The sequence below is a fragment of the Vanessa tameamea genome, chromosome 26, assembly GCF_037043105.1.
Source record: "Vanessa tameamea isolate UH-Manoa-2023 chromosome 26, ilVanTame1 primary haplotype, whole genome shotgun sequence".
Taxonomy (NCBI): Eukaryota; Metazoa; Arthropoda; class Insecta; order Lepidoptera; family Nymphalidae; genus Vanessa; species Vanessa tameamea.
Genome location: NC_087334.1, coordinates 1,864,032 through 2,002,667, shown reverse-complemented (window position 1 = coordinate 2,002,667; position 138,636 = coordinate 1,864,032). Strand labels below are relative to the sequence as shown.

At 32.5% G+C, this 138,636-nt stretch overlaps 3 protein-coding genes across 5 annotated transcripts; all 3 read right to left on the bottom strand.

Annotated features, from left to right (window-relative positions):
- Positions 1–19,819: 19,819 nt before the first annotated feature.
- Positions 19,820–26,445, bottom strand: LOC113398393 (vitellogenin-like). The gene is made up of 7 exons (XM_026637120.2): positions 26,322–26,445; positions 23,794–26,005; positions 23,468–23,681; positions 22,289–23,279; positions 21,282–22,166; positions 21,019–21,196; positions 19,820–20,935 (listed from the first exon to the last, which is right to left on the bottom strand). Exons 1-7 carry the CDS (start codon positions 26,350–26,352, stop codon positions 20,113–20,115), a joined length of 5,334 nt encoding a protein of 1,777 aa, XP_026492905.2. The 5' UTR covers positions 26,353–26,445; the 3' UTR covers positions 19,820–20,112.
- A 4,013-nt stretch (positions 26,446–30,458) lies between these two features.
- Positions 30,459–37,254, bottom strand: LOC113398399 (zinc finger protein GLI1-like). Its single transcript, XM_026637134.2, has 6 exons — positions 37,134–37,254; positions 35,508–36,617; positions 34,721–34,819; positions 33,270–33,388; positions 32,080–32,241; positions 30,459–30,708 (listed from the first exon to the last, which is right to left on the bottom strand). Exons 2-6 carry the CDS (start codon positions 36,463–36,465, stop codon positions 30,475–30,477), a joined length of 1,572 nt encoding a protein of 523 aa, XP_026492919.2. The 5' UTR covers positions 36,466–36,617; positions 37,134–37,254; the 3' UTR covers positions 30,459–30,474.
- A 20,596-nt stretch (positions 37,255–57,850) lies between these two features.
- Foxp (Forkhead box P) lies at positions 57,851–128,469 on the bottom strand. 3 transcript variants are annotated; one of them, XM_064219083.1, is made up of 18 exons: positions 127,765–128,469; positions 103,031–103,236; positions 95,334–95,360; positions 72,303–72,391; positions 71,706–71,808; positions 70,625–70,831; positions 69,715–69,826; positions 69,428–69,544; positions 68,749–68,857; positions 68,309–68,481; positions 67,628–67,705; positions 65,715–65,791; positions 64,808–64,909; positions 61,993–62,162; positions 60,493–60,568; positions 59,164–59,255; positions 58,676–58,824; positions 57,851–58,016 (listed from the first exon to the last, which is right to left on the bottom strand). In XM_064219083.1, exons 2-18 carry the CDS (start codon positions 103,076–103,078, stop codon positions 57,853–57,855), a joined length of 1,893 nt encoding a protein of 630 aa, XP_064075153.1. In that variant the 5' UTR covers positions 103,079–103,236; positions 127,765–128,469; the 3' UTR covers positions 57,851–57,852. The 3 variants fall into 3 exon arrangements, with proteins under 3 accessions (XP_064075153.1, XP_026492898.1, XP_064075154.1); XM_026637113.2 differs by lacking the exon at positions 61,993–62,162 and adding an exon at positions 64,040–64,182 and having other exon boundaries at positions 127,765–128,468; XM_064219084.1 differs by lacking the exons at positions 95,334–95,360; positions 103,031–103,236; positions 127,765–128,469 and adding exons at positions 82,130–82,341; positions 86,760–86,951.
- Between the last annotated feature and the right edge of the window lie 10,167 nt (positions 128,470–138,636).

Here is a 138,636-nt window from a genome sequence, read left to right as displayed (position 1 = left end):
ACCGATAAAAACAGTAGAATCGACCCTCAGTTACGATTGAGTTAAATTTCATTTTTGCCAGGAATAGTCGAATTTGGATCGGAATAGAAATATCAAAACCGTTATCTAATTTGATGCTTTCGTGGTTTTTTACACGAAACACCAACAAAGTATCCATGCATCCTCACCTTTCGCGTTAAAAGGATTAATGGAATTATATATCCTGAGCTGTAGTACAGATATAGTATATTACGTTTTTAGTAAACAAATGTAAAGGATTATGAGCAAATGACACGTGATGTCGGTAGCAGAATCACCCGAAGCTTATTTTGTTGCCAGCGTTTGCATTATGTAACAATTTTGAAAAAACGTAAATGTGTTACCTCACTATCTCGAAGTACTTTATTTGTTTTAAAACTGTAATCCGTAGTGTTTCACTAATAATAGCCTTATCTTGTGTACTCAATCAATAACGTTATAAGCAAACTATCACATGTGCGAACCAGTGGTGTTTTAGACATATATGTATAAGGTAAACGCCTGTAGTGGTGTATCACACCGTACATGAATTTATTTCGTACTTTTTCTTAAAATTTTCTGAATATGCCGATTTTCGTGTTTCGAAAATCTATAAAAAAAAATAAAAAAAGTAATATTTGGCATCTTTGGCATCCATCTTTTGTTAAGGTTAGTTTTTCTACATACCACCTTATGGTACACGATCTCTACAACATCAATGCACCAACAATTTGGGCAACTCGTTATGTCCCTAGTTACACTGGCTCACTCAAAAAGGAACACAATAATACTGTTTGCCGGTAGAGTATGTGATCTGTGCACAGTACCTAGGCGATGCACAAAGTCATACCACCAAGTTTTTATAACATCTGAAATTGAAAATATCTTCCAAAAAATTTACGATCTCTCGATACTCGAGAATTTTTGTTAGCTGAGATTAGTTGACAGAACAAAAGAATAACAATTCAATTATATCCTTAGTCAATTTGAAAAAAAAAATGATTAAATTTGAAACCTAAATTTATTATATATCGTGGAAACGGTCAGAAATACATACATCATATGAATGTGTTGTTAAATAAAATTATTTTCATATTTTATAATCAACAGTTATTGATTTTAATTTTATATAAAACAATGCAATTATCCCTAGACTTGAACCTTCTATTTGAAAGGAATTCTCTTCGTTTCTTGCCCAATCCAAGACCGATAGACCAATTATGATAAGGCTCTACATAGCTCTTTATTTTGTTGTTGTTGTTGTTGTTGTTATTAGTCATGCCTTTTTAAAGAGCTAATAACGCTCGCTTAATTTATATACGTCGCATTACACTAGTTCATATAAGATCATATACTAATCTTTACGAAACGATTAATACGCTGTAGGATCAGTAACTTTACATAGTAATTGTTAATTAGTTCAATAAATTTATATTATGTAATGAGTAACATAATGATTTATGTGATGTGTACTAAAATGTTTTATGTACGTATATACATAATTATGAATTATTATATATATAGCGTGGTAGATTATTTTGCAGCCACCAAAGTGTGTATAGAATTGGTATAAAATTCAGATGTCACTTTTGACTCACAAATATTCAGGTGAATTGATTGACACAAAAGTTTATTTTTAATTATTCATAGACAGGCAAAGGGTGAAAATACAGGTACATAAAATTTGTATATTTTTTTTTACATATTTTTAATTATGAATTGTTGTAATTCATATATTACTTATGATATATATATGTTTATATATATTATAAAGCAAACACAGTTTATAAAGACAGAAGTTTACACAATTTTAAGTCTTATTTATTAAATCAATTTCAAAACCCCTCATTCGTTCATTGAGGTCTACTGCACTACGTGAGGACGCGCACGCTGACTCTTGAAACCGGTTAGTCATATTTGATATACATATCGTCATTGGAAAGGAAGAAAAGCTAAGGCACCAAAACGGTACTTTTGAAAAATGAGATTTATTAACTTTACTTTAAGCCTAAATTCCCGATAGTATCACTTTGGCGGTTTAGCCTGTCTTCCTTTTCAATGACGATAGATTCCAATACCGTTGGTAAAGGGATTGATAATTGTAACTCTATCAAACGGATAGACATATTCATTCATATCTATATAATGATACATATTTTTAGACGCACTTACATGTAACTGCCATGTAACAACCACTGGAAAATACGGCATCGACTGTCTCAAACCTGTCCTATGCTGGGTTCAAACCCCAGGTTCGACCGATAAAGAGTTATTGTGTTTTCAGATTATAAGAGTCAGTGAATAGAGTTACAGTTCACTTGAGTTGAGCTAACACTCGTGCACTACAATATCTCAAATCGGTCAGGACGACAAGAAAAGAAAAAGATGATTTTTATATTTACAATAGGTAGAGAGACGTGCAAACGTGTCATATTAATAAGCAAGAAATGTTAACCGTTATTGCGGCTACCTTGGGAAGACATTACGATCCTTGTCCTTCTAAACCTTAACGTCACAATGCTCTTAGAAAAGTAACTCCGGGCGACAAAATCGACTAAGTTAATAAATTAGTCTCCTACTAAATCCTCGATGTTGCTTAACTTCGGTGATCGGACGAGAACCGGTGTATTCAACATGGTATGGACGTTGGCTGGATGAACGCGTGCATCTTAACCGATGATTTCGGGTTCAAACCCAAGCAGGCACCACTGAATTTACATGTGCTTAATTTGTTTATAATTCATCTCGTGTTCGGCGGTGAAGGAAAACATCGTGAGGAAACCGGCATGTGTCTAATTTCAACGAAATTCTGCCACATGTGTATTCCACCATGCCGCATTGGAGCAGCGTGGTGGAATATGCTCCATATTTTCCAGTAAAATATATAACATTGTAGGTATGATTATATATGATAAGTTAATTTATACTTATTAGACTATTTGAATAGTAATATGTTAATTGCTTACGCTGTGATCACTCATAATTAGTAGCATATTAACCTTATCATAGACAACGTGTTACTTTTATGTAAGCGATGTAATGCATCTCCTGTGATGAAATGAAATATTGAAACAGTCGACGTCGTGTTTATATTAAAAAAAAATGCAAAAAAGATCTACTGCAAGTATTACTCTAGGACAATAAATTATAAAAAAATACTAGCTCATAGAAAATGTCACACGTATATTTTGACGTTTTTTATTCAATTTTAAATAGGACCAAAGTGAAATTATACCTAACCATCCCCAATATGCAACACAAAAAAAAAATCCAAATCTACTTTTATTTTATTAGAGTTTGTGACAAAGTTTTTTAAAAAATAATCCGCAATAGCATTTATTTATATACATACAACTATATGCATTTATATGTATCCTGTCTGAAAGTCAACGAGTCCAGTCCAGTCATCTCCACGCTTTTTTATCGTATATATCTTGTGTTGAACGATATGCTGTATTTATTAATGCATTTTTTACAAATGCTTTGAATTCATAAATTGGCGAAGTAGGATTTATTGACTTTGCTGAGTCGCAAACTTGGCGTGATAAGCTTATCCTTACGTCTCGTGTATATACAATGATTATCACTGATCATATCAAACTTATCAATATTACAGTGAATGAAAATAATATTGTTGTAAACGCGTAACTAACCTCAGGAGCTAAGGTGTTATGTTCCTTGCGTCTGTGCTGGATCGCTGACCTTTCAGACCGGAACACAACACAATACTAATATTGTTGTCCAGTGGTAGAATATCTGACGGAATTTAACAAAGTCCTACCACCAAGTCATTATTTTTATATTACATACATAATTTTGTTTTGTGATTTCGATTTAGTGACGTATATATACGTACATACGTAATATGAAGAAGCATAGTTTAAAACCATTTATAATCAAAAGTCACCTTCAAAATAATTATTGCGATGATATCACACAGAGTAAGAAATACAATTAAACGAATGAATTACGTATGTATTTTGTTTTGAATGCTTCTAAAATCAAAGTCGCTTCCCGCCATCCTTATACTTAGATATTTAAAACTACGCAACGGATTTTAATGCGGTTTACATCAATAAACAGAGTGATTCAAGAGGAAGGTTTATTTGTATAATACATGCATATTATTGTAGAGATAAGTCGTGAATTCCAACTTTCCTCGCCGGAAAAACAAGGATGTTTCTTTTTGTGTTTGTTCATTAATCTAGGAGTTGTATATATGTATATACATCCTCAATGTATCGGTGTGAAGCCAGGGCAGGAAGCTAGTATGATAAAATTCGAATCATTAGTTTAACGAGGCTTTTTGTGTTTATGTTTAAGGAATACTTTATGAGGAAAATTAAAGACCAGTCAACTATGAGCTGGACACGCTTGAAAAGGGCGACGTACTTATCCGTTTCTTGTGATTTATTTAAGACAAAATTGTCGTTTATGCGTACCATTTGTATTGTTTACAAAAACTTAGGCTCGGTATTATCAAACTCGATTTTTGTTTTTGTCTTATACAAATACGAGCCAAACCTGCGGATTTACGCGCGCGAAATATATAAAACATAAACTTCCAACAACCGTTTTATCCCCTTAGGGGTGGAGTTTCGTAAAATCCGCTCTTAGCGGATGTCTACACCCTATAAGAACCTGCCAAATTTGAAGTTTGTATGTGTTATAGTTTCTGAGATTTCGTGATTAATCAGTGAGTGGTATTTCGCTTTTAAATTTATATATTATAAAGATGAAGTGTATTGTTTGTTTGTTTAAACGAATTAATCTCAGGATTTGTATTTGTTCGTCCTGTAACATATTTCGAACGATATATATTGAAATATATTTATTTAATACACTTATATAACACGGCACAGGCAATTCTTTTTTTTTAAATACAAAGCTCAAAAGTAAGAAGTCATACCATAGAGCCATACTCCTCAATAGACAACCTTACTCGATATGACTTTAATATGACTATAAAATTTAAACTTTTTATCTTCAAATTTAACCAGAGAACATAGACTGTTGACAGATACAATAAAGGTCTGGTTTTTCATCGAAGGTAAGAAATCTTAAGAATGCCGTAAAATTATTTGTATCCTGCTTATTTACTCAACAGAAAATATCCACACATTTTTTAATCAGTGGCGGAACTAGCTTTTTTGATCCTCAGGGAAAAATAGAAATTACCCCATACCTTGAAAATCAGTTAATAAAATAATCGTTTGTGGCTCGCTGGGTTCCCTTCAATCAGAGGCCAGATGCGACAATATTGGTTGAATTGACATACCTACGACACTGTTTTAAATAACGTTTAAATTTGATCAATTGCAAAGTTAAATTGATATGTAATTTTTGACAAGTATCAAGACTATTTGGAGTAAAGTCATCACAAATATTATCTCACATTTGCATAAGTCTCCTTAAGGAAGGAAAGAGAGTCAAGTCCGTCGTTCTTATGTACTCCATCATAATATATAAGGAAGATTCTTCGTAAATGCGATTTAATTGTGTATTCTGTCATTTTTATCTCATGTTTTTTATCTTATCTCTCACTCTGTTGGCACGGTTGTTAAAAATATACTTAATTTGGCTCTTGTTGTATATTATGTACATATTTATTTTAGCATCGCAAGAATATCCGATTTTTTTCGAGGTTGTATTAAGGTGGAGGATCGTAAGAAGCAGTTGAATTTAAAAATGTACGCGACGAGTAGAACTTATCTAAAGTGATTAAAGCATTGAACTATATTATTTAAGACAAAAATTTGAAATTAAATTAATTTAGATTACGATAAAAAATTTAATTCTTACACAAAAAATCTCTGAATACCATAACATTCGCATGTTTGATTTAAATAACATTCGCATTTCAAGGTAATTTACAAATGTTTTATCAGAACACGGACCGTTCGGCGGCCATGTTGTCTTCATGACGAGCCTCTGAAATGTCGCTCTCCGATTGGCGTGCATTAACGCGCCTCTGTGACGTCACGCAACAACCACTCCGGCGCACGCGATAACGTGGCAAGACATTACTTGGAAAACAGCGGTTTATTGTTAGATTCATTTGTTTATTGGAAACAAGTGACAGGCTGACCGCATTGGTATTAGATTATACAAGTCAAACATGAGCTACAGACAGACGTTTTTATTTTATATATAAACATGTAATTAGTAGAAGAGGTGGGCGGGTAAATAAAAATTGAATAATATTTTTTTATTTCATTATTAAAAAATATTGCATTTCTCTATCAAAAATCAAATCAAATTCTGCTAAATTATATTAAAATCCATCAGTCGAAATGAAACATTATGCATTTATGAACAATGAACAAGTTTATGATTAAATAGAGTTGAGAGTTTCTAGTGAATCTCAAAGGCCTGTAAGGCGGTATATATTTATCAAGAAGAGAGACCACAAGACAAGGAACGGAGTCTACATTTCAAATAATTTACTTTTGAATTGCGAACGAAAATGAATAGATTTTTTTTAAGTTTTAAATAAATAACGACTTAAAAACAAAAACACTATCTGATCTATTTCCAAGAACAGTTTATTAAGTTATTTTGATACACTCCACTATATAATTTTATCGATTATATAATCGTAAAATTCTCATATTCACGGTTACATTTCTTATGGAGATGACTTTTTTTTTTATGGTAGATAGGTAAACTCTAATCCAACCATAACAGGAAAAAAGCTAAATAAGCAACATTTGACAGTAAAATTGACGCGATATTATTGGTAGAGACCTTGATTTATCTATGATATTCACTATGGATTCGCGAAAAAATTACTTTTTGAACGTCGACGAAACTATTATCGGAATTTTGGAAGTGAAATTTAAGTGGAAATAAGTAGTTAGGTGTAATAGTGTTGTATTATAAATAAATATATGTTAATCATAAACTCTTAGTAATGCACAATATAGCTGAGATATTAGCAAATAAGTAAACGTAAGGTTTGTTTATCTTTTTTCCTACTTCCATTGGAATAGGCTATACAATTATACATAGCTCGTAGAACTGACGGGCATAATAGTTCTCGAGTAGCGACCGCAGCGTGGGCAGGGGGATGTGCTTGATTAAATTTAAGAAGAGAACACTTAATAGATAGACTTTTTAGGCAGGTCTTGTGGAAACTATATAACGTCTAGTTTCCACAAGTCCAAAATAAATTTAATCTTGAGGCCGAGGGTTTTTTTGAAGACGACTAGTACAGTCAGCAAGAATGAGCTGCACTAGTTGCCCTCGCCATGCCAGCTCGCAAGATGCCTCTTTACGCCTCGTTTGAATGCACCCAGGTTATAAGAGGAGAGGAATACGTTTATCTCCAGGTGTGCCCGTGCGGACTTCTATTTTATCCCTCATTTTTTTTTAATATTTTTTCGGGAATATCCCTAAAATCAGCCCTATTATATGTAAATAAATCTAATAACCTACTTTATTACTTATTAGCATTACGAGTATAAATAAAAAAAAATTAGAGTATTCATATTTTTGTCGAAAATGACAGTGACATAATTTTATTACTTAGAGCGCACCCTTAGTCTACATACGTGAGCATTTTCAGCCCACTTGTTTTTATTTAATTCAAACTACAAAACGGACAAGTAAAATTACATATGTATTATTATTTAAATACGATCACATAATCCGTTTCAAAAAAAGAAATCGTAAGCTAATTCGATAATAATACCGCGTTGCTAGGAGAAAAGTTGTAATAAAGGTTTAAAATGTTTTCAATAAAATATAAACTATCATCGCTTTCAGATTCCAATCAAAATTCTAAATACAGTTAAGTCAGATTTGAGGTCAAAAAAAGCATTATTCTAATATATTTTAAATAAACGCCGACTTCAAATGATAGTGAGTAAATAAATTATAAATAAAATTCGAGGACATATATTTCTCCCGGATTTTTTCACGCAGTGGTGGTGTTTTTTTTTCAAATTTAAATGGGACCAAACAGAAAGTACATCCCAAGTAACACATTCTTTGATCATTACAATTTTCGTGCAGATCCAGTGGTTTGTTTTAAAATTGCTATAATACACAAATAATGTCATAGAATATAATAAGATATATAATAACAAGGTCATAGAACCGAATTATTCAACTTCGACTCCACAGGCTTTCCCGCTCTACCCGCTAATTGATTAGCGAATTTTATCGCAATAACCGCAAAAGCAAAGAAAAAATCGATTTGACCTTGAAAATAAAATTATATTCATTATCAATGCGTCGAAATCAGATCAATCGGAGGTATGAGCTAAACAGAATTTATCCTATGACAAGGTTCTGAGGCAATAAATATATAAAAAATCTATTTTATTTCGAAGTCACTTAGTATCATTTACCAAGTTTTCGACTCCGCTAAGTCAAAATAAACTTCCTAGGACATATAATAAAATTCCACACCGCACTTTTACAAGTTAAGAAATTTGAATCTTATATTGAAAATATTACTATAATGCATATTATTTATGTAATAAAAAATAATTATGACGACACTTACATAGCTGTCGTTTTTACAGATTTTTATTAATTTATCGCTATCGCTCGTTCACTGTGAACGATATACTTTAGAAAGTCGAAGACCTTGATTTAGTTACAGCTGTTAGCAACTAGATCGCATAGAAAGGTATCATTAACTACATGACATTCTTATTATTAATTTATTTTATTCTATAGCATAGCGATGCGTATGTTACATATATTTTTATAAATTTCCATAAAAAATTGCAAAATTAACGCAATAATTTATACAATATAACTATTTAATTAATCAATTAACACTGACATCATCAATCATTAAAATAATTAAATTATAAGCAAGTTTAAAAAGAGATGATTGTTTGTTCATTTTATTCATATTATAATCTAGTTTCCGGCTCGCGGCTTCGCCCGGGGGGGAGGCTTAGGTACCCTATATGTTAAGTCAGGGTATAAGCTATATTCCCAATTCAATTCAAAACTGTCCACCTGATTAGTAAGAATCGAATTATAAAAATTCCTTCGGTCGTTTAAAAATGCTAAAAATAACTTCATAATGCCGTTGCTCATTGTTACCGAGTTTCTTCGAATTGCAAATGTTAGTTTAATCAGACAAACACGTGAATCAAGTTTCTTATAGCATGTGACCTGCGTACTTAATGTAGCTGTTTTATTGCGTCTAGGTTGTAACGCGATATATTTATCGATTAAACGTGTTGCCATTGAAAATAATCGGAAAGCGTGTCTTTAAAATAAAAAATAAAAAAACAAAAATTATATTAAACTGCTTTTTTTAAGAACATTTGTAATATGATTTTGATACCTTTTATTAAAATTAATGTTAGGGGGGGGGATCGATGACTTGCCTGAAGTTTAAGTCACACCTAACACCGTTAGTAAAAATATTCAAGATACTGTATCCCTTGTTTCAATAATTAAATAATAATTTATTTTTGGTGCTAAAATAACTGATGAGGGGGACTAGGCTCTCGAAGAGAATTTCGAGAGCCTAGTCCCCCGCATCGAGACGGTGGCGGGTGTAATGTTTGGACTGCTGCCTAATCTGGAATTACTGATGGAGGCATTGTGCCGTCTCTATGGCGGTGTCGTGATGTGGTCAGTGGTTATCTACGGGTGCCTGTTTTGTCACACAGACTGTTTAACGTTCGCTGCTACAGAACTAACATGCAAAGTTCACAGCAAAGTGTAGCTTTCTGGATAGTGCGGGGTTATGGCAAGATATCCTACGAGGCGGCATAAGCCCTAGCGCGTTTTCCACCCTTGGAAATTCTGGCGGCGAGAGTTTATCAACTAACCTGCAGCTTCCGTCAGATCAGCAAAAGCGCATCGACTCCGAGTGAGCCCCGACCTCTGGTTTATTAAAATTTGCCTAGAACATTTTCGGCCACGAGGGAACTCCGCCAAACCATGGGAGAGGCCGCGGAAGCGTCGTATTATCACGATCCCGCGCTAACTCCGATCCGTGGTAAGATCTTCCTAGTGGTTTTAGTAGGTAAGAATCCCACATAAACCAGTTGCGCCCTCAGAGGCCCAGGTGGTTTTTTGAAGGTTTCTATTATGTGAAAAAAAGCGAGCCAGTAATTTAACCGAAAATAAAGAATCGTCGAAGTTTATCTCAACTTGTCAAATACGGATATTAAGTGTAAAAACGCCTAAAGATTAATTTTAAGACCTTTAAAGCGTGAATACGTGAAATGGTTTCATTCAGAGTACTGTTTCCTTTCTTCTTTTTTCTCCGGAAAAACTTAAAAAGTATATATTAATTGCATCATACATATATAATTTCTTGATATTCCAAATAAAATTAAAAACATTAAATAAATATGCAAAGAACTCATTGAATTTCATATTATTAGTTTTCTATTCATAAGTTATATAAAAATTTAAAAAGACCCCAGACATCGGAACACCAGAAGAAATAAACCAATAGTAAATAGAATGTTAGAAGATCCAGAGTCCAAATATAATTTGTATAATTAGTAATTCAAAAATTTAGATGGAACCTGAAAATAAAAACACGCAACAAAAATAACTCAAAACAAAAAATAAGACATATTAAAGTAACAAACTTTGTGAATACGTGCTTTGTTAAGCTTTAATAATATAAAGGTATTCTAAAAATTTAAGTAGAAGCCTAACTTCAAATGGCTGTGAAATTGTATAATCTAAATAATCATACAATTTCAAAGTTTTGGTTATAGTAAAAAGTATTTACTCTAAATTGCTTCAAATTTCGAAATAGTTTCTCAAAATATTCTGTTATTACTTGGAATCAAGAAGAAGCGACAAACACCATCAACTCGAACTTCAATCGCATCACATTCATCAAGATTACCTAAGTTTACATCATCTCATTCATCTTGTTTGTTTATCTCGTAGCGGAAAGTACCATTGCTTATTAGACACATGTTCGCATCTGCTGTTAGTTCAACAATGAGTTTGCAAATCGCATCCTTGCAATCGCTAGTAGTGTTTGATATAAAACAAGAATTTGGTTATTTTAACCAAAATGCATTTTGCAAAGTTAAATTTTATGTAAAGCTACCTTTTTTTCTGAATATAGATGCCTCATTTAATAATTAATTTAATTATATAATAAAATTTAATTTTTAACGTACATCAATATTGAAAACTTGACAAAGCTTAAAGTTCATATCATATTAACAGGATATTGTTAATTAATATCGCAAAATAAAAATCCAGTTTGGCAAGAGCAACCTGCTTTATTTTGGCATGCCTTCAAATAAAAAAATATTCCAAAGTTCAGTTTCAATCTTAGATAAAAATTAATGGCTTTTAGTATGTATTGTATCAACGTGGCACCAAAATTGTGAAAAATATCGGTAAAGTAGAGACACACTTTTTTGCAAATAGTGGTTCAATTTATAAAATCTACAGCATACTTTTTGAGACACTGCCGAATATAACAAAAACTTTTTTTTTTTATTTAATTCTTGATATTACATAGGGATTACCTCACTTTTAAGCTAATTTTAACTTTATTGAAAATGCACGAGAATCTAAATTCGTTTCGTAAGATTTAAATATAGGTTATATAGATGACGCAAGTTATGGCGTGCTAAATTTACCATATAAACGTGTCATTAAAGAATTTAACGATCATATGTCCTCATAACATTGACATTCATAGACAGTTTATATTTTTCAAGATTGATTGTGATTTGTTATGACAGAAATAGCGCAACTGTTATTTTGAATCCAAGGCCTTTAATTAGGTACATGTATGGACTCGATACAAACAAGAGCTAAACATAAACATAACACTTAAATAATTAAAAAAGGAATGACGCTCTTTTTTTAGGTATCTAAGAATAGTAGCAATGCCCCATTTTAAGGATAACTAATATACCTATTTATCCTATTTAAGCCAGCTTGTGCTAAGAGTGGCGAGGACAGTAGCCAAACGAGTCAGGATCGAACCTGCAACTTTTTACATCACTAGGTGGGCTGGAAACCATTGCGCTATTGAGACATTGATTTTTAATGATTTTCTCGTTATATGGCATGAAAATGTTCACCTAAACTCGCTATGCCTAGTCCATCACGACATCACGCTTTAAAGAATGCCGTGGTGATCATTGACCTAGACTTCATCAATACTTTCTCGCTCAGGACTCATCAGCTATTACTATTATTTACTTATACTTTAATCGTTTATCCAGGAGAATCAGAATCTAATTATGTCAGTTTCACGTCACGTTAACAACCTGATTTGTATGAACCCTTCGGTTTCCTTGAAGAGATCACTGAATGGACGTACATACACATATTAATATTTCATTTCTGACGTAAATCATCTTACCTAATCTAATCAAACAAAGTACCACTATTTAACTGTTAAAGATAATATAACTAAAGCATTATTTATGTTTTATTTTACCTTTTTATCGCACTGATAAACTTTATAATCCATTAATCGATTTTATATTCAAACAATCACTTGATTCGTTACAAGTTTTATTCGATTATTCAGAGATATCAAGTGAAATGTTTGTTTTTATGTACATTACACACAATTTAAAAATGAATATAATATATTTTTAAACATATAATCTCTTTGATACTATTACGTATTTATAAATTCTAACTACATTGTCCTAACCCTTATATGATTGGCTTGCTAGAATATTTTTATCTAATATAATAATATTTAGTTAAAATTTTACGCTTTTAAAAATAGAACGTTATTAATCTAAAAGATACCAAATTTCGACAAAACGTCATTCGTCAAAGCGTTTTTCCTTTTGACATTTAAATTTGCTATTACGTGACACACACATGGTATACACGAACATTTCAAAATGCTTATCACAACCAAACAGTTAATTTCGAATTCTTTAATTTCCAATCACATATACAACGGGAGATGCATCCGCTCACTTTTTTTAGCAGTTGTTAGTTTACCAGAAAGCAATTTTTTTTGACATTAAATTGCAATACAATTATTAATTTATTGTTGGTATACGACGCCGTTCTATCAACTTCATTTGACCTCAACTTAAAATAAATAATATATGTCGGATTTAGAACTCAAGAAAGATTTATTTATTAGATTAACAAATGACCTTATAAATTCTTTAAAATTATTAATTGGTTTTCCGTCGAAAATTAAGATACTTGGTTAATAAATTTTTGTAACGAAATTAGAATTAGTAGTAATATTATGGTCACGACTAGTAGTAGTTCTACTACTAGAAATTATTCTACTGTTATTACATTATTTAAGTATTAGTTTTCGCTAACTTTAGGCTAAATTTCTTATAGTAAAATTGCCTAATGGCTGTATTTTTCTAATGTAATTATACATAATTTATTCCGAATATTAAAAACCGTAATCAATTCTAGCATATCGAAGTGATTATTAAAAATGCTCAACTATCAATCATGCTTAATAAGTGCTCAAGTGACTAAAATCAATTTTTTTTTTTAGTACTTAGTATGTCAAAACCGTATGTACCTCTGCATGATATACACAATTTTACGGTGGAAATCAAAGCTAGTAATATGACACATTTATTGGAAGGCCTCGAATTCGATCAATTCGACTTTTGGAAAAAAATGCAAATTTAAATGTTATAAATAACGAAAATGTTTGAGTTTGACATTGTATAAAAAAAATATATATATATTTGATTGATTTTATATAAAGTTGAATATTATCATCGGTATTTTTAACACGGATGTTGGTGGCATTTGAAAATTAACGCACAAAAGTAGAAAATCAACATAAATTATTAAAATAGCGAAATAGCAAAACCAAGGTTCTCAACTAAGCGGAAAATAATAATATACTAATCTAAGTTCGACAAATTTATATATAAGTTACAAAATTCGAATAAGGTAATGTGTACATTTGTAAAACTGCCCCATATCCATAATTATAAATTTTTAAAATAAGTCACCTCTACAATTGTACTAAAATACTCTTCAAAATTCCCTGAAGATTTTATCATTTAATATGAATGGGTCAATAAAAACAATAGCCATTCCCAAATCTGAAAGATAACATGTAAGTAAGGAACAAAATAGGACCTATAACTAAAGCCTGCAGAATGCCCATTCCCACAAAAGATCCTGAAGACCACATATTTTGTAGAAACAAACTGAAATTCTATAGTTGGATACGATACCACTAGTACTAGCATATGTTATCAAATCAATATATACTTATTAATTATTTTTGATAATTTAGGTGTTTTATAAAATCAAATGCTTGCGGTAAATTACATCGCATTCGGCGACAATTTCCAGGGCTTGTATAATTATTGTATTACAAATAGTTTATTGTGCATAGAATAGAGTGTATAATGTTTTATTTATAAAAAAAAACAATTAGACTATTATAATATAGCCTTTGTAAGTGATTAGTTTTATAACGCATATTCTTACCTTGAATATTTAAACAAATACACTTGCAATCCAGTAATAGCATCATGACACAGTGAACCATATTTTGTAGGATCTGATGGTAGTCACCCACACCTACCTAGACAGGTTCACACAAATCCCTACCAACGGTAGCAATAATATATGATTTCCTATATATTGATGATCATGAATAAAATAACCAGTTGTCGGTTAAGACGTTTACTGCAGCCATGTGACACAATTAACTAAATGTAGAATAATATTAAGACTTCATTATTGCAAAAGGATATTCCAATTGTTGAATTTATGTTAAAATTGAATAAAAAGGAAGTTAAATATAAATAATATTAGTCTCAACACATACTTAATAATATATAGTCCATTACAATTGTTACATACTGATATGTGTTGTACCTTAACCCTGATTGTATATTATCTGTCCTACGAAAAATATAAGTTACAGATTACAGACGATATGATATTTCAAATGGCGCCGTGTACGCGATGAAGGTCGCGTACGGCCAATGAAAGCGCGGCATTAAAGAGGCAAGGCGCTGACGCATGGCTGACGCAATGAAGCGATCTATTGCGATATGGGGGTGTGTTAACCTTATGGTTTGATTGCATTTGTCTTTTTAAATTCTTAATATTTACGCAGAAATATATGTATTACCAATACACCTATAAGTAAAGTACGTGTCAACCTGTAAGTCTTATTTCAACAGTTACCAATATTCTTGAAAATTTCATCTCTCTAACATAGCCCGATTTAATTTCCTAAGAAACTAACTACATTAATTGCTACCCCAATTTCATTTTCTTGTAATCGAACGTGACAAAACGATACTATTTTAAGTAGTACATATTTCATAATAATAAATATATATTTTCCTTCAAATTATTTGTCGATTACGTATTTTCCAAAACCACTTATTCAGGAATTATTAAGGAAAACAATAAAAGACACACCTTCACAATAAGTGACGTCAATATTTAATCAAATGTCAGCAAATAATATATACCTACACAAATAACAAAACATCGATATATTATGTATTACGCACTATATTTCGCAATCCGAAAACTCACCATATTCGATTGAACTGTACTGCAGTCCATACACCTGGTTTTAGTGTGGCTTCGCCAATCATTCAGCATGGACGTGTACAGAGCAGCGCTAATAATTCTAAAATCGGAATCTATGAGTGAAACTGGACTTGAATAACAATTCGGTTATCAATTGAGTCGAATTAATAGGATCTAAATAAAAAGCTTATATTGAACGAGCATACAACATTTTGTTTTCTTTTTGATAAGGCACTTTCGGAGGCGAACGTAGAACTCAGTAAAGTTTCAACACAATCGGATAGTTGATTTAGCATCGCAAATACAAACTCTGAGTGTATCTGAGTATAACTCAAAAGAGATTTGAGTAAATCAAACATGTTGTGGTTTTTATTTTGTTATTTGAATACTTATATATGTTACTTCTAGTGATATAGAAAAATAATTTATAGCAAAAAAATCGTATAAATAATTGATTAAAATATTTGAGTTATAATTTTTGCACTTACATTTTCTAATTCTGCGCGAAACTTCGCTTTACAAATTTTTCGTATAGAATATTGTAATAACAGGAGTAATAAAATATTAGCTAACAAAGAACAAATCCCACTGAGTTTCCTTCGCCGGTTCTTCTCGAGTGTTGATTTCCTAACCAGTAGTAGATTTTTGGCAATCAGTAAGCGAGTTAAACTTTTCTATATTAAATAAAGATGATGACTTTCAGTACAGATATAAATAAATATAAATAAGTTTCATCTTGAAATTCATCTTTGATTATGAAACAGTTCATAGAATTTGTATAAGTTATCACTTTATACGATTATATTCAAATCAAATCAAATCAAAATAAGTATACTTTATTCGAGTAGACTTTTACAAGCACTTTTGAATCGTCATTTAACAAACAATTTAAAGTAAAGCTACCACGAGTTCGGAATGTAGATTCTACCGAGAAGAACCAGCAAGAAACTCAGTAGTTACTCTTATTCAACATCTAAAAATACAGTCATGTAGTTAAATACAATTATATATGTATGTTATGTTCCTGCCTGGAAGTCAAAAAGCATTAACTCCACGCTTTTTATCATCTATATAATCTCGAATCGAATAATATGCCTTCTTTACCAATGTATTTTTTTCAAATTATTTGAATCTATGAAGCTATTAATTGTAAAACTTTATATCCTATAAATCTGTGCAGAATGAGAAAACCCAGCAAGAAACTCAGCAGTTATTCTCTTCCAACAATTAATTTACATGTGTATTTTACTAAAATACAATTAAATTAATACAACTTGACTGATATTTCCATTGTGTCTGAAGTAATAAATGCCATCTTCACGGATTATTAATAACTATATTTTTTTCTATAATTATATTTATATATATATATCTTATTTATAGTTTGTTATGTTTAAGTTCATTATAGAAACGAACAATTCAATAGAGAATTTATGTACTTTGTACCTTTATCATGTATGTTAGTTATGAACGTTAGAAGAAAACCTAATTGTAATGATCGTGGAACGATTAAATGTCACTTCATTTGATTTTAGGATTACAATCGTTTAAATTATAAAGATCGTATATTCTTAGCGCCTTAAGCTTTAATACTATTATCGTAAAGTAATGATATTGCTAACATAATACCACAGGCGCAAAACTCGCTTTCATGAAGTAGATTATGTATCGAATATTAGAAAATAAAATTCACCCTGGTCATGTCAATATTCTAAATTTAAAGTTAGAATCTATTTATAATAATATTAATTGATTCGTTAAAAAAAAAAATCAAGCTATTGTTGCTATTTACAAAAACCCGGAATAATAATTATTAATAATTTAATTAAAAATACTAGCGGCCACATTTTGATAGGCAACCTGGTAGATATAAATTCTCCTAATCATAAATATGTGTAAAAATTTGGTTTTTAGCATACACTTAATGGGTACACTGATTCTGCAGCTGGATCTCGTACTATAAGTGGATGTCATCCATCCAATGGGTTTACACAAAGTCCAGCTTCCATAACTATATAACAACTATTGTGAATGATACTAAGCTTTTATTAATATCTTTCTCAGCTTTTTTAAAGCTTTACAAAGAATATATGCAATTATTGTTGAATTATTGTTTCAAAAACTTAAATTCTTTGGTAATTATTAAAATCAGCTATATATTTACAAACTTGTATTTTATGATTCATAATATTGTTATCGCTACTTTACCTTAGTATTTATGTTTGTTTTTTTAATATAAATACAATAAATACCACGGGAATAAATTGTTAGTATTAATCTGGGCTCCTTATTTGGAACCCACTATGAGTATGTATTAAATTTCACTATATTCCAAATATCGTTTCACTTATGAATCAGGGAAGAATGGGGGTGTTGTTTTATCCTTATCATATGGAAAAGTAGGGCCTAGGGTTATTGACTTGATTCACTCTAAAACCTATTGCCATTTGTTTTATATTGGCTTTATAAAAGGGCCTCAATTGAAAGATATTTTGTAGAGTAAATTTGTTAAGGATTAATTAAAATCTTTAATTGCATGTTATGAAGAACATATTGGCAAAAAGGTAGGTTCAATGCATTTTTAATGCTACAAGTTTTCTTACCCGACAAATTTACTTGATGCAGAATATTTATTCATATTCAAAAATAAATAGATGTCTAATGTATAATAGGTTAATGTATAAATATACTTATGATACTAAAAGTAGTAATTTAAACTTAAATTATTTAAATACATACACTTTTATTGATCTAATTATATAATATAATCCTTAATGTAAGAGTAATGTGTTTTACATGAATTATATACCTATACCACAGGTAGGATTGCAATGAATTTTGAATGTAGTGGGACTTAGTTAGGTTCATGTACGGGCAAATTAGACATTGTCAGAGTTTTACAATACAATTTTAAAGGAAAATTTTCTGTTAAGTTTCTGACAAATGATCAAAAATATGTTACATAAGAAATATTATCCCAATATTATATGACACAGATGTCTTAATAATTAAGTGTATTTGGCCTTTTCACACAAATTTCCAGCTGAACTTGCTGGTCCATTTGGGTATTCGGTTTTTAAGATCTGGCAAATATAACCTACTGCCTCTTTTCCAGAGTTGGTTAGAAGAGCTAAGGCCTCCCCGTTAAGATCTTTTGTACCCATCTAACATTTGAAGTTTTTGTCTTATTACCCAAATACTTAGTTTACAAATTATGAAAAATGAAGAGAAGGCTAATTTATATTAATGTTATAAAGATTTCTTTTGTTTGACTGAACGCTAATCTCAAGCACTACTGGTCCGAAATGATTTCAGTTTTAGATAGCCCATTTATCGTGTAAGGCTATATACCTTCACAGTACAATCAATATTAGCAAAATCATGTATGACAGAATCTCCGAATCAGAATATAACCGAGCCAAGTTTGGATGAGCAGTTAGTACTTTAATATAAAATACACAATGGATTTCATTTTAATCAGTGAATGAATCTAGTTAAAAATGATCAATCTAGTATATTAATAAACCGTATTTTTATATGAATTTTCTACATCGATGAAGAATTGCAAATTACATTTTATATAATATTTAACAGATAAAAAATACATACAGCCTTAAAAATATTAACTTTTTAAAATATTGCCTTTTGTATTCTTTATCTCAGTCAATATCGAGTAAGTAAAAATTAAAATCATTGATTTTTTTGCAGCAGGGTTATGAGTTTTAAGAACAAGTTTTGATATATTTGTTTTTAAAATAAGATTAATTATATTTAAAAAAACAAAACATAAATACGCATTTTCGCACATCGGATAAATATATAAAAAAAATCTGTGTTCTTATTTTAAAAAATCACTTGAAGTACTTACACAGGACGATGAGATTTGAAAATCAAAGTCTAGCCTTACAAAACCTTTAACAAATTTTTAACTTATCACAGCACAAGACAGACGACATTTGTTTGTTTTACTTATTATTATAACACTATATTTTATTTTATGTTATTTAAATAAACAGTATTCAATAACTATGCAAGTAAGCCGAATTCGAAATCGAAACTGACAAACAGCTGTGAGCTGTTATGCTATTATCAAGCGATGCGGTATTGGCGTTTGGGCTTTGGTGTCTATGAAATTATACTGACTTTAATTATATAAAGTTATTACTTGTAAAAATTATGAAAATATTTGGAAAATTATTGATTGATTTACCTAAATAATTATTATAACAAAGCAGTATTATTAAATCAAGACATTATTATTGATTTTGTAATGTTTTATTTTCTCATAATTTTTTGTAAGTGAAATGAAATTTAGTAAATAAGAAAAAACACATAATAATTCATATTGCTATTTAATTATTTATTAGCATTTTTTTTTGTTATTTTTAACATTGCTTCTTATTTCTATTCTAATCTTATAATAATACTATAAGAAATAATCAATTATAGATACATAAAGATATACATATTGTTATAAATAATATACCTAATTTTTGTTCATAAATATATACAATACCGTCAAAATAAAAATATAGATACTATATTAATAAATACCTAAGTAACGTACATATTTCCATTTTTCAAGCCATTTTGTCTACTGTAAAGTTAAAGTAATAATCGAAATTTAATTTAAGCCTTGCAAGATCCAGGAACTCTGTATTGAGTTATCTGAGGAACACCATTGACTTTCGGGTTCTGACCTTGACGGATTTGGTCCCTGTATGCACGGAATTGCTGATCAAGCTTAGTCCGACAAACAACCTGAGCTGCTTGAACATTGTAATCATCGCCAGTGCAGTGTGATTGGCAGGCAGGTAAGGCGGACGTTGTTATACAGATCTCACCATGGTTCTCATAATACTGGACTTGGGGCCTCAAATCACAAGGCTCCTTGTTCTTTAGATAGTTTCTCGCTCTGTAAATTATTTGAGAACCCCACTCCTCGTTTGACGTTAGACGCATGTTTCTCTGCCATTCTTCATCGGAACGTAGAATTGTTGTATATTTTTGTTTCGGCTGATAAGCGATTTTCTTAGCTTGAGCATTTAATTCCTTTTCTTTGGGGTCGCTATCTGCTTCAATCAGGGCATAAGAAGCTGCGTAGTATTCTGGTTGGTCAATTAAGCCATTTGGTGAAAGATAATCGTCACGAGCCTCTCCGTTCATGTATCCACAGATACCTCTGTTGGTGTCGCGGTTACTGTTTGCAAATACTACAAGTCTTGAACCATCGTACATTACCCGGAGATAGTTAACGCTGATTTTCATTATTAAAACACCATTTTCCTCAGTGTAGTACTCCAGGATTGGAATTTCATCAACGTCATCCCAATAAGTAGTTTCCTCTCCCTCGGATATCTTTTTAGCATTTGTCTTCACTTGCACAACGTAATTCTTTTGGCCTGCTGGAGCTGGTTTCACTTCGATTTCTAACTCTTTGCCGCCGCGAGATCTGTTGGAGAGAATAATATAAGGTAAATAAATGAATAATAATGTAGTACGAATGAATTTATTAACGTATTAAGGATACAATACCTGAAAGAGATGTACATTTCCTGCTTGTTTTCGCTGGGCCGCCTTGCCAAAACTACCAATTTCTCGTTTCCTCCTGGCCTATTATCTAGTAGCACTACATGCCATGAGCGAGTCAATGTGTAGTCATAACTACGGTCACTGAAGGTCTTTACTTTGTTACCATCAACGGCGCAGTATGCTGTAAAGTGATTAAGTTGAATTTTTTTTTCTTAGTGATTTATAGTAATTATAGAAATTTTATAGTGGTATTAATATATACTCACGTTGGTATTGATTTTTGCTGTAATGATTATATACACGCTCGTATGACGTAATTGGTTTATAAATGGACAATGCTCCTGGAGCAGCCATAGGAAGAGGTACGTTTCTTAGACGAATTTCACCTTGGCGAGAATTCAAAGCAAAGTTCCAAGTATGCGATAAATATGAAGCGTCTACAGTCACATCAATTTTACCTTCGGGATTAACCTTCTGAGGATTCATTTCTAATTGCCACATACTGTAACGTTCAGCGATTCTGAATACTTGGTTGAAGAAATTTCTAGAGACTGGATTTATGTCTTTATAAGTAAAAGAAAGCTTGAGGCTATTGGGAGCTTGAGCCATTATAATCGCCTCGTGACAACTCTGCTGATAGTTGTTACCATTTTCAATCTCATGTTTACATTCCCTCCCCAAATGATGATTTTGTAGTTCTTCAGTGTATTTCTTCGATCTTTCAGAAGTGCCCTTAATGTGGATGTTTTCTTTTTGATTGTAACGAATGTCCGCTTCAATGTCCATTTTTAGTTCACTATTAAGAGCTTCTAAGAAGTTCATTGGAGATATCGAAGATGGCTTAGTAATGATGCCGAAAACATTAACGTGGCCAGGTCCATATTGGTCTGAATTTCTTCCGGTGAAAACGCCAAATTGTGTCTTAGGGTCAACATCACTGTACCCAATGGCGACTGTTGCGGCATATTCCAATTTCTCCGAAGACTCAAATTGAGCGCTAAGGTCCAATACTCGAGCCTTTGCTGATTTGATTCCTGAGATAACTCGTTTCGCTAACTCTTCTCGTCGCGATGGACTGTTAGGGGCCACATCATTAACATCTAAGGCAACTGGTTCCATCTGAACATTGTTCTTTTGGTTGTAAAAAGCATCTGTAAATTTGTTGATAAAATTGTAAATACTTAACTAAATATTATTTTTTATAATTATTCAAATTGAGCGTTTATAAACAAATATTAACAAAAATTAACGGACAAATTATATAAATGCTTACCATAAACCGCTGTAAAAGTAACCGCTTTACTCTTAGCCTGTTTTCCGAGGTACTTTAAGTTGAAATGAGTTTGAGCGTTATCTTTTTGTTTTAATAAATTATATATGTTAGAGAGATAATAGTTGGAGGTAAAGAAGCTTCCAATGTTTCTATAGTCCTTAGAGTAGGAATACCCTTGAATTTGGAATGGTGATCCGATTTGCTGACCGAATTTGTAATCAATTGCCCATACTTTATTAGGTCTTGTGATTACTTTTGTGGTAGGGTCCTGTGACACGGTTACCGAGCTGTCTTTCTTCTGATTAGCGGTATATGGCCATACACTATAATGAACAATTGTAGTATCTTGTTCTGGTTCCTTGGGCGCCAGCCTCACTTTTAACTCTCCATTCTTAAACTCCAAGTGACTCTTAACAGGAATATTTAATTGGAATTTTGCTATCAAGCCCACACTAGGATATTGATTTGAAAGAGGGTCAAGGAAACCAACAGATCCGTCTTGATTTGCAGCATAAGTAACTACGATGTCTTTGTCCAGGGACATTTCAAATTTGTAATGATCTCCGTCCATGAGGTTGTACTTTCCAGAACTACTTGTTTGAATATGGACTAGGGTTGGTTCTTTGTATTTGAAAATGAAAGGAACACCAGCAGCTACGGGGAACATCACTGATACTTGGTTCATATTTACAACTTTTGTGTAGTGACCGGTAATACCATTAGGCAAGTTTGATAAATATTCGCCAAACCGAACACCAAAGTCTTTAATATCATTTTGTGTGAAAGCGAAAAATCGTTGTTGGTTCATGAAGTCCAAATAGAGTGACGCTTCCAAGTGCTCATCGTCATCATTTTCAATATTTAGAATTTCCGCTATCTTTTGGGCAGAATATTTGTGTGTTTTAGGATCGCGGCTTTGTTGAGTTCTATCATAAAATTCATCTAAGAAAAGATTAGTCGTCTTTTGTCTATTGGAAGTAGAGACATACAACTGTAAAAAATATTTAAATTGTTAATTTCATAATAAAAAGGTATACATATAAAATACAAGGGTCATCATATTAGCGCCTACGTTTGCGAGGTTTGAGTATTTTTTTTACCCGGAATACATAAAATAGAACTTTTAACTTGACATGTGTGTTTAATGAATAATAGTTTTTCTAAAATTAAAACACTTACCGTATTTTCCTCATCCCAGCCTCTTATTCTATCTGTCCACGAATAATAGAAGGTCTTAGGCAGTAACGTAGTTTTGCTACCAATTGTCGAGTGAACATGTTTCTTATCATACTCATTCTCTTTGTTAGGGTATTGCAAGTAGTTATGTTTTGAGTCTTGCATGCCGAAATTTTCATCTGTTACCATATCTTTCACAGCTGCAGCTGTTGTTGCTCTAAAATATACATATTTATTTATGACATATTTAAACTAACGAAACAAGTGAGTTTGTTTATTTTTACTTTCGTGTTATTATTGTTTACAATTATAACTCAAGCTATACTTACAGGTCAGAGAAGTAGGAGTGTTTAAGTTCAGCAGCCGATAGAATCGCAGACTTAAGGGCAGCACGTATATGCTTACTTGGATCTGCTTTTGTCATTTGTGCCATCACTTGCATCATAGCATTTGATGGACGACTCCTGAATATATTTTGGATAGCAGCTACTCTTACTTCATGAGGTTCAGCAGTGTTTCTTAAAATACTGAATAATACAGTCCGCACATGGCTATCTCTTTGTCTAGCCAAAGCTCGTAGGTTTTCAACAATCTGCGTTCTAAGATAAGTTGATACTTTAGTTTTACCTTCAAGATAAGGCGCGTAAACATCCAAGATAGCACGGTGACCGAGATTACCAATAGCTTTAACGTAAACTTGCGATTTATGACTGTCACCTTGTTCAACAGCCAGTTTCAAGGCTGCGCTAAGACGGGGAAGGACTTCATCTACAACAAAACTGTCGTGTTTACGTGCCATACGACCGTACATATGTGAGGGATAGTAACGGTGAGAAGTTTCGTTGTTCACTTGTCCCATGTTAATAAATTTGGTGGCAGCAATTATGGCTGTGCTATTGAGGTAGGTCTGATGGATCACTTCTGGACTCATAGCAAGTTCAAAGAACTGAGTCATTGTTTCTTTGGTTGGGTAACGCAGAGATCTAGCGAGAACAGCAACCACTTCAGCTGCTTCTTCTCCTTCAATTTTTTTATTTTCAATCCAGGTTTTGATTTGTTGGAACGCTGGAGAGGTACCAGCTTGTGTCACTGCGTCTCTGTAGATCATCCACATGTCTAATTTAATATTATCATTGCTAGACTTGGCGATTTCAATGCTGCGACTTGTTTGACTGAGTTGACCGTAGCTCATAGAAGCAATAACGCGAACGAGGATATTGAATTTGGAAAGGAAATCTGATTTTGGCATATTGTTAGGGCTCTGTAATTGTTGTGCAATCTCTTGTACAAGCTTCTGAGCGTTCATTGGGTTTTGCTTCTTATCACCATGAGGCTGAGGATTCATATACATAGCTGCATATGCAGGTTCATTGTTGTTAGGAATATCGTCATTAACGTAGGCAGAAGCGGATTCGCTAGAACTTGAGGAACCTGAGATATCCTTGCGATTTTTAATAATCAATTTATTGATAGATACAACCGGTTTCGGCTTCACTGAGCGACGATAACGGGAGTATTTGTTACTGTTGCTTTGTTGCTCAGACGATTCGTGGGATGACGAAGACGATGAACTATCCTCATTAATTTCTCTTGGTTTTGAGTTCAAAGAGTACAGAAGGTTAGGTATTTCACGATTACCTTCAGATGGCGGCCACTCAGCCTCTGAGTCTTGTTCGTACGAAACTAATTGGAAAGTAACTTTACTGTGTACTTCAGCCTTTTGTTTGCCAAATAGATGAGGGTGCACGTTAACAGTACTGGTAGTCTCGGCCTTATAGATGGGACCATTTTTACCAACAAGTATTCTCGAAACTGTAGCTCGGTTTATAAACTGTTCCTTTCTGGGTCTGTGTGCCGTACCGGTCCACTCAGCACCTTCGGGTACACCAAAGTGATAATCAACTCTATGATGGCAGTGACCATAGCTTTTACTTTTTGTGATTTCAATGGGATCTTCCTCAGAAGTAAATGCTGGGAGTTCACGTCTCCACTCGGGAGGAGCTGGAGATGCGGTGTAGAGAGTCTCGCAATCGCCAGTGACGTCAGTCTCCATTTTCCTGAACAAGCCCTGTTGACTTTCCTTGTCATAAGTGTCATGGGAACTATGAACATTACGATAGGTAGACAGATCTACTTGAAGAGCACCTATAAGACCCTTCAAAATATTCTCTTGAGCAAGGGAAACTGACGATGGTAGACTAAGTGAGAGCACTCTACCACCAGCATAATAGATTTCGAAAGGCTTGTCAAAGTTCGGAACGGGCTGGTATTTGAGATCTTCCGGCATTGGTTCATGGCGGCTTAGCTCTTGATGAACTTGAGCATTTTTCGCATTTTCCAATTTAGCCTGAAGATGTCCAGGGGCCTTTACACGAACAGTAAAGCGGGCTTTAAAGGAGTTTCCAGTACTAGCGCCTTCCGTTTGGTATGCCAGAGTATGTGTTTCGACATCATAACGGTATAGTTTACCAGCTTCCCAGAGCCATTGAGATGTTTCTTCTTCATTGTTTTGTTTGGTGAGGCGGCCTGAAGACACGGCCACTAGAAAAAAAAAACTTTGTGTACAATTCTTGAATATTTTCTCCAAGTGAAATTATTAGCTACAGAATATAATAGTAGTATTTAATAAGAGTAAAACACAATAAAAACCTTGTTATTATTATTTATTTACAAATAAAAAAATGGATTCCTATAATTTCTTTTTAACATTATAAGGCTTCGTATAAAAAAAATATTTTTTCCTTCAATGTGTATGAGACACATTTATATATTAAATACTTATAATTTGCATTAAAATTATTAAAAAATATATAAAAATCTTCTAAGTTAAAATTATTAATTAGTAAATTAAACTTACCAATAACGGCCGCTAGGACCCAGATCTTCATATTGACGAACGAACCAATCCAATCCAAGGTGTTTACTATTGACAGAGAAGATCACTTCTGTCCCCGGAGCATTTTCCAGTACCTTATATATTTCCAATTTGCGCGTGTAAGTTCTGACCCTTGATTGTTAAGAGATAGTTACAATGTAATTCCATGTTGTTGGCTAGCGATAGCAGTATTTATTGATGACAAATTGAATTAGATTTGATCCTTTAGGGTCAACTTTGTCTGAAGACGTATTAATTTTTACTGTTAAATCGTTGAAGTTTACACTGATATAATATAATATCGGAAATGCTTTTGGCAACTATATCGAATAAATAATATTTTGATTTGATTAATTGTCAGTATTTTGTAATATATTTCTTTTTAAATTATTATATAGGTACAGGTTTCAAGTAATCATTTCTATGATGTTTGCCTATGATAATTGTTAATTTAATATATTTAATTAAGTATTCACATTCGTACATTATAATATAAGTACATTTACGATGTACATATATACTTATGTAAAATATATGTGATATAAGTATTACATACATTAGCAGCCTGTAAATTTCCCACTGCTGGGCTAAGGCCTCCTCTCCTTTTGAGGAGAAGGTTTGGAGCTTATTCCACCACACGGCTCCAATGCGAGTTGGTGGAATACACATGTGGCAGAATTTCGTTGAAATTAGACGCATGCAGGTTTCCTCACGATGTTTTCCTTCACCGCCGAGCACGAGATGAATTATAAACACAAATTAAGCACATGAAAATTCAGTGGTGCTTGCCTGGGTTTGAACCCGAAATCATCGGTTAAGACGCACGCTTTCTAATAACGTAGGAAGCGTCTCTGTGGTACAGCCAAACCGTAAAATTTTACGCGGATTAAACTTATATGCCCGGGTGTAATTCTCTCCGGCCCAGGATTGTCGAGTTCCTGGATATGACATCAAGCGTAATTACATACAGCCAGAGTAATTACATGCACTAAGAACATGACATATTTGACGTCGCATCGACCTTATAATAAATTACTTATTTTTATATAATAAATTATTTACTTTATTTCCGATGTATATAATGTTGATCCGTACGAAATTCGTATTCAGCACTAACTACAAAAGATTACAGTTTCTAATTATTTTACAGATTTTTTTTTTAACAAACATATACTCAATACCTGTGTGTAATTATTTGCTGATATTTTACTTCTACGCTGCATTTCGATTTGATTTGATTATATATTGTCAATAATTCATTTTATTTATTAAAGATTATTGCATCAACATTATAACTTTGTGTTAAAACAAATCATTAGCAGTCTGTACAAGTCGTGCTTCTGTAGAAATATAATTAAAATCAAAATAAAATATTAACACGCGAAAACCACTTGATAGTTTTCGTTGAGATAAAGTGAACAAAGATTCTTCCATCTTCATGTGACAAGTATGTCTTGGCGAGGTACAGATAGTAGAAACAAACTAAGTATTACTGTTTGGCAGTAGAATATATGGTGAGCGGGTACCTAGCCAGACGAGCTTGCAGAAAACCATAAAAACAAACTACACAAAATAGCTCTACAAAATTAAATTAAAGAATACTAACATTTTTTATTAGTCTATCAAACGTACTATCAAAATTAATTATATCCAATAAGCTTGAAGAGTTTTTGACTACGTCATCAGTTGTGAAGTCAAAAATGTAAGGCATGTTCACGCGGGGTACCATCAGTAGATTAATAAGATAACTGTTATGTCTCTAGATTTAAATATATAGTTGAAGTATAGTTTAATACACTTTGACAATTTTTCTTTAAGTAAAATAAAGAATACCAAAACTTTTAAATGTTTTATATTGTACTGAAGTTCGTCCGAAATTTTGTGAAGTTTTGGAGCAAAATTTTTCACGGTTCTCCAAAAAGTACCTACTATCAATTATGAATACATATTTGGCAGATTTTTATCTTACACATACAGGTTTCAATAGTATTGTTCTCCTTCTATTCTGAACACAAGATGCTTGTATGTCAAGCATATGAAAATTGGACACACACACCTGGCGTTGTCAGCTATTGATGTCTCTGTAATTAGCATTCAATGCAAGTCGATAGATTAGGTTAGGTTAGTATATGACATTGAAAAAAAAAAACCAAAATCTTATAATAAAAATATTTTATTTAAAAACTGATCAATAAAGTTGACAGCTGCTGTCTTATAGTAACTTAGAATTAGAATAAAAACTTAGTGAGCAAAAGAGGAGATCTTACGTGGAAATGATCTTATAAAATACACTAACAAAGAGATTCTTTGGAAAGCATCCAATATTTGTACATTTATCTGTTTTATGGCGGAACTGCACTTGGCGCAGCGTGTTCGTTTATTAATCGTCCAAACGCAACGATATGCGAACGACATATTTCCATTATATTTGCACAAATAGGACAAATACGTATTTACGTCCTCTTGCATCTTGCACATGAAATAAGATAATTATTTAAGACCGTCTGACACATGACTTTCGTGTTCATTGTTTTGTAAATAAGCAAATATTTTTGCAGATCTGTGCATGTGTGTGTAATATTTGCGAATACTCCAAATATTCGATCCAATTGAGCGACAACACCAGCCAAGTGAAGTACCGCCTTTAATTATAATACACCTTTATATTAATAAAAACAAACATTTTCAGTAAAAAAAATATTTATTAAAAATAATTACGTAGACCTAATCTATATGATAATCTTTATGATCTGATCTAGTCACTTGATAGGCTTATCACTGTCTTGTCCACGCCATTATTTTCGATTGGCAGTTTGAATCCAAAGATGGCGAATTGATAAAAATTATAACCAGTTTTGTCCAGCCTTCGTCACTCATTCCCCTGACACTCATAACTCATCATACAAAAATATCCAAACAGGCTTTTTCAGTTGGAATAATCGATAGGTATGCTCGGGAGCCTCATTCAGTAGCAAATTTGCACGTTTTCAGATAATACAATCTGTTTGAATATTCGTGGTTCTTACATCTACAATAATGTCAATGATTCAGCATCCAATTGAAACCTAAATGAAAGAGAAGTATCAACCATGAAGACATCCGAAATCATTACATAATTTTTTGTACGTTCTGTCTCGAATGCAAACATCAACCCTAAAATTGCAGACCCTTAAAGGCTTAGGTTTACTCAACAATTCAATTTTGTAAATCGACCACTGCCTTCATGGAATTCTACTATAACAGGCAATGTAGAAATTAAACCTAATTAAGTAATACGTTGTTATTTGAAGCAAGAGCTGATTAAACTTATATTAATAACTTAATTACCTACTTATATCGATAGTTTGTTTACTTATCTATTTGAGCAAAAATAGGTGTTACTGGAAGAACGTCTATAATTTATTATATCTATTAATACAAATTATTAAACCACATGTCTTTTATATGTGTTAAACACGAAAAATATTTATGTAAAATAGTATAAAAATATATAGTCTAAATCCAGATGCAAAATAAAATAACTTTAAAAACAATTAATTCATCATTAAGTTTGTCGTAAATAAAAGGTTGGCATGGACTAATGGAATTAACATATGGATTTAAACGCTATACAAGCTAGCCCATTCCAAATCGTTCAGCCATTTTTACGTGATTGAGCAAAAGCGTTTGGCTAGTAAATACGGAAGTAAATTACAATTGGTAGGCTTGGCAGAGACTTTGTCCAGCTCTGGAAAATTACCGTCAATTTATTATTTCAGAACTCAATTGTTTTATAATGTTATTCTTTGCAACTGGTGTTCAAATCTTAACCTAATATTATTCGATCTCGTAACCTGAACAGCAAAGATGTGTTAGACACAACCTTGCTTTTAACTACTTATAAAAATTACGCTATTTGAGCTTTCAGTTTCAAACCAGTCTTTAATTGAGCTTGGTTTTATAATTTTACACAATATCAAATATATTTTTTTACAATTATTATCTAAGATTTTACAATTATTTGAAAGGAAATTTCTTTGGTCATCATTTTTTCACGCCTACTTAGAAAACGAATTACATTTTTGAAACATTTGTATTATTACAATGCTCTTCACCAAAAATGTATCCAAAATATTTTACGTAACATTAAAAAAGTCTACAACTTTTGTAATCTTGGCACAGTTAGCTTATCTCTAATACATCTCAATGTTGTCAACTTAGCTGGCGAACTTGGTACTAGCTGTTCCTCCGTCCGTCTGATGGTTCTGGGCGGCGGTGCGCATGTGCGGGGAACTTGAGTGATGTGAGGGTGTGATTTTACGTGCTTCCTCAATGATGAAGGGTCGGTGTAGCGCTTACCACAACCGGCCGCGCCACAAGCGTAGGGTCTCTGAGATAGAGAAAAAGATTTTTATAATTCCTGTAATTTTGTTTTTCATTGCGAAAAGAAGAAGTCCAAATTCGCATCACATTATGACTGTTTGTTAATACGGTTATCATAAAATCAATATCAGTCTAATATAAGTTACGTACTTTACAGAATGAGAAAAAGTTTGGTGAGGTTTATATATTTCCTTGAAGAGATAAAGAAAAAGTTGGTGTATACCTTAATCTAACCTTCTACTGAATAAATATATTGGACGCTCTAAAAGAACACGGGTATTACACAAAATCAACGTTATATGGATCCTAACTAACTAGACGAAATCACGAGCCAAACCGATATTTAAATATAAGAAATATTTTATATAAGAATTATATTTTAACTAAAATAGGCAGGGAATAGGCACAACATTAAACATGTTCCCAATTTTAATGGAAATACTACTACTGTTCTGATTTCGCATCAAAAGCGATTTATCAATTTCTATTTCGAAATTTACTGATAAGGTGGAGACCAATTAAAAGTAATTTTGTAGATACGTGCACCTGGTTCTTTTGTATCGAATTTTGAATATCTTATGACCTTCTGTGTCTATGATCGTAATAACATCGTTTACAATAAGCATCTTTGATATATTCATGAGTTAAATACTCAGACTTTTACGTACATCACGATGCTTTGCTATGTTCATTCTCTTAAATATATATAAATAGCTGATGTAATAATATTCTCAACATAGTGGCGCTGTATTGCTAATAAGCTTAGATAACGCCCAATAACATAGTGGTTAGTGTTATCTAAACTAATGAGCAATTCTGGGTCGCATGCTTTCATTCATTGAATTTTTTTATTGATTACAGGCGTACGCATTATAAATATTGGTGGGTATTGCTGACTAATTTCGGTCTCGATGGTCTCTCTGTCTAGCTAACTATAGGACTTTATAATGCACAAATGTGTGCACAAACACATATACACTCTCTGTTTTATCACGTCACGTCACGTCAGAAAGTCATGTCCAAGGCTTAACTAGCTTTCACGGAACTGTGGGTTTATTAATTTAATTTTCGACGGAAAATCCAACAACTTTCATATGTTCAAACCAGGGTTAGAACCAGGATCTGCGGCCTTGTATCTATTATATATATTACTCGAGGCTGATGGTAAATATTTGATGTAATCTAAGGTAGAACATCCTTGTCTGTATAATATATTTTCACTTATGCCTTGAAGATGCTCGTAATGCTTAGGAAATACAGACACCAATAGAATGCACATACATACATCGTATATATATGAGTTTTTCTATAAAAACCCTAATGTATAACACTTCAGTTTTTAGGAATAAAATAAATCAATATTACAAAAAAAACTTACAGCGTTAAAATGTGTTCGTTGATGCTTTGCCCTATCTGATGAGTTGGAGAAGGCTTTTCTACAGTGCGGCGCGGGACAGGCGTAGGGACGCTCCCCAGTGTGAGAGCGAACATGGATCTTCAGGTTCTCCAAACGGGAGAACGCCTTGCCACAGCCAGGGTGCTAGAATAATTTGAAGAAGGTTAATTTTGGTCACAATTTTTACGGTCCTTATGTATTCTGGGATGTTAGAAACTCTTCAAATATTTGATCAAAATTGCTTGATCAAATATATATATATACTAGCTGTTAATGTAAGACCTCTTTAAGTTTCGTGCTTCTAACTTTAAAATAACGGACTTCCATACAAACGTTCAACCCCTATTTCACTCCTTTAGGGGTAGAATTTCCAAAGTTCCGTCCTTAGTGGGTGTCATGATATGTTAATTTACGCTGTACACTTAACAGCGTAAAATATAAGTTTTATGCGTCTAGTTCTAAAAATGACAATACTTTCAACAACTTACAACCCCTTTTCAACCCTTTACAGCATTTTTTCCAATTACAAAGTAGTCCTATGTCTATGTTTCTCAGTTTCTAGACTATTTGTGTACCAAATTTCATTTAAATCGGTCCAGTAGTTTGGGCGTGAAAGCGAGACAGACAGACTTACAGAGCTACTTTTGCATTTATAATATTAGTATGGATGATGAAGAATTGAATGAAACCATTAAAATTCCAAGATTTTAGAACCAGCAAAGAACAGCAAGCTGTATTCATTTTGGTACAGCCACCTATCGTTAATTGGAGCTCACCCCTTATATTAAGAAATTTCTATCGTACTAGAAAAATATACGTCTCAGATACGACTCGGTAAATTTTAGTAAATTAATAAGGATAACCAGTTTTAGTAAGAGGTGATGAAAATCGTAAATGATAAATAAAAGAGAGAACTATATATCAGACTAAATTTGTTTTGTTATTATGATTTAAGACTTCGGAAATTATGAAATAAAAAATCAAATCATCATCATCCTCCTTCCCTTATCCCAATTTACTCGGGGTCGGCGAAGCATGTCTTCTTCTTCCATACTTCCCTATCTGACGTCATCTCACAAGTAACATTCTTTCCAGCCACAACATCTTTCACACAATCCATCCATCTATTTATTTCAAATAAAAAATCAAATGAAATGAGTAATTCAACTAACATGACATCTATTCGGCTTGTGTCCGGAGTGCACGCGCATGTGTATGAGTAACTTGTAGCGCGCGTTGAAGGGACGTCTTGCGCGGGCGCAGTCTCGCCACAGGCAGCTGAATTCGTCACCTGAAAATTGTTTTTTATTACAAATTGTATACCAGGCAACGTAAGACAAGAACATGATTATTTAATGATAGCAACAAATACAAAAGTTTTTTTTGGGTATACGATTATGATACAACAACAAACACATACAATTATTCGCATAATATAAAATACTTCTCGTATTTAATTTATATGATAAAAATAAAAAATAAGCATCACCCACCCACCCCAAAAAAAGAATACTAACATGGCTTAAAAAAACCTTAGTGGTTTTTTTTTATCGTATTCGCAGTCCCTACTCCTAGTACAAACTTTAAGCTTCAGCTTCGATCACTCCAAAACCTTTTAAGGAACTATTAAATACCAATATTAGTGATTCCTTAAAATGGATCATTGCTACTATTTTTTTTATTTTTTGTTAATAATATTTTGTATTCCATCTCTTATAGCTTTTAAATAATCATGTTACAGGATTAAGATGTTGAGGATAAAGAATATATCGAGAAGAAACAGAAGTAAAAGGAATAGTTATTCTCTTTTTCAAATGAAATCCAATTCAGTTAAATTTTTATAAGTTTGTTACTCAGACTTCAATGGAATTTCAGTATAATTTAATCACTGTACATTAAAAAAATAATTCCATATAAAAATACTATTCTTAGTAAGGTTGTGTCATCTTTAAATGTGCAATATGATTGTGTTGAATGATTCATGACACTGATGTAGTTGTGGTGATTTAAGAGATCCTATTTTTGTAATCTTCCCAAGGTCTAGACTATATCGTCATTGGAACGGAAGAAATGCTGAAGCACCAAAATAGTACTTTTTGGAAATTTAGATAAACGTTTTTTTTCCAATGCGATTTAACGAAATAGTATTCATAATTATTTTATTATTATTTATTAAATTTATAAGCTTTTTTTTCTGAAAATAATATTTTCTTTCTTTATCCAAAACCACCATTACGCAAGATATACAAGATATTTCTTAATAAGACTATCACCATAATGATCACTATTAAGATTATTTTTTTTCTAATTTTGTTATTTTCACAAGCTTCTATTACAACAATACTAAAACAAGCAATTTATTTTTATCACATATTATTTGTGGTTTATATAATGTATAACAATCTATTTTTTAGGGCTTGGAAACCTTCGTAGATGAACGCGGTACTCCCCAAAATTTCATCTCAATCAAATGATTAATATACCAACGAAAAGAAGATAATTATTTATTAGAAGAAGAAAAAGGAGAATAAAAAAGACGATCGGCTTAATTAAATATGGTTTCAAGAACTTGATATATGTTTAGTCTAATGTTTACAAGAGAATGTAAACATTTCAAACTTACCTTTGTAAGTGTTAACGTGGGCTCTTTCAATGTGTTCCACGAGCGTGTTTTGATTCGGATATCTTTCAAAACAGTGCTCCCATAAACATACCCTTTCACCTAAAACATAAACAATGATAAATTGATTTATTCTTTACTTAATGCATCGGCGACTTTCAAAGGGAACAGAATATTATTTTTTAAATTACAATTTTCAGCAGATGCAAGGACTTCGTTTATATAATTAAAAATAGTTACTGATTGATGTATCACAGTGTGTTTTACTTATATTATAAAAGCGATATATCTGTTCGATAGTCAATCACACTTGAATAGTTGGACGGATTTGTAGCTAACGAAGCGGACGGGTCTAATTTATTGTTACCAATTATTTTAATTTCGAAACAAATCGTTATATATGATTCGTAATCAATAGAAATTAATTTTGTGATAATATTATACAAGCACTTGAATTATTATTTAACAACATTAAATTAAGTATAAATTTACTATTAGCTCGGAATCTAGATTCTACAGAAAAATACTTTGTAATTAACGGAAAAGAAACTCAATCATACCTACTTCCACAAATTAAATGACTTATTTGTGTTAATTAATAAAAGCAAAGAAATATAAATTAATATGAAAAAAAGGTAAATTTTTTACCATTATTACAAAACACTATGATGGACCAAAAAATTATAACATGTATTATAAATATATAAAACTATAAAAATTAAGCGGTAACTTGAACTTCAAATTTTATTCTTAATGCGTCAAAGAAGCTGCTTAACGATTCATTACTCACCTTGTACTTTTTCCTTCTCTGATCTTCTCTCATTTTCACTGACTCCCTTATCGAAATTGGTTGCTTCATCTCTTTCGAATGTCAAACCGAAATCGTCTAGATTAATAAAAAGTTCGTCCTCATCAAAATTCTCAGAGTTTTCATCATAGTACCCTGCACTTTGTACATCACTCTCTATGGAATCACATATAGAAATTTTCCTCGTATTTCTATCAAAGTTGAATTCCGTACAACTTGTTGGTGTATCAGGTAAGATGTACTTCTTTTCGCTATCCAAATTATACAGTATGTTATTTGGATAACTGTAATGTTCAAGACTGCTTACAGCTTGTGTATTATTAATTGCGGTTTGTTTCGTGTTCTCGTCATAAACGTTCTGTTGTAAATTGTATTCATCAGCATTGTCTGAATTATTATAGCAATAACGTTTCGCAAATGCAGTCTCTATTGATGGCAATAAATTTTCATTACTTGTCTTTAAATAATCATCATTAAATGCATCTGGCGTTAACCGACACGATTCCCCATCCTCTCTACAAAGTTCGTCAATCAATGATTCATCATCAATGTAATCGTTATTCGGTTCATAATTAGAATTAACTTTTTTATTGTCGTCAACTGAATCTGATTTAAAACTGCCATCGTCAAATTCTATACTATCCAAATCTAATAAAACCTCTTTGATGTTTTGATCAGTTATATTATTCTCTATAACTTCGTCTACTATTTCGAAGTCAGTTTTATTATTATCTGTGTTACTCCAATTATTCAATACTTTGAAATCGAAACTTTCCTCGACTCCGTATTTAAAGCTATCATTTTTTTGTTTTGTCTTACCGTTTTCTAGTTCTAAGTTAAACTGAGACATGTAGTACGCGTGTAGGTCTGTGACGTTATCATTTCTTTCTTGAAAGAGTTCATCGTCGTCATAGCAAGGTATGAGATCATAATCAGCCATGGTTTTAAGTTCATTCGCCTAATAAAGTTCAGTAATCCCACTATCGAGGTGGATGTAATTGACATGTGGCGTGTACTCGGTTCGCCGCATATGGTTTGCTATTATTATAAAAATAAACTTTCTCCGAGCAACATCTCGCGTGGCCCGCGCATCTGCGAATTATAAAATTAATTACTATTGTTATTACGAATTTCGCAACACGTGTTCTTCTTGGCCACCTTATATTGAAACTGAGGAAGCGTTTTTTTTCAGTGTCGGTAGTTTTATTATAAGTACGTTGCTTAGTTTTTGTAGTATATACTTTTATGTTGTAAATTAATTTTCTTATCTATGTACATAACAATTTTGAAAGAAAAATGTTTTCAATGTATTTAATTATATATTCACATAAAATAAGGATATAACGAATTACTAAAAGTAAATTTAAGCAAAAAGAAAAAGTAAATAAAAAGAAAAACCAAGTGAAATAGAAAATGTTTTTTTTTTCGTCTTGGTTTCATTCAAATGAATTTGGTCATAATAATAGTTAACCAAACATACAATTTGAAACTAATATTGGTTTTTTAAATATTTATTAAAGGATAAATATAGAAAATTGGTTGATTAAAATAAAATAGAAAGTTCTAAAAACAAATTATAGACACGAAAATAAATATAATTAAACTTACCACAAATAGAAAAACACTTAAAATTTTCCAATTCAAAAATCACAAAATGGCGCGCTGTCAAAATGACACTTGTCCTAATATTATCTGTGCACTCACGAAGGGTTACACGACCGCACTGATTGGGCTATTCATTGGGAATAACACGGGAGCTGCCTGGATAGCGAAAAAACTTCACTGAAACTACACATGTGTTTACAACAACCACCATAAAATATCGATTCGATCACCATAGAAACTTTCTTTATGTCATTGGAATACGGATTAAAATTGTACAGCAATGTTGGTAACTAGCCGCAAAACATGCTTGAACATATTTACTGTCTTTTGGCGCCATAATATACTATTCGGGTTCAGTTATTCATTTTTCATTTAATTGGCTTTTAATATTTTTTTGCCTATTTCACGCATGACACACGTAAAGTTTTTTTAGTCACTTGTTACTTATACGAAGTAGTTTATTATGTCCGAGCTAATACAATTATTAATCCCATTATTGGAATCGGTTAGTTTAATTTTGATTTGATTTTGTAAAAGGTAAGGTAAACTCATTCTACCACTTAAAAACACTACTTAGTATTGTTGTAAGCCACAAGGGTGGTAATATCTTAGTTAAGCTTGGACCCGGTAGGGGGCGCCGCAATCGGGAAGTAAATAAAATTCCATACGAAGTCGGGACGGGCGTACACTTATATAAATTTGGATATTGGTATTCTGTATGAGATTAATAGACTTCTACTAAGATACTACGACACGTTAAAAAGGTCATTTTTTCGGAAGTCCATAGTAAATATCATAGATTATTCGAGCTCTCGACCAATGATATAGAGACAATTCGGTATCAAATATTGTTTATTTGTCTTTTATCCTCTTGTGGTTAGACTATAGAAGTACGTACTTTTTCATGTAGAGAGATTTTCCCCACAAGTGGCGCGAGACACTTGAACTAAAAATTGTGTACATTGTAATATCTTTTAAAGTAATGTTATATAACATATTTGCTATATTATGTTAAACTACAATTGAATAAATATTTCGATTGTTCCTTCTACCAAAAAGGAACTGGTATTCTCTTTGTTAATTCTTGATTAATAATAAAGGTATATATATTTATAAATCCTTCATGAATACTTACCCTATCGTCGTATCACGGTCTTACTGCTAAATATACAATAATTATTCATAAAAAAAATGTTTCTCTGTTTCGGTTTTATCAGTCAATTGGACGTACGAAGACGACATTGCTTTGTTCGTTTAAAGTTTAGTTTAAGGCGTTAATATAAACATTTCATATTTCTAAGCATCACTAATGCATTCCAATCTGGATACATACCGCTCGCTTAATTTATAGCTGTTGTTTATATATTTTAACTTATCTACGCAGTTAAGTCTGTAATAGATTAACAGTGAACTGGTCGCGTAAAGATGCCATAGTCACTTCGTTCGATTGATTCGGTTCGATTTTGGAATTAAGCCGTACCCATTTGTATGTCAACGTTAACGACAATGGATTTTATTTTTTGAAAATCTAGGTTGTGATTTCAAACGCTTGCCTAAATAAGAGAGGGAATATGTTTTTGATGAAAAACAAAATGTTTATGTCCGTAATATTGATGTGTAATAAGAACTGCTTAAATTTGTAGCAAGATATTAATATACACATACCTCCTTGTTGAATTTAAATTCAATGAACCATATTTATGGAGGCATTGAGCTTATTCATAATTAAGTTAAAAAAAAAACAAAAATATTTATATAAAAAAAAAAATTCATACGAGTTAGTATTCTAAGTTCAAAATTCGTCTGAAATTCGCGCCTTCAGTAAAACGGTCAATTTATATCGGACGCATGTCTAATCAAACCAAAAGAAGACAAAACTCAAATTAACAACATTTCATATTGTTTTTTTTTTTCAAATTGTGTATTGCTGTTGGCCCTAATGGCCTCTACAGCGTCACCGGGCGGGGTAGGCGAGATAAACTACTCAACTTTTGACGTTGAGAACGCACTGAAGGGCTCAGAATACGCGCGTCCTAACGGTGCCTCCTGTGAGGCCGGACCTCGGCTTAGGACGCCGTCGTCGACGGGAGAGAGGAATGACGTGTGCATCCATCATCGTACGCCGAGGCGTCGACGAGTCGGTAAGAATAAGGGACCTCCACCCCGCCGGCGGGGTCGGTGTGTGTTGTCTGTTTGCCTGTTGAGTTGTCGGCAGTAAGTCTGTCGACGGGGTCATAAAGGACGTGCATAGGAGACCTACAGATCGGATAGGACATTTAATATCGAATTGACGCGACAACATTGGTCGAGAGCTTGCATTATCTATGATATTCATTACGGATTTTCGAACAAATTGTGTTTTGATCGACGAAGCTGTTGTCGGAAATTTGGGAGGAAAATTGAATTGGATATAAGTATTTAAGTGGAGCAGTGTTGTATTATAAATAAAGACATATTAATCAAGATCTGTCAGTAGGGAACAATATTAGCAAATTGCATGGAATACGTAAATCTAAGGTTTCTTTATATTAATTCGTTCTTCGATTGGAATAGGCTATATTATATCGCTGTAATATAATGTTACATATCCTATGCTATTTGTTTATTATATTTTAATTCGGGACTTTAGCGTCCTTACCTTTTTAAAATTATTTTCATTTTTAAGTGCATTCAAATTTTTTTTATACAGCCGTTTTTATTGATAAAAAAAATATTTTCATATAATCCCCCAGGGACTATATGAAAATTGTAAGAAATACTAACCTATTATAGAAATTATAAAGTTTTGATACACCATTTTTAAATAAATTAAATGTTTGATTTATAGCTGAATTTGTTTTTATATATTTTTAATTATTCATAATTTGGAAGATATTTTTCAACAACGCGAAGATACTTTATTTAATGTAGGAAAGCTGAGGAAACCCACACACTATTAACACATACAGTGTTAGTAGTGTGTGCGTTTTCCCGCCCATTGTGGTTGCCCATTGGCGGGAAATATAGAAACTTCAATTGTTTGTACCCGAAATTACACTAGATCACTAAAATACAAATCATTACTGTTTAGTGGTAGTTATAATTAAGTTAGTGATAGTCAGTCAACAAGTAAAACCGAAACTAACAAAATGTAATAAAATTACCATCCCCTAACAATTTCGTCCTTTCAGATTTATTACGAATCCTCACAAAAGCATAACGAGTTTTTGTAGAATAAATCTTTACGACGTCCTTAAAATAATTACCTACCTAAGAAGTATCCACTAAATACTAAAACACGTGTCTAAGAAAAAAAGGATTGTCTATTAATTTTTTTTTTTTTTTTACTTACATATCTGTTGACTTCGTTACGTCTTCATCCCGATGTCAGTTTTTTTTAAAGAAGTTTTTATATGAATATTTTAATTTTTGTTTCTTTTTTCAACACAATATGCATACGCCTTTTTGGTTTAGTTGTTTTACAAAATCGCAGATGATGGCTAACAATTAGACTGATAAAAACAGGAGCCGAGATATCTCAATGTTTAAAACACGTCAATATTAACTGAAGGTTCAAATTCGGGCAGGCAACGCTGAATTTTCACGTACTTAATTTATAATTTATCTCATAGTTAATGGGGCAGGAACATGCTGTGTATCGGCTGCATACTGTTACCCACCAACTCGAATTAAATTAGTGTGGTGCAAAAATAAAGTGTCAACCCAAGAGTTGGAATTTATTTATTATATATATATTTATTTATTACACGAGTGTAATGTGTCGAACATCAGTACGAATTACTCAGCAAACGTTTTCCAGTATGTAACGTAGACTTAGACGTAATTAGGTATCTCTAGGTGACCTAGGGTCAAAGTTAAGCGTCAATACATTGTTGCTATCGCGAGGTTATTATCCTAATAATGGGTAAACATATGCAACACGTGTAATCAATGATCTTAGCTTAGCCCAGGGGTCCAGTGGTTTAAGTGAATCTTAATTCAATATTGCGGTTTCAAATCCGAGCAATTCATATGCGTTAGTTTATTAGTGGTGTTCGGTGAAGGTGCATCGCGGAAGCTCCTAAGAAATGAGAAGCTGAATGATGGCTTTAGCCCAGCAGTGGTACTTAGTTGTTCTGTTTCAAGAAGTGTCGTCATTTGACAATAATAATAATAATAATGTCATCTTGATCGATTTCGAGCACGGCGGGTAATCTTAAGGGAGTACAGCCAACCACGCAAGACATACTATAGTACGCGAGTTTGTGCGCAAACGAGGCTGCATTCAATAAAGCGTGGAGCTGATACTCGTTGACTTCCAGGCACGATATATATATAACGGAGCGCGGTTACTTTGGTTGTGGATTTAGATAATTAATGAATCGAGTAGTTGGCAATAATGTTTATGATTTACTTTTAAGAGCGGGTCACCCCGAATGGAGTTGTAAGTGTCATGGCAACGCGAGCCGTTATGTTTTGACAAGCGACTCGAATGCGATGGTTGCTTGCAAACCCATTTGCTCTTAATCGAGATGAATTATTGTAACCCTTTGATATTTTTGTGGTGTACGATTATTGAATCAATTAATACAGTGATTAGACGATATTAAATACGTTTTCTCCTCAGGTATATATATATATATATATACAGAGAAGGTTTGGAGCATATTCCACCACGCTGCTCCAATGCGGGTTGGTGGAATACACATGTGGCAGAATTTCGTTGAAATTAGACACATGCAGGTTTCCTCACGATGTTTTCCTTCACCGCCGAGCGCGAGATGAATTATAAACACAAATTAACCACATGAAAATGCAGTTGTGCTTGCCTGGGTTTGAACCCAAAATCATCGGTTAAGATGTACGCGTTCTAACCACTGGGCCATCTCGGCTCAGCTTAATAAGTTTTGACTGAATTAGAATTGTTAACCACAAGCTTCGTCGAAAGGAAATTGTTATGTGATTTTTCTTTTATCCTTTGCGGAATAATAGCTTGTCAAATATAAGGGTGTCCCCGTTAATAGTAGACCATAATTGTGAATTAATTTTAACAGTCCTCACAAGATTGGCTTTGGCAAAAAGAAAATTTCGTTACAACAATTGAAATTAATAATAGAAGTAAAGAGAAACCCAGGGTATGAGATACGGGCTCGAGAACTAAGGATCCCTTTCACCGAACATCTTGATCACAAAAAGAGCACGGCTATCTCGTTTACCCTGAAAATAAATTTTAAGAGACCTTCCGGGCGCCTTTTTTAAAATTGACAATCATCAGCGAGGCGCCCCTCCCTGCACCCTGCATTAAGAAGGACCTGCCACCCATTGTACATTAGACTTGGACCTTTATTTTTTTTTTTTTTCTCGCTGGAAAAACGCATTACGCGCTTCCCCCACGTGATGGAAGGTGGGGGGGTGTGTGGGACTCCCCGGAGCCCTAGACGCCGAGTGCGCCCAGGTACGCCGGGTTTACCCACTAAAAAACCAGCGGTACCCTCTCCGTCTTTCGGTGGGCGCCACGGGATCGCTTGCGCATGCTACCGTGACGCCCTGACGGTCGGCCCGCCTATGCGGGCCTCCAACACCTAGAGGGGGTTCTCGGGGTACTGAGACCCCCCCTAGTCCCTGCGACGCCTAACCTTAGACTTGGACCTATTATAACTATTATTATTATTAGTCCGTAAATTTGTCTTAGTTTCATATATTCTGTGGAAATTACAACTTTACGTATAATAAATATATGTTTACGAAACATATATATCAATGAGATTATTTTTAAAATTCGAATAACGATAACTTTATTTTCTTGTTAGATTTTTTTTTTTATTAATGTTTATATATTTTTGTGTGATCAACGAAATCGAAGTCAGATGTTAAAGATAATTTATTTTAATATCAATAACGTTGCCATTGATGAAATAAAACCTAATAAGATCATAAAGTGCGTAACTTCAGTACAGTGTAGACAGACAGAGGGTGGGTTCACACATACGGTACGTAAATATTTATCTTTAAATTTGAAATTAAACTTTTGTTCTCTTTACCTCCGTGGTTGTGTAGTGTGTACACCGGTTTTCATGGGTACACCACTCCGAGGTCCCGGGTTCGTATCCCGGCCGAGTCAATGTAGAAAAAGTTCATTAGTTTTCTATGTTGTCTTGGGTCTGGGTGTTTGTGGTACCGTCGTTACTTCTGATTTTCTTAAGTGCTTTCGCCACTCACATTGGGATCAGAGTAATGTATGTGATATTGTCCAATATTTATTTATTTATTTAAAATTTCAAATTCGAGTTTAAGTGATAGGTTATTTGTAAAGTTTGAGTAAAATATTTCTCAATTCAATGAATGAGTTCTTGGTTAATCAATCCCGTCTGCGTGCTTAGTCATCTTATATTCTACCGCCAAACAGCAATAGATAGTATTGCGAGTGAGCCAGTGTAACTACAGTTAAGGGATAAAACATTTTAGTTCCTAAGGCTGGCGGCTGTTTATGTAAGGAATGGTTAATATTTCTTACAGCGTCAATGTCTATAAAACAAAGGATCATTATCATTTGACTTTCTAATCCAAGATTTTAGTCTTTGTACGCCTTGCCCCTCAATCTAGTGTTACGAGACTAGCCCTAGCCTCCATACGGTGCTACGTCATAGGATATTATAATTAATTATATCATTAATAATATTACATATTATAAATATATACAATTATTACTGTAATTAATTGATCAATAATTTGTACAACTTTAGTTAATATTATTTTATGGGATAACATTTAATACTGGCATGTAACACTATTTCTTATTTTAAAAATGATTGAGCTGTCATAAGGAAAACAATTGGATGATTGTGAGGGATTGTAAAAGATATTTAGAGAGATTGGAGCATCATTGTAAAAAACTACTGAAATTACACTAGATAACATTTGTAACCTATGACTGATGAGTCGGATAAATTTTGCATTTCTATTATTGACTTAAATCATTCCAGTTTGTGTGAAACACGCACGTCCCGATGTCGTGTCGTTTTATTATCATGTTGCACTTATGCATGACACGTGTGAACTCACACATAGATATGATTTAACCGTTTTAACGGATAAAAATATATCAATAATGAAATGAAAGTAAGCGATCGGCAGGCAAGCATTAAACGAATATAGTTTATTCGAAATTCAAATTTTCCATTTTTGGTAAAACAAACAATTTCTTAAGTTTTACCAAAAATACTTACTACTACGAAATACTTTATTTTTTTTACATTAACAGCCTGTAAATTTCCCACTGCTAGGCTAAGGCCTCCTCTCCCTTTGAGGAGAAGGTTTGGAGCATATTCCACCACGCTGATCCAATGCGGTTTGGTGGAATACACACGTGGCAGAATTTCGTTGAAATTAGACACATGCAGGTTTCCTCACGATGTTTTCCTTCACCGTCGAGCACGAGATGAATTATAAACACAAATTAAGACATGAAAATTGAGTGGTGCATGCCTGGGTTTGAACCCGAAATCATCGGTTAAGATGTACGCGTTCTAACCACTGGGCCATCTCGGCTCTTACAAAATACTTAGGATAACGAATAAACAATATAATAAATGCCAGGAATAATAGAAAAGTATTACATAAACAAATACCGAAAACTATATGTATATATATAAAAAAAAAATAACTGTACATTATGATCGAAACAAACCCTATTGACATAAATGTCTGTATGTAACCTTGTATGAGCGTGATGAGCTGTAATGAGAGATGATGTACAGTTAAAATAAGACGTGACAGACGTCACTACCAATGACACGGACCCGCAGACGTTTAACTTTTTTTACGTAACGAGAGCACATGACATGTTACTTCCATTTTATATATTACGAGTAGAAAAGGGTCTATATGAAACGTTTATATTGAAGGAAAAACATACAAACTTGGGAACCTTCAACAAGAGTTATATCTTAGAGGTTGACAAGGCACTGCGAGCCTTCCGGTGGTGCAGATTTTCATAGTAGTCACTTTTATCAGATGAACTTTTGGTCGTTTGCCCGCTATCCCAAAAAAAACTATACAAAAATATCATTTTAAGGAAGTTACCTTCGCGGGTGTATATGGAATACCTAACGAAAGTTTAATCACAATCAAATTTAAATTTAATTTATTTATATGTAGGTTATATTTTTTTTTTTTTTGACAGAGTACAAAAATACCATTATTAACTTTTATTTACATCGAGTTGAAATATTCAAAAATCCTTTATTGCGGGACACACGAATATACCTTTTTATTATTTTGCGTGACATTTTGAAGTTCTTATCACTTTTTATCTATTTTTCAGGTTTAAAATTGATAATAAGACTAACAAAAGGTATCTGATACTAAGTGGACACCCATTAACAATGGCACTGTGAAAATTTTAATATAGATTATATCGTAAGTTCGCTATTAACCTTGGGAACTAAAGTGCTAGGTCCTTTGCGCCCGTAGTACTGGCTCACTCAAAATCAGTTTTGACTACATTTATTTAAAAAAAATTGTTAAACAAATTTGTTAACTGGGGAACTTTTTATCGTACAACATTACTTCTAATGCTGTAATTACAAGTAGTACTATTACTACATCTAACAATTCAAGTAGTAGTTCAAGTACTAGAAAGTTCGTTATGTTAAATGCCTTGATTTTTCTGTCCAAGCTTTATACAGATAATTAATTTAGTTGCAATAAAATGGTCATGTACTTTGAAAAAACCAGAGATGGATTTCCTTACGGGCCGTGTAGACCACCACCTTAGACGGCAAAATTGCAGGGATGACAATACTAATACAGATTTTTTTAGCTCTCTGGAATAGCCTACATGGTAACGTTTTTAACTCTTAATCGTGACAGTATAAATTATTAAAAGTTAATAATAATGAAAGGGACTTGAGGGTTGATAATTGTTGATAGGCATTGCTGTATTTTTGTTTATATCTATTTATTTATTTACTAAAGTTGCATAACTAATCACAGTCAGCAAAACCAATATATTATTATAAAAAAATAAAGTTACATTATAACACTACACAATGCACGCACAGTGTAAAAAAATACAATTGAATTGAAAAATAAATATACAGAAATAATAGATAATATATATTTAAAATTAAACTGAAAGTATGGCCGAAAATATTGTCAAAAAATGTTACCTACATAATATCTGAAGCTTATTCATAATATGAGCGGATTTCCATAAAAAAAGTGAACTCAAGGCTAGTGTATGATTAATGGGTGTATTAAATTAACTATTGTTTTTCATCTTATCTAGGACACGATACGTTCGAGAGATGCTTACACTTGTTGCGTACAGATATTGTCAAAGTTATAATAATTGTCAGTATACATTTTATTTCTTATTTGTATTTTACAAGACGCTATAAACGTACACCAATCAAAAGTTAATTGTAATTTTGTGGTCAATTGTCAATTTTCATGACTAATCAAATCAAAATATTCCTTATTCAAGTAGATTTTTACAAGCACTTCTGAATCGTCAATATACAGAACTGTATTAAAAGTAAAGCTAACCGGTCCGAAATGTACATTCTATCGAGAAAAATACCTTTAAAATAAATATTTTTTCTGAAGTATTTATTTTTAGTAGCTTTTAAAATTATATTAAATAATTAATCATATTTTAGTGCAATTATTATTAATAATTTAACTAGTGCGAATTCAATACTCAATGAATTAATTAACACTAAACAACCTTTTTCTTAATTATATTTCTATAAATATCGATTATTTTAATCTAATTCACATAATATTTATTTAAAAAAATCACTTGTTAAAAATGTCTCGTAATAATAATAGCGCCACAAGTGAAAGGTTTAAGTTTGAGGAGCAGTGATCATCGCGGTGGTACACCAAATTAACACACTCGCGCGCATCACCGCTGTCCAACTGCGGGCCGCTTCGTTAAATAATATATATTTAATATATTAATAAATTTTAGATACTCTGTAACCAGGAAATATATATACACATATACAAACTAAACACACATATATAAATATATATAATTTTTTTATTAGATATTAGATAGTTGGTTAACAGATTTATGAAAATAAATTACCTTTACTACTATTACCTAGTATTGAACTAGATACGTACTATATATAAAATTACTATTTAACAAAAAGTAGAAATATTATAATATTCATATACTTAAATATGTAATAAACTTTATAGTAATATAAAAATCCAGAAAATAAAAATTACAATCATTTTAATGGACCTTAAGGTTAATTTTGTGTCGTATTCGTAGTCGTAGTCGTGAGCCTTATGTATTATATATATGTATTCTATTCCAACTATTACAAGAGAAAAGGCAAATAAACAATATTTGGCAGCAAATAGACGCGATATAATTGGTCGAGAGCTTGATTAATCTATGTTATTCACTATGGATTTGAAAAATGGCGTTTCAAACGTAGACAAAACTGTTATCGGTTTTGAAAGAGAAAATTAAAGTGGACATATGTAGTTAAGTGTAAGTGTCAAATTATAAATAAAGATTTATGAAACATAAACTTTAAGTAGTGCACAATATAGCTGAGTTATTAGCAAATCGCATGAAATAAGTAAATCTAAGGTTTGTTTATCTTTATTCCTACTTCGATTGGAATAAGCTAAACGTAATATTATTTAGGAAAATAAGTAACACAATCAATTCGCATTATAAAATTATTGGCTATAAAAATATATTTTTGTTGCCATTGTACATGGTTTTCATGATTGTTAATATTATAATTAATTTTAATGAAAAATAAATCATTCCTCAGAGAAAGCATAAAAGCGGGCCGCACACATCACCGCCATCACAGCGTCGCACGCGCAGATGTCGACGTACAGAAATAAATAGAATACAGAAGGAGTAATTGCGCCTCACGCCCGCGCACATGGAAAAACTCTTTATAAATAAACCTCCTTTGAAAGCTAGATATGATTGTTTTTTTAATCGAGTTTTTATGCCTTTAACGATCGCTTTTCGGACGATTGAGTTATTTTTAACTCAACAGTGATTGAGAAACGGCCGTGGATGCAAAATGATTTGTATTTAAAAAATGTTTACAGAAAAATGAAAGTATTAAGAAATACTAAGCATTTTATAAATATAATGTTTGCAGTTGTAGGTATAGAACATGTGTCCAATGATATTAAGCAGCTCTATTCATAGATTCATTTACACGCATGACACTTACGTCAATATGACACTATAACTTTTTTTGAATTTATTTGACTAAGGTAGATGAAGCGAACAGGCTTGTCAAATCTAACAAATGACCCTCAACGTAATAAAAGTAAATAGGTGAGTCATATTGGCACCTAAAAAGCGAGATGTTGGTACCTACCTCTAATAAATTAAAAAAAACTAATAGATATATCTATATGTTTCCTTCGTTTTTAAAGAGACTATTTTGCTTGCAGCAAATTGTTGGTACTTTTTTAGAAAACATACATAAGTCCAAACGTGAACTGAAGTAGGTACATATTTTCCTGCATTATATAATTATTATATATAATATATTTAATTTGTGAACATTATGTTAATTTTTAATAATAACATATCAATGATTGTTATATAGTCTATGTTTTTTTTAGTTTAAAATATGTAGGTATATTGTTAATGTACCTTTTTATTTAATTAAATAAAATTGTAAAAACGTGATTTTGTAATTTCATTAATATATATTTGTCTAATGCAATTGTATTTTACTAAAATATTAAAAGATGAGAGTTGAAAAATCAAGATAGAGTTGCAAAGTTTGTTTGCTGAGTAACGACTAGGTCAAATTTGTTTGATTTGTTGTTTTAATATTTAATAAAAGCAACTGTGTAATCATGTATTTTAGAATATTGTTAAAGGCAAAAAGCTTTATTTTATTATTAGCCTTGAATTAATTTAGCACATCGTCCGCGGTTCTATCGCGAATATAAAAATGAGAAATTCATATATAAAACTATTTATATAATCGAATGTAAATATAACCCAAGTATAATTAACTTGCAAAAAAATATTTAAAATATCATATTGATTACAATAATGAACGTAGATTTAGTTAATTTATCGAAATGTCAAACGATGTTAGCATGCTTGGCAACACTACACGCAATCATTATTTGTACGGTACCTTCACTTGGTGTTAAGGCTTGGTGCAAGCCATCTGGGTAGGTCTAATCACCACCCAATCATCGTATGTATAATTTAATACCTGGTAATGGTTACGGTTTTGAAGGGTGAGCGGGCTGGTGTAGCTACAGGTGCAAAGGACGTAACATATTAGTTCTCAAGGTTGTTGGCGCATTGGCGACATGAGGAATGATTATTCGTAACAGTACCAACGTCTATGAGCAGCGGTGACCATTTACTATGAGACGACCCATTCACGAGTCCGCCTACCTATGTTAAAAAGAAGCTGTACCGCAGTAGAAATGCATGCGCTTAAAGTCTCTCCTTAAGTGTAAATATTTCTTGGATCAATAAAGTTTCTGCTAGAGTTTTATATTTGAAGAATATGCCAGAAAAAGATAGATTCGCAAATAGTTACTATTGTAAAATTGAATTCATTATCAATAAATAAAGTTCTGATCAAATGAAACAGATATATTAGGATCATTTCATGGACTGTCTCATCACGAGATGTTCGATAATATGTATCCGATTGACTTGAAATTTAACATATTATGTAGTTACTCCTAGGCAACGTAGACGCTTACTAAGAAAGTATTGTAGTAACTTTGTTTTACCCGTACGAAGTCGGGGCGGGCTTGTAGTATTATGTAATATAATTTGTTTTTTTCAAATTATATTTTTGCATTTGCTTTCGAAGCACTTGTATCTTGGAGTAGTAGTGCAAAGAGCTTCTTTTAAAGTATAACACCTCCCTTATTGCCTCCACTGGTGACAGGAGGGGTGGTTCGTTTTTTTCCCAGAGGATCGGAATTTCGATTCAACGGGGAAATGCTGCTAGCATTCTTGCCAACATTCCACGCGGTCAAGATTAATACAGTAACTATTTTTAAATCATATTTGTATATGTTTAAGGACTTAATGTTAATAATTTCAATGTAAATAAACGGTGTTATATAGTATATAAAATGCTTATGGCAAGTACCGAAAATAGAATAGAATTTTAATGCGATATATTTCGGTTATCAATATATTATTATTTTTAGTATTTATTTAGTTGACAATTTTTTTTTAATTAATTTAATTGTCTTTATAAATATAATTTGAAAAATAAATCGCCACTATGCCTATTGATTTGTATTTAAAAAAAATGCGTGTATTTCTTCGCCACATTTTGCTGTGGCTCTCTTCTTCTAGTCAATCGCAATTGTAACATACCTACTCATTAACGTCAATGACGTGGATTAGCTGCTGCTGCTTATAATACTGAGAAGAAAACAGTTTTTTTTTTTCATATACATACCTACTTAAATTTAATTTCATAATTTTGTTACCATTAAATAATATAATTCAGATTTTGCAACAAATTAAACAGGAAATAATCTTATTTTATTAAACGCTTCTCTGATGCTTCAAGAAATAAATAAGAGAGATTGACATTAAATGGACTATCTAATGATAATAGAAAAACCCAATAAAAAATTTCGGCCTCGGGGTTAGAACCCAGGACCTTAGACTGCGACCGTATATCAGGCCACAAGATCAACACAGCAGTCAAGATATAATGTAGGAAAGAAATTACTTATATTAAGTTTGTTTACAGTTTCATGAAATTTTATGACACATTGGACGTTATCACGTGAGAAATATCATTATGTAATTACAATGTCCGTGTAACTCACTCTCCGTTTATTTATCCGTATTTTCCGTTCGTCATCAATACAAAGCAACGATAAAATTTTGATTTAGGCTTATGATAACAAATTCAAGCAACTGTATTTATTATGGCTCGTTTATATAACAATCAAACTAACTTTCAAGGTTTGATCGCGCAGAAACTCACGCATCATAAAACTCATATGTAAATAGAGATAACATTTTACATTATACAATTTATTCGGCTGTATAAATTACAACTTTGTCTTTTAAATGAAAACGAACACATCATATAAAATCTGAAATTAAAAAAAAAAAAACAATTCTCACGTGTGTCGCATGACAAAACATAATCATTTCCACATGTCTTGGCGCATCATGAAAGAAAAAAAAAATTAAAAATATCACTAAAACCCGTTTGGGAATACTAAATAAACCTTCAACTTTCCATTTCGAATCGAAATGACACTTTTATGAAAAAAATTCAACCCATTCGTAGACATGTGTTTTAAAAAAAAAACATATTCTTTTTTATCGAGAAGAGTTCAGTAACCAGATCGGGATTAAAAACACAGTTATTTTAGATTTTTTGTCGGTTCAGCGGTTTTGTAGTTGCTCACTATTCATATGATTAAGAGCCATATGTCAGTCCGCTAGGGTTTGCTAGTCGTCAAAATACTGTATCGATAAAATCACCGAACATACTACTATAACTATTATTTTTATTAAATATATTTTTATTTAAAACTAATCTTGTAAATATGTTGGGTCATTAAAATTAATTTATATTAAGGATTTTATTGTTAACCTGAATACGCTTCTATTCAAAATGTTGACTAGAATATTGACGTTAGCGATGTATCTTGCAATGGATAGTGCATTGTATAGTGTATACCCGTTTTAGATAAGGTATTTAATACTTCTTCTGCTTCAGTTCAAAGGGTGCATGAGTCAGTGTGACTTCTTTTTCAAATGATAGAACAACTCAATGCATTAATGTGTTACGGTTTTTAAGTGTTTTTACAGTGCTGATGCGTGGAAGTAATTACTTACAGCTACATGGTATGCTAAAAGGTGTTTTTTATTTTAAAAGTGGCTATAAGGGCTACGGATACCAAATAATCCTTCTAGGCAATTTTTAAAAGTAATAAGATTTGTACACAACAATAAAGAATCACATAAAAGCATCTGTAATCATAAAATTCATAATCAAAATTTTCGCACGTGGCATTGCCGAAATGATCTGTGCTTTTTTGGAACAAATAAAAGTCATAAAAAATCACAATTTTATGTTACTAAATTCAACTTTTATAATACAAAAAAAACATCAAGTATCGATATCGATATTTATCGTCAGATCGTCACTACGGTGTGCACTTGTTCACTTCATAAATCAACCTAGCGCGAGTGAAGGCACGGTATATCGATGAAATTACGGTGACGTTTATATTATACAGTTTTTTTTATACATTTAAGCATTATTCCAGAATACGGTATTTTTAAATGATATTTATTACAATTAGGATTGTTACTTGTGATACATTTTGTTTTTTGTGATCATATCTTTAGCTACATACTTATATAATCAGCAATGTGATTCTGTAAGAATTCACGTCGTATATCACTCGTGAAATATTGACAACTGACTTACTGTGATACGCCATTTTGATACGTATATCTGATAAATGTTATGGTCAATGTCGCATATTACATTTTGAAAATTAACACTCGTTTTATACAATATAGCTCTGATCAGTGGACTAGGCGGATGGTCCCGACGAGGCGTCAACAAAATTTATTGCAAATAAAATAAACACATGTAAATATCTGTCGTCGTCCGCGGATTCGCTCGAACTTCTAAAAAAGTCTACGTCCTTCTTAGGAGTTCAAGGTTCCTGTAAAGCTCATTCAAATCAATTCAGTGGTTTGGCCTTGAAATCTGTCACCAAATTCATATAAAATCGATACAAAGCTAAAACCTTTATTAAAACTTTAATCAAAATTTCATCTTTCTAGTCTCGATAGTGTGCGTGTTTATAGTCAGTCAAGACAAACAATTTTATGACTATATATTGATGTAAACCCTCGTTCCCCTTTATGTTGATATCCCCTATTTCGTTTTTTAGTTCATTCGTTATGTGACGAGAAATGTCCCTCTTATTATTTGTTAAGTTATTCATTTACTCGGTGATAGGACATCGTGCTAGCCCGTCTGGGTAGGTACCACGTACTCTTCAGATATTCTACTCATTTCTCAGTAACAACCCGGGACCTGGAAGATTGATGTGGCCGTCCTAACCTGGGAATGCACCTAGTCCAAAGCGCAAGCACCAAAGTCCTGCTCCTGAACTTTATCCGGTTCAACGAGTTATGAGAGTTAGGGAGCAGTGACTGTGTGTGTTCACTACAATATGACCTGTGGTATTGACCGTAATATGTCAGGACGACATCTCATCATTACAAATTACTTTATATATGTATATATGTAGGCGGACGAGCAAATGGGCCGCTTGATGGTAAGTGGTCACCACCACCCATAGACAATAGCGCTGTAAGAAATATTAACCATTCCCTACATCGCCAATGTGAAACCAATGTGAACCTTGGGAACTAAGATTTTATGTCTCTTGTGCCTGTAGTTACACTGGCTTACACCCTTCAGACCGGAACACGACGACACTGGGTACTGCTGTTTGACAGTAGAATAGCCCTACCGCCAAGAACAAATTATAATATAAAATGTTGCTTCAATAATCGTAACATTTGCGGCGCATGCGCCTGCGCTTCCGGACATTATTCATGATATATGACGAAACCTACGATGCAATAAAATTAAACGTCTTATATATCCGGTGCACATGGAGCAAACAATATACTTTCTTGGATTCGCAGACATAAGACATTATAATATTGGCTTATGTCAAATGAGTTCATTTGTTCATAAAAATCGGTCGGTTTTGATATTTTTGTATATTAAGTGTTGATCAATAACTATCTTGGTGGCCGTGTGATTGGCTTGTGCAGATGTTTACACCAGTCCCGTAAGCCGTATAAGCTTGCATTACACACTATGTAAATTTTTCATAGAAAATTATTATATGATTCAGTAATATATTCATTGAATATAATTATGGCTAGAAAATATAATAAAATGCTATACCATACATAGTTAACATACACATTTAATATTAAGTTGCACTAGAAAATTACCCAAATGGCTAAAATCTAGTTTTCGCATAGTATTCGGAATTGTATAGTGTGTAAAAAACACAAGGGACAAAACACCCGTCGTCGTCGTCACAGGTCGTTGGCGCGTTGGCGGTGTAAGGAATGGTTGATATTTATTACAGCGCCAAAGCCTATGGGCGATTGTGGCCACCGACATTTGACCGTTGGCTTACCTTTTATGAAAAAAAAAAAACGTATACGAATAAGAAAATTTCGAGAAAAAAATCCACTCTTCATTTCAATTTATTTTTTGTTAACACTAAAATTTGTTAATAGTTAGGTACAAAAATTAATTGAAAAGAATAATATACTAAAGCGCTCTGTCTTTGCCCATTTATATAAAGATTTAGTAATATTATTTTATTCAAGATTTCATAACGATTCCTAAACATTGTATCGATTGGGCTGGATATAATTATACATTCATATTTGATTGAAACATTATTTTTCAATTCCATTTTTAAAAAAATCCGAATGATATTTATGTCTCACTCAAAGTTTGGAAACTAATGTTATCTAACAGTTACAGTGCTTTGAGTTTTATTAATAATATGATTTAAACAAGTATTAAATGAAAAAAAAAGTGTATTGTAATATGAACATATTTTGGAATCAGAATATATCAGATCTGTTCCTCGATGTCTGCGTAACAGTTAATAGTATAAGTAATTAGGATAAATAAAACTAAATATTATTTGTAATGATTTGGTTTAATACAACACTAAGTAAGTATAATTTACAATGTTTAATAAATGTAATTTAGTGTCCCACGTCGGGCGCCATTATAATATATATTCAAATAAATCACTTGATTCTAATCATAAGTGGAAATAATATTGTTGCTGCTTTAGAAGTATACACTCGTTACATAGCTTATTGTAAATTATTTAAGTTTAAGTAACATCATTTTCACTTATCTAAGTATATAAATGTTACTAAAAAATTTACTTAAATTATAGAAAATAAAATAAAAAAATATATTTAAGTAGGTAGTTATTAAATAATTTGTTTCACAATAAGCTATGCCCGATTTTGATAAGAACTAATTATGGACCGATTCTCATATTCGTTCCTTTAAAATAAGTTTGGGTATGTGACTAAAAAAAAAGAAAAAATACAATTGGTAGAAATTAAAAATAAATTAAAGCGCGTGCACGTGGCAGAAGTGAAACCTCTTTGCGTCAGACACGTTTCGTTCGAACATTTCTTTAATATACGAAATTCAAATCTCTAAACTCTGATCGCGCTCAAAGAAGATTCACTTCAGAATACAACTCAAATGAACAGTGATTCAGATATTCAGCTCCACTGATTATTTCTAAGTTATTTAAATGCAAATTTGAATATAGCCCGCCATCCACCAGATATTTAAGTCTCTACAAATACATAATTGTGATATGATTATTTTTACCCTTTTATAATTATTTGGAATAACACGATCGATTTCTATTGACTATTATTTTAATAAATGCTTACAAGAATATTTTGAAACACTAAAAATTCTGAATTAATTAATCGTCAATTTTCATAATCAAATAAATCAACATTCAGAATCTGTTATCTATTATAGTGAAAATTTAACTACTAAGTATTTTTTTTTTTCTAAATTTCCTACAACATGAACGATTTAATATGCATTTTAAGTGAATGTTTACATAAGCCTAGAATTTTAATTCCTTAAACAATTTACATTTGATAATGACGATAATGATAAATATTTACAGCGCGAAAACAATTCCATTTGATCACAATTAAAAAAAATAAAATAAAGTACCATCATTAAACCTATGGCACACTATTTGAAATACCTTAAAAAAAATAAAAAATATATATATCAGATCATAAATAAATCAATTCCGTATACTTTCGTACTTACGTGTAACTATAAAAGCAAATCTGGTTGATTAAAAAAAAAAAAACCTTTGAGATCTCCGACAATTTCTTGTCCTTGTCAGCTTTAAGTAGAAACTATAACATGCTTTTACATTATATCCATTTTACTACAAGTACAAAATGTAAACAATTGTACGTAACATAAACGGCACTTATTACCTTCTTGACATGCCAAATTTTTAAAACACGTTCTGATTTAGTCTGTGGTCGATTTGTTCTGTATCTTTTGTTGATGTTATTCATACTAATATTATAAATGTGGAAGTTAATTTGTCTGTCTGTTGCTCATTCGCGATCAAACCAATGAACCGAGTTTGATGAAATTTGATATGGAGCAATCTTGAACTCCAAGGATTATTCTTACAAGTGACGATCAATTCCTGCAACATGAGCAAACCCGCTGGCGACAACTAGTGTTTATATTTTATAAACTTGTTCTTTTTCAATTCATAATTTGATATTGTTTCAATCACTTAAATCATTTAAGTTAACAATAACTTCGATTCTATATTTTTTAAATAATAAATTTTAAGTAACATACAAAGAATCTTTTCTTTTAAATATATGTTTTGGAACTTATTCCTTATCGATACACATGTGATAGAATTTCCTGCATACCGATTTCCTCATAACGTCGTCCTTTACCGTCGAAAGGAATATAAATAAAAAAAAAAAACTTAACCACGTGAAAATTTAGCGCCTGTCAAGATTCAGGATCACGATTTATATCAAAAGAGTAATTATTTCATTGAAACTCGAAGTATCATCCACTTCGAACGGTTCGCATCAAAGACAAAATCGCAACGTATATACAGTTAACAAATCGATTATTCGAAATCGATTAAAACTCGACAAACGAATATTTCTATTGTTTTAATTGCGTGCATTTGTTTACATGAAGTACGTAATGAGGCGTAGTATATAATATTGTACCACAGTAACAAAATAATAACTAACAAGGAATGGAATTCGAACGAAAACGCTATGCGTATTTTATTTTATGTTACGAGTTAATTCTACGACAGATCAATATTACTACTTATTGTTCACATTTGTTTATTACAAATAATGATTATACAATTTTAAATATTGATATGGACCTTTTAAGGTTAACTATCGTTGATTGATTATCCAACATTACCCCTAACACTTAAACTAATCTCTAACAATTCGAAATATTTAACTTTAGCTATGTAATTTAATCTTAATAAAAATAAAAAAAAAAAAATCGTAAAAATAGAACATTAAAACTATAATACTTCGAAGTTCCCGTTAAAACCGGGCAAATAAGAATTAAACTGAAAAACAAAATATATTTGGTTATTCCTAAAAAACGTTTTATAATTTTAATTATAAAAATCCAACTGTGAACACATTAAAACACCGTCCGCTAACTTGAAATAGAGCTAAACCCGTAAATATAAATCGTATTACATACTGTGATATTACACGCTACGCTAGACTATCGATTACGCGAAAAACGTCCATATTGTAATAACCACAAGAATCACTTCGTATTGCTATAAATTCAGTTCACAATTTCCTTTCGTCACCGTTCAGAATACCGAACGTTGACAGAACGTTCGATTCTGAACACGATCGTTATTCACATCACATACGAATACGACGATTCGTATAACATCACGGTCGAATATTATACCGTTTAAATTAAAATAATATCACTTAAGATGTTAGCACGGATCATAATTCGATCGATTCTGATCGATATTATCGTTTTATTAATTTCAGCCTCTTACAAATTCTTTGTTTAGTTTATCGAGACTTACTTGTAAGTCGCTTTGCTCTTTAAATTTATTTGTCAGATCTTTGTTCGTTCAGGGAGAGGTTCTCGGCTTCGTCCTTGATGTGCGACATGGAGGGCCGGTATCGGTCCTCAGAGCGCGGGTAGTCGTCGTAAGGACTAGTCTCGCTGGAGCGATTGCTCGACGATTCTTTGTTGGAATTCTGGTAATCTCCTGGGAACAATTGACAAGTAAGGTTACTTCTTATTCATGTTCATCGTTTAATTATTAAAACTTAAAAGTGCCGAATTCAAAGTTACTCCCGCCCCTAGCCAATGTGAAATTAGCCCATTATCGAAATTTTGTATAGTGTAGAGAAGTTTCGATAAATAATTTATAAATAAATAATATGACTCACAGACAAATTTATAATTAAATGATATTAATTTGATAATATTTTTTTTCATCATTTTTGTCATCCCTAAAAGTTTCCGAACTGGGCACTTGCTCCGTGCTCCTTGTGCTTTTATACACTAAACCTGTTTTTTTTATAAAATAAATAGGTGGTAGAACTAGGTGGTCACATGATGGTAAGTGATCACCCATCGGCTTCTTTGGCGCCGTAAGAAATATCAACAATTCTTTACAACAATGCGCCACCACACGTAGAAACTAAAATGTGATGACCCTTGTCCCGGCAGCTACACTGGCTCACCCATCCTTCAAATTATGACACAATAATATTATGTATTAGTGTTTAGTTGTTACTTGTTTTTAATGAGAGAGTGGTACGCAGACTTGCTTGTATAAAGTTTTGCATTTCCCAATAGTACCATTTTGGCGTTTTACCTATTTTCCTTTCCACTGACGATATTATAGAAATAACTAATTACCTTTGTTAGAATAATCAGAGGCCTGCATCTCATTCTTGAGAGCATACAAGTTTGGTTTGATATCCTGAGCCTCGTTGGCGCTTAGGTCCTCCGCTTTCACGTCGTGAGACGAACTGCTGTTGCCGTATCCGTTCATAATCGGTGGCCGACTGTGGATAGAGGAAATAAAACTATTGATTTTCTTTATTAAATAAAATGACATTAATTAAATGATTTACACATAAGGATTAAAGGAAGAAAAGTGATTGGCAACGTGACCTCACCCATGTGAAATCGTTTCGTAACAAACTATGTTACTAACATTTTTTTGTTAGGTTTTACGCTAAGCTTAGCTCCATGCTAAAGACTGCTAAATTGTAATCTGAGGCAGTTTTTTATGTAGCATTTTAAGTGAAATGAAGGTATTCAATTTTGATAATTCTCATGAGATTTTACAATCAAAAAAACAAGTTTAATTCCTCTTGATTACATTTATGTTGGTATCTAACCTGTAATCATCATGTGAAGACGGATACTCTTCGCTTTGCATCATATGGTCATCTCCGGACATGTACGACAGGTTGCAATCTTCCATCATGCCCTGAAATTGAGTTGAAAAAAATTTCGCTACATCAAAAAAAAAACACATATATTTTAAGTCAAGATTTTTAGTTTAATTGATTGGAATTATTGCCTCGACTGGTGACAGACTTGTTAATTTTTTGCCCAGAGTTTGAATCAATGAATTATAAATATAATCTAATTTGTATTTTTTTTGCTGTCTCTACTTTTAGTCTTCTCACGCCCACTAAGCCATCTTGTAAACTGGAGCATCACTTACTTATACTGATGCACGATGACAATGATTTAAATTAAAGTAAACGAACGAGATATAACATATATATTATGTATATAAAATATATTTCTGGCAATTAGAAAAAAGGTATGAAATAACCATTTCCATAAATGCCTATAGTGGATTAAGTTTAATTGGTCCTTGTAATCGTTGGCTTTTAAAATTATATCAAAAAGGAAAATACAAGATGTAGAGCATCTGGCGAAACCATATAACACTTTCCAGTGAATTTACGGGATATAACCAAATAATATTGCCTTCCTTGTAAGGATGAGAAGATCCGATGCATTAGCATTTTTTTTAGCATTAGCAGCCTGTAAATTTTCTACTGCTGGGCAAAAGGCCTCCTCTCCCTTTGAGGAGAAGGTTTGGAGCATATTCCACCACGCTGCTCCAATGCGGATTGGCGGAATAGACATGTGGCAGAATTTCGTTGAAATTCGACACATGCAGGTTTCCTCACGATGTTTTCCTTCACCTCCGAGCACGAGATGAATTATAAACACAAATTAAGCACATGAAAATTCAGTGGTGCTTGCGTGGGTTTGAACCCGAAATCATCGGTTAAGATGCACGCGTTCTAACCACTGGTCCATCTCGGCTCAGATCCGATGATCTAATATGTATTGTCAAAATAATATTAAATTAAACTCATTTTAATTAAAGCAGAACTAATAATGAGAACTGTCTTTAATATACAACATAAAAAATCAAATAATGACCAAAAGTTTTTGAAATTGTTTTTCGTTTTACGAAAGAACTAGAAAGATCGATTCGTAAAGCGAGATTAAGTTGAGCCAACCGATGTATAATACTCTGGCGTATGGTTACATAGAGACATACTCCCCATGAATGATGAGATAATCCCATAGACAATTACTACGTTTACTCACTGGTTGAGCATACCCATAACGATAAGTCATACTTTCTGGATTAATTTCTAAAGAACATATTATAAACTAAAATTGCAAATAATATTTACCTGAAGATTTCGCTTAAGAGCTTCATTGTAACTGTGAGGGCTCGTCATCATCGGTGGACTTTGAGCTCCCATGAACCTGTCGTAACATCAATTCATATAATAAACGCAAACCCGAAAAAATATGCAAACTAATTCACTTGAAAATTAAATATCAGATTTTATTTGTTCTAATTTTTTTTTTTATTAAAGTAAAAAAATAAAATGAAAATCATACCCCGGCCATCAGACCTTCTCGATACTTTTTTTTTTTAATTAAATTTTTTTATTTTTTGTTTCAGTGTCAAAATTGTGAAGTGTACAATTTGGAAGGTATGATACCAATTATTTGTACAAGTAATTTATGTTAGAGTCGAATAATGAGTGTGTATGTGTGTGTGTGAAAAGATAAAAGATAAAAAGATAATAAAGAATAAAATAGATAAAAAGGCAAGCATATAGAAAAATATATGATATAAAAAAACACTAAAACTAGCATGCGACGAAAATGCATAAGCGAAGCGAAGCCGAGACTTACCTTAACAAGGAAGCATGCGAGTCAACACGGGGAACAGAGTAGTATTACAAGACATAATCTTACTTGGGTATCCAACGACGATCTCCTTTACAATTTAAACGCAATATACATGCATAATGATTATATTTTAAATAAACATGACTATGAAGATATTTCGTCTTTGATTGTTTTCATTTCAAACGCGTAAATCAAAAATGGTATCAGTGATACAGCAACATATTATGATTAAAGCTAATCAATCGAATCTTTAAATTGTAATGTTAAAAATATATCGCAAATCAATTAATTTATAGCTTCGCAAACTAAATACGTGTGCTTATATATCTGTTAATTTAAAGAATCGTACTATTGATGATCTTATGACCGCGTTCAACGAAACACTCGACACTAGCAACCTCCCAAATGCGGTTTCGGAAAAATTAACCAGTTTAATCACAAGTGGAATTTAAATGAATAATAATGATGAGGATATATAAGCACACGCTGTATATATTATCTATATAAACATGTGGCTCTAGTTACAGACTAACATGACATTGTTTGTATCTAAGCTTATACAGTGACACCGTTCATTATGATCAGAAACACCGAATCTAAATAAAACAGAAAATCATCACTCGAAGTGATAATTTTAAGTTCGTTTCGAATATTTCACATACATGAAACTCTATTTGGACGCGATCGTCCAACGATTATCGCAAGAGTAAAGTCAGTCCAATCTACTTTTCGAAATTCCACATTCCAAGCGGTAAAGGACTGATTCGAAAGTATTATTTTGATTGATTTGTTTTGTGTTATTGCTATATATTTGTGATTCAGCATGATTTTTTTTTTTTAAGAAAAATTCAAATTATATTTCGAATCTCGGAGGTAATCGACTGTCGCATTCATCGCGGTCCTGTACCATGCTGAATAACGAATTGTCTATAAAGCTGGCTAATCTGATTCGTTGGACGGTCGCAACTTCTATGCGGCTGCGCCCTTACTGTGGGGGAGCGGCGTTGGGTCCCGGCGAGGGCTCATACTTCCTGGGCCGGCCGCGGCTCAGGTGCCGTCTCTTCACGAACTCCGCGTCATCCACCATCCAGAATGAGCCGAAGTCATCCTCGTAGCGCACGAAACATTTGTGCAGAGACAGGTTCGTCCGGATCGCGTTCTATAATTCATCTATCTTTAGCACATGTAAGGAAAATCGTATTATCCCCACCGTCAGAATCTTTACTTATGATAGTGATGTGCTTCAATCGTTCGATCGTTGTGATATTACCAACGGTGATGAGACGATTGCAGCACATTTAGATCGTCGTGGAGGTGTCGGTGATTAACATGCAGGGACGGCCCAAGAAGAGAGAACCCGGGATGGGAGCGATGGTGGGAGCGAGGTTAATAGGCAAGCCAGAAAAAATGTTATTTATCGTTGCGCTGAAATCCACGAACACACACATATAACGAACCCTAAATACAAAAATTACAATCACATATTGTAACGTCGTAAGCGATGCAATGTCATTATTAGAAACGGACGTTTCGTTTACAACGTTACTTACAAAGTTAAAATTAACTACACAAATAAATACAAATTCAAAAATCTGAAACGAGAAAAACGTTTATTTATACAATAAGAGTTAAATACATAACTAGATTAGATAGAAAATATTAAGAAGAGATTAATATGTTTAGTATATTTTGAGTCAGTGTCGAATGTTGGTAGTGGTCGAATTTCCATCGGGTATCGAGAACAATATCGATTCAAACGAACTTTCATTGACAGAAGTGAATTAATTTTAGAACAAATTACTAATTTATTAATCGTTCGTTATTTGTTTGGCGTATTTTTCGTTCTTTTTTACTGTTATATTTTATTATTAAAATATATATATATTTCTTTCTTTAAAAATGTATAAAATATTTTTTACATCTAATATCATCAGAGTGCAAAATTTACACATTTTAATTTGACTTTAAATCGTCTAGTGTTATTTGGGATATGTAATTTTCAAGTGTTGTGATAAGTTTAGTGTAAGTTTGTGTAAAATGAGATGATATTTGTTAGACCGTAAGTGTTACTTATGTTCTCAGTTGGTCGTTATGTGTTTGATTTATTTGAATAAATTTTAAAAGTTAATATTTCTTAGTGTTGTGTCTTTTAATAATCCAAACGAAATCGATTTTGTTAGCATTTGTTTTAGTGTTGTGTGATTAGTTTAGTGTATTATGTGTATAATGGAAATATGTAATGTGTATGAAATTATGTTGAAGTTGAATGTTTCAATTAAGAAACGTCTAAGCACTTCAGTGTGTATGATGGATTGTGTCGTTTAAAAGTTTGGAGTAAAGTTATAATTACAGATATTTTAGAAATGTAAACTGGAGTTGCAGTCAGTTATTGAGTTAGTGTAGTGAGTTATATAATATAAATTAATTTTGAGTGTATTAGAACCGTGAGTCGTCAGATTCTCGACATGTGTGGTACAGTATGATTGTATAACAGAGATTTTTGTATAAATGTGTCAAGCGAGTATGTATGTGTATAAATTGTTTATCAATATTTGTATTGTAATTTCGTATAGTGTTCTATGTGTCAGTAATTTATCGAACGATTTGTGTTGCAATGCAGTATTGTATGGTTTCATACCCATGAGATGTGTTGTTAGCTCATTTTTGTATATCGTGTATAATGTGTTCGATCATTTGTATTTTGTATAGTTTAATATGTATTGTAAAGTGTGTAATTATGTACACGTCTGTGGACGGAGTGTTTAGATGTGTAGTTTTTACTGTTAGAGTGTAATTTGTGAAAATTTATTTACCGTTTTGGTAAAATAAATTTATGAATAAAGTGTATTTTGAATAGTGTTGTCATCATGAAAATGTGTCCAAGTGGAATACCGTTGCGATAGTGTTTAGTATTCGTGTAAACGAATGAATATCAGTATTTAGTGATGTCCGGTATAGTGTACGTCCGTGCGTGTGTCAGTGCGCGGAGGTCTGCGGGGGCGGCGGGGGCGGCGGGGGCGGCGGGGGCGGCGGTACCCGTGCAGCGGCGGCGGCGCGTGCGCGGCGCGCTGCGGGCGGCGCTTGTAGAACTCGACCTCGTCCACGGTCCACACCGCGCCCTTCACGTTCTCGACGCGCATGAAGCACTTATGCAGCGACAGGTTGTGACGGACCGCGTTCTGTTCGTACTCATCTACTTGTTATGGGCTCGGTATTGCAGTGCGACGTGCGGGTCGCGACTTCGATTCCCGAGCGTGACAAATATCTGTATGATTCGGTGTCTCATACGTGTATTTGTCGCGATGTGTTTTACGTTCGCTTATCCTAGAGGCGGTCTGTTCTTCGGCGATGACGTTTCGACTATTTCGATATGGCGTTTCATTTCTCCCTTGATTTATTTTAGGTAATTTAATTGTTTTGAATGTTACAAAATTGTAACAAGTCCTATCCCTTAAATAGATAACTAAAACCGATCTATGCAATGTATGATTGTAAAATACTTTTTTTTTGTAATCGTAATTGCAATAAACTATAATATTCCGTTACCTTCCTACAGCATTTTTTTTTCTTTTTGCTATAGGTCAGATCAATTTGAATATCAATAATGCATTCTTCAAATAATCAAAGCTTACCTTTGAAGGTAGGCTGTATTAACTATCTTGGTGTTAAACTAACTACAATTTACCTTATAATTCTGCAGCGATGTACAATTAATTTTTTCAAAATGTATTAATACAGAAACGAGCATATATCAAAAGTACAATTTTTTGCCAATTATGTTTTCTTCTTAAATTGATATCTTACCTTCCAAGTGGCGGCGTTGCGTCTGAAGTAGCAGAATGTCGACTGGAACCAGTTGTAGATCTCGTTCAGAGTCAGCTGCTTGTCGGGAGATTCTATAATGGCCTGGAATTAAAAGGCAATATATATATTAGCAGTGTCAAGTTAATCAAAATAATATTCGTAATAATAGAATGAGCGTCGAATTAAATTGGCAAATCTACAAACAAATTGACACTTCATCGCAAACGAATCCAAACGTTACGAACCATAACAGGAGAAAAGCCAAATAAACAACATTTGACGTCGAGAGCTTGATTAATCTATGATATTCAATATGGATTTGCGAAAAAAAAGGCGTTTCGAACGTCGACCAAACTGTTATCGGAATTTTGGAAGTAAAATTAAAGTGGAAATAAGTGGTTAAGTGCAATTGTGATGAAACCAAACCATCTGTGGAAAAAGGATAAGTTTTGGCGGGTTTTTATAAAAACAATGGATTGGAGAAAAATAAAAATGGCGTGTGTTTTAACTGATCACAGAGATAATTATTATAATAATAAATAAATGAAATACTGGTTAAGTGTGACTTTTTGTTTGATTTTGCCCGTCTGGCTTGCACAAAACCTTACCACTAAATTAAAATGAAATTAAAATGAAATGAAATAAAAGGGTAGGTCCCACCCACTCATCAGATATTCTACCGCCAAACAGTAGTAGCCAGTATTGTGTTCCGGTTTGAAGAGCGAGCCAGTGTAACTACAGGCACAAGGGACGTAACATCTTAGTTCCCAAGGTTGATAGCGCATTGGCGATGTAAGGAATGCTTACAGCGCCATTGCCTATAGACGGTGGTGACCACTTACAATCAGGTGGCCCATTTGCTCGTCTGCCTGCCTATATCATAAAAAAGGTACCGACAATAACTTACCTGTCGAATTAAAGATGCGTATGTAAACGGCGGCCGAACGTCAGCTGTCTTGTAGAATTCGCGATTGCGTTGAATCTCTAAAAAGTTATATAACAATGATATATTCACTTCGCAGTAACATGCAAATTGCTTCATCATCGTATAAATTTGAATTCCCTTCAAAGAAGTAATCAAATCACATAATTAATGACTTAAATAATAAGAAAGAATGATATTAGGTCGTTAGCTTTATTGCCGAGTCACTTTTATAAAATTAATAATTGCAATTCCTGTCTGTTAATAATTGCAATTTTTTAAACCGTCAGTGCTATTCTGGAACTCAATGCGTTTATCATGAAATATTGGAAACCGACTCGTCGTAATTTGTTTGATGTGTATACTATGAATGTTAAAATTATTTACAGTTATGTCAAAGCTAAGTCGAAGTAAATTATTATTGATCCTGTAATCAACTTCTTTCTCATAATCTTTATTTACTTGTCGAAGTGTACGTCCTGAGTGACGACGTCAGAACTAGTCCGCGCGGCGCGCCGTCACTCAGGACGCACCCTTACGTATTAATATTTCCCTTATACATAAATATAATTTTTACCTTGTTGGACGTCTAATCCAGCTCTTTCGAGCATATAGGGTAGACCTTGAGAGAGAAGCACGTTTATTTGAATATTTGTCAATCATACTTACTAATATCATACATTTTGTCGCACGTTGACACAAATTCGACTAAATTAAATTCGGCAAATTTTTGGCTTTTTTAATTAAATAAGTACGAAAATACAAATTTTATTCAAACAGGCTTTTATGACCTTTTTATTCGTTTAAAAAAAACACAGACCATTTAAAATCACCACCGATTTAAAATGTAAATTCCGAGATGTATCGACATGAAACAGCATTTGTCTTATCAATTCAATTAAATAGGTACCATAAATGATACATATACTTTTAAACTAGTTAATACCGGTTTAATCCTGTTTGATCTTGTGTGATCCAGTCTATCTTTATGTCAAATTAGGTTACTTAGTCGAGTGACAACAATTGGCCATTAGTGATTAAATCAGCTGCTTCTTCGGCTATAACCCATCATCACCCTCCTGCTCTTTTACCAATTTACTCGGGGTCGGCGAAGCATGTCTTCTTCTTCCATACTTCCCTATCTGACGTCATCTCACAAGTAACTTTCTTTCCAGCCATATCGTCTTTCACACAATCCATCCATCTATTCAGATCTTTTCTATAACCCATATGGAAGTAAATAAAATAGTAACAGCTACCAAATCAGAGACACTTCTTGAAAAAAAAATGTTTTCTCCGATGCTAGTGCACTTTGAGTTGCCGGAGACGTTTACCATAATAATCGTTATATAAAAAAAAATATATGACAAAAGACCCCCCTCCCCCTATGCAACTACAGAACATAGAAGTCATAACAATTATGAGTACTATGTTATTATGTATAGTATTTTGCAAAGTTAGGTAAGTTTAGGTCCACGTTTCTCTGGATCATCACGACTCAATAGTGTTATATTTGACGCTAAGGCATTTTTAGCATTAGCAGCCTGTAAATTTCCCACTGCTGGGCTAAAGGCCTTCTCTCCTTTTGAGGAGAAGGTTTGGAGCATATTCCACCACGCTGCGGCGGCTGCTGGCGCTGGCGGAATACACATGTGGCAGAATTTCGTTGAAATTAGACACATGCAGGTTTCCTCACGATGTTTTCCTTCACCGCCGAGCACGAGATGAATTATAAACACAAATTAAGCACATGAAAATTCAGTGGTGCCTGCCTGGGTTTGAATCCGAAATCATCGGTTAAGATGCACGCGTTCTAACCAGCGAAAAGAACACGAAATGTTAACAGGTGAGCAAAATTAGAGAAAAACAAAAATAAATAATATTGTGACAAAACTTGCCTCCAGCTATAGCGACTCCGGATTTGTCGGACACGCGACGTCTGACCGGACCGGGAGAAGCGCCTTCGCTGGCTGGACCTGAAAGAAGGAAGCCTTCTTGAGCTAGCCCAAAACTGACGTTGCATTTCTGTTTTTTGGCTTTTTTTTTCTAGTCCGAAGCAAGACCAAGTTTTTTTAAAGCGTGTTAAAAATATTAATAATCTCATTTTTCACCTCATATTCGCTACAATAAAAATTCAATTGTTAACTTTAATGATATTGGAATCCTTCTTTATTTTATGATTAAGGATTGTTTGTTTGCAAATGGTTTTGGTTCAAAGTCTGTTATAGCTAGTTTATAGAATACCACTATTGTTTACTGGGATCTCGGGTTCGAATTCTTAATAGATCGGATTTGGGAAGTTGGCTGTTTTACACTTGTAAAGCCGTTGGTCCTGTAATGTCGCTCAGATTGCCGGAGCGATGGAACAGTGGACACATGCGTCCGTCTAATCTATACTAATATTATAAATGCGAAAGTAACTCTATGTTTGTCCGTCTGCTGCTCTTTTACGGTCAAACTTCTGGACCGAATTTGATGAAATTTGACTTGTTATGCCAAGCAAGGCCGCGCGCTCCATCTAGTGCGCCGCGCGAGGCGACGTGAGGCCTGACGCCTGTGCGCGCGGGCGCGGCACCCACCGTGCGGCAGCTTGGCGTGGTGCGAGTCCCGCGCGGCGTGCAGGTGGCGCATCATGGCGGCGAGGCGGTCGCGCTCGCGCCGCAGCTGCAGCTCGAGCTGCGCCACCACCTGCATCTGCACGCGCGCCTGCGCCGCCGAGCGGTCGTCCAGCGTGTGCGCGCCCTCCAGGTGCCTGCAAGCACGCCGACTCTTAGTGCACGCCCGCTCACCGAGTCCGAGTTTCGAGTGTCGTAGTGTATTTTGTATCGATCGTAGTGGAAATGGACATTTGGTGAATGTTAGACCTCGGCGGGATACATAGGTAACAGTTCGTAAAACATTTCAATTCATCCACGACATGTGGTCTTGCAAATTTAAGTGCCACTTTAATTTATAAATATGATGAGATTTACATGCTGAAGTTCGAAGTCACATAATAGAATAGAAAATATGTACTCACTTGAGGAAGGCCTGAAAGTCTTCAGCCAGAGCATCACAGCCAGGCCATTTACAGACACCACGCCCGAATAGCGGATGTTCCTCTATTTCACTACCCCAGAGCATTAATCCTGCAAAATTTCAGTGTCGTCAAATTTTGTTCAACCCACATTTAAATTACATCTAACAAAAATTAAAACTATTATACAAATCTATATATATATATATATATATTTTACAGATTTTTTTTTAAATAAATAAATATTGGACATCATATAGGTACATTACTCTGATCCCAGTATAAGTAGCTAAAGCACTTGTGTTATGGAAAATCAGAAGTAACGACGGGACCACAAACACCCAGATCCAAGACAACATAGAAAACTAATGAACTTTTTCTACATCGACTCGGCCAGGAATCAAACCCGGGACCTCGAAGTGGCGTATTCATGAAAACCGGTGTACTCACTGCTCGACCACGGAGGTCGTCATAATAAATAAATTCTAGATAAGCCCTACATATAATCGATAATATTTAAGCTTTAGGAAATGATAGCAACTTCTAAGCTTTAAACTTCAAAACTGTTAGTTCTGTATATTTAGAAGATTATTGTCGAAAAGATATTTCAGAAACTTTAACTCATGACCTAGATGAAGTATAAACAGTGGTTTCGTCTTGAAGTATTTCGGTAAAATCAAACCTGGAGGAGCATTAGGTGGAACAGAAAGAGGCGCGTGCATGAGATACTGCCGCTGCACCGCCTGTAGCTGCTGCACTAGCTGCTGCTGTTGAGCACCAAGTTGCTGTTGTAGAGAGCCTGTGTAAATATAGAGACATTTTAAGCTACTGTTTCAGAAGTAACTAACACTAACAGAGAATCCATATTCAGAAACGAAGCCACGATGTCAAAACGAATTAGTCGACTAGGGTATTTTTCTGTTCTATAGTTTGACGAAGTCTCTAACTTTTGGTTTGTGCATCACTTACCTGGAGAACTGTCCGGTGGCTGCAAATGCGATTGTGAGAGCAAATTCAGATTGATCTGGTCCTGCAGTCGAGACTGCTCTAGTTGCCGTTTCGCAGCTTCGGACGACATGTGCTGGAGATGATTAAACTGATTTCATAAAACGTCAAGCTAACTTAACGTTTATTTTTGTCATTTAAATGAACTCCTAACAGATTTCAGTCAAACGGCCATTTTTAAGCGAGTTCAGACCGGGGCGGATTTAGATGTCTGGAAAGATCTTGGGATATTAAGAGCCTTTTCAAATCGAATCAAAATATACTTTATCCAAGTAGACTTTTACAAGCACTTTTGAATCTTCATTTTACAAACTATATTAAGTGAAGCTATCACCGGTTCGGAATGTAGATTCTACCGATAAGAAACGGCAAGAAACTCAGAAGTTACTCTTTTTCACCATTTAAAATACAAAGGTACGTTAATTAAATGCCTCAAAAGGGTTATTAATTTTTAAACAATTTGAACATTTGTTTCACTATCCAATGACTCTTTAATTTGCCTGACCCGGGGTTTGCACCTAAAGCCTTGGGATTTACAACCTAATAAGCTAGACATGAGACCAACGAGGCTTTTAAATTGAAATACTGATTGTAATTGTATTAACAAACGGTCAATGCGAACAAAATTAAAATATATATAAAATAAAAACTTATATTGAAAAAACATTTAATCAAAAATATATAAATAATGAATATAAAGTTTATTAAAGTCATTGATATCAATAATACATTTTAAATAATATATGTATGAATTGAGGTGAAGATGTTCATCTTTCTCCTCTCAAATTAACTTATAAAAATGATTATTAGAAGTAGGCTCACTTCTAATAATCATTTCAAACATTTCTTATAACAACTCTTTCTATTTTCCAACCTGCTTCTGCATATGGTGCTGGTGAAACAGCCGTTGCTTCATCAACGCCTGCAGCTGCGAATGCTGGTCTAACAGCTGCATTGCAAGTAGATCTGGTGCCACTAGTGGGAGAGGAGAACGTGGAGGCGCGCTGCTGCTCCCAGCTGGGGAAACTGGAGCTGGACTGGACTGTGCCGAACCTCCAGCTGGGGAGGGTGGGGCTGATGCCTGTGAAAGCATGATATTGGAAGAATTCTATGTATTTATTAAAAATAAAACATTAAACAATTTTTTATTTGTAATATCATACGTCAACGTTTATAATAACATTTTGTAATTAAATGTAAGAATTATCAAGAATTAAGTTATTTATCAGATTCAATAAAAATGAAACATTTTTCACATAATTTGCTGTTGAAACACTTGGAATCATTAAAAGTATAACACCTAGCCTTATTGTCTCCACTAGTGGCAGGATTGCTGGTTCATTTTTTGCCAGAGTATCGGAACTGCGATTCAACGGGGAAATGCTGTTAACATTCCTGCCACCATTCCACGCGGTCATGATTTATATAATAATTCTTTTTATTTCATATTTGTATATACTTAAAGTTTCTATGTAAATAAATATAAAAGTATAAAAAGGAAAAATGGAATACTTTATCTATAAACTAACTTCTTTCTGGAACATTAAATTATACTAACTAATTTATTACAGTCCATTGTCCCAACTAACTCTCCAGAGTTAGTTGGTACTTTAATACATAAATATAGGATAGAAAAACGATTAGCAATATTTATTTACAAACATATACAAATGATTAAATATTAAATAAATAAATACTGGACAACATTACATACATTACTCTGATTCCAATATAAGTAGCTAAAGCATTTGTGTTATGAAAAATCAGAAGTACCGACGGTACCACAAACACAACTAACAAAATAATGAACTTTTTCTACATCGACTCGGCCGGGAATCGAACCCGGGACTTCGGAGTGGCGTACCCATGAAAACCGGTGTACACACAACTCGACCACGGAGGTCGTCTGAAATAATAATTTTCTGTTTTAGTGTTGATATTATTTGTAATCTTACACGTGCGAGTGAGAGCGGCTCATTGTTGGGTGGCGGGGAGCGTCGCGGCGGCGAGCTGCGCCTGCGACGCCGTCCGTCACCTCCCCACCTGCCGGTCTCCTCCCTACAAAACACAGGTACACTCAACTTCATGTCTCGACTGTATCTTGAGTACAGTTAAAATAAGTGTCATTTATTTTGGAGGCATAGCGATTATATCAGCGATGGCATATTCAAGATGGAGGTAACTAAGATATTAATATACATATATAGATGGATCCTCCTTTAAGGATTTGGTGTAATATGTAGATAAAACACAAGCTTCATATTGATTTGCAAATGATGTAATTTAAAATTCGCATGATCTTGTTTTTAATTTTATTATTTCTGCAATATTTACATTTAAGTTGAGACAAATGTTTGCTTATTTCATACAAAATAAAAATAGAAGAGAAAAATAATTATTTTTACATAAAATTTTGTGTATGAATATGTATTATTGTCGTTTATATGAAAATTCCAAAATAATATAATAAGAAAAAAATATTTGAAACTAGGTACTGGTTTAAATCTTTAAAATCTCTAAAATTTTAAATCTTAAGCTCCTATTGGTCTTACCTGTCTAAGCAGCGGTCCAGCTCGAATGAGTTGAGTGGCGGCGGTTTGGCTGTCCCACCCGTGCTTGAGTTCAGTACCGGCTCCGGACCCTGAGAACAAAAAAGCGAATAAAATTTAGCAGACATGCGACATAAACCTTTATTTCAAATGTAACGTATTCGAAAAACAACACTCGAATTAGATTTTTAAATTTTACAGACATCGAAATATTTGTCATTCCATTTTTGAAATTAAATACGTCACAAATAAACTAAGTTAGATACTATCTGACATACAATATATAACATATTATTAAATAAAAATTTAAGAGCATTTTTTTCTAAGGCATCTGTTTTACGAAGAATATCTAGATCTTGTTTCATAGAAGTTGAACATACTTAACTAGTAATCCCATAATCATCATCACTTTGAAAACGTACAAGACGTTCATATAAAAATTTTCTTAAACAATATTATTAACATAATAATATGCAGACTGGCAAATAGTCCACCAGATGGTAAATGGTCACCACGAACAGTGACACTGATAGGCATTTCAAATATCCTTTACATCATCAATGTTCCACCTCGGGGACTAAGATGTTATGTTCCTTGTGCCTGTAGCGAGTGGCTCTCATTCTTCAAACTGCACTTCATCACAACGATACTAAGTATTGCTATTTGGTGGTAGAATATGAGCAGGTGGTACCTACCCAGACAAGCTCACACAGTGCCTTATAAAATAATCAAGATCTATTAGAAACTATCCGCTTGTACTACGCTATTTCTTAGTACGTGTCTTTGTTTGATAAATAAATAAATATTAAATAAGGTATGTATATCACTGACAGCTACCTTAAGCTAGAGATTTTAGCTATTCCAGAATATTGAATTCGTATAAGTGACTATGAATCATGAATTTACAAAATTTATTGAACTTAAAGCTACTAGTTTTAAATGTACACTCCGCGGAAAGGAACCAAGTTGAAATTCCTAACGTTTATACTTAGTAGCGTAATATGCCTCGTGTAACGTAAAAAAAGAAGGTTATGTAATTATTATTATAATAATAATATTTGTAAGGTATTATTTTAAAATAAACATAATAAATTTAAGGTTAATAATATAAATCTGTAAATATAAAATAAATATTAGCTATTTATTATTTTATGATTCATTTAAATAATATTCTTTATATTTACAAACAAATCGATATCGTCCATTCGACATAATTTACATTATGATGTATGAGTATAATTTTATGACATTTAGCAAAATATAACAGTGTCCACGACGAGGGTTGCCAACGTATGACAAATAATTTTATTATTTTTTTAAATAAAACATCTTTTGCAACTCGATAGATGGACGAGAATCAAAAGGAAGACGCATCACGTTTCGGCATGGTTCTCTACATGAGAGAGATGAAAGATATACCGTAGAGGGAAACAGAACGAGAGCTATATATTCCTATGCCACGGAAATGGAGCAAAAGTTGCTGTAATAAGTTATGTTACGATGATGTTGATGACATTACCAATGTGGCATGCTTGAGAGACACTAGCCAACTGTGCACGACATATTATAATTCACAAGAGCTGAGATGCCCCATGACACATACATCTTAACCGATGAATTCGGGTTCAAACCCAGGCAAACACCACTAAATTTTCACGTGCTTAATTTGGGTTTATAATTCATCTCAAGCTCGGCGGTGAAGAGAAATATCGTGAGGAAACCTGCATGTGTCTAATTTCAACGAAATTGTGTCACATGTGCATCCACCAACATCCCACTCGCATTAGAGCAGCGTAGTGGAATATGCTCCTAACTTTCTCAAAGGGAGGGGAGGCCTTAGCCTAGCAGTGGGAAATTTACAGGCTGTTCATGTTGTGTGTACGTAAACACACGTGCACTCTTATTGTCTCATTCTCATAACATGACAAAACAGCAAATCTGACACGATCAGGGCGAGTTTAGATGTACTGATTCGGGAGCGCCAATGTCGATACTAATTAACTAGCCAATAGACCAAATCGGCCATCACTAAAAAATAACAAACTTTACTAGAAGGTCGCAAATAAAACTCGCAATAGAATTTTGTTCACCTCTTAAATATGTATAACTTAATTTTAAGATGTACTGTATATATTTATTTAAAAACAAAAGCAGATACATATTTTATCTTTTGATTTTTCCATGCAGAACAATCACAATATATAACAGATTTGTAAATAAAATCAATTAAATTGAAAAAGCTTCATTTGTACAACTCGATGGCATTAAAGAGGCGAAACTTGTTTAACATAAAAGTTATAGCTGATGTTACACTAAAAAAAAGCATTAAACTATTTTACGCAGTAACAAACTTCTTTGTATTGTTACGATCCAGTTTTAAAAGAATAGTTCATAGCCCTTAGGTTTCTTTTAAAATTCTGCCCTATGGGTATCCTACATTAGAGAAGCACGGTGAAATAATCACTAAACCTACTCTTTAAAAGGAGAGGAGGTTCTAGCCCAGTGCGACATTTAGTCTTTACAAACTTGGATTCTTTGTCGTACCTAACGTAACGTCGTACGTAACGTACTAAATGCTGTGGCCAACTCATCTTCTCATATATTTACAACTTGAAACCTTTCTTGTAGTTATCGTGACTACGAAGCATTGTATTAGTACCAGAAGAGTTCGTAATGATTTTTTCCATTGAGGTTCAGTTCCATAGGTACTGATTGTTATCAAAACATTTGTTAACAATGGTCGAGTTTAGGTAGAATAAATCTTTCCGAAGGGAGACTGAGTCACACATTTCTACTTAAGGCAGATGACCTTTTACATCTGAGAAAATTGAACATTTGTTACGCAGTGGTTTTGACTGTAGCTAGACTCTGAGTATTCTTACAGTAGCAATTGTAATATCTAGATTAAGCGAGTTTTACTGGTATAAGGGACTTATTGTCTTATATTCTGTAGTCTCATCAATTAGGTTCCTTGAAATAGTCTGATAAAGTAACTCTTGTCCATAAAAGTAATTATTATAAAAAGTAAACATCTATCTTTATGTTAGTGTAATATACGTTGAAAAATGAGAATATCTTCAATAGGTAAACGAAGAGTTAGATCCAAAGTTCACTAGACAGATGGCATATGAAATATTGCAGGAAAAGATTGCATGGTGCTGGCGAAAGAAGTATTTAATTGGTGGTAGGGCTTTATGCCCTAAACTCGCTCTCTTTTTCAATTACTTAGGTTAATGTATCTGTCACAGATTAGTTCAGAGAACGTCATCTAAGGGAATTAATTCTATATAATTCAAAAAGTCCGGAAAATAACACTAAATGAGCCCACTTTTATCGCAAGGAAGGGAGGCGCAGTTGCAATTTTCAATCTTATTTTTAAGTTTTGAAAAAAATATAAACTATGTTTTATTTATGTAGTATTTTTATCGGATAGTAGGGCTTTGTCTAACTGCAAATCTTTGTATTGAAGGATGAGAGGACCTGAGCAACGACAGGTCTAAGGGCCATAAGATATTAGTTCCCAAGGTTCGTGGAGCATTTGTGGTGAGAGGAATGTTTAATATTTCTTGCATAAATTAAGTCAATTGACAGTATAGAGAACTTACAACCAGGTGACATTTGCCATTCCACCTACATATGATAAAAAAAAAACCAGACATTAACCATGAAATAGTTGGAACAGGGTAAACATTATTGCTACAACTTAGCTTTGCATATTGTAGAACAGTTTGCAAAGTTCTGTTAAGAAATTATCCTGTGATTTTACTCAGGTTATAGAACTACGTCGGCGGTATAAGCTTATAAAAGTAATGTTTACACTCTCAACACAAATAAATGCTTACTTTAACTTAATCAAATCTTCCACATTTAGTTTTTTGTAAATTTTAAAGAAAAGAAAAATGCATATTAATAATAATCTCTTTTAGATAAATAACGTCTCATAATGCAAAATATTCTTTCTAATAAAGATAGATAGATTATACTTACCGCTGGTGTAATTGTTTTGATTTTTTTTTAAATATTTTTTATGTTCAAGTTTGGTATCTACCCAGAAGGGATTGTACGAAGCCCTACCACCAAGAAAAAGCTTAACCCATAAAAATCTGACAGATTCTTCTGTAACGTCAAATATCCGCCCAATACGAAATCCCACGTCAAGAAAATATCAATCCCAGTCGATGTATATATAATGGCAGCCCTATAATAAAGACCGACTTGAAAAAATAGTTAATATGTTATTGAAGTGGGTAGCGAGATATAAACATATTTGCACTATGAGCTCAGTGTTTTGACTTCTTGTGTAAACATTGACTAGCAAGTGTTCAATGTAAACTATTTTATGTGACCATTTTTAATAATAACGACGTGTATACGAGTATATGTTATGCGAGACGAGAATTATGAAAGTCGTATGTAATTTACAAAACTCAAACGGGGTTATTGACGTCATACGATACATAAGTATTTTCCTTTGTATAAGTTGTAACGAGAGGTATCAATTTATGTTTAGAGGCAATTACCCTTCTTTTTTTCTAACGCGTTTGAATTTACGCGGGTTTTAAAACATTCTAAGAAATCGGTTCACAACTTTGAATATTTATGTCTAGATAAACTATCAAAACGAAAAATAGTTGCCAAAAGTTGACCAGTAAGTACACACACACTAGTAAAGTTGTGTAACGTTTGGCAAGTGTCGTACATAGCTGTGCCGCACACCAAAATAATAAAATATTTCACTATTTAAGGTCCATAGTTCTATAGACACAAGAGCTGGCGCTTACGTAGCTCGAAAAGTGAGCCTAGCAATTCAGAGAGGTGAAGTTTAAATGTGACAGGACAATCGTTTTGATGGCGTGTTTTTTCTATAATTCGTACAGCTTGTCCGTACAGTTTTGTTTTTTTTACAGTGTAATGAATACAAGGTAAATGCTTAAACTAATATATGTATATATTGGACAACATCACATACATTACTCTGATCCTACTGTAAGTAGCTAAAGCACTTGTGTTATGGAAAATCAGACGCAACAACGGTACCACAAACACCCAGACCCAAGACAACATTTTCTATATCGACTCGGCCGGGAATCGATCCCGGGACAGTGGCGTACCTATGAAAACCGGTGAACACACTACTCGACCACGGAGGTTGTCAATATCTTTGTGTAGTTTTTTTTAACTCAACCGTGTTTGAAGCCAAGATCTCGTAATCTGTGATTGATTGTGATGTTTTATGAAGACCAAGAAGATGAAATAAAGATGATACAATTACAAAGATCAGTGATTATATCATTGCAGATAATAGCGTAGCACAGCCGGTTCACGTTCGCAGTTTGCATTATACAAAGAAAAGTACGAGTATGTGCCCTTTTTAAAATTTTCAGTACGATAGTTAGTCTCGTGTCAATAACATACATCTCCTTTACAATCATAGTAACACAATATCTTTTGCACAATCAAAAGACCTGATACAAAACCAAGCTAACCTAATTTTAAAATTAACAATGAGATTTATAGTTAGCCGAGGAAGATTTTTTATATAATCCTGTCCACTATATTCAAGAAAGGATTCGTTTAGCTTAGAGATAATAGATATTTCAATGAGGCGTAATCCAAAAGTGCTTAAGTTTCCAAGTCCCATAAATATAACACATAAAACATAAAACATACATAATCAGCCTGTAAATTTCCCACTGCTGGGCTAGGCCTCCTCTCCCGTTTGAGGAGAAGGTATGGAGCATATTCCACTACGCTGCTCCAATGCGGGTTGGTGGAATACACATGTGGCAGAATTTCGTTGAAATTAGACACATGCAGGTTTCCTCACGATGTTTTCCTTCACCGCCGAGCACGAGATGAATTATAAACACAAATTAAGCACATGAAAATTCAGTGGTGCCTGCCTGGGTTTGAACCCAAAATCATCGGTTAAGATGCACGCGTTCTAACCACTGGGCCATCTCGGCTTTTATTATTAATATAACACATAGGAACAATAAATATAACAGAGTGATTGTTAATCGAGAAGGGGTCCGAAAAACGGGACATCAGCTTTAGCCATCTCACCAATGATGGTATAGTCTTGGATCATCGAAATTGGGACATTGAAATATTTTTTGTCAGGGGAGGTCACCGTAACACTGCTTGCTCCGGGTGCTTGGTCTAGGTACTCAAGACTAGGCTGATCTAAACAGGTCAAAGTTCAATTCCATATAAGCAATGACTTAGGTCACAACGGAAGTAGCACTATTGAATATTTTTTTAATAGATTTGTTTTATATGTCAATTCCCCACTGCTGGTGGCCTTCACTCCGTTTGGAGATAAGGTTTGGAGCATACCTATTCCACCACGCTGCAATGCGGATTGGTGGATACGCATGTGGCAATATTTCTTTGAAATTAGACACATGCAGGTTTTCTCACGATGTTTTCCTTCACCGCCGAGCACGAGATGAATTATAAAAACAAATTAAGAACATGAAAATTCATTGTGGAGCTTGCCCCAGGCAAGTACCGCTGATTTGAACCCGCACCTCGACTATTAATTGGGCACCTGATAATAACTCACTGCCCATAGCTATTGGTTTTGACAGAAATATTAACCATTGCTTACATGGCTATTGCGCCACCAACCCTGGCGACGTCCTTTGCATTTGTAGTTAAATTGGCTCATTCATCTTTCAAACCGCAACACAACCATAAGCTACCAGCTGAAACTGCGTCATTACCAGCGCGAAATATAAAATACAAACTTCCAAGTTTTACCTCCTTAGGGGTCGAATTTCGAAAAATTCGAATTCTTCTTAGCGGATATCTACACCTTATAAGGAACCTACCTGGCAAGTTTGTAGGTGTTACAGTTTCTGAGATTTCGTTATTGATCAGTGAGTGGTATTTCGCTTTTATATATATAGATTTGCTGGTAGAATAGATTAGTGGATGGTACCAACCAGGCTTGGACGAAATGAATATTCTCAATTACGAATCGAAGTGTAATTTTTATTATAAAATTTAAAACACACTATTGATACATGATTGCAGTGAGTCGCGCACGTTTCATCGAAAACAATTAATAAACAATTATAATAGCTTACAAAGTATTTATTCTTCTGTCACGTAGTAAATAAAACGTACGTGACATTATTATGATCACGCTTTAAAGAAGAAATTTCAATAATACGTAACGTATGAATATGCGTTTCGTTTACGGAAATGTTTGTGTGAAAGTGTAAACAATGGAATTCGTCGTATTTACTTAATTTGCTTTGGTTTTTCGATGTAATACATATTTAATATTGTACCTGATGTTAATGTTGGTATATTTAATAGTTAATAGTCTTGGAATCCAATACTTACGAAAATTTGCAGTTTTTAGGTTAAAAAATCATAGTATTTCCGATTTTTCTCAGGTCGGGTAATTCAATTCAAAACATCAAATTAGTAATAAAGGAATTGATTTGATTTGTTAAGTTGAAATAAAAATAATAATAGTCACTATGTTTCGATAGGTCGTCCTACGATTTAAACGCACCCAATGAACGCACACCAAAACACAAACTCACACACTCACGCACACAGTGATTAAAGTCTATACTAAATCAATGATCGAATTCCACATATTGGTTTTTGTGCAATCCGCCAAAAACAACACATACTATAATAAAAATTTTCTTCATACAGTTAATAAGATCAGTTGACGTTATAGTTACTTATCAGGTCCTTGAAGCCGTGACGTAATGAAACATGACCTTTAACCTTAAAACGGACTATCTAACGCAAAAAGAGTTCAAATCGAAACTTCAGTTCATGAGATTAACACATAAACTATCGAACTATAATAAATACGATACAGTTATATACGAGTATATTTTAGATAAGCACCGTCCGTGTGTTTATGTAATGAGTAATATAACCGTGTATGGTACACGATGTTTTGTTTTTTTTTTTACGAAAAACACAGCATGAGACGTTGGAACTTAAATAACAATAACATACGTCGCGCTTTATAAACTATAAATGATTTGCTTTGACGATTTCTGATGTGAGTTACGAAAGGCCACTTGGATTGCATTTCGTGAAATTATATTTAGAGATTAATTCAGTATTAGGCACACTAATTAACTACCCCGTTGTGTCAACTTAATGAAGTATTAATAAAGTCAAATTATTTTTGTAAATCTACCACCGATTCGGGAAGGACCTCAGAGTTGAGAACTGGCGAAAGAAAAACTAATCAGGATTTTTTTTATTCAACTCATATGTCAAAGTTATATTATATACAAATTGGCGGAATTTTAATCTCATCTCATCTCATATTTCAAAAATTATATTCAAATACAAATTGGGATTGTGACAGGGTAAATGTAAAAATGCTTTTTGTTTTTTTTTTTTAATATAGGTAGTTGGATATGTACTGATGGCAAGCGGTCATCACCGCCCGTAGAAGAAATATTAACCATTCTTTACACACACCGATGCGCTATCAACCTTGGGAGTTAATGCCTGTCCCTTATGCCTGTAGTTACACTGGCTCACTCCCCCTTCAAACCGGAACACAAAAATACTAAGTATTGCTGTTTAGAAGTTTAGTTTAGTTTAGTTTTAGTAGAATATATGATGACTAGTTGGTATATATCAGACAGACTTAGGTACACATAGCTCTTCCACCAACTAAACCTACCACTATTTAAAAAGACAATTTAAACAATTATTATATATTTAAGATTTCCAAGTAATAAGTAAAACATTTTACTCAATACCATATTTTATAGAAGATAAATATTTTGGAGATACTATTAGTTGAATTTCAGGTAGACATAAAATTAATCGTATTTTATATGGTTTTTAACTGGAGAAAAATTTTTGCAAGTTTGTGTTGGTTTTCCATGGAAGGATTTATATTCTGAAGGGGGTTTTTCATATATTAATTGATATTGTAAAATTACGGCTCAAATTATGTAGATAGAAAGCTCTTTCTTGATAAAAAAACACACACACGAAATTAATTTTAATAATTTAATAACTTTTTGCCTTGTTTGACGGTAGTCATTTTCGTTTCATCGACTTTTAAATCGCAACAATTCTCAAGAACTCTCTCTTTCCCTTCGAAAATTGTATAATACTTGAAATATATATTTTTTCAACAAATTGACGTCATCAAGTGTTTAATGATATGTTATTTATGTGTGTTATAGTTGATGATGTACTTTGTCAATGTCTTCGGCAGTATCAACAATCAGTAGCTTTATATTGAATACAACATCGCTTTAGCAGCCTAATTCAAAAATATATCTTCGAGTACGCCCCTAAAGTCTTTCCATAAGAAATTAGGAAGATCACACCATTTAAATAATCTGAAAATACCTTGTAGTTTCTTAAAAAACCGGACATACAAAATTACCGACACATGCTGGGACATATGAAGGAAAAGTATACCTCAATTTATCATTTCAATTTGTCAGCTTATAAGTAGTTGTTTCCAAAAACAGATACAATACACTTTTGTTATTTTTAGTAAAATTGTATAAAATGTATATTTTTAAAGTCTTATCGGTCAGAAGTTTGCGACTTTAAGCCCGAGCTGATAATGAAGCCGTCTCCAGCTGGAATACGTCCACTGCTAGACATGGTTCCTCCAAGGATCACACTTTACTTAGTTTATCTATTCTTAATTTGTGATTAAAATTGAGAGTAAAAGATCACGAGGAATCCTTGTGTTGGATATCACCGTATATCAGCAACATTGGAGCAGCGTTATGGAATAATTTCTAAATTCTGTCAAAAGTAGGAATATTACTTAATAATAATTATTCTATAAATAAATTACTCACCTGTCTCACGGCGTACAACATCGCAATCTTCTTCTATATTCTTTTAGAGTTATTAATAAATAATTATCACACGGCTCACTTGTTTATTAGTAATAAATCTAATTGACTGAAACGATATCAGTCATAATAGATTTGTTTATATTTATTATTATGATATAAATGTTTATTCCCATAATATACACTATTATATCTTCATAAATATAATCGTTAATCTGTAAATTATTATTTACAAATAAAATAATATCGCTGTTTAGTGTTGGATGCGCAAATAAAAAAAAATGTTATAATTTAATTTGAGATTTATGTTATGTTCTTGGTCTGCTTTTCTTAATATTTTATATTTTTAATTTCAGAACTGAAGCTTATATTTATTTTTATAATTAATATTTGACGGTTACTATAATATAATTGTGATTATTTAATTAAAAAACATTATTAAGCAGAAAATTGTCGTTGGTACAAAATGCTGACTCAAAGCCAGAATCCATTCTCACTGGTCGTTACGCTAATTAGAAAATCACAAAATCGATATATCAAGAATAAAAATAAAATATTTGAACAAATAAAATATTATTATATAATATATGTTGAAAAAATAAATTTGACGAATTCTTAACGATCCACTGGCAAAGTACATACATTAAACGATAATACAATTTAAGCTAAAATATATATAATATAAAGGCTATTTATTTCAGTTAACCTAATTTGAGTATATAAAAGCTTTAACGTAGCAAGAACCTCTCAAAAGCGTCCGCCCGCCCTCTCTTAAGCGTTTAACGGGGCGTCAATTTTCAGCGTCACGCCTACCCGCTGAAAAGTGACGCCTCTGTCCTGAATATCGCAAGAAAACTCATAACGAGACATTTTCTTTACATTATAATGTTTTATATTTAAAATGTAATTGAGTTTCTTTCGTTTTCTTATTAAAATCTGCATTCGTAATTTAGGCAGATATTTAATTTAATTTTGTTTGTCTAATCATACGTGTCTGTAAAGCTTTTTTTTAATTAATTAATTTAGATTTTGATTGACTTTCCGTTGGTACAATAATTCAATAATTATATTTTAAAGAAATGACAATTTTTTAATGTGTCTTATTTTTTTTTATCGAGAGCTGATTCAAGGTCTAAATTATTCATCCTGGCAACTGGACTAAAATTCAATGGAAATTTAGCAAAAATATCCATTTGTTTACTGAACTCAATATATTTACTACTTAAAAAAAAAAAATTATAAAATAAACACAGGTCAATATATCAATCCTGTCAATTTGGACTTAGTGAAATGGAAAATCGGTAAAAATAATAAGTTATTTACTAAACCGACGAATATTTTTTTATTAATATTGTATTGCGTTTATCTAACTAGAAGTAAAAAGATTATTCTAATTTTAATATTCATTAAGGACGTATAGCTATATACTGATATTTTTTTCATACTATCTGTTATTTATATTTAAAATAACAATTCTCTTTTAAATCAATGACAACCAAGCGAATGGACATTGAAACTAGTTAATACGTAGATGATTAAATTTTAGATCAAACCACACATCTAATAATAATGTCGTGTCTTACCTCAGCTTAATATTATAAGTTTAGCTCTTTAGGTCAAGGTGTCTTATTATTAAAAAAAAACAACTATACTTTTGTTTGACTGATAGTTAAATTACTGTGTGAAATTTGAATTAAAATATTATCCTTTATTATGTCTCTAAATCGACGCATCTACTGGTAATAATATTAATAATATTAATGTTCTTACGGTTTCACTAATTTTATAAATGAAGAAATGTTTAGTTTATAATCGTTTTTGGAAAACTATAGTTTCCGTCGTTAAAGACAGGCTTTCTAAAGCAAAGCATCGACAACGAAACATAATATCTATAATTAATCGATAATCCACATAAATAAAAACAAAAGAATTAAAATAATAAAATATATTTAAAATAAACATTGGTTTATATTTAATCTGTGTATTTTTATCTGTCAATATTGAATGAAATTGACGTTACGTATATCTATAAATTTTATTTTCCCGCCCACTTTACAAATAGTTAAATCGTATCATTCTTTTTTTAAATCCTTGTGATTTCAATCAATCCTCAAGTGTTATGTAATATTGATAAAAGATTTTATTAGGTTTTAATTTTTATCTGTAGTTTATCAACATTTTCGTCAAAACGGATAAGCAAACTAAATAATTTATTGAATCGTATATGCAAAGAAAAATAGCATACAGTTTTTTTTATCGTAATATAGATTACGAATATATATATCGTATCCTTTTTTTTTAGCTTTTGATGCTGCGATTTTGCTCAAAATTAATCTAAAGTCAAATATCAATTTAATATTTAGATTAGAGCGACACAGACGGATAGAAAGTGACTTATATTTTCTTTAACATAATTGTGTCACTTCGTTCAGCGTAGATTGTATTTAACTAATAGGTATATTTTTTTTTATCAATAATTTAAAAAAAATCAACATCCTATACCAGAATATAATCGACGTTTATGTTAAATATTATTAAATAGCACACAAACTTTCGCAACTTTCACATTTATATAGTAAGGTGCTTTTTTTTTTAAATTAATATGCGTTAGTTTTTTTTATTCCGCTGAAACAAGTTTTTCTAATTCCAATAAAGCGAGCACATTGAAACACATTGAAATTTGTATTAAGAATACTGATTACTAAAAAAAAAAATGGATGCCATCTTTTTCGTATTTTTTGTCTGTAAATGACAAATTGAATATTTTCACAATACTTGTATATACGTAAGTATGTAAGCGGATTTATTTCGAAAAGAAAAATATATCTGTTCTAATATTTTAGTTTTACAGATTAAATAGAATTATATTTTTGTACGTAATGACAAGCTATTTTTTTTTAATTATATGATAGATACAAGAAGGAATGTAGGCAAATGTACTTCTGATAAGATGTCTAGTCTATTGCACATATAAAAAAATGTATACTAAATATTAACCCTTAGTTACATCATTTCGATGTGACATGTGCCTATATTTACACTGGCTCACTCACCCTTTCAGCAGCAAGCAAAGGCAGACCGGGAGAATCTTAATAATCAGGATTGTGCAGTCTTACTATTTCGATTCCTTACTTTTCATTCTAAAATTATCTGTAAAGAAATAAAGCTGCCTATTCACACTTTAAATTTATATTATTATCTTCAATACTGAACAGATTATAAAATATATTTTTAAACGCTATTTTTTTTTTTAAGAGAATCGCAATGGCAGTTCTATCGGAAAATACGTCAGAAACTTCCCACCACATCACGCGATTTAAAAATTTGTATAATAATTGTATATATCAAAATTAGTATGTTTTTATTTACTGTTAATTTAATTTTTTTTTTTTTTAATATATTTATATGACAATGAAATAATTAATTCCATTTGATGTAGGTCTTAAATTTTATAAATAAAATTTTATAACAGATAAATTTATCATCGAATATTTTTAACGTGTTTTGTGTCTATATTTACACTGGGTTTCTCATCGTTCGCTCTAGAACACAGTATTAATCAATTATTGCTATTTTTTATGTAATGTCATGTTTTTTAGTCGTTAGTAAGCGGTCCGAGCTATCATTTTTTTTTCTATATTTTTTTTTTGTTATTAGCCTGGCTGTTTTGATAATTAAGTTTTATTTTTATTAAAGTAAATTAATATCGTTACTTAAATATTGTTATTTACATTGACGCACAGAAGCTATTTTTGTCACACCCAATTATTCGTACAAATTATTTAAGTGGGTCGTTTTAATTTTTGTATTATTAGTATTTCCTGTATCAATATTATTATTATTAATCGCAACATCATTTAAACTAAAACATACTAACGTATTGGACATTCATTTATTAAAATCAATAATTTAATCAAAATAAAATAAAAACGTAGTAATTAACATTTTAATTTTAAAATGATTAACTAAATAATCCAAAACTAACATTCGAACTTTTTTCGAATTTCAAAAACGTATTTTCAATGAACCGATTACCGAATGTAAAAGCGGGCGGGAAATCCGTTGCTCATCAGCTGACAAACTCAGCGCTCTTCAGCGGCTGCTGCGATTGGACGCCCGCTTATGAGCGACGCTCGTGATTGGCGCGCGCGGTGCACATGAGCGACAGTCCACGTGCTCATAAGTTCCGACGCGGTAATTCAAACTTTTTACGCGACGTTTCGAACTGTTTCGTTATTTTATTGTTTTTTTTATGATATAAGTTTATTAATTTAATATAAATATTTATTTTATATATAATTTAAATATTCATTAAATTATTTAAAAAATATTTTTTTGTATATTTTAAATGAAAATGTTATTAGAAAATGAAATTTAAAATTTTAGTTTTACTAACGAATGCACACCGAAGAACCTCTCACATAAATTAAATCAAATAATCGATTAGACTAGCAAATAAATAATAATTAAAATTTAATAAATCCGATGCAAGCTAGACAGCCTCCTCGGTTTAAAAATTGAACATAAAACAAAAACCACTCACGACTCCAGAAACATAATTAAAACATTTAAAAAAGAACAAAATCAATAAATAAAAGCACTAAATCCAACACTGAACAGCGACAAAAACTACCACTTATAAGTTCCTGCACGGATGCAGTTCCCGATGCAAATTATTTACACTGCAGTTTAATGCATACACAATATTAAAATACAAAAATCCCGTTCACTTCAATAAATGCAAACGCACGCTATATTTGTAATGTGAAAATAATATATTTGTTCGGGCAACGCGCCTCTAAACAATACACAACAGCCTTCGACGCGGCGGCAACAACAATGCTAGGTCGAAATAAGCAAGAAATATTTAACTACCGAAGCGGGGAGGGGCGGGCACTGGCCCTCAGTATTGGCGCTATGGCTGTGGTAGTTATAGTTTACGTGATACACATCTCAAATACAAATAATATAAACATTACAACTGAGCATGCGCGGTACAAGCAGACAGGGACGAAGCGACACCGCTGCGACTAGCTCACGTGTCCAAAAACAGAGAGTACTTAGACGAAAATTAAATGATAACGTCTAGATTTATTACACGAACTAGAAATGTTGTAGTGGATATCCTAAATCGCTTTTTTATAGATTAATTTGCATATTTCTGACAGGGGCCGCGGCCGGTAGCTTGTACGCATGCGCGGGTTGGAGAGAGCAAAATGTTATTGACGATGCAAAATATTTATTTTTTGGCGCAACACCGACGCAGCTCCTGGCTGTAACGGAAACGCTGCCATTTTGAATTTTCGTAACTGTGTCGAAAATTTTCAGCATTTGAATTTCGAATGTGTTCTTATTGTAGATGGCGAGTTATAGGGGTTAAATAAAAAATTAAAAATACTATTTATCTCGTCTGGTAAAGAAATTTCTGTAAAGAAAAGATATGATAGAAAACATTAGATTAACAAGCCCATAGGGAGTTTGCAAAGGATTTATTTCAATTATTATCCAATACGAGCTTACCACGCATGCGCTTGGCACAATTTACACCGTTCTTGAAATCAACACGTAATATGATTATAATTTAACGAATAATTATATTATAAGAAATTTAGAACATAATCACTTTAAAGTAATAACTGAAGGTTATTTATGCGAAAATCCTATAACGGTCTGTTGCAATCATCCTAGGGTATTCGTAAAGATCCGATTTTTCTTGTGTATGTTATATTGATGTTATCAATGCCCTACTTATGTTCAGACTCGACAAATAGTTTATTCAAGTAGGCTCGCCCTTGTACATTCATCGTCATTTTACAGGATTCAAATGAATGCAACCTACCACTACTACAACGCTACCACGCAAGCTGGTGAGATTGACCTTGTACATATTTTGAGCAATGATTACATTACTTAGACTCACTTGCTCTAAACTGAAATAAATCTTCTAATTACACTTTTACAGCATAAATGAATCGTATCGTATGAATTCGCGCGGGTGCATGAAACGGATGTCCGCTCCGAAGTTCCGATTTGGGCCATGAACCTAACGTCGTTCGTTCGTCGTCTTTAACTCTAGAGAAATGAGCCACCCGCCGCACGAGCAAAACCTCTTCGCATACGTCCGCGCCATTTAGGGCTGCTTATATTATTTATCAATACAGATTCACAAGCGTGCACCCGCGCGAGTTGTACCGGACGCCCTAAAGAATAGGCAATGTCCATCAATATTTAGCATCATAAGGTAATTTAATTACAGAAGTTCTTCACTACTTACCTACTTCAATTTTGTAAATTAGTTCCTTAAACTACCAAGAATTATTCCGAAAACGATGATAATGAATCAAATCGACACTAATGGTTGTTATTTTTATTTTATTTTCATTAGGACAACCAGCAGTAGATACAATATTACATCCAAAATAAAAAATAAATTACATTTCAAAATTATCAAGGCAAAAGTTCTACTACTTACAGGTAGTCTCACTATGCAATATAATGTATGTATTGAAAATATAAATTAACATAAGCAATAATTAAAAAAGAGAAGTATAATACATTTTTTTCACTATTATATAATAAATAATAATTAATAAAACCAATAAGATAAACCATAAAATTAGAATTATGCACAAATAAAATTATTTATTTTTCGATTGAACTGAGGGTGACTATCAAACTAAAACATAATATATTATCAAACTGCCATAGAAAAAAGATTATCAATATTGATGAACCAACATCAATGAATGGCATGACGGTCTTTTCAAGATACAGCTAATGTGACCTGTCGTTTTAAGACCATCTTGGTAGTGACCACCCACTAATCAGATATTAATAAAAATAAAATAAAAAATTGAGAGAATGAAGAGATGCAATTGTATCGAAACATCGAGCAAATTGAAAACAGGAAAGATCGCGTTAAAACCCTTCTAAACTATTTAAAAATAATTTATTTACTAACCACTTTTGATATTTTTAAGTCCATATCTCAACTAAAAATTTAGATAATCTCAAGCATACGGTGTGATACAAGGTCCGCGCGGATAGGCCATTGACATTTTTATTGGGCGATGATTTAGGAGCTATCGATTGCGTCGCCGGCTCTCATCCGGAAGAATTTGAATTTAGAACCTCGATCTACTGACACTAGTCTAGACTTGATGAATTATCTACTCGCATTTGAGGTTATACGCAAAAAATTGTAAGGGCGTTGTTCGTGAAGTGTTTGCTTCAGAGGCGAGAGTTCTTTGTCATTCATATTTAGTATATTTCTATAAGAATTTTTTCTTTGAAATATTCTTAAGTTAAGAATGCTTTTTTTTAAATCTATATTAAAATATGCAAAGACAAAACAGTTAAGTACCATTATCTCATCTGTTTGTCCCACGTGATACGTCTAAATTCCAAACTTATGCCAAATCTTTTTAGACTAGACTAGTCTTGGTAACCAACTCATACTCATAAATGTTTACTAAAATACCTTAGAGGTACTTAAATTTAGGTCGATATAAATATTTAAAATCAGCCAGGTCAGCCACGAACGGTTATTAACGAAACTGAAACAAAACAAAAAATAATTTCCTTTCCTTAAAAAAACCTCTTAATAATTCCCTCGGTGTAACAAAAAATTATAGAAGCGTTCAAGTTTAAACAGTAAAAAACATTAATTAGGAGTGAGCTATGAGCTCGAGGTTTAGGAGGTAGATCTGTAGCTTATAAGCGGGATTCCGTGACCACGCCCACTGAACAGTGACGCCCAGTCTCGCTATAAAGCGACCGCCCACACTCCACTACTGAAAATTTATTGTAATGTATATATGTACATACACAATATTAAATTTTGTATTTGTGACGCTCTAGAATGTTCCATCTGTGCTATGATGTGGAATTTAAAAAATATATATTCAGGATTTTAATCGTTTGTCTGTTGTAACATTTCGAAACTTATTTCGTATTCATTTTAATTTGCTTTAATCGTTATTTAGCTTAAAATAAAAGATTGTGTTAATAAAGTTGAGGTTGTTTCGGGTATTCTCGGTTCAAGGTATTTTCTGGATGGTTTAATTTGACAATATTTAAGTAAGTGTAATGCTTCTATATTGAATAAATGAATTTGATTTGATTTGACTGGAAATAAATATACGGATTTTAATTTAATATTGTAGGTATATGATAGAAATGTTATACAATAATTGATCATATTTAAATAGATCTGTGAATTCGTTACAATAATAATTATTTCATCATAAATAGGTTTTTTGTATTATAATATTCTACTACTGTTAGGTATACACGTGAAAGTTTATATGTTTGAATGTTTGTTACGTAATCATGCAAAGAGTTCTAGTCGATTTTTTATGAAATTTTGAATACAGTTTATTTTCGACCTGACTTAAGATAAAGGCATCACGAACACCCTCCCCTTTGGAATTAAGTTAATGGTAAATCGTGTCATAAATAAATAATATTTGATTTTCTGAGATAAAATTCGATGGCCCTAATATTACCTGCTGTGTTATTTGCTAACCCGTTTGGGTGGGTACTTATCAACTTTACTGTAATTCAAATGTATTGTATTGTTTTCCATTTAAAATCATCAGTGAGCCAGTATAATTACAGGCAATTGGTATAACCAGATCTCATGGTAAGTGCATTCTGTATGGAATAAAAATATTTCTTGCAATGCCATAAGTAAAGGTGATCTCTAACCAACAGTGATCCAATTTTCTTTTATAACAAGATACTAAAAAGCATCTCTTATAAATGACAAGAAACATATAAAAAGATTCTGTAATTATAATCATATCAATTTAAATAATTAAACAATTTACTATTAATATTTGACAATCGCCTCTCAGACTATATACAATAATGGCGGCAAAGCAATCGTTTCAGCCAGCGAGGAACAATAAAAGCTGAGACTCGCAATTTGCAGCTGTACCTACTGAGTTATAGCTAGGTCTGGGTCCAGTCTAGCTTTTACGTCTGAATAATGTTCAACGTTTCGTCTGCTTTATACGTTACGTAACTGTGAATTTATAACGTTAAACATATTTTAATATATATTATATTAGCTAAGTAATATATAATCTTTACTAATATTATTAGTGCGAAAGTAACTCTGTCTGTCTGTATGTTTGTTGCTCTTTCACGGACAAACCACTGAGCCGAATTTGAGAAGATTTTATATGAAGCAAGCGTGAACTCCAAGGAAAGATATCGACCATTTTTAATGCTTATATCCGACAAACAACCCCTACAACGCGAGTGTAGCCGCGGACGACAACAAGTTAAAAATAAAATTATACTAAAATTAGTAGAATGAAATAAACCGATGATTTTCGGTTCAAACCCAGGCAAGCACCACTGAATTTTCATGTGCTTAATTTGTGTTTATAATTCATTTCGTAATCGGCGGTGAGAGAAAACATCGTGAGGAAACCTGCATGTGTCTAATTTCAAGGAAATTCTGCCACGTGTGTAGTCTATTCCACCAATCCGCATTGGAGCAGCGTGGTGGAATATGCTCCAATACCTTTTCCTCCAAGGGAGAGGAAGCCTTAGCCCAGCTGTAGGAAATTTACAGGCTGTTAATGTAAAAAATGTAAATAATATTTGACTTGATTTGAATTGTAAACTAGCTGTGTCCGCGACTTCGTGCGCGTTTGAATTTAACAAAAAAATCTTTGTTGTATCCTAAGTTACTCCTTATTACATCAGCTATCTGCCAGTGAAAGTCCCGTCAAAATCAGTCCAGCCATTCCAGAGATTAGCCGGAACAATAGACAGACAGACAGACAAAAATTATACTGTTATTTTAATATTACAAACAGACACTCCAATTTTATTATATGTATAGATTTTATTGAAATTCAGATTGACAACATTTCTTTTAAATAAAAAATATCCAGGCAAACCCATAGACATTGGAATATCAATAATTAAAATATTAAGTAATATTAATCATCCTTACATCGTCATTGAGCCTCCACCTTGGGAACTTAGAAGTTATGTACCTTGCGCTTACCACACTGCCTCGCTTAACCTTCAAACAGAAACACAACCACTCTAATTTGTAAGTATCGCTGTTGAGCGATACTAGTTAAAATACTTCATAAAATAGAACATAATTCATTGTACTCAAAAATAAAAAAGGATCTGAAAATTAAATTTATTGATCTCCTGGAAACTTGTTCGCATTGCAAGATCTGCTTACTCACTCGAACTGCTCCTCCCTTCCTCGACATTGAATTGAGCTCATTTAAGTGTTGTATACCGTACCTATTGATTCTATTTGTACAGTGGGCTGTGTTTTCTATATTCAACTTAATATAGAAACATAACACGTTTTTTTAGAAACGGGGGTGACCTAAGGAATACGATATATTTTATATGATTATGTTAATAATAAATAAATAATTATCGTTTAAATATTTATTAATCCCATAAACCAAGCTATATACCAGAGAGTAAACTTTGTCTTTTTACATCGTAAAAAAAACTGCTTCGTCACGGTAGTTTTGACAGAACATTAGATTTAGTGCTTGTAATAAAAATCTCGAACATTTTATTGACTTAATAAAGATAAGGAAAGAGTTGTCAACATTCAAACTGTCCTACTCACTTAATATAGACATATATACATACATATAATCAATTTGCAAATAGAAGTGTCTTTGAATAATGATTGGCAATATTTCGGCAAACAATTTAAATTTAACCCTAAATACATTTTAATTTAAATGCCTAGATTTATAATGTCCCTTCATATTGAAGAACATTTCTATAACTCGCATTTTAATTCAATATTTACGCAACATCTTTGGCCTTAAAACCTGAGAGGGTTTTTGTTTTAACCCTTATTTGTTTTAACCTTTAAGTACCGACGTGCATTTTTTGTAAGGTTAATACCGATGTGATGCTTGAGAGGCCGCGTATATAATATCAGGTTTATTAGAGAAAAGTAGGAGTTGAATATTTGTCCTTGCATTATGATGAAAAATAAAGAGTTTTAAGAAAAATTAAGTATAGAAAGGAAATCAACTTAATTAAATATTTGAGTATAACATTATAATAATATTTGGCTTAAATTTTGGGAAAAAATCAGACCATTCGATATAAAAAATTAAAACACAATATAAAAAATTAATAATGTTAAGAATAAAAAAATATTCTGAACTACTTTTTTCAGAATAACAAAAAATAGTATTTCCCACTTACGACTAATGTACCTCTTAGATAAAAAATAATGTAGGAACATAAACTTTCTAAAAAAAAAAATATCCACAGTTCAACTACTCGTTAAATTCTAAACACAGTCAGGGAACACTTGTTTCGCGCACTACAAACAAAAGTATTTATTGCACGAATATCATGTATATGTCAATTTTCGTTTGCCATGGAAGACAAGTCTTTTGTGTCTTGACTTCCTTAGCTTCATTTTCACATATTTCTGGCTTATCAGAGCTAAGTACTCTTGCCCGGTTGGGCATAGCGTGAACTTAGAATGAGTTCATTCTAATTTCACGCTCTAATACCAACTGTCGAGATATTTTTTATAAATGTTCCTCTATCAGGGTGTCTTCCTGCGTGTACATCATGTAAAAGATGAGAGTTGACGCAACTAATACCTAAAATCCAGTAAAAAATTGTCATGGGCGCCGTCTTGATCGGCGACTGCAAGTATACACAGAGAATTTCTTATCTATTTCGTCTACACCGCCTTTCGTAGAATTATAAAAATATATGATTTCTGGCGTCCCTGAGTCCATGTTTGTTCTTTCATTATGATACAGTGATGAAGCTAAAATGACTGCTATTCCTTTCTTGGGAACATGAGACAGTATCGTTGTATCCTTTGTAAAACCAAAAAAAGGGGATTTGCAAAAACTCTGGGGATATTTCTCTTTTATTTCTTTTTAATTGTTTGCACAACTGGTTCGTTAACTGCCAGAACTCTCTGATGTATCCATAGTTCATAATCTCTGTCAAAGTAACAGCTTACTTACACAATAAATAAAAGAAAAAACTTACGTAACTAACGACATGAGGCCTGTGAGGCCGCGTCGGAATTTCAAATGGTAATTCCTCATCAAATACATCCGCGATGATAACACTGCCTTTTCCGACATCAATGTGGGCACTAACCATGCAGCTACTGAAAAGCTGGATTCGGTATTGGGCAGAGAAAGGAGTAAACTAGCAAGTCGAGTACCTATCGGGGCCTCTTAGACCGCACGTCGGTACTTAAAGGTTAAAGATCTCATCGCTCTATTAACATTTTTCAAGTATAAAATATATGGGTTAATTTAATATTAGCTTTATGTCCATTATTTTAAAGTATAAAATGCTATTTAAATAAAAATCTAGGACTTATAGACACTCTCCTTTTAAAACTGAATTGTAAAAGGAAAAATATAATACTAGTTATGCTATGTAAGTAAGTTTGATTTAATTACAGCCAACGCGAGTAGAATTGTTTTCGAATTTAAGTGCAACGTTTTTACATGTAACATGTGGCTGAAACGCTTCTGACGCAAGTAGGTGTTACCGTGTGATCGTGCACGGAATTGTCCGTGTGTGTAATTATATATATATATTAAAAAGTTATTAAGTAGGATTAAACACTTAATTAATTTCTGTATTTCAATGTAATAAATAATAAAAAAAATAGATAGAATAATAAAAAAAAAAAAAGAACTTTTTTGTACAAATGAAGCAATTTAATTCAAATTGTTCTCATTTACAAATATGTTATTTATTTCTCTTGTTCAGGGCGGTAAAAAACAATACTGAAAACAAGGCAGATTTTTGTTTCCATGAATAAATCATGAAAACAAAAAACAATATCATTTTCCGTACATTCGTTTCGAATCGGGATTTCCCCGCGTAGAGTATGACTCTACGAAATCTACAAAGGACAATAAGAGAGCTCTTGGCAAAAATCATAAGTCGAAAGCTTTTCCAAGCACTATAAGATAAAGTTCGTTAATGATTTTATTAATACTTTTATGATCTTACCTTTGTAGCTTAAATAAAACTGGGCCCGAATAAGGACTCAAAGTTAGAACTTATTGCTATCAACCGTAACTTACTACAAGACTACAGGTGTACTCAACAAATACTACCATCGATATATTTTATTAGCTTGAAGTTAGTATTAGTTGAATTAATAATTAAAATTTATAATATTAATAAAATGACTTACCAGGACTGGTAATTGCACCATTGGTCTCTGTGAAAAGAAAAAAAATACTTTTATAAAAATAATAGAAAACTGTAAACTTCTGTTGGATTTATTCTAAGCCAGTTGAACCTGCAGCTTTACCCGCTCGATGTTTATAAAACTTTACATTTAAAAAAATACTATTTAAAAAAGTAGCTTATCCTTCTCAGAGACTCAAACTCCATAGCAAATTTTATCTAAATCGGTTCAGCGTTTTATACGTACTTTTTTTTTTACTTGGTGATAGGGCTTTGTGCAAGCCCGTCTGGGTAGGTAACACCCACTCATCAGATATTCTACCGCCAAACAGCAGTACTTAGTATTGTTGTGTTCCGGTTTGAAGGGTGAATGAGCCAGTGTAACTACAGGCACAAGAGACATAACATCTTAGTTCTCGAGGTTGGTGGCGCGTTGGCCATGTAAGGAATGGTTAATATTTCTTACAGCGCCATTGTCAATGGGCGGTAGTGACTTACCATCAGGTGACCTACTTGCTCGTCCGCCTACCGATATCATAAAAAAACCAGAGATATCAGATAGAGTTACTTTAGCATAATTAATAGAGTTTAGTATAGACTTTAATTACACCGACGTGCTCTATCTTCTAGTATAAGTTTTATATAAATTAGTTTAGTAGTTTTTTTTTTTTACAAAAAAGAATCCTCATTTAATACTACAGATTTTAGTTAAGAATAAAGTTAATTTTGTTATAACGATAGTCTAATAAATAAATTTGAATAAACGACAAAAAAAATTACTGCGCGTGAATAACCGCGGTCAAGGATGGAAGGTCACGGCTAGTTCAAATGACCTCACTTGCAATTTTATTTTGGTTTCATTTGTACTGAGATTATTATAATTAGGAACTATGTGAATATTTTAATTGTTAATAACGAAACAGACTTATTTTATTTTTGTATTAAGTGTCGTAATAGTAGAGTTCCGTAGTCATGAAAAGATAAAACTAAATACATTTTTAAGAATACTTATTATGACATATGTAGGTCAGGCAAATGGTCAGCCTGGTGGTAAGAGGTTAACCAATCATGTCATTGCGCAGGCGCACACCAAGATAATAAAGTTAGCTTGTTTGTTTAAGTTCTTTTGTAATGCGATACTCTATCCAGATATTGCATTGGAGCAGCGTTGTGGAATATGCTCCAAACCTTCTCCTCAAAGGGAGAGGAGGCATTTAGCCCAGCAGTGGGAAATTTACAGGCTGCTAATGCTAATGCTATTAGATATTGAAAAAATTATGAAGGTACAATTATAATTTATCTATAAGATTTTGATAATATCCCGTTGGTGGTCAAAGATTAGACTATTCACTCGAAGGGAAAGCTTTGGAGTATCTTAACTTCTATATTCATATATGACAGAAGTCCATCTCACAACACACCGACATCAGTATCCTCGCCTACCCTAACCGATCAGTACGAAACGAATCTACCAGTAAACACAAGATAGTGACGGGACTCACTTTCAGGTAGTTAATTTATTTACCGATTAAATAAATAAATTAATAATTAAATATTAAAGTAATAGAGTACTATTTGTTCAGTGTTGTTATTATTTCAATAAATTATTGTCATTATATTACTGTAATCAAACTCCTTATCGTTATTTGTAGATATTCAGAAGCTTTACGCCGATTCGCGTAATGTTGATAAGTGACGTTAAATTTATTTACATATAAATATATGTATATATTATAATGGATGTTTGTATATCTGTCCGTGATTAATACTTCGACACGGTTTCATAGAGTACCATGAAACTTGGTACACATATTTGGTATTTATTGGGGTTTTAGGGGGTGATCAGTTTAGGTCTTAGACATAAAAAGGAGTCTATGTCCTACCCTCCAGTGAATCTTGCTTCATACCAAATTTAAACAAATTCGGTGCAGTTTTTTAATTGTGAACGAGCAACAGACAGACAGAGTTACTTTCGCATTTATAATTTTAGAATAGATGAGTTCATGGTTCCTGAAAGAGCCGAGATGGCCCAGTGGTTAGAACGCGTGCATCTTAACCGATGATTTCGGGTTCAAACCCAGGCAGGCACCACTGAATTTTCATGTGCTTAATTTGTGTTTATAATTCATCTCGTGCTCGGCGGTGAAGGAAAACATCGTGAGGAAACCTGCATGTGTCTAATTTCAACGAAATTCTGCCACATGTGTATTCCACCAACCCGCATTCGAGCAGCGTGGTGGAATATGCTCCATACCTTCTCCTCAACGGGAAAGGAGGCCTTAGCTCAGCAGTGGGAAATTTACAGGCTGATTATGTTATGTTTATTATTATGGTTCCTGAATGTTCTAAGCCAGTCTGGGCCCCGGGGTTGTCACCTTTACACGTTACGTTACCTTTACAGTTCCTCACCGGTATCCATAGTACCGTGTCAATTGTTTTGACCCAGTGATGATCTTAGTATACCTATTTATTATTATTCTGTCATCTTTGTTGTAACTTGTAAATAGATGGCGCTGACCTCATCGACTTTTATACCGAAACGTCGTGAGAATTTTTATGTATTACCAGAACTGTAAGATCCTTAGTTAATAATATCTAGATAAATTGTAAACTGTTTTTAAACAATTGACCTATCTTAGATAAATTATAACCTAACATAAAAAAATATTAACACTAGTAATTTTATACGTTTCATCGTAAATTCACTTCGTTTACAACTTTTCGACGGTTTACAATACGTCTAGATTTATTGTAAACAAACGGGACTTAAAATTTTACGGTGACATACACTGGTAGAACGAAATATGACGGGGTTTTGGTAACTATATGAACATCGTATTTGTATGTTGAACAGAAAATGATACCTTATAATCGTATTTTGACTTTTGTCTTCTCATCATAATTAAATGACCGTATATATTTGTCAAACACGTTAACACAAAGAAACTTCTAGAAGAGTTAGTTTGAGCTTATCATCAACTTTTGTACATATACTTGTGATAGAATTAAAAACTATTTTTCGGTATGCGTGTTGTTAACATTTACAGCGTCACCTGGTAGGGATGCTCAAGCCGGGTCTTGGGAGTCCTAGGGTAGAAGAATGAAAAGAGTTTTTATTTATAAATAAAAACTCTTTTCATAATAAGTCAATAAACTTTTATTGACTTTTTAAAGATACATGTCATGCAATTATGTTTATTGATGTATCAATAATCTTTAGGTTAAAATATTGTCTGTGTGATGCAATTAGCGGAAGAAATTTCAATCTCTACCCAAATGTTTCGGTGAAACACATGAAAATGAAAAAGGAAAATGACGACCTCCGTGGTCGACTAATGTGTACATCGGTTTTCATGGGTACGCCACTCTGGTTCGATTCCCGACCGAGTCGATGTAGAAAAAGTTCATTAGTTTTCTATGTTGTCTTGGATCTGGGTGTTTGTGGTACCGTCGTTACCTTTGATTTCCATAACACAAGTGCTTTAGCTACTTAAATTGGGATCAGAGTAATGAATGTGATGTTGTCCAATATTTATTATTATTATTATTATTAAAGGTTATAACAAAATGGTTCTGATTAATGAACGTGGATGAAATATACTTTATTCAAATAGGCTTTTGCAAGCACTTTTGAATCGTCATTTAACAAACTATATTGAGTGAAGCTACTACCGGTTCGGAATGCAGATTCTACCGACAAGATCCGGCAAGAAACTCAGTGGTTACTTTTTCAAAATTAAAAAATACAAAGTCATGTTAATTGAATACAATTACATACGCATACAATACATCCTGCCTGGAAGTCAACTATTATAAACCCCACGCTTTTTTATCATCTATATAATCTAAAAAGAAATGTAGAAACAAACAAAACCACGGGCTATACGAGTCGTATGTAATATATATGTTTAGTTAAAGATATATTTAATGGTCGTTCCGATTTATTTTCACGCTCCATAAAATCGATTACGTGCAAATGTTTTTGTTTTCGAAACGATTTTTTCTTGTTTTATAAAACAATTGAGCGCACGAAAAATTTGTTTAGCTTCTCGATTCATCTCGCTTACCAAGCTTACGTTATGATCAAAATATTTTACATAGATTTTAAAAACATTTGTAATGTATACGTGTTTCGTTATTAATTCGATAACCACTCTAAGATTTCTTTGGTTTAACACTTTATGGGACAAAATGTAAAGCTAGCATGACTTATATTTACATTGACGAATTAAATAATAATATTTTGATGGGATTGGGCGAAAATAAGTAAAGATCTAATGAATATACTGAGATTTATTTTGTAATCCAGTCAGCACAGCACAACAGTTGACACAAGAGAGAGTAAATATGAAGAACATAATACGACCGCAAAGAAAAGACAATAAAGCGGCATAGACAGTGGCTCCAACTAGTGAGCTACGCCGACACTAAAATTCAGCTACAAAAACAATAACAATTTAAACTAAAATCCAGGCAAGCATCGCTGGGTTTCCATAATCATTCTTTACTAGCACTGGACTGGAATGTCCAGTACCGTTAATGCACTATCAACTTTGGGAATTAAGATGTTAAATCCCACCCTCACCCTCATCAAATCCACACCCTTCAGACCTGAACACACCTAAACGAGTATTATTTTTCATCTCAAGGAATTACTAATATTTCTATGGGCAGTGGTAATTTAACTATGCTCAAATTATGTTCAACAAAAAGTAAATGTAAAATATCTGTACGAATATCAATAATAGTAAACTCTATATATAGTTATTTGCCACCAACTAATATCGTTGCTTTAAAATAAAAATAATCTGTCTCACATGTACGTTACAATAAGTAGGAAAAAAATAATTATAATACGTACAGACATACATAACATACATACATAAATAACTAATAACGTTTAAAATATATTTTTTAAGAGAATACGCTTCGTCATAATGATATCAATAATGCTTTGAAAATTCTCACACAAAAGACGAAATCTTTCAGAGATGAGAAAATAACAAATTTATCTTAGTAAAGTGATCAACTATAATAAGATCATATTAATCTCACACTGCTTTGCACTTGCAACGCTGTTCCAAATCGGGTTTGTGGTACCAACGTGGTGGCAGATCATCCAAAACACGGACCTCCCGACATTTTCCTTCACCGCTAAATACAAGATTAACTTACAGATAAAGCACGTGGAAATAACAAATCTACAGTTAATATTCAGATGTTTTGATCACAAGTCATCTGTGCTGTAAATTTATCTTAATCTCAAGAATTGTCTTACAATATTACAATTTCAAAGTTTCTTAGGATAATATTAACAGCCTGTAAATTTCCCACTGCTGGACCAAGGCCTCCTCTCCCTTTGAGGAGAAGGTTTTGGAGCATATTCCACCACGCTGCTCCAATGCGGGTTGGTGAAATACACATGCGGCAGAATTTCATTGAAATTAGACACATGCAGATTTCCTCACGATGTTTTCCTTCACCGCCGAGCACGGGATAAATTATAAAAAAAAATTAAGCACATAAAAATTCAGCGGTGCTTGCCTGGGTTTGAACCAGCAATCATCGGTTAAGATGCACGAGTTCTAACCATTTAGAATGTTATGAAAGTAATTATTCCGTTTAATGTAACCACTATAACATATTAAAAAGAAATCTACCAATACAATACAGTTCCGTCAATGAAATCATAGTGAAGACTAATATATAATTTATAATTAATTTATATAAACGTACACATTGACATAAGACAAAAACACAGTCGATAAAAATAGATTATCGTTTCTTGTCGGTTCTCGTCGTCATAATCTACATTCCGAGCCTTCAAATGTTAAATTAAGTTCAAAAGCGCTCGTGAAAAAAGTCCTTCTTGAATAAAGTATATTTTGAAATACAAACCGTCAAAAATATTTTAATATTTTTTCTAACAAAACGAATGTATAGTTTATCATCTAAGATTCATTTAAAAGTGTTTATTGTGTCCGTCGAAAGTAATTACAAGTTATTTAAGTATAAAATAATTAGGCGTTTTTTTCACAAGTATATAGGATTATTAAGTATATGGATTGACCAGATAAATCAGATCGTTAAAAATGCTAATAATAAGTACTTAAAAATAACACAATTAAAATGTACATTTATATTTTTATCGCTTTAAAATATTAGCTATCAATGTTAATTTTTATGAAGATAAAATCCTACTCCACGATATAACATCCCTTGGGCCTCTAACTTACTTGACAATTCATAACTCTTAAGATACTGAGACCCAGAATTATACTCAGATGAATACAAGCCCTTAAACCGTACGCATACTGGAGCAAAATCATCAACACACTTTACCATAGGTACAGAATTCATTCAAAATTTAAATACTTAAATATATTTTATGAAATATATAACTCGACTATGTGAGGCATTTGATGCTAAGGGATCACCACCGCTCCTGGCCGCTGTTAATTCATATACATATATACAAGAACTAACATGTCATATACCTTGTGGTTTATAAGATTGTGATGCTGTCTGGAAAAGAAAATATCACGCTACTAAACTCAAACCCGTCACGACAACACGTCATCACATATGAAAGCTCAAATAATAAATGTATTCTAGATTACGGTTTAATACATTCCTATTCTATCCTAAACTAAATACATATCATAGTTTATCCTTATAAGAGTTTAATGCATATTCTAAGTATTAAAACCTTTTCACGGAACCATTGAACGTAATTCCAACTCCAAAGATATACATCATACGTAATTAGCTAACAAGTTCGCAATGGACTGCGTACAAAAAAAACAACATCCCGACTTCATTATTTATTATAAATAATGCCTTTTATTTACATTATTTAAAAAAAAAAAACAACATTTTCGTAACACGTGTATTGCCAAAACTAGAATCAAGGTCGACGAGTGGCTCTAATTATTATATTTTTCCTTTAGATAAACAGTCAGGAAGTCGACTTTAATAACGCGAAACGAGTTTTTGTTTACCTACCCGATAAAAGTTATAACACATACTGATAATAATTTAAATTTCGAGTGTACATTTTTTATGGTGAACAATTTTTTTTTTTTAATGTATTTGTCATAATTGCAACATTTTTTTGTTGACATTTGATTTTTTTTTAATTTAAAGTTAGGCAGTAAAGAAAAATAAAGTTACTTGGATAAATATTACAAAATTATGATCACTATCGAAAAACACTTCAGTTGCTATATATACATATGTATATCTTTTAATCGTATTTAATAACTGACTACATGTACCAATATTTATATAAAAGATTACTAATAATAAATTAGTAATAAAAGGTTATTTGCAGAAACAGATAGTTAAGAGGAAATTATTTTGTTTTATAAATACATAAGTATGTATATTTATTGTGTGTCTTAAAACCACTTCGCATTTTGAAAATATTGTTACACTACACGTAACTTAGGACTTTTGCTGTCAATAAATTAAAAAAAAAAACTTCCTACCAAAATAATTAAATATCTACATGAATAAAATTGTAGGCACAGCTAAAATAATGTTAATTAAAGTCAATAAATATGACAGGAATTCTTTAAATTATAATTACTTCCTAATAAAAAAATTATAATCAATTTAAGGACATTCACAATTCACATGTTATAACTAAATACATATTTTTGTAAATAAAAAAATATATAAATGTGTATAGGTACGTACCGCTACATCTATGTAGTTACCATCATCGTCGTCCCGTTGGAGACACATCCAGGAATCACAGATTATATCAGCTCTTATCTCACTTCACTTAAACTGTCAATAAATATTATAAATAATATGTGCCCAAGACCAGCGCCTTGCGGTACCCCTCGCCTAAGCCCGTGAAATGACTGAAGCGCTGCGCCTTCTGATGTTTTGAATACAATCTGTAACAGTACAGAAAAACAATAATAAACTTCACTGCCAGTAGCAACGACTTCAAGTACGTAAAGCTAGGGATATATGTGATATAAGTAATCAAACGCTGTTCATAAATCAACTTTACACTATGTAGTTACAGTTGGTTTTCATTTGACATCTCTGAGCAGATGTTCGTGGTTGTTTTATGGGGTACTGGTTGATTTTTTTTTATGTTTGTGTAAACAAACCTTTTTAAAGTATTATGGATCTGTGGATTAAGTACATATTTATATATTACTAAAAGTTGTTTTTAGTCATTATTATTCTTATTTTAATTCAAATTAAATTAATGGAATTATTAAGTTTTCTACTGATTAAATTAAAATACATTACAAATATATTTGCTTTAAACTTTTCGTGAAAGTAAATAAAATAATATGTACCTCAAATTTCGTCACAGATTAATACACAGAGAACAGTTTTCCACGTCTATACATAATAACTTAGTAGATAGGCACAAAAACAGTGACTGCAGTTGTTTTTGTTTTGAATATATTAAATCAAATCAAATTCCTTTATTCAATATAGAAGAATTACTCTTACTTATTGATTGTAAAATTAAACACTACCGTGAGTTCGGAAAAGAAAATACCCTGAAAAGAACCCGCGAATATTACAGCAGGTTTTTCTTTTATTTAATTACGTAATTATAACTTAAATATAGATAAGTCACATATACTATGATATCATATATGATATGATGTATTATCCTGTAGTAGATTCAATAATAAATTTAACAGAAATAATTATAAAGTAATTTCGTAACACAATATCTATATATCCTTTGAATATAATAAGTACGGTACCTGAAAACATTGCCAAATTTAGACCGGTGACCTAATATCAATAGTTATTTGTATCAACGGCACTTGTTTTGGTTGACACACGACACCGAGCTTACACACGACACACGGTATAAGATTTGCTAAACAATATATACCGTAACACAAAACATAACGTAACTTAATCGTATGACGAAATATAATCCATACAATAAAAACTTAAATTTACTTTATCAACAGTATAAATTTTAAGCGGATGAAACTCTGCTAGAATTGTACTGATTTGTCGGGTTTTAATAAATAGCCTTTGTCCTTAATTGGGGTTTAAATTTGTTTCGTGACAAATTTCATCAAATTCGCTTCAATGGTTTGGCCTTGAAAGCGTGCCAAGCCTAGTTATTTTCGAATTTTGGAATATCAATATAGATATTATATGAGTATACTAAGTCCTTCTACGGAACGTTCTGCTTCTTTGATAAGTTATTATGTATGGGGTTAGTTATTTTTGTCAGTTAGGTTATCAAATCCTCTTCTCGTATATAGTCTAAACCATGGTCCTAGGTTTAGGTTCTTAAATAATCTGATATCACCAAACAATTTGCCCTATGATATTCTAGGTATCATCCTGTTCCTAGCACTGAACATGTATCGGCTGTTTTTTTATTTAGCTGGCTGTTTATGTACCAGCAAACATTATTTTGTAATGTACATATTCAAAGTATAATTTAAAAAAATCTTTTCAACATAAACCCATTTTTTATGGCATCGGCGGACGATCAAATGTGGCCAATATTGCCCTGATGATTATCTGTCACGACATTTGAAATTTTGACCATTTCTTACAGAACTACAATGCGCCACCCGCGGAACTGAGATGTTATTTCCTCAGTGCGTGTAGAAACACTGACTGACTCACCCTTCAGACCGGAAAACAATAATACTAAGTATTGTTGTTTAGCGGTATTATACTAGACATAGCACAAAGTTTATTTTTAATTTTAATTTTAAATAAAAGCAATCAGCAGAACGAATTCAGTAATAAACAAATTACACTTCATCGTACAATATTGAAAATCATATGATAAGCTATTTTAAGCGTGAAACCATTAAATAATAGAGTATTTCCAATGTTTCATAATATCTGATATTTCAGGATCAATGAGCACTCTGTTCCGCGTTTGTATTTTACAGAAAATCAAAATATCTACAAGGTCCTAAGAGATTCTAAGATGACAGGTGACTGTTAAAAAAAAGGATATAAATTCAATGGTTTAACTTTATTTTGTTTTCCGGTCAGGGCTGGACCGAAGTTTGGGGTCCCTGGGCTAACACTACTTAGAGGCCTAAGACCTAAGACTTACCTGAACGTAGACTTGAATTAAATTAATTGAATGGGTTTGATTAATTGCAGAACTCGCAGGGCTGCAAACCATACGATCTGTTTAATTGAATAAAGTTATGGATTCATTCGCATGGGCACCCTTGAATCCACCGGGTCCTGGGCTGAAGTCCAAAAAGCCATATGGTATATCAAGCCCTCTTTCCGGTTAACATTACGCGATAAAATACTATAATGTATACAATAAAAAAAGCCTGATGTTGTTTGCGTTGATTGAAATACAGGTTAAATAGATTTTTTTAATTCTATTTATTGAACATACCTACGTAATTGAAAGGGCGTAAGGACTAGTATACCCTGTAAAAAGACGATTCATGACACATGATGTTTAAGTAATGAATATTTTGTCATTTGTTAAATCAATGACAAATCAATTGATAAATATAATTAAAACATTTTACTACTGTTGAGAGTTTGATCCTAAATAAGGAGATTGTAAACTAAATATTATTTCGTTATTATTTATAATATTTTCAGATATGTTTCCGTGATAGTATTTATCATTTCTAGAAATCCATTCAAATAATCGTATGGATTATATATAACATATAAACAAACATAATAATTTTATATGAACTATCATAAGATGATAAAATTCTATTTGCTATAATAATTCATAAACGATTATACTTACTTGAATTATGAATTGAATAATAAATTTGCATATACATACATTAACTACTTGCTACAATTATTATTTATAGATATCGGCAAGGTTGTTTCTAATTAATTAATATATTCACAAAAATATACATCGTAATAATATTTTATATTTTGGTAAAATATTTTAAATTAACTTATCTCATAAAATAACCTAATATTAATTATTACTAACAACGCCATCTATATAGAATACTCGGAACTATCACTTCATTAAGAATAATGTTAACAGTGCCATCTATGTCTAATAACCGGTACTATTGTTTTTTGTTTTACCGTCACGCCTGTTGCATACGGCCATACAATTGTTTACACAACAAAAGCCCCTTGTTTGTTTTTCGCTAGACGTTTCCTGGTTTATTTTGTGTGAACTCGCGTTTTGTATGTGTTTGTGTTTTCACAGCCGCTTGTGTTCGTACACAAGGTGTTATTCATGTTCAAGCAGTAATAAATTCTGTGTCGAAGTATTGCTTATGTTGTAACGAGTATGAACGACGATTATTGATTTGTTATATTACAATTTACTTATTAATTATGATTTCATATATATTATTTAGTTTATGGATTGAGTGTTCAATTGAAACAGCAATTTGTGTAATTATGAATTAAACTTGAATCAATATAAGTGATTACGTAAAATAAACTAATCTTAATGGAACATTATTAAAGAATTTACATTTTTCGGATTTCCTGTTTCACTGTCGCGCAACAGTTCACAGTCATTAGCCGAATTCGTTTAAAGCGGTTTAAGCCGGATTTCGTACCATTCGATATTCCTTAACTTTTTAAACTGGCAAATCGATAAAAATGAAGTTTTAATTGATAGAATTATCGATATTATTACCGACAAAGCCTCGGGCAGCAAGATGTTTCTATTTTGGGTATTCCATTATTAGTTTAAAAGAGAAATTATTTAATTATAAAACATTTCTAAAAATATTATACTTGTAAAATATATAATTGTGAAATTATTCAAAGCGGGTGTTGCACGTTTGATATTTGTTTGATACAATATTATTAATTACGCTTGCATATTTTATTACATGGAATATAAAATTATGTTCAAGAAACATTTGAAACTTCTACGTACACTGTTAAATATTGTGTCTGTTGGCGTAAGTAGTATATGTATGTATTACTTTTTTTTATTGTAGCTGATGATATATTTGTACAAGGTGTTTTATAACAAGCCAATGGGGGGTAATCTTTAAAAAATATATGTTTTATTTAATTCATAGACTGGAATAGCAACTTTGAAATATGAATGTAATTACTCATAGGAAACTTACGCTTCGATATTTCAATGTGATATTTAAACCGTATTAATTAATATGATTTTATAAAATGTCATGTTAGTGTCTATGGGCGGTGGTAACCACCTACCATTCTATAGTAATATTATAAATGTGAAGATAACTCTGTCTGTTACTTTTGCCAAGCAAACCGCTAAACCGAATTTGTTAAATTTGTTGTGTAGCAATCATGAACTCCAAGAAAGGAAATTGGCTAAGCTTTTCATGACTAACACCAAACGCGAGCGAAGCCGCAAGCGACAGTACTATAGAAGCTGAATAGTGTGTTTATTTGAACGTCCTAACTTCAGAACCTATGTCTTTGATTTGAAAAATATTAATGAATTCGTTCGAGGAAGCGATGGTCTGTTGGGATCCAGTGTTAAAATGCGTAAAGCCGCGCGGGGCACCTAGTTATAATAATATAAGTATATAAACTATGTATAAAATTCGATAGGAAATATGCATATACATGTAACGGTACAAATAGTTAAAAATAACGCTAGCGTTTCTATGTACACAGTGAAGAAATGAATATTTAGATGGTAATGTTTACTTCGTATATTTGTTGTATATTTATTATATGTTAGATCTTTTATTTTACTTTCATAACGGATGTCCCTGTTTATTTTAACATACACATTTTAAAATCGTTTTAGCATACTGCGGCGAATGTATTTTATTTAAATGATTTGAATAAATTTAGCTAATATATTCTTTGATGTGTGCGCCCTAAACAAATTGAATTTTATTGGTACTGTGATTACGTTTCGAAGACCAGCGTGATGACTACTGTCGTGTGAAGGGTCACTATACTCGTGACAAATTGTTTTGAATTTTGCACTGTCTCCGAGACTGTAAATAAGTTAACACAATCGCCAGTCAAAGAATTAAAAGAAACAGGAATTATATAACCTAACCTAACATTAAAGTTTCTTACAATTGTGCTCCGAAAACCAGCACTATAACCACTATTTAGTCTATGGGTTCGCCATACTTGCGACAAATAACTTCGTCGCAAATAATTTTTCGGTCACTATCGCCTTGTCTGTGATTAAAATTTACACGATTGTGAATGGCAAATTGACTCTCAGTCTTAAAAGATCAAACCTTTACTTATAAACGTTGTTTAGAGGATATTTAGTAAAACACCGATTCGTCTCTTTCTGTCTTCATTGGTTAACATTCAAAAGAAGAAGACAGAGGATTGATTGGCTAACCACTTCGTAAACATCATTTATAAGTAGGTAAAGTTGTCAAACTTGGTTTGTGGTAGGGCTTTGTGCAAGTCCGTCTGGGTAGGTACCACTCATCAGATTTTCTACCGCCAAACAGCAGTACTAAGTATTGTTGTGTTCCAGTTTGAAGGGTGAGTGAGCCGGTATAACTACAAGCGCAAAAGAGATGACATTTTAGTTCAGTTCCCAATTAATTAATTAAGTATTGCTTAATATTTCTTACAGCGCCATTGTCTATGGGCAGTGGTGACCACTTACCATCAGGTGGCCCATTAGATCGTCCGCCTACCTATACCATAAAGATAAAAACTTAAAACAATCCCTGCTCTCTGAACTAAATTAACAAACAAACAAATTACTATTATAACAACTTGTTTCCAAGTTCGTAAAAAAGAATTTGAATAAAAACCTTAACTGTGCTTCTGTCAATGCTCTTCGCGTTTTTTTAAACTACTATTGGCTATATAGAGTAAGCAGGCTTAGTCTTGGAAAGCAGGATATGGTGTTAATTATAACGAAATCATTCAAGTGTAAATAGATTATATCGAATATTTTACTAATTGTTTGTTTGTTATAATTGTTTTACTAATAATTCGTAACGATACGGTATTAGACAAATACTTTAATTCAAAAACGTCATACAGTTCTTAAAATTCAAATTCTATTTCCAAGGTTGGAGATCATTGGTGATGAAAGGAATGGTTAATATTTCTTACGGTGCCAAAGCCTACGGTCAGTCGTGATCACTTACCATCAGGTCGCCCATTTGCACGTCCACCAGCATGAGCGACAAAATATAAATGAATCTCGAAATTGGTGGCAAGAAGCGTTTTTTTCGTGTAATTTTTTTATGTTGAATGATCTAAACTTACTTTTAATTGCACTTTAAAAATAGTTTAAACGCTTTTATGACACATAAATTGTCTGGTATTCTTGAGGTTCTATAGAGGCGTTTTTTGAAATCGATAACGAATAAAGAGATTCTTTAAAAGTAAGTACAAAGACTTTGTACACCAGAAAAAAAAATATAAATTTCATCGAATTTCAAACTTTGAACACGAGCTAAATTTTTATGGTTTTAGAATAACAATAATTCATTGAAATATATATCACCGTGCTCAATATTTATAAATATTATATAAACCAATTGTTTTCGGATTCAGTTTTACTTACTTACTAAAATAACAAAAAACAAACTCGTAATGTGCTCAAATTGAGTTATTACAGAGGTATGGAATCTCTGCCGTATGCCGATCATCTGGCCGCGACGCCTAGTCAACGACGGTCGAAGTATCCTCAAGTATCTTCTATATCTAATTAATGTAACTACACTCCCGTATATTTCAAGACTCAATTTACACCGGACAAAATAGTATGAACATTTTTAGAGCATCTTTATCAATAGATCAATGTTTCTGTGAATATATGTACATAATATTGTTGTTTATATACAATATTATACATGTATAAAAGCCAAATACCACTTACTGATTAATCACGAAATCTCAGTAACTATAATAACTACAACCTTGAAATTTGACAGGTAGGTTTCTTATAGAGCGTAGATATTCTAGTAGCTAGTCATAGTAGCTAGTCTCATAATATACCTTACTAACTACCGGTCCCGGCTTTACACGAGTACAATATATACACATCGGCGCCAAATAGTTAAATTAGCCATTTAATTAACAGCCTAGACACTTTACTAAAGGTCGCCATTCAACCAGAGGCCTGAATGACACTCGCCAATATAACTTCCGTTCATAGAACAGGGTAACTTACTTTAGACTCTCCGTTTTTTCAGTCCGCTATACAGCGCCGCTCAGTAAAGTGGCTAGGCGTTTAATTGGATGGCTAATTAAACTAGTTCTGTGACATATATACAAGTTTTAGTTTGAAGATCAAAAAAAAATACTCTTGATTTTAAGTGGCTACTATAGTTTTTCTCTACTGTTATATGCATGTATTATATATATGAACCTTATTCTTGGATTTATCTATATATATATATATGAAAACCGCGTACAGACAGCGTGAAGCGACTTAGTTTTATACTATGTAGATACAGTTTCCTCATTTTTTTAATGTATATATTAAACAAATCTAATTTAAAAATATAACCTCCAAATGAATGTATCTCTGACACACATTTTAATACAAATTGTTGTTACAATGAAAAAGATAAAAACGTATGTTTATTTAAAAAAAAAATCACAATCTTATCTTTTGTTTATGTAATCTAAATAGATATTTGCGAATAAAGAAATATAAAACTACAAACTTATAGATAAGCGAAATGAGATACGAGTTTCATAATTATTTCGTTGTATACAATATTTAAACTAAAGTTTTTTACTGCATATATTTGTAATACAATTTATAAAGTAATGCTAACTCTCTAACTCATAGTCATTTTGTCAAACAGAAACACAGTAATAAGCACTAAGTATTCCTGTTTGAAGGTAGAATATCTGATCAAATCAGCTTCAAATGAAGATCTACCAAGAGCCGAAAAAAAAAATCAGTAGTTTTTAAGCGGATAGTACCTACTTATTAGCTGGACTAAAGCAATTCTCTTGCAGTTCTCAAGGTTGAGCTGAGCTTACTTAGTCACACTAATGATTAAAGGCCTGTTGGTCAATATACAAGTTGAATTAAACCCGCCACATGCTCGTTTCTGTATATGTCTGCAACATTGAGCACCAGATGAATTACAAATGAAAATTAAGCCGATAATCTCAGTGGGTATTGTCTGGTTTTGAAACCGCCATCTTTGATAAAGATCCACGTAGTATATTCTCTGAGTCATATCTGTTAAATATAATTATTATATTTGTCCAATTAATCAAATATAAGGCAATATACGTATACAGACGAAACATGTAATGTAAATTTTATAAAACTTCTTAAAACTGAAGTAAAACATGAGCCGAGGTATCGCGTTACGCAATTTTTGTTTGTTAAGAAAAACAATGAACTATGGGAAAATGACTTGCCTTTCTTATTCTTAACACACACATAAATAATCCCCTGTAATATGATATAAAGGCGCGTTTACAATGATTTTTTTTTTCTTTTATTCAAAGACGTCTTAGTCTGATTTTATTCGATATTCGAATTCTGGCTTGTTCGTTTTAAGATTCCTAGTCAGATTTTGTATTTTTTAATAGAATGTGTTTGTGTGTGTAATCGTGTCTGTATACTACTGATTTACTTGTTGTGAGGCACAGGGCTCGTCTACTCAAACCTACCCACGTATAAATCAATCACTCATATATTCTACCGCCAAACAGTAATACTTGTATTGTTGTGTTCTGATTCGGTTGTTGTGATCTGGTTCCGAAGGGTGAGCTAGTGTAACTTTAGGGACATGGGACATAAATCTTAGTTTTCGAGTTTGGTGCATTACTGATATAAAGAACAGATAATATATTTATATTCGACTCTAAATATCAGCAAACTATTTCAATTGAGTTGAAATTTGTTATGGAAAGTATCAGTGAATTTATAAATAATCATACTGCGTTTTGATTGATCCGATTCTTTGACAAAAATTAACTTGAGCAATTTTGTGTGCCACAAATTTCTTCAATTACAATAATAATATGATCCTTTTAAAATAAGACGGATTGCTATTAAAAACAGATTACTAACATCATGCCGGCTAATTACTACAAAACTTATTAATTCTTCATATAAAACCTATTTTTTTTTTTAAATCGAATCTGACAGTCTTGTCGTGACCACTACTAGACGGAATTCAATTAAATATATTTAACCCGGAAAATATAATGTATATACATTTTCGGCGTCGAAAAATCAAATTCGTGTGAACACTTCCTTACACTCCCATACAATTGTCTATGTGTGTACAGTTTATCTGTTTGGTGTAAACAAAGGAATAACTTGAATTTGGATTCTAATATGTGATTTCAACATTTCCTAGACAATTTTTATTATTACACAAGCAAAACATTAAGTGTATTAAATAAAAAATACATTTTGAATCAGGTAGGCAGACTGGTAGGGATTCGTTCAAGTCCGCTGGGTCAGACCAAACAGCCAAGAGAATGAGTAAGCCAGTTTATCTACAGGCACATGGACATAACATCTTAGTTCCAAGTTCGGTGCCGCATTGACGATGCAAGGAATGGTTAATATTACTTCTATGAATAGTGACCCCTTGACGACCTTCGTGGTCGAGTAGTGTGTACACCGGTTTTCATGGGTAGCCACCCCGAGGTCCCGGGTTCGATTCCCAGCCGAGTCGATGTAGAAAAAGTTCATTAGTTTTCTATGTTGTGTTGGGTCTGGGTGTTTGTAGTACCAGTACAACTGCTTTAGCTACTTACGTTGGGATCAGAGTAATGTATGTGATGTTTGTTAATGATTAAAAAAAAAAAAAACATCAAGTGGCCCACTTGACGTCTGTCTACCTAATTTTAATAATAAAGAAACTTAGTTCGCACAGTATTTCGGAGATTTACCCCGTGACATTATTACAAATAATGAGATACAAGTTAATATTATGATCTTGTCCTGACCGATTGCGACGGCCCATCTCAAGGGAGACCAGCCAACAGCAGGACATATCGAAGTGCACAAGTGTTTGCGAACACAAGTGGATTCTCTATTTCACTCTTATAATCCGATGGGACAAGACAAGACCGGAAAGAGTTCAGACGCTGGACTAACGGTTTCACGTGCTTTAGGCAGAGGAGTGTACTGACTTCCAGCTTTTGGACTCCAGGTTGTTATTGAGAATTTTTCGACGGAAAATCCCGATAACTTCTAATTGGTCTGACGTGTGGTTGAACCCAGGATCTCGGGCCTTATATCAAATTTAAATAACGAGGCAGTCCAATATTATGACACACAGTATCGAGGCGGACGATCTATTCGCCCGTTCTGCAGTACCTCTGACAGCAAGCGCCACGTGCTAATTCCATACGTTTATTCAAATATCTTGAAATATCTCTGAGACTACTGGTCCGAATTGCAAAATTTCTAAGGTATTTTTTATTTAAAGAAAGTTCTTAAAATTAACTAGTAATTTTATTTTTATAAGGATTAATATCGTATGACAAATAAATGAAATGGTGTCAATGTATGTTGTCCAACATTTTTAAACTAAAAGTTGTTACGTACCAAATATATATAATTCATTTCTGTCGGAGAATGATTTATTATAGAAAACTAGAACACATGGCTTTGCTTAAGTGGAATCCAGTTTGTGACGGAAATTCTAGAAAATCATAAATCAATGTATTAATTTAAAAATAATAACATTGTTTTGGTTTGAGTAACTCACAAAAATCCATATTAGCTTAAATAGTCGCTGTTATTGTGAAATCATAGCAATACATTTTAATTTTATTTATCTGGATATTATTATATTAACTGCTAACCTCACTGGCTACCAACCTACATTCGCCTTTAAGTTAGTCCGTAAGGTGTTAGGTATAAAAAGCCCATGTACTTCCTTGGAGTTCAAGCTTGCTTCGTAGCAATTTCATCAAATTCATCAAAGGTTCTGTGGTTTGGGCTTGAATGAGCAACGGGGTTACTTTTGCGTTTATATTATTAGATAAGTAACTGCACTTCGTAGTTTCACTCGCTATAAATATCATGTTCTTGTATAGATATGATGTGACGTTACAACTTACAGATAATATACTGCAGCCATAGACCTAACAGTAGATTTTTATTTATCTCTTACAGTTTAGTCAGTGGAAGCAACGCTGGAAACAAACAAGCAGTGAATTTTATTCCACATCGCTCTTCCACTGTATATTGGCCTGGTGGTTAATATTTGATAGAATTGTATCCGAAACATTTTTTTGTTCACGATTACCAAAAATTCAGTGAAGCTTGCCCATATTTGAACCCAACAATCTCGGTTAAAATCCACGTGTTCCATTGAATCATTGCAGTTCGATTTAACCTTAACCTAAATTGAAAAACGCACTCAAATTTGCTTTTTAATGTGAAAGCATTACCCTCCTCAACAGCTACGTAGTCGGATAAATCAATTACATAATCTAGACCGACAATACGAGCTGGATATTTAGCTGTCTTCTGGCACGTGCCGCGTTTAGGATTCACAACGGGGTCGGAAATACAGATAGTCATTTATTTAGAATTCGAGGCCGCTATTATTTAGGTTGTTTTGTTTTATCAGTGGCAAGGCGCAATTTCGTATTTTAACCAGTATATGCGAAATATTAAGATAAAACCAGCTTAAAGCGGAATGGATGACGTCAGTTATTACCTTTATTATTTCATTTTGTTTTGTATGTGTATGTGTATTATATGACATTCAGTCATATATTTTATGAGTTTATTGATAAAATTGGTTATATTTAATTTTCTTATATGATTGGTAACAGAAATTAATTCAATTTTAACGTTTACGTTTATTTTGTCTTCTGCATTTTGTGTGAGCAGAAAATTTAGTGAAATTATACGAATCGAATTTATTTACTATTCATATTTTCAGAAACATTTCAGTGCTGTAACCAAAGTACTACATAAATTTGAATGATTAAACGTTAAATGATTAAACGCAATTAACGAATATGAATGTAATACTAGGTCGTACACAGATTAATTTAATTTAATTGTAATAAGGCTTTTTCTCACCAAGACGGATTATCTACTTTCTCGGGACGTAAAGAGATGGATATGTAAGATGCAGTACACTTTATATGACACTGTTCACATTTACTTAGAACCGAGAGAAAGAACGAATCTGGATTTTCTAAATACCCTGATCGAATACCGTATGAATGAATCGCCAAAAATTAATGAAATCGTAATTGTGCCGCAATGCAAGCTTCAAAATCTTGTGTTTTAGAATAGGAGCCGGTCATGTGTGAAAACACTAGTCTGGCCGCCGTCTTCCGTTTAAGCAGACGGTCCGTCTTGTAGAGGACGGGCCCTTAAACATTATATATGATTCAGACAAATAGTCCATCATTCTTTTTGAACCTATAAATTACTCAAATCCCGCTCAGTGCCTTTTTCTTTTCCTTTTAATGTAATGTAATATTTATAAACTACATAAATAAATTTTACACTGTAGCAGTACTTGACAGTCGTGTTTGATATATCTAGTAATGTGACTCATGATTTTGTAACAAATCTGTCAGTCAAAGTCAAATCTTTCCACAATATAGACGCATCAGGCCTCACTTGATAGCGCATTAACAAATGCGAAATAATTTGTAACTGATACCAAAATTCAGCACAAATTTCGAAAATAGAATCTTCAAAGCTGATTCAGCTTATCAGAATCACGAGTTTTCCACGACTAGGTCGAAATATTAGAAGCAAAGAACTCAGATAATCAAAATAATTCTTTGTTTCCAGTGATAATCTGCTTGATACAAATCGAATTCGAACTCGCAATTGGCATAGATGATATATTTCGCCGTCACAACAGACGGTTACGTAACAGTGTCCCACTTAAATTCCTTAACCTTGTCAAAATTGAGGACAAGAAATAACACCTGTGCGCCATCTAATAATTTAACATGTTCTGTATATTTGTTGTATATTTTTGCAAGGTTCGGCCGATAATGTTATCGCCCGTCACGCCTACATGCGCACACACTTGGGGCAATATTAATATTTTGTTTGTTACTAAGTTGCCTAAAAAAATATAAAATGGCTATTATTTTAATATAATACGTTTTATTACGTTTTTTGTAAGCATAAAAATAGTATATACTATTTTAAATATAAAGCTCTTTACACACGAGATTATATAATTTAACTTGGTGAGGCTCAATGTAAGACTGTCTGGGTGGGTACCACCTATTCATCACATATTATACTGCCAAAGAGCATACTTGGTAGTGTTGTGTTCCAATTTGAATGGTAAGTAAACCAATGTACAATCATAGCTCATAACATCTTAGTTTTCAAGGTCGGTAGCGCAATGACGATTTAAGAAGGGTCCATGGTTAATGTTTTTTACTGTGACAATGTCTATGGGATGTGATGACCAAATAATATAAGGTGAAATTTGCCAGTCTGCTACAACTATTGAAAAAATAAGCAAGCTTACGTTTAACTGTAACAGATAATTAACACAAAATTATACTATGCTAAGTAGTCATAAAATAATATGTAACGGGTTTTAAGCCATTTGCTGTTAAATTGAAGAATAAAAAATATTTACGCGTGTAAGTTAGTACAATTAGTAAAAACTGTAGATTTAAAAAATCTATTACGTCATATTTCATGCAAAATATGTTATAAATAATTTATTTTATAGTTTAAAATAAATTCTAACGCAAATTAAGGCACAATTTATTAATATCTGTCTGAACATAGATGTACCTTCGCGTGATTTTTTTTTTTTTGGAAGAAAGTATCTATACTGTAAGTATATATACTAGAATAAAGAATATTTTGATTTTGATTTATACAAAATATCCTTTTAGTCATGTCAGCTCTAAGTCATCAAGGTCAAGGTATTTTTTTTATTTTCTCCGCTTTCACGTCTTAACTATGAAAACGATCACTTGAATATTTTCAGAAAATACTTACGGTACCTAACATTTTAAATCAAGCGAGTGAAGCATCAGCGGTAACTACTTCACTATTATTCAAGGGATATTTATCAAAATGGCGTATCAACGTAAGTCACTTACAACCTTTCGCTATTGAGATACAAAGTGAATTCCTTCATGTTAGAACTGTAACTCGAATTTTAGGCGAGGTTATTTAGATATTTGACGAGTTAATACCATAAACAAGAAAAGGGAAGTTTACACAAGTCTTATCTATAAAAGCAGGTTTAAAATACACAAATATTAGCTCAAACAAATAAAAAATATATACACAAATATATTTACACTTAATGAAGTCATAGTGATTTAAACATAGATAAGATAGAAAGACAAGAATTATGTACGTTACACATTTCACAATGATTGCAGCAGTTATGATTAACTTTTAGGTTAGGTCCTGAAATACCTATTCAAATAAACAGCGAAATCACACATTTTTTACATAAGTTTTTATTAGAATGATTCTTGTGAAAGTAATAAGTAAATTTACAGCCTGTAAGTGTCGCAATGCTGGTTAGAGGTATCTTCTCCCTTTGAGGAGGTTTGGACCTTATTCAACCACGCTGCTCCAATGCGTGTTGGTTACTCATGTGGCAGAATTTCTTTGAAATTAGACATAAGCAGATGTTTTTTTCACCGATGAGCATGAGATGAATTATAAACTTGACCGGGGTTGAAATTGCAATCATCGGTTATGATACTCGCGTTCTAACAACTGGACCACACAATTAACGCTTCTCAATTTCCTATTTTTTTTATTTGGGCTTTGCTCTGACTGGGCAGATACTAGATTCTACCTACTGATCACATGTTCTATCCCCAAGCAGCAATACTTAGCATTGTTGGGTTACGGTTTGATGTAGGCTGACTGAGCCGGTGTCCCTTGTAGTAATAAGGGACATAACCTTGTGAAGGTTAGTGGAGTGGTAAGTTATGATTAATGTTGTTTACAGTGTCAATATCCATGGTGATGACCACTTGCCATCAGGGCTGCCGATCCACCAATAATTTTAAATGAAATAAAAAATAACTTGCTACTTTATTTAGTCAAGTCTAGCATCTCAATAAACCAATTCCACCAAAGTGAGTAAGCTGAAATTTCACACACATAGGACATTATTTTGGAACGATAAATGAAGAAATAAATATTGTTTTAAAATAAAAACTCAATCGTGGAATTGTGTATATGAAAAAGCTTATAAAATCATTAAAAAAAAGATACAAAAATATTTTAATATTCCACAAAAAAAAAAATTTTTTTTTTAAATGATTTTAAATGTCGTTATTGAAGAAGATATTGCTAGAAGATACGTATTCGTAATTTTCCAAACTTTATTGACAAACCATACGTAGGTATAGGTTTCTCATAAAGAATTGTTTTTCCGATCACTGTGTTTAGTATGCACCACAATAAAAAATTGTTATAATTGATTTGAACCGTTAAAGCTGTTTCCATATAATACCCCTAAAATTAATTCAATTTTAAATAAATAAATCCAGATCAAATTTTATGAATTATTAATTATAAAAATATTTATTTTATATAATATTTAACAATTATATCTTTTTGACAGTATAATATTTAAAGGAAACAACAACAATACATTATAAGTGAATATTAATTCACTCAATGAGCTAAATACTTCATCACAACCACTGCAATCGGTCCAAGCTAATTTGAACCTTATCGACATTTGAATATACTGCATTTCTTAGTAGAAATCTAAATGAAGTAACTTTGCATAACGCAATGGACAATTTAATCTTCATTATCATGGAACTATGTAAGGTTCACTTACGCGTGCGTGGTGCGAATACTATATACATTGTTATTATAATGAGAAATATATATTTATTTTACTAACGAAACTAACCACAAATTTCGATTTATCATCTGCGGGGCGTCTGTGATGGCCGCACTTTAATGTGGAATACATTTAATGTAGACATTTTTAACTTTGCCGTTTCATAAATTCAAAACATTTGTAAAAAATACATTGGTAAAGAAGGCATATTATTCGATACAAGATTATATAAGGTGAGTGGACCATGGAAGGCCACCTTAACGAGTAAACACTTTTTATTCGTTAATTAACTGGATAAATAAAGGAATCAAATTATTAAGTAATACTTTGTCTTATTGTGTACCATATAAATCACTTTTTTTTAAGCTAGCTTTTATCACTTTTTAATAAAATTTAATTTTATTGAGCTCTTCCAAATGGCCTTGCAAGGAACACGGTCCCAAACAAGGCCAATATTATACAGCAGTCGTTTGACTTAAAAATAGAATTGTAAAAATTATATATCTGCTTTTACTTAAATTACATAATAAGTTATTTCATTTAAGCGAAACATTAAATGCTTAATATGTTTTTATCATCTATAAAAAACTCAAGGAACATTACTTGAACACCATACTATAACTAAGAATATATTAATGGGAATTATTTAAAAATAGTAGTAATGAGTATTATATTGACATCAAATAACTTGCTAACGCGTTTCATGATGAAATTTAAAACTTTTTTTTTTACCTAAAAGGCCTTCTTATGGGTCCGTTCTTTGTAAGGCCAAAATGTTCCTAAGAAGGCCAAACTAACAGTTATTATCAATTACTTTTTTTAAGAAGTGATATTCTTTAAAATGGTGTTTTACAATGGGCTTATTCATTTTTTGAGCTCTAGCTGGATTCATTAGCTGGGGTTTTCTTTTTGAAATAGATGTGTGTATTTAACTAACAGGACTGTATTTTGAGATGTTGAAAAAGAGTAACTACTGAGTTTCTTGCCGGTTCTTCTCGGTAGAATCTACATTCCGAACCGGTGGTAGCTTTACTTAACAGTTAATATATTTTGCTAAATGACGATTCAAAAGTGCTTGTAAAAGCCTATTTGAATAAAGTATATTTTGATTTTGTATAACACGATTAATAAAACTTTAAAGCCGTTGGTTTTTATTAGACGCCTATTGTTCTTAACTCACTTAGTACATTTGAACTTTATGAGTAAGCCGGAGCCCTATGAAATCTAAGCATGTAGAGTGTAGAGGTAAGGAGAAGTATCATATAGGATTCCCATAATTATTTCCATAATATTGCTACTTTAGGTAAAGGGTCTCCACCTATAATGAACCTAAATGCCTTTATTAACTGAGATTTTATTAAATTTCATGCTTTAGCAGGGCCAAATATCATACATTTCGAGGTTCACTTTTTATACACGGAGATGCACTCCTTACCTATACGCTCTATATCCGAGTACTTCCCCAGTTGACAGCCCTTATCTATTAGGTGTGCGAGGCCGTATTGCTTTCCTGTACTATATTTACAGTGGGAGGGCGAGCTTTATGCATACAATTACTCACGACCACGGATTAGTATCTTCTTCGCAAAATATTGCAAACTATATTTTTACTTTAAAATCGCTTTGCAATATACCGTAAAGCGTAAATCTGATACAGTTCAGTGGATAGAACACGTCAATATTAAGGAAAGATAACGGGTTCAAATACAGAACAGTGAGTGATCACCTAATTTGATTAATATATCTCATCTGGTATTATATCTACTACAGTATTAGAGCAGAGTTGTGGAACATGCTCCAATCCTTTGTCTGTCTTTAAGAGACCATTTTCGTCAGTGAGACATAAATCAATTATTAATTTATTTATTTGTACTTCACTTTGCCGCAACATAGTTCAATAAAGTTGTTATTGGCTTAATACACTGTATGTTATGTTTCTAATTCAAATTTAAAACGTAAATATACTATTAAGGCAACAGATTTTTTTAAGTCGCCATCTACTCGATTGATAATGTCGTAAGTGTCATACACTCATTTAATATATTTGAATAAATAAAATGATACTAATATTCTGAATTTTGTAAATACAATACTTGTGTCAATTTTTTTTTAACCTGAGAATATGGCTGAAAGTACCGTGTCAATTTTAATAAAGGAAAACCGTGAATTATTGTTATATTTAGTCCGTTATAGTTCTAGAATATACGATGCATTTCATATCTTATGTAGATTAAACCTATATATATAAAAGTTAAATCTCAAATGCTATACGTCTAATTGACTCGAACTTTAGCATAATTACTAATCAATCCTTAATCGCTCAAAAAGAAAGGATTTTTGCAAATATACTTCTACGTCAAATGGGGAATTAAAGTTAACAGTGCGAAGTCGGACAGTTAGTTGAAATAAAAGTAAAGTCCACACTCGAACATTCTTAAAACCAAGTCTTTTTTTTTTGGTTAAGAACACGAAGGAAGTTTCAAACGGCTTAGTACCCCTGTTTTTGTACTCACCCTCTATTTGTCTTTCTCAGTCTCGTTTGACTAAATATATAGACTATAGAGTTCGGTAGAAATGACACGTGATAATAATTATTTATTTACGTTTAAAGTTCGGTCCACTTTATTTTTAATCTTACTTTCCAAATATCTTTGATCGTTTTTGACTTATTGATTCGTATTTTAACTTTGGAACAAGTTAGTAAGAAATATATTTAAAAAATCGTTAAATTTACTTAAGTATTTCGAATAATTATACAGAGATATTTCATTTAAATTATTTTCAATATTGTGTAATTGTTCGTTTTTATGGTATTTCTGAAATAAGTCATTCGTAAAACAATGCTGTCTTCTTCTTTCTAATTTATAATTAATAATGTCAGAAAGAGATGAATCAGCGTTTAACAAAAAACCTGCAAAACTACGTTTATTAGTTATGACTGTAATTCCATTACTGTATTATACGTATTATGTACATCAATTCCTTTCTTTCTGTCAATCAATTTGAACGAAGAAGGTTATAAGTAAATGTACGTATAAACGATTTACAACTTTAATAAAAAATGAATAAATGTTTTATTGTCGTATAGAACGAATGTCGTATAGAACGAAAATATATGTTACATAGTGGTACTTAATAAATTGACAACAAAAAACTTAAGTAATGGTTATTTAAGACAATGTTATGTAAATTAAGTATTACAGGACAAAGTATAAAATATTAATAAAAATAAAAGTAAAGATAAACAATAATTAAAATCAACAAAAGCATCGATCGTATATTGAAAAAAAAATTCGTAAGATATTTTTTAAACTTAGATAATTCGGAGTATTTTCTTATCTAAAGACTCACAATTTTTGTCTACTCTGTCAGAATCATATGCTTATTGATATATTATAGAGCTTATTGACAATGAAAGGCTAAAAACTTAGTCCCAAACACACATAGCAAAAGAAGTACTTACATTTTTTTTTATAAAATTGGTAGGCCAGTGAAATGGACACATGACGGTAAGTGTTTGTCATAGACATTTAAACCATGACAAATTTTAACCATTCCTTACATCTCCAATGCGCCACCAAATTTGGGACCTAAGTTATGTGTCTTGTGTATGATTACACTGGTTCACTCACTCTTTAAGCCGGAACACAATATGCCTACTTTAGGTAAAACATATCACAATATTGCTACTTTAGGTAAAGGGTCTCTACCTATAATGAACCAAAATGCCTTTATTAACTGAGATTTTATAAAATTTCATGCTTTAGTAGGGCCAAATATCATACATTTCATTTCATACATTAGTATTCTGAATTTTCCCTCATTCCTCAATCCCACAAGAGGCAGATGGAGCGCACATAACACTAAAGTGAAGCAGTAAAAGCAAATACAACTTCAAAAGCGAATACAAATTTCCTGTAAATCAAATCGACGTGTCATCGAAACTAGACATTAGTTCGTCTACCTTATTAAATTATAAAGAATAATCAGATCGTTGTTCGTATTCAATTCAATTAATCGGAATTATTATTTGAATAATTAACAGATGCACAGATGAACAGATGACCTTATCACAGCGTAATAGACTGTGCTTGTGCTGTGATGTTCTGTGCCAAAACACTACAATCCGTCCAGTAGAGCGTTGAGTATCAAACATGCATAAAATCTTTCGCATTTATGATAATAATTAATTTAATTAGAACAAGAATTTCTTTTATACCATTACGGAGTAAGGAAACGGGTTTGCGTGCTTTCCGAGGCACGTGACTTTATTCCCACACAACGTCTTTAAGTTAGTTATTCTGATCTGACCTTAAGAGTTACGAAGATTAGCTCCAACTTTCCAAAAACATTTATTTTTTTTCCAAAAAAATCTTCCGCTTTTGTATTAATTTTCCATTTACCCTAAGGATTTTTTTTTTGTAAAATTAATAAACTTTTAGAAATAAATCACTTCAACAAAACGTTCTTAACGTTTAAGCTAGCCATTAAATTATAGTAAGATTTATTCTTACCCATAAAATTAATCATAAATTTTCCGAACATTCACTTGTATGTAAGTATTAAATAAAATGCCTTTTCGACATAACTTATCGACTTAATAACTGGCAGTGCGATTCTGTAAACATTCACTTCGTATCTCACTTGTGACATGTTGACAACCGAATTAAGGTAATACGCTATTATATATATATATATATATATATATAATATATTGGTCAACATCACATACATTACTCTGATCCCAATGTAAGTAGCTAAAGCACTTGTGTTATGGAATATCAGAAGTAACGACGGTACCACATACACCCAGACCCAAGACAACATAGAGAACTAATGAACTTTTTCTACATCGATGGTTAAGAGTCACCAACGCATAAACGTTCGCGATGTTAGAAATATTAACCATTCCTTGCGTCACCAATGCGCCACCAACCTTGAGAACTACGATGTTATGTTCCTAGTGCCTATTATTACACTGCAACAGTCACCCTTTACACCTAAACACGACATTACTAAGTACTGCTGCTTGGCGGTAGAATATCTAATGAGTGGGTGGTACCTACCCAGACGGGCCTACACAGCAATGTCGCATCGAACAGTCAGACGTTTTCTGAGGCGAGTTTAAAGTTTCATATCACACAGGTACTGATAACAAATTTACTTTATGCAAATTAATAAAACACTAAAATTTTCACCCATATATACGTGCGTTTTCAGTAAACACAGATTAACCTATTTGCTATCACGAATTCGACGTTTGAAAAAAAAAAAAGATAGCATTATTTAATTTAGATCATTGCATCTATATTTATACATAAAGCCTTTTGGTTTTATAACAAAAAACAAAACTGCTTAAAGTTTTCGACACAATTTTGCGTAGCCTAAAAGAAAGTCTTATGAACCGACTTCCAAGGAGGAGAATATTTTTGTGTTAAAATTTCATATTTATACCACAGATGAGAGAGAGACAGTTATATATTATAATGCTATCAAATTAGTTCAATAGATTGTGTAAATAATTGATAGATTTAGTATCAAAAGTACTAGGGAATTAGACCACGAGTCTCGGTTCTGAATATTACTCACAGATTATACACTATTTTCCAATATCTAATGTCAATTTCAATCAAATAAAACTTAACAATTTGTTTGGTTACAATAAAAATAATTTATAAAATTCTTTCTTTAATTCGATTCGAAATTCAAATCGTAAAAAAATAATAAGACAAGATAAAAAAATCTTGATCCTTGCACAAAAAACACTGCTTCAAAATGAAAACCATTAAAAAGGTTGTTAATTTTTTTTTTTATGTATTTTCACCAATAACAATAAAAACAAGAATGTAAACTAATCTAAATAATAGACGTAAGATAAGTACAAACAAGTTTTCAATAAATTAAAAAAAAAAAACAACAGACGATATAAATGATATTAAATAGTTTATAAAATAAGTATATTAAATAAAAACTGTAAATAAAAAATAGTAAAGTAATTTCCTTTTATATCTTAATTAAATATTATATTTTTAAACTTATATATATACAATATGGTAATATTTATTTTTAAAAAACCTTGCTGATTTTTTTTTGCCCAAATGACTCTTGGTGCGTGAACAATAACCGCTGATAAATAATCTACTTTCAAGTAATTAGTAGACACATAAGTAATTATTCCTTGATAGCCTAACCATTTAAATAGTGCTGGGAATTGCGAATTAATTGAAACAATTCCCAGTGTATTATTATAGACACGAACAATCTTATTTCCCGGCACTCTCGGTTCGATTTGCCGTTGTTCTTTTTTCAAACGATTAAAATAGAAAACTGTTGCGATTAGCTGTTGACTATTTAAATTTATTGAAAATGTATTTATTTATCTGTATATTATTGTTTGTTTAATTCTTTCCGCTTGGAAAAGGCAATGGTATTCAGCGTTCAGCCTAAATATATATTTATCCGTTTTTGTATAGATCCTTGCGTAAATATTTATTATCAAATAATATTTGGTTCTTCTAGTCAGTTCACTCTGTACCTACTACAAGTATACGGGTATTCCCGGTACCATATGTTTTCAAAAGTAGTACGTGTTGTACATTAAGGATAACCAAAACTATATAAAAAGTGTAGAGCATAATAATCGATACTGTTCTGAGATATAATAGATATCGGCCGTATTAAAAATATTCGTCTAGTTTTAAGTGATTACCAAATTGTATAATAAACTAAATGAAAATAGCAAATCTATTCACGCCCGTAATTATTTAAGGAGGTTCCCATTATTTTATATTACAGATACAGAACGTTATTGTCCCACTACTGGACCCAGGACCGGATCTACAATATTGCTTTTTGGGCTTCAGTCCAGGGCCCCGTGGATTCAAGGGGGTCCCAGTTAAGTCAAGTCAAAGTCAAAAATAGCCGATAATGCGAAAGAATCCATAACTTTATTAAATTAAACAGATCGTATGGTTTGCAGCCCTACGAGTTCTGCAATTAATCAAACCCATTCAATTAATTTAATTCAATCTACGTTCAGATACGTCTTAGGTTGGCCCCTAATTAGTGTTAGCCCATGGCCCCCTAAACTTACGGTCCTGCCCTGACTGGGCTCAAGTTTCCGAATTCCAAATAAATTTAGAAATTTAACTATCACACAATTTCGTTGATATATTTTATTTCATTTACATATGAAAGAAATTCATCCTTGTGTCTTATATTGCTTTTCTTTACGACTGAGATAAATTATAAAAACAAAGTGACAACGAAAACTATTGCCAGTCCGGATTTCAATCCAGTATTCGATTCAAATCCACGTGTTCTGTCCCCTGATCCGTGCCGGCTCTTACGAGGATAATATCCACATTTCTGTATTATATGTATAATTTGATTGAAGATAAACTTTATTTAATTAAAGTCTATAATAGAGATATTATACTATGTTATATGTATATTTATTCAAAAAAGTTTTTTTGCAAACATTTTATTAAATATACGACTTTATTTTAATCGACCGTTATGTCGCTACAATTAAAATCTGTACAAAAAAGTGCCTTCGAGTGTAACTGAACAGAGTTCAATAGCCTTACATGAAGCCTTTAACAATTGAAAAAAATATCATTCGAAACAAAATTAACTTTATATTATAAATATAAAACCTTTGAACAAATATACAACATATCATGAAGTATTTTACTGTTTTTTAAAACATAGGATTTACGTACCGTTTTCTTAACTAAGTAAATAAATACAAATCAAATCAAAAAAAAAAAAAATTAAAATTCGAACATTACATTTTTAACAAAATAGTTTTGTTAGAAACTTAATTATCTAGGCAATGTTATTTTAATAAATACATGTATTATGTATTTCAATCGATTTTAAAATATCGCGACGACGACGCAACCGTCAATAAATCGGTGTTTTTTTTTTCGTAATATTGTTTCTTGCACGTGTTTATAAATGATTTACGATTAAATAAAGAAGTCTACAGCCTAATACAAATATGTGTATAAAATTGATTTTAAACTTTTAATCGATACATTTATAATAATAAATTAAATTGAAATATTTATATTTCGTATTCGTAATTTAAAAAAAAAATGAATGTGTCAATTAACAGTTTATTAGTAAGTATATATATATATTTAGATCATAATTCAAAACTTTAATAACAAATATGCATATAAAAATATATATAAGTAATAATGAAGTACTATATTTAGTAATAAGTACTTAAAACTAGTCTATTAAAAGTAAATTTGTAACTTGCAATTTAATTTACGATAATCGTTAGATACCAGGAAATCTCATTATGCAAATTATAATTTAAAAAAATGCAAAAACACAAATGCCTTTACCACAAAAAAAAAAAAACTTAAAAACTTTTCGTTTCATTTACATAACATTCGATCGCGTAAAAATCAATGCCATTCAGATAAAATCGTTAACGTATTCGTGATACGTCGCATTTTCCGATCGATGTTTAAGGATAATTTAAATTAAAAAGTCAACTCATTAACGTTTCTTCGCCTAAATACATGACAAGTATCTCCCTCCTCGTTCCCCCTCTTACATAAAGTGACAATAAGTCCGCACACACACGGCCGTATTGTTTGTACACTCACACACGCACCGAACCGGCTAGGTATTCAGTTTCCCGCCACCGGCGCGAACACGCACACAAAACACCGTGAACAAACAATACAAACACCAACACACAAGTAAATTTAAACTCACCTCAAAATAAATCCATTAGAAAACACACTTGTTCAAACAACTAGCGCTTAGCCTCGAAAACGCGTTGAAAAAACACTCGCCGCATCTGATGTGTGCTCAACACTTTTCAAAACTTTCGGTCCAATCTAAACTCCTTGGTTAGCACCTCCCGCAAGTGTTCCCGCCAAATCTCGGTTCGATTTTTGAAACTTTTCGAAACTCGCGAACTGTCAAATCTATTTATAACACGTTTATGATCGACGATTACAGCCGTTATCTTTTTAATTGGATCCTTGTAAACAAACCAAATCCCATGCTAATTCACCTTACATTTTTAAACGAACTTCCGCGGAACACGATGCGCGATTCGACTAACTACTAAAACAAAATAAAAGAAACACGGCGAGGCCCCAACACAATTATTAGCACACGTTGCGCGGTAAAAATAAACTATGATTAACTGCTATTAAGATTCGCAGAGTCACCGGCGAGCGACATGCGAGTGAGGCAAAAAAAATATTTATAAAAACGATTATTGTCGGAGCCGGCAATAAAATCGCGAATTTGTTTACCGCGTTACTATTTTTGTGGCTAAAAGCGATACCGATATGAATAATTATCGGCAGCGAACGAACATCGACGCATAGTTGTCGTTTCATAAAACGTGCGCGTTAAAACTGAGTCGAAAGGCTCGCCCCGTGGTAGAGCATAGCGCCGAATAAAATAAACAACAATATACCTAAATAAGCGGCACGACGGGCGCGGCCGAGTGTGTGTGAGCGGCGCTGTGTGCGTGTGTAAACAAGGGGCGACTGGGCTCGCATGACGTCCTGACAATCGCAGATCTTACTTCCTTTTTAATTGTTTATGTCGTGGACAACACATGAGGCTCATACGTCTTGGGAACATGAAAATGAAAATTTTCAAGATGTACAACTAAAAAAAATATCAAAATTGGTAGTGTCAGAAAATGAGAGCACCAGCAACAACATCAAATATTACTTAAACTTGAGTCTACATTAACAAATTTATGTGTAAAGAATGTTAAATACAGCAAATATATTTATTCAAATATATTATTCACAAATATAATAAATACAAAACTCACGAAGATAAATAGATATATAGGTAATGTATTCGAGTTGTGTTAGTTTTCTGCGCTTCATGAAACCTATGACACAAGGTCAACATACAAGCAATTTAATTTGAGTCATTAACAATGCTTCCTAAGTGATACGTAATTCCTGACTTTAAAACAGTTCATTAATATTTCAAAGATACTGAACCCGATCACATTAAATATTAAAAAAATATTATTAAGTTTCATTCCATTCGACCCCGCTATCCTCGCGAGAATAAACATATGACGTCACCGACGGGTAAACAAACAAACAAACACATGCGCCGCGTTCATGTTTCCTTAATACAATTATTATTTCGAATGTGGAACGCGGGCGGGACGGACGCTGCCATAGCCTATGCGATTTATTTTTAATTTCGCGAGGTTATGCCATGTGCCTGGCCAGCGACAACTCATTGTCTATGCGAATTAATTATGTGCGTGCTTTGCAAATATACATAATATTATTATTAAGCGCATTGAATAAGAACAAGAATAAAATCTATTTTAATCTTATATTAGGCTGTCAAGTTTTATAAATTGCCAACATAAGTGATGAAATAAAAAATTCAACAGAAATAGGAAATAGAACATTACACGAGTTGTAGAGCTACTAACGTAAACTTCAAAGTATATAATGAGCCACTAGTTTTCTTGTTTGCCTTAATTTCATTTAGAAACTCAAATTATGTAATATTTCTTTTAGAAAAAGTTATATATATATGCTTGGTTAACTAATCGTATTTCAAAACATTTATTTTTGTTCATTTTATATATTTTACTTAACTTAAACTATTAATATGTATAGGTCAAAATTGCAACTGGATTTTGAACGAGTGGGAAACTAAAGAATCTGAAACTTTGACAATTCCATATAGTATTCTAAAAATAAAAATCAAAAAAAGTTTTCGAACGAAGAAGTTTTTAATCTTGCTATGTAGTTGCTTATTTATATCTGTAATCATTGATGTCTTAAATCAGACTAATGAGAAAGAGGAGTTAATTTGTAGTCAGATTTCGTCGAGCGATTAAACAGAAGACTAACCACTGTTATTGCGTTTTGGTCGTGTTTCGCAAGTCCAGACGTAGTCGCACGGTTTAAATAGACGTGTTAGTAAATTGTTAAGTTGAAAAACTAAGTTATCATAAGTAATAAACCCATTCATTTGAAACGAATGAGTAGGAAATGAATGGGTTGGCAATTCTACAATCAACTATTAAACTGATTGAACAATCATGAACAGTTATTAATATTATTTCCTACGCACGGCATGTCCGCAGGTATCTATGTTTTTATCTATACCCTGACCTCGTGTACGCAAAATTTCACGATGATCAGTTGAGTAGTTAAGAGGTGAAAGCATAACCGAGGATTTGTCAGGAAGGAAGGAGGAATTGTATCCATTTTTGTTGACCACTTAGATACATAAACATATTAGATAATTATCAAAGAGTGGGAAGCGAACTCTCTTCGAGAGCAATCGTGTCAAAGAAGGAGACGGCGCAGCGGCAACGGGAAAGGTGGAGACCCTCCCGGCTCTGTAGCTCGAAGCATGTGACTTAAAATATAGGGCGTTATCCTGGGGCCGTTGATACATGAGGGGCCTCGTGTGTCCTATTTTAAAACATCTCTGAGGAGGAAGGGAGTCGGAATAGCTTCACGCTGCCTTAGCGAGGAGTGCGTATGGTGAGGTCACCATCGCCCCCTCAGAGCTCAACCGAGCCACGAGCTCAGTGGAGCACAGGGGAAGGGTCCCGAATGCGTTATACCAACAGGAACTATCGCAGTGTTTAAATGGGTAAGAGTCTCACATAACCTGAGAAGCCCGGTTTCCCGTTTAAAGGTTTCTGCAAAATATTATAGACACTTCTGTGAGTAATAAATGTTGTTGACAACACAAAAGTTGCCAATTTTGCGTTCGCGGAGACTTTACATTGCAAAACTAATTGCTAGTGTGAACAATCCCTGTTTTAATGCTGTGTGCAATGTTTTGCAATTAAAATTACAATTACATTGTGTATACAGTCTAAAATGTTGCAATAGGATTTAATTGTTCTACTAAACTACATTATATATTTATATATATTTTATTTTTTTTTATTATCTGTATTAACATGTATTTTTGTATCGTATTTTTGAGTCTAGTTTTACGAATATAAAGTAACGCCAAATCGACGCTTTAATTTAAAAATATTAAAATATATCGTGACGTTTTCTTTATTATTATAGTTATCATGATCATTTAATAGCAAAAAATATTTTTAAAGACAAAATAAATTTTAAAAAATCTTATTTTAAATTGTTAAATAAATAAAAATTGCAACCGAATATTAATATTACTATTCATCATCCATAGACATATTTAAATAAGAATTGTTAACACGAAGGCCTTAACTATATACAACTAAAAATTAAAAAAGTTACTTTTGAAATCATGACCGCGTGGAATGGTGGCAAAAATGTACTATAACTATAATACTGATAACAGTGGAGGCAATAAAATATACTTAATTAAGGTTTTTGCAATACTACTCCAAAGTCCAAGTGTTAATATATTAATATTAAGTAATTTAATATATACAAATATTAATTAAATATAGTTACTGTATATATCTTGACCGCGTGAAATGGTGGCAGGAAGGCTAGCAGCATTGCCCCGTTGAATCGTAATTCTGATCGTCTGGGTAAAAAACGAACCAGGCCTCCTGTCACCAGTGAAGGCAATAAGGTGAGGTGTTGTACTTAGTATTAATATTATATATTATAACCTCACATAATTATGAATTAATATTAAAAAATAACTTAATTATCTAAGTGTAGCTAAATTTTGTTTTTTTAAATAGACAAAGAAATATGTAGTGTTAAATTATTGATTTCTTATAATTGTACATAAAACCGGAGCAAGTTAGGTCTACTTGAAGTTAAAAAACGTTAGTCAACTATTTACGAACGCGTGAACTAAATCCAGTTTTTATTCCTAAAAACTAAAAACAATTTATGACTTACTTCTGACCGGCAAACTTGACGTGTCCATTCTGCTGATACGGGTTATAATTGTTCTTGTTTCTAATTGTATGAATTAAATTAATTCAAGCGCTTGAAGTCACTTTTTGTATACCTAGTATTTTTACAAGTTTTTTTGTTAATTAACCACTTAAATTGTTGGTTTTGGTTTAATTAATCGATTTAATTTACACAACCGCCCATAAGAAGTTAATGACGATAAAACTTTAGTATCTAGCTAGTTCTTAATTAAACAAGACATGCTTTGGTTTTAATCATAGGTATACACAGGGCCAGAACGTAAGTTTAGTGGGCCCTGGGTTAACACTACTTAGGAACCTACTTAAGACATATCCGAACGTAGACTTGAATTAAATTAATTGAATGGGTTTTATTAATTGCAGGACTCGCAGGGCAAACCATACAATCTGTTTAATTTAATAAAGTTATGGATTTTTTCGCATTATCGTCTATTTTTGACTTTGACTTGACTTAACTGGGGCCCCCTTGAATCCACGGGGCCTGGACTGAAGCCCAAAAAGCAATATTGTAGATCCGGCCCTGGGTACACAAGATTATATAGATGATAAGAAAGCGTGGAACTAATACTTGACTTCCAGGCAGGATATATTATATAAGTATGTAATTGTATTTAACTAACATAACTTTGTATTAGAAATGTTAGAAAAGAGTAACTACTGAGTTTCCTGCGGATTCTTCTCGGTAGGATCTAAATTCCGAACCGGTGGTAGCTTTACTTAATAAACTTTATAAAATGACGATTCAAAAGTGCTTGTATAAACCTATTTAAATAACGTATATTTCGATTTTAATACGCAATGAACCCAATATGATGACTTGTATAGTATCACACGTCATCGCGCTAGTTAAATATGTTTGGTTCCAACATTTTTATTAATTACTAGCGACCCGCCCCTGCTGCGCCACGGGTGCAATGCTGGTACTAAATAGGCTACAGAATGTCTTTATAAACAACGTTCACAGCTTTTGCAGTCAGTTCAGGGCCATATTGATCTATATTAAATGCACAATGTATTTAAGGCACTTGATTGGATAAGGATTAACGCTGTATTGCTAAGAATCGCTTCGTAAATAAGCCATTATTTTTCGTAAAACGTAAAGGATAAAATATGGTTTTTGTAAGTCATCCTTAAGAGATAGACATATACCTTTGCGGATTTTTTTGTAAACATTTTTAAGTTGTACAATACTGTAGTACATTATTTTGATATATCTTGTAGGGTTCAAATAGGGACAGCGCAAAAATGTGTTTATTTGCGACATCATATTAGAAACCTCTAAAATTATCAGCCTTCCTCTTATTAATTGTAAACCTTCCTCTTGAATCACTCTATCTATTAAAAAAACTGCTTGATAATTCGTTGCGTAGTTTTAAAGATCTAAGCATACATAGGAACAGACAGACAGCGGGAAGCGACTGTGTTTTATACTTTGTAGTGATATTTATCATTCAATCAAATTTAAAAAATATTTCCAAAATTTTCGGCCTACCCTTTGCCGTCAGACTACACTGACTAAGAGGTAATTCAAACCTGTATAACAAGTGATATTTTAATTTTGCTTTTTTCATTATATATGTAGGCAGAACTGATGGTAAGTGGTCAGTACCACCTATAGACATTGGGACTTTATGACATATTACCCATTGTTTACATCGCCAATCCGCCACCAATCTTGACAACTAAGATGTTATGTCCCTTGGCTCACTCACCCTTTAAATCGAAATACAATAATACTGAGTACTGCTTTTTGGAGGTAGAATATCTGATGAGTACCCAGAGGGGTTTGCACAAAACCCTACCAGAAAGTTTTTTTTTTTAATTTAATTACCATATAAACAAATGTTTAATGAAATACTTACTCATGAAAATAAATACCTAACATACCTGTTTAAAATCATTAGAGGTCACAGTTTTTCAAAACACTTTATACAATTTTCTCTTAGTTAAACAGCAGCTAAGTATATCGAATTCGATGAAAACTTAATTAGTTACTCGTTTGTTAATATGAGCATTTGTACACACACAAACATAATTTTTATACATACATATAAACGACGCTCTATCCTATCGAAGATCAGCCCAACAGAAAGTATCATATAAACACAAAGTACATCAGAATAGTAAACCCAACCAGGATTTAAGCCCCTATTCTTCAATTATGATCTAATTGTTCTCCCTACTGGACCACAAAATTATCTCCTTCTAAACTATCAAAAAAGAATGGCGCGAATCAGATGGTATTCTGCCTTTTTTTTACCCACTATCCAGCGACCAATAGAACAGCGAACATTTACTATACAGCCTGATTTACTGTGAATATAGGATCCAAATAATGCCTAGTACGCGCCAGCCAGAGGGACATACCTGAAAAAAATATTCAATAATAATTGCCATAAATTTTCTCCATTCTGTCAAGTAAAGCAAATTTCATGGAAATTACAAACATTTCCTGTGTTCTCTGCCTCTAAAGAAACTACTTCATATGTATTTCAATATGTACCTTTTTATCGCTTTTTTGTAAAAATTTTTCGTGACAATATCGAAAGGTAAAATTAGTTTTATTATATCTTTTGCTAATTTTCATAACTTAACAAACAGGTAACACCATACAGCGTTGTGTTTTATAGACACGTTTAATTATAATTACCGGTTTAAATTAGATTGGTATTTAATTAATTACGTATGATAAAACTTATCGGGACAGACAGTAATATATTTTTTCACGAATTAAAATGTCTTTTTTATATTACACTAGTTACGGCAGATAGTTTTGAGGCAGGTATTAGATATCAACAATGGCATGGCAAGACCAAAATTGAACGTGGACCAGATCAGGGCCACCTTAGCTTTCGCACTTTACGATATTCTATTCAAAATTGAAATTAACTCAAAGTTTTGTTTTGCCCTTAAATTTGGAGCCCCTTTTAGGGGGAGCGTGATATCGTGATGGGCTGAGTATGACCTTTTCTGTAGCCCTGTCAAAGTGTATGCAAAATTTCACCGGACAAACTGACAAATAAATAAACTCACCTTTTCATTTATATTATTAGTACGGATTAGCAATCCACTGATCAAAGTAGTTACCAGTAGAAAGTAAGCAGCTGTAAAGCGCTCGATGCGCTAAACTTGAATTCAAATTGAACAACATTATTCATACAACGAAGTATCCTTTCTATTATTACAAATTTCTTTTGATTACACGATCATATATATATCTATATTAAATAACTTTTGAGTTATTGGTCATGTTTTGCTAATTGATGCTAATATTAGGTATACTAATAAAGGCGAAAGTCATTGTCTGTCTGTCTATCTGTCTGTTGCTCCTGTACAGCCAAACCACTGCACCGAAATTTATTGAATTTTGTATAATGCAAGCTTGAACACCAAGAAAGGACTTGAGCTACTTTTTTATGCGTAAAGCCTGACGACCGATCCTTAAAAGGCGAGTGAACCCGCAGGCGAAAACTAGTTATCCTATATACTGTATTTTACTAAGAGTCCTCCGGAATACCCTACTCTAATAAAGAGTACTAATTAAAGACACTATGATTTAGACATAGACAATTTAATTACTTTTTACTAATTGTTATATTCCTAACAATTTGTACAAAATATCAAGCGATATTTTGTAACAAACATAACTGTATACACAAACTTAACATTTTTTTTATTCATAAAATGTATTTCTCGAAATAAAGATTAATAATTTTTTTTTCGTTTGGATTGATATATTTCATAATTCAATCTTGTATGTCTTCTGTAGCAGGAATTAAAAACTGAAAAATTTGCTTATTTTTTTATTAAATCTGAAGTACCTACTGGGGTTGCTAGACCAAATTAACAGTGTAAGTTTTGGTTAGAAATATGTCAAAACATTAAAAATTTGTAAATAAAATCTATAATCTTGATTAGTTCTATCAAAAATGATAATATGTATGAGTTGGATCTATGGCGGATGCCTCTATACAAATATTACTTACGAATACAGTAAAGCAGTAGTTACCAGACTTATAGTATAATAATAGCATTTAATTAAATCGAATGGATTTGAATGAAACAGTGTAAGGAACGAACGAATCTTCATTTGTTATTCATTTAAAAAACAAAAAAATTGCAAATTAAGATTTATTTGGTACAAAAACGTAATCTAATATGTTTGGCTGTGTGTAAAGATAATATCAACATTGTTGCGAGTGTATGCGTATGTTTTGATAACATAGTGACCGGGATTCGAATCCGTGCCTTAAAGATAAAGTTTTTCTAAACAATAAAAATACGAATATTTATGTTGATACACTTAGAGCCTTTATTTATATTTTATTAAAATGATTTGAATGTTCATTTTATATAACGGAACATATAACCTTTTACGGGGGCAGTTTTAGCGTAAATCTGTATAACATAGGTGTAACGGGGGCCGTTTCAGTGTGACTTTAAAGAGAAAAAAATTCACGAGAATCTATCTATAAGAGTCATATCTCCTATCTTAATCAAAAAGGTGACGTTTTTGTATAACCTCACTGAAAGTACTTCTAACACTTATATCAGAAGATGCAGGCCGTTACGAAGTAGGTTTTAGTTACAATGTTATTACATACAAAACTAGCTGCGCTTCGCAAATTTCACCCGCTTTCAATTATACTTGATATGACAAAGGTAAATATCATGTTTTTATTGATCATTACGGAAAAGGACATGTTCAATGAAAAAAGTTTTAGTATTCGTTATTTTTATGACATTACCTTTTTAACATACGGTGATTTTGAATACGTCAGACGTCAAGGTACCACTCTCGAAGTAGTACACTTATTTACTTTACCAAGAAAACTTACCTTATTAATTATTTGATCAAAATTTAACTTATACGAGGCACCGAGAAGAGTTGAAAGAGAAGTAGAAACGCCTGGAGACTGGAGTTGAAGCCTTTCTTAATCTAATTAAGGCCCATTCTACTTAAAATTATCTGCGGCAATCGAATCAAAACGTAACCGTTTTAATTTAGCCGTTCATCTATTGTACTAACACAACGATCCGATTGCAGTTCGATCGATGTTGGAACGGAATGGAATCGGGGTCGTACCATATCCATTATAAGTAAGTAGAATTAGCCCCAGACTGGTAGATCCTGAAACTATGACATTTAAACAAAACCTTCAACTTTACATAACCTATAAAGTCTATTGAATAATATTCTTTGTTCAAAAACTCTTAATGTTAATGTTACAGGATTAAATTAAATATAAAGCTACCGACGGTTCGGTTGTCGATTCAACCAAGGAGAACTAACAAGAAAATCTGTACTTATATAATACAGAGTGTGCTGTATAGTATTATCTATCTATATATATATATATATACCAAAATACCACTCGCTGATTAATCCCCAAATGTCAAAAGCCTACACCTGCAAACATAAAATTTGCCAGCTTCCTTATAGGGTATAGATGCTAAGAACTCGAACGAAACTCCACTCCTTAGGAGTGTAGAAAGGGGGTTGGAATTTTGTGTTTTATAAATTTCGTGCAGGTAAAGCCGCAGATTCAGCTAGACTCAGAGTCAACTACGTGTGAGTGGTTTATTTTGTCTAGTTCCATTTTCGTACCCAAAAATTCATGACGATCAGTTGAGAGGTTGAGACGTGAAAGCGTAACAAACCAATAAACAAACATACTTTCGTATTTATAATATTAGTTAGAACATGAAAATAAATACAAATTATGAGATAGGACAGGAGAAACAGAACAGAAGAACAATTCTTATTTGTAGCCGGTTCGGTTGAGCTATGATTGTTGCGATGTTGTTTTAACCTTGACGACAACAAACATACAATAGCGATCGAAAAGATAAGATAGTAACATAGATACGAAAATAATACTTCCCGAAATATTGTCGTTCCTACTTGTTTATTTATAAATATTATGTTACAAAGCTTTGAGAATTATAAGACCAGTTTTATTTGACCTCGAATGCTCAACAAAATGGCGCGATGATTTTTTTTTGATGATTATTTCCTAAATACTTCTTTACTTTATTACAAAGTATTATCAATTAAAGGACTAGTCATATTTGACTCCCATTTTTAAATATGTTAGCTTGGAAAGGGCGACGAAATAAATGGTCCACTTGACAGTAAGTGGTCATTTTCGTTTATAGGCGCTGGTACTATAAGAAATATGACGATCATCACGTCGTCCTGGTTGATTTTTGGTAAAAATTCTTAAAAGAATCTAGTGTGTTTGTGTGTGTGCAATCTTTATTCACTCTCTAATCCAATGTGACGAGACATCTGATCTTTAAATGCTTTTCGGGTAAACACTGTCAACATCCAGAATCTGGAGTGACTGGACTACTGTACACTACAACACATCATACACTTAAATTGCGCAGTGATTAAAAACAGGATTAAAAAGATTATGCCTTATGCATCTATGAGTGAAAATTGGGATATTGTAAATCCGGCCGCGTGCGAGTAGGACACGCGCTCGAAGGGTTCCGTACTATTTACCGTAAATATTTATATTAATCTGTTTTTATAAAGCTATATTATCCCTGATTACTTTATGGTATAAACTATATTTATATCATATAATTTGCTTTGTTAATAAATTACACCCGTGCGAAGCCGATGCGGGTTACTAGTATGCAATATAAGCATTAGAATTCGTAGATTTCAGACGACATCATCATTGACTCGGAATCTGTCCTTCAAGGGGCATTATTTG

Excerpts from the sequence above, each read along its gene's own strand:
- LOC113398399 (XM_026637134.2), bottom strand. The coding sequence starts at position 36,465 with ATGGCTGATTATGATCTCATACCTTGCTATGACGACGATGAACTCTTT. Across the intron at positions 32,242-33,269 it reads ACAAGCCGAATAGATGTCAT|CACCCTGGCTGTGGCAAGGC; the intron begins GTTAGTTGAATT and ends AAATTATTCTAG. Across the intron at positions 30,709-32,079 it reads AACGAACACATTTTAACGCT|AGACCCTACGCTTGTGGCGC; the intron begins GTAAGTTTTTTT and ends TCTCTATCTCAG.
- LOC113398393 (XM_026637120.2), bottom strand. The coding sequence starts at position 26,352 with ATGAAGATCTGGGTCCTAGCGGCCGTTATTG. Across the intron at positions 22,167-22,288 it reads TACTTTTACAGCGGTTTATG|ATGCTTTTTACAACCAAAAG; the intron begins GTAAGCATTTAT and ends ACAAATTTACAG. Across the intron at positions 21,197-21,281 it reads CAGCAAAAATCAATACCAAC|CATACTGCGCCGTTGATGGT; the intron begins GTGAGTATATAT and ends ATCACTTTACAG.
- Foxp (XM_064219083.1), bottom strand. The coding sequence starts at position 103,078 with ATGTGTCTCCAACGGGACGACGATGATGGTAACTACATAGATGTAGCG. Across the intron at positions 70,832-71,705 it reads AGCCGCTCTCACTCGCACGT|GCATCAGCCCCACCCTCCCC; the intron begins GTAAGATTACAA and ends ATGCTTTCACAG. Across the intron at positions 62,163-64,807 it reads GCAACGCCGCCACTTGGAAG|AACGCGATCCGGACGAACCT; the intron begins GTAAGATATCAA and ends GATGAATTATAG.